Source organism: Etheostoma spectabile, chromosome 16, assembly GCF_008692095.1.
Source record: "Etheostoma spectabile isolate EspeVRDwgs_2016 chromosome 16, UIUC_Espe_1.0, whole genome shotgun sequence".
NCBI lineage: Eukaryota > Metazoa > Chordata > Actinopteri > Perciformes > Percidae > Etheostoma > Etheostoma spectabile.
This window is the reverse complement of record NC_045748.1, coordinates 7,818,531-7,959,532: the sequence shown is the minus strand read 5'-3', so window position 1 is coordinate 7,959,532 and position 141,002 is coordinate 7,818,531. Positions and strand designations below refer to the sequence as shown.

General features: G+C 39.5%; 12 protein-coding genes and 2 long non-coding RNA genes across 21 annotated transcripts in view; 8 read left to right on the top strand and 6 right to left on the bottom strand.

Moving 5' to 3' along the window:
- The window catches only part of nrarpa (NOTCH regulated ankyrin repeat protein a), a 4,758-nt gene extending 142 nt beyond the window's left edge, over positions 1-4,616 (top strand). The window contains exons 1-2 of the mRNA XM_032539093.1: positions 1-321; positions 523-4,616. The exon at positions 1-321 is cut by the window's left edge and continues 142 nt beyond it. Coding sequence (XP_032394984.1) covers positions 1,031-1,369 — 339 coding nt within the window. The 5' untranslated portion in view covers positions 1-321; positions 523-1,030 and the 3' untranslated portion in view covers positions 1,370-4,616. The remainder of the gene's footprint in view (positions 322-522) is intronic.
- An 11,437-nt stretch (positions 4,617-16,053) lies between these two features.
- On the top strand, positions 16,054-28,798 carry cdc37l1 (cell division cycle 37-like 1). Its single transcript, XM_032539051.1, has 7 exons — positions 16,054-16,421; positions 17,677-17,979; positions 18,218-18,311; positions 20,501-20,616; positions 21,783-21,905; positions 22,085-22,258; positions 25,538-28,798. The coding sequence occupies exons 1-7, from the start codon at positions 16,323-16,325 to the stop codon at positions 25,652-25,654; spliced, it is 1,026 nt and encodes a 341-aa protein (XP_032394942.1). The 5' UTR covers positions 16,054-16,322; the 3' UTR covers positions 25,655-28,798.
- Positions 28,799-31,416: 2,618 nt separating this feature from the next.
- ak3 (adenylate kinase 3) lies at positions 31,417-38,536 on the bottom strand. Its single transcript, XM_032539067.1, has 5 exons — positions 38,105-38,536; positions 36,048-36,167; positions 35,660-35,832; positions 33,102-33,220; positions 31,417-32,187 (listed from the first exon to the last, which is right to left on the bottom strand). Exons 1-5 carry the CDS (start codon positions 38,250-38,252, stop codon positions 32,076-32,078), a joined length of 672 nt encoding a protein of 223 aa, XP_032394958.1. The 5' UTR covers positions 38,253-38,536; the 3' UTR covers positions 31,417-32,075.
- Positions 38,537-39,021: 485 nt separating this feature from the next.
- rcl1 (RNA terminal phosphate cyclase-like 1) lies at positions 39,022-49,494 on the top strand. Its single transcript, XM_032539044.1, has 9 exons — positions 39,022-39,289; positions 39,834-39,905; positions 40,238-40,413; positions 41,141-41,215; positions 41,336-41,460; positions 42,363-42,488; positions 42,793-42,949; positions 47,560-47,663; positions 49,321-49,494. The coding sequence occupies exons 1-9, from the start codon at positions 39,160-39,162 to the stop codon at positions 49,472-49,474; spliced, it is 1,119 nt and encodes a 372-aa protein (XP_032394935.1). The 5' UTR covers positions 39,022-39,159; the 3' UTR covers positions 49,475-49,494.
- Positions 49,495-49,919: 425 nt separating this feature from the next.
- anxa3b (annexin A3b) lies at positions 49,920-55,492 on the bottom strand. Its single transcript, XM_032539052.1, has 14 exons — positions 55,240-55,492; positions 54,836-54,875; positions 54,701-54,748; positions 54,374-54,461; positions 54,078-54,172; positions 53,876-53,989; positions 53,499-53,589; positions 52,808-52,887; positions 52,430-52,486; positions 51,963-52,056; positions 51,109-51,204; positions 50,901-50,959; positions 50,448-50,570; positions 49,920-50,299 (listed from the first exon to the last, which is right to left on the bottom strand). Exons 2-14 carry the CDS (start codon positions 54,845-54,847, stop codon positions 50,240-50,242), a joined length of 1,017 nt encoding a protein of 338 aa, XP_032394943.1. The 5' UTR covers positions 54,848-54,875; positions 55,240-55,492; the 3' UTR covers positions 49,920-50,239.
- Positions 55,493-57,035: 1,543 nt separating this feature from the next.
- Positions 57,036-60,369, bottom strand: LOC116703938 (tubulin beta-1 chain). The gene is made up of 4 exons (XM_032539043.1): positions 60,099-60,369; positions 58,532-58,640; positions 58,323-58,433; positions 57,036-58,239 (listed from the first exon to the last, which is right to left on the bottom strand). Exons 1-4 carry the CDS (start codon positions 60,153-60,155, stop codon positions 57,179-57,181), a joined length of 1,338 nt encoding a protein of 445 aa, XP_032394934.1. The 5' UTR covers positions 60,156-60,369; the 3' UTR covers positions 57,036-57,178.
- Positions 60,370-61,752: 1,383 nt separating this feature from the next.
- Positions 61,753-63,220, bottom strand: LOC116703964 (uncharacterized). The gene is made up of 2 exons (XR_004335550.1): positions 63,171-63,220; positions 61,753-61,928 (listed from the first exon to the last, which is right to left on the bottom strand). It is a non-coding gene; the product is annotated as an uncharacterized LOC116703964 (long non-coding RNA).
- A 350-nt stretch (positions 63,221-63,570) lies between these two features.
- Positions 63,571-65,922, bottom strand: LOC116703966 (uncharacterized). The gene is made up of 3 exons (XR_004335552.1): positions 65,687-65,922; positions 63,674-63,897; positions 63,571-63,585 (listed from the first exon to the last, which is right to left on the bottom strand). It is a non-coding gene; the product is annotated as an uncharacterized LOC116703966 (long non-coding RNA).
- A 6,830-nt stretch (positions 65,923-72,752) lies between these two features.
- Positions 72,753-86,246, top strand: si:ch211-282j22.3 (ER degradation-enhancing alpha-mannosidase-like protein 3). Of its 4 annotated transcripts, none has more exons than XM_032539029.1 (21): positions 72,753-72,763; positions 73,916-74,652; positions 74,797-74,842; positions 75,549-75,649; positions 76,307-76,346; positions 76,491-76,603; positions 76,851-77,004; positions 77,277-77,411; positions 77,659-77,764; positions 77,912-78,009; positions 78,679-78,804; positions 78,913-78,996; positions 79,607-79,690; positions 79,888-80,012; positions 80,137-80,302; positions 80,960-81,117; positions 81,206-81,323; positions 83,022-83,195; positions 83,502-83,667; positions 83,786-83,977; positions 84,225-84,502. In XM_032539029.1, exons 2-21 carry the CDS (start codon positions 74,510-74,512, stop codon positions 84,500-84,502), a joined length of 2,607 nt encoding a protein of 868 aa, XP_032394920.1. In that variant the 5' UTR covers positions 72,753-72,763; positions 73,916-74,509. The 4 variants fall into 4 exon arrangements, with proteins under 4 accessions (XP_032394920.1, XP_032394923.1, XP_032394922.1 ...); XM_032539031.1 differs by lacking the exon at positions 72,753-72,763 and having other exon boundaries at positions 73,776-74,113; positions 74,218-74,652; XM_032539030.1 differs by lacking the exon at positions 72,753-72,763 and having other exon boundaries at positions 73,776-74,652; positions 84,225-86,246.
- A 2,027-nt stretch (positions 86,247-88,273) lies between these two features.
- Positions 88,274-109,935, top strand: npdc1a (neural proliferation, differentiation and control, 1a). 2 transcript variants are annotated; one of them, XM_032539055.1, is made up of 9 exons: positions 88,274-88,584; positions 98,958-99,107; positions 106,576-106,683; positions 106,923-107,156; positions 107,638-107,704; positions 108,103-108,193; positions 108,339-108,418; positions 108,567-108,666; positions 108,793-109,935. In XM_032539055.1, exons 1-9 carry the CDS (start codon positions 88,479-88,481, stop codon positions 108,862-108,864), a joined length of 1,008 nt encoding a protein of 335 aa, XP_032394946.1. In that variant the 5' UTR covers positions 88,274-88,478; the 3' UTR covers positions 108,865-109,935. The 2 variants fall into 2 exon arrangements, with proteins under 2 accessions (XP_032394946.1, XP_032394945.1); XM_032539054.1 differs by having other exon boundaries at positions 88,275-88,584; positions 106,570-106,683.
- A 4,613-nt stretch (positions 109,936-114,548) lies between these two features.
- On the top strand, positions 114,549-118,041 carry pou5f3 (POU domain, class 5, transcription factor 3). The gene is made up of 5 exons (XM_032539042.1): positions 114,549-115,472; positions 115,636-115,747; positions 116,107-116,237; positions 116,560-116,724; positions 116,827-118,041. The coding sequence occupies exons 1-5, from the start codon at positions 114,714-114,716 to the stop codon at positions 117,085-117,087; spliced, it is 1,428 nt and encodes a 475-aa protein (XP_032394933.1). The 5' UTR covers positions 114,549-114,713; the 3' UTR covers positions 117,088-118,041.
- A 1,068-nt stretch (positions 118,042-119,109) lies between these two features.
- On the bottom strand, positions 119,110-123,962 carry LOC116703942 (fucosyltransferase 7 (alpha (1,3) fucosyltransferase)). The gene is made up of 2 exons (XM_032539049.1): positions 123,718-123,962; positions 119,110-121,770 (listed from the first exon to the last, which is right to left on the bottom strand). The coding sequence occupies exon 2, from the start codon at positions 121,753-121,755 to the stop codon at positions 120,682-120,684; it is 1,074 nt and encodes a 357-aa protein (XP_032394940.1). The 5' UTR covers positions 121,756-121,770; positions 123,718-123,962; the 3' UTR covers positions 119,110-120,681.
- Positions 123,963-126,804: 2,842 nt separating this feature from the next.
- clic3 (chloride intracellular channel 3) lies at positions 126,805-130,235 on the top strand. Of its 2 annotated transcripts, none has more exons than XM_032539065.1 (7): positions 126,805-126,997; positions 127,156-127,218; positions 127,970-128,079; positions 128,721-128,846; positions 128,949-129,055; positions 129,208-129,383; positions 129,538-130,235. In XM_032539065.1, the coding sequence occupies exons 2-7, from the start codon at positions 127,183-127,185 to the stop codon at positions 129,700-129,702; spliced, it is 720 nt and encodes a 239-aa protein (XP_032394956.1). In that variant the 5' UTR covers positions 126,805-126,997; positions 127,156-127,182; the 3' UTR covers positions 129,703-130,235. The 2 variants fall into 2 exon arrangements, with proteins under 2 accessions (XP_032394956.1, XP_032394957.1); XM_032539066.1 differs by having other exon boundaries at positions 126,962-126,997; positions 127,179-127,218.
- A 2,285-nt stretch (positions 130,236-132,520) lies between these two features.
- The window catches only part of pnpla7a (patatin-like phospholipase domain containing 7a), a 29,708-nt gene continuing 21,226 nt past the window's right edge, over positions 132,521-141,002 (top strand). For 2 of the 3 annotated variants that reach the window (XM_032539011.1, XM_032539013.1), the window contains exons 1-13: positions 132,521-132,647; positions 133,137-133,188; positions 133,291-133,365; positions 133,795-133,882; positions 134,058-134,140; positions 134,446-134,546; positions 134,669-134,809; positions 136,107-136,266; positions 138,121-138,201; positions 138,914-139,042; positions 139,220-139,300; positions 140,330-140,459; positions 140,561-140,635. In XM_032539011.1, the coding sequence (XP_032394902.1) occupies positions 133,138-133,188; positions 133,291-133,365; positions 133,795-133,882; positions 134,058-134,140; positions 134,446-134,546; positions 134,669-134,809; positions 136,107-136,266; positions 138,121-138,201; positions 138,914-139,042; positions 139,220-139,300; positions 140,330-140,459; positions 140,561-140,635 (1,195 nt within the window). In that variant the 5' untranslated portion in view covers positions 132,521-132,647; position 133,137. The remainder of the gene's footprint in view (positions 132,648-133,136; positions 133,189-133,290; positions 133,366-133,794; positions 133,883-134,057; positions 134,141-134,445; positions 134,547-134,668; positions 134,810-136,106; positions 136,267-138,120; positions 138,202-138,913; positions 139,043-139,219; positions 139,301-140,329; positions 140,460-140,560; positions 140,636-141,002) is intronic. The other variant, XM_032539012.1, reaches the window with a different exon arrangement.

Genomic DNA, 141,002 nt, shown 5'->3' with positions numbered 1-141,002 from the left:
GAGCTCACCATAAAATTGCTGTGGACGGCTTATTTAATATTTCTGTTTGGCTCCCTCCTGGAGAGACCACGCCCCCTCCCTGCAGATTCACAGGCCCCTGGTCCCTCCCCCTCACCGACCCGGCAGCCTATAACCTACCCGGGTTTCCGCCCATTCCTCCACAGTTGATTCTTTAGGATGGTTTTGTCATGCAAATAAAGGACGCGTAAAATATTCCCCCAGAGCGCTGCGCAGGGTAGAGACTCGCGCGGAGGACACAGACCGGGCCACACGGTGGATTTGTTTCGTTTTCGTCGCTACGGACCCGTCCATCTGTCACAGGTAAGTCACACATCCTCAGCGGATAACATTCCCTGACATGTTTAATAGTAGCAAAAATCAAGCAGTGTAAGCGTGAGCCCACGGAGGTCTCTTCTCTCACTGTTGGATGTGGAGGAATGTGGGGTCCCTCTCGCAGTCTCTTGTTGAGGAATCGGGATTCACGCAGACTTTTCTTGTCTTTTTTTTTCTTTTCTTTCCCAGACACCCTGGCCAGGAGCAGCGACATATAGCCGGGACGTGTAGCCAGGAATCAGGTCGGACCGTTCAAGGAAACCCTGCGGAGGCTGCCCTGTGGAGATAGTCGTCATTCTTCCAATTTCCCCAAGTGAAGTCGGAGCTGTCTCTTCTCCATCCCCTGCTATAGGCTACCTGCTGCTACAAAGGGGAATACGTCTAGAGACCCCTGGATCGCTTGAGAGTACCCTTTTTATATTTTAGGGATTTTAGGATCTCTCAAATATTAACATTTTTGCACACCAAGTGTGTTATTTCCTCTTTTGTCCTTTTTTGGGATATACACAGAGATCTTTTTTTTCTGTTTTAGTACTTTAATGTGCCTTAATAACTGGTTATAATCCAGTGTGAGTGTGGCATTGTCACCAGACCAGAGACGCTCAACAGGGAGAAGACGATTATTATCAGCTTCAGAGCCCAGGCAGGATTACTGGTCCCCCCCCCCCCCCCCCTTACCCTCCAGCGAGCTGCAACCATGAGCCAGGCGGATGTGTCGACTTGCTCCGCGCCACAGAGGGTTTTCCAGGAGGCGGTGAAGAAGGGCAACACCAAGGAGCTGCACTCTTTGCTGCAGAACATGACAAACTGCGAGTTCAACGTCAACTCCTTTGGGCCAGAAGGACAGACGGCCCTCCACCAGTCGGTCATTGACGGCAACCTGGAGCTGGTAAAACTGCTGGTGAAGTTTGGTGCAGATATCCGGCTGGCCAACAGGGAAGGGTGGAGCGCTTTACACATCGCCGCCTTCGGGGGCCACCAAGACATTGTGCTATACCTCATCACCAAGGCCAAGTACTCCTCTGGCGCCCGGTGATCTGTCTCTGCTGTCAGGTAAAATAAGAAAATAAAAAAATAACAACAGGTGGAAAATAAAACTCCAATACACGGAAAAGTCAGGCTCTTGTAAAAGCGAAGAAAAAAAAAACTGCCATTATCTACATAGGTGTGCCAAATTAAAACAAGGAAATAAAAAATAGACCTGCACAATACTCTTCCCTCATTGTTAACCAAACGGGGCCCTCTCTGCACTCCTGAGCGAAGCACCGCATGGTTCATACACAGCGCTTCAACACGAATCTTTAACAAAAGAAACGCCGTTTCGGTGAGTTTGTTGGTACTAAAGCTTTCCTCTTGAATGTGTATCGTCCACTATAAAAAAAAAAAAAAAAAAGCCAGTGTACCTGTGTATCACATGTGTGCGTGTTTGTACTCCAGAGTGCAAATGGCCCAGTTTCTTTCTATCCATGAACTCCCATCCCCAGAATACTGTTGAATAGTTTCTTTGTGGGGGGGGGGGGGGCTGTTGCTCCTCATTGTTCACTTGTAAAAACCCTTTTTAAGTTATTTTATATGAAACACGGCACTTGATGCTATATGGCTGCATGCTGGAATATCTAAAAGGGAACACACATGAACAAGAGAAGAAGGGTTGCCCTCTGTTGGCTACCATAGGTCTGTTTTCTTGAGGCTAATAGATTCGTTGGTTTTTATTTTTTTTTATACACTCAAAGAGCGGCATCATGGCTATCACACGCTTTCAGATGTGTAATCATTATCTAACAACAAGGGACTCCATCATTGTTGTGAAGTACTGTACACAATAGCTTTACTTTTTGTTGGTTTAAGAGACGGTGGCTGAATGCCTCTGCCTACTTCATGCAGATCTTGCCATGCTGGCGTCCAACTTTTCAGGCCATGTGCGACCACTTTGCCGATGGTCATTGTGTTATTAAAAAAAAAACAACCGCTGCTTTCGCTTTGTATCAAAAAAAAGTCGCATTTGGAATTCACTTTATAATCTCCTTTCAGTATTTTATTAACATCCTAGTCATCACTGTGAAAGCAGGCTGGGTTTTTCATTTTTTTTTTTTATTTATGAAGGTACATTGAGAAGATGCATTTTTTTGAATATGTTGTGGTTCTTTTTTTTTTTTTTTAATCTATAAGTGTAAGAATATCTAGGGTGACTCAAGCTGCTTCAGACTCGTAGTATAAACTGTCCCGTGTGGAGGTAGACCTGCCACTCCCAACACCCCCCCCCCCACTCTACCCAGAACCCCCTCTGTTAAAGCCTGTTGGCCCCCAGAGGACTTTCTCCCCAATCCTCCCATTAAAAGGACTTTGTTTGGTTGCCTTTTGCCAGCTACCTCGACTATAAAGTATTCTCAAGTTGTTCAGCTCTCTCACCACTCTGCTACGATGTTTGGAGTCTGAGGAGATTCACAATTTGTCTGTGATCATCCGCATGCCAGTATGTTTTCTGTAGCCTAACAGACAGATGGACTTCAAAACAGAAGATGCAATGAACCAATTCCTGCATCATCAGTCGGGACAGTTTATTTTTACACTACAACCAAACCAAGGGAGTCTGTGGTCTCTTCTCTCTCTCTCTCTCTCTCTCTCTCTCTCTCTCTCTCTCTCTCTTCCTCTATCTCTCTCTCTCCTATATTATATATATATATATATATATATATATATATATATATATATATAATATATATATATATATACATGTATGTATATGTCTATGTCTGTCTCTATCAAACACACACCCACACACTGCCATTGATTTTCCTATAAACCTCCACTTCTCTATCTGTCTGTCTTCATTAGCATAATATATATATATATTATATATATATATATATATGATATATATATATATATATATATTCCAGTTATTGTATCGCATGACTAATAAATGCAGGGAGTTTTATTGCACAAAAACGCAGAGCCTTGTGCGCCCCCAGTGTTTGTACGGGGTAACTGCAGGAGCCAAGGCTTTGGAATAGTTACTACTACTGAGCAGGACCCTAATACTGTTGGACGATGAAGACTTTAAAAACAACAACAACAACAACAACAACAACAACCTTTGACTATTTTAGGATGTCACAGAAAAGGAAAATTGGTTTCATAAACTTGCCTGCTGCATTTTGAAAGTCATGACACCCTAACATTTTTATCAATGCTGCTTGTATGTTTCTTTTTTCGTTTGTTTTAAAAGCCTACTGCTCAAATGGCCCATAGTTTTTTTTTAAAAAGGCTTCACAGCAACACTGGTTCCACCACATGAGAAGCTGTTAAAAGAGAGCGTGTTTTTTTTAATGGTTGTGTGTTTGCATGATTGTGTGCTTCTCATGCGTGCCCTGTGTCGCTGTTGATAAAGCAGTCATCAAGACTGAGAACTTCTCATTTGAAACCTGGAACAACCACACGTAAACTGAAGCGATAGATCCTCCACATCAAGGTATAGATTGGTATCAGGCAACAAATTAAATATGCATCGCTTGTCTTAAACTTGATGTTTTTTTTCTTTTGTTTGTTTGAATATTGCACTGATGACTGTTGTTGAAAAGTTGGCTTTTATGTGTCAACATTTTAATTTTTTTTCTCTGAATAGAAAGAAAAAAAAAACACAACAAAATACTATTGTATAAATATATGCTCCAGGTGATGATGATGTGTGTTACTTTGTGGAAAAAAAACATGATGTTTTTTTTTTTTCGAACAAAGATGTGTGTATCTCTGTGATTGGGTGTATGTATATATACATATGGATATATATATATATGGATGATGATGATGATGATGATATCTTGGGGCACTTTCTTTTTTGAAGTGCTGTCTTCCTGTTTTTTTTGAAAGGGGAATAATACATTTGATGGTAAGATCATTGTAACATGATTAAAAATTGCACGGTTGTGTGGTTGTTTGGCTTACCAGGGTCATAACATTTATGATGTAAGGAGCCAGCCGCCGGATTGGTGTACATGAGTGAAATGGTTATTTTTTATTTTTTTTAAGAGAAAGAAAGTGCTGACTTCTTTGGACCAAGTTGTGTTTCTGGTCTTGCTTCATTTCAAGCAAGAGGAAACAGCTGATTTTTTCATGAATGATGCAGATGTTCCATCATGTTTAATTCTGTTTGTATTCTTTTGTTTTTGATCGTTTGTAACACTGTGATGATGACGTGATGTCATGTAGAGATGCGTGCTGTATTATTTTTGTACGTTTGTGTACAAGCCAGTAAAGAAATCATTAAACTCAAATCCTCTGTGTATGCATACATTTCTTCCTCATCTACCAAGCAAAAAGCTACATTCTCCTCCCCCTTCTCCCTTTTCCCTCCTCCTCCCTCCTGCTGCATTTTTCATAGAAAAGATTGGTTTGGGAAACACACCCCTCCTCTCTCTTTTTTCCCTCCCTGTCTTCCAAACCGGGCCCAACCCAGATCCCCATTCTCTCCTTTTGTCATTCATCTGGCCTCATCCTTTCACTGCCGGGATAAAAGAGCCCAGTGCATTGTGGGTAGGCTCAGTTTAAAGAAGGGTCCCCTCCCCTGTGTGTGTTGTGGGAGAGCTGGTTTTATGTTACCCCCACACACTCAAAAACTTTCCAACACACACTCCTCTCTTGGGCTCTCTGGCGATTAAGGTCCAAGCTTTGCGCTGCATTTCAGCTCTCTGCTTTTGCACCCACACTCAAGTGTGTCTTTCACTCAACATCTACTCTCTTATACTTACAATTATCTTTGTTCCTTTCACTGCACTAACCACTTCCCATATGCTGTGTAACACTACCAAAAAAAAAGCCTCGCTAATTCACAATCAGCTGATTTGTTGGAGGGGAAGAAAAACCTTTTTTTCATGTCTATTTCTGTGATTTGTCTTGTGAAATATGTACTTTGAAGCCTCCTGTGATGGTGCATGAAATAACCCTAAAAAATGGTTGGTTTAACTAACTACTCTTACTTAATTTGGATTGACAATGAGTCAAAAAATTGGATTACACTGATTCATTTGCATCCAAAACAGTTGAACACTGTTAGTGTGTGTATTTTTGTGCTGGCCGACAAAAGTTGATGTGATTTTTAAGCAAAGCCTTTAAATTAACATTTGAAATACTTTTCTTGTTCTTCTTTTTCACTGTACTAGTAGCACTTATAAAAGCACAAGATAACAGTGGTGGTTACATTTTGCTCATGAGTCTCAACACCTGTTTACGTGAACTGAAACCTTTCATTGAGTCATGTTCTCACCGTTTCATGGAAATACTGCATTGCAACTGATATTGCGTTGCTGTGGGAGGGTCGTGGGAAAAGGGACAATTCATCTTCCTGCATGTCGGACCTGTTCGTGTTGTAACATGCTGGGTGTCGACCTGCAGTCGACTGTTGAGAGTTACAAATATGAGTAGAATAAAGAGAATGTTGAGAGATTGTGTATCAGTGAACAAGTTTGATTGTTAGAGCAGCAGTTAAACTTGCATTCTGAGCTGCAGCTAAACCGTGTTTGACCTCAAATGTTCTGCACTGACACACCAAGCGCCGATCTGATGCATTTCTTTGTCAGATACAAACTCAGCACCAGGAAAGTTAGCTCCTCTAAACACCGGCCCCCTCTGTGTTTTGATGCCGTGGCAGGCTAAACAGGCTATCTGGCTCGCGGCTCGCTTGTCCTTTCCCCTCTCCCTCCCAGTCTCTCACTTCTGCAGGATGTTTTTGTTGAGCTGGGTTCCCTATTGTTCACACACTGAGCTGGCTGGCCTCCCAGGGTTGCTGCTGGCTGCCAGGCCCCCTAATAGGTTCTCCATGTGCCTTGGCTTTCCTCGCTCAACTTGGTCTGGCCTGTGCATGGTGAAGCCTGCATTTAGTGAGCCAGAAAACACAATACAATTTATGGAGGAATTTTAGCAGAGAAAATCAAAATCAGATAAAGAATTGTTTGGGGAATTGCTTTAGAGCAGCATCAAAATGACTTTATTAAAAAAGTGAACAGGCCACTTTGGCGTATATAATTGGTTACAGCCCTGTGCATGTGCATGTATTGTCTGTTTTGGTATTTCACACATAAATCGAGTAAGTTATTGTTGGTGAGTCAATGTTACAGCAGCTGCAATCAAGTGCGTCTGTGTGATTATCTTCCATCTCCATTCAAAAGGGCATTGTTCCGTGGCTCATAAAATATTCATATGCATGCTTACACCCCTCATTTGAAGGCTTACACTTGATCTGTAAGACACAAGATTAACTGAACATCTTGTGATATGTGTAAAACACAGTTTAATTGGTTTTGCAACACTAAATTCCTCATTTTCTAACGGCTCCTGTTCAACAAGTGTACAATGACGCAAGCTTTGATTATGTGATCCTTCTCTGTATGACTTCCTCAAAGTGCTTCGGTATTGACATGATTGCTGTCTGGCCTCATAAAGAGGAACTTAGAGAAACGTTAAACAGTCTTTCCAATATCTTAGTTTTGTTGCACCTGTTAAGGCGGGACAACTTATGCTCTTATCATTCTTATTAGTACATAGAGTTTGGTTACGTCACTTATTTCCCATGATAGCTCAAGCCAGGATCCACCTGATTGGAGGTCTCATCAGCCAGAGCAACTAAAATACCTGCAGGGGTGTATTTATCTTCTTTTTTTAAAAGTATTCTGTAATTCTATCTTGCATTTAGTCTTGAATAAAACTTTGTGTCTAAGGCCAGCGTTACAGTGCTTTAACTGCTTGGTAGACAACAGTGAAGTTGTTTTACAAACCTGAAATGTATTTATTTTTGGCCACACATTATGTGTATGCTGGAATACAACCAATTTTATACCTGCTAGAATTGATTTTGTTTGGCCACTTCACAGCAAAGACAAGTAGAGACTACACTTTCATACTATCACCTTATGAAGTTGATATGGTGAACCTGTTTGCAAGAGTTGTAATTGTGTCCATCTGATGAATGTAAATCCAAAAATTCTTTCTCCTTTTAGTTCTGTTTTGGTTTCCACCAATTCCTCTGGGAGATATCTGTATCTTTAGGCAGACTTTGCTGGTGAGCTGGATGGCCTCAAGCAGGATGTCAGGAGCTGTGGTGTCCTTTCGTCAAGACTGGGTCTTGGAGTGCCCGTGTCCTGGCACCGGGGGCAACCAGGTGACTCTTTTTCTGTGCTGATCTGACGGCCACAAGGAAGGAGCTGATGGGATGGCATTTCCATAGAATTGTACCTCGTACAATTGTATGTTATTGTCACATAAAATCTTTTCAACACAACATAGTGAATTCCAAGCTGATAGCTATAGCTGATTAAACTATAGTTACATGATATCAGTATTGTCATTTATAAATGCAAAAAGTTCTAACAATTTCAAATTTCAAATGACCGTATATGTAAACTTTGCTAAAGAGGAGCCACTGCTACAATAATGTCATATTGAATTATCCAACATTACCCACAACTCTGGAGTTAGTTGCTCTAATGATGTGATCTTTAGGCGAGCTGACTGAGAGTGAGTAGAAAAAGCGTAAAACTTCTAAAGAGGTATTATGTGTTTCTTAATGTTTCTAAAAAGTTACATAGGCTTGCTTTCTGTAATTCACAGGGAATGATAAACAGTGAGATTGGGTTTTCTTCCATCCATTTATCAGGACAGGTATGCATGTCTAACAAGTGCTATTGATGGGACAGGAGTTTATATAGATCCTGTATAGTTGTTACCTTGGCAACACCTGGTGTCCATATTCATACCCCACTGTCTCATTTCCTAACATATCAGCACATTTTCTGTGGATTCATCCTTTTTGACAGTCTTGCACTGTGTTGATTACTTTTTTGCTCGCTGATATTTTGCAGAAAGGAGCCCACCAAACATTTAAACCACAGCCCAGTGTGCAGTGAAGTCAGCACAGAGTCAATTATGCTGGTGGGTGACAGTGAGCTTGAAATCCTGCTGATACAACACTTTCGCTCCAAAAAAAGTCAGTCTGTCGCTAAACAAGACCAGTGAACACCCCCTCCCCCCAAAGTCTGCCTGTGAATAAGAAGGGGAGTAAAATAAATCAAGTGAGCGAGAGAGAGAGAGACACAGAGAGAGAGAGAGACAGGTGGTCGGGCCAGTCTTTTCCTTGCCCTCCACTCCTTTTTGAACTTTTTTTTTTTCATTCTTCCAGTTCATTCTGTGCTTCTTTCCATAACGCTAGTGACAAGGCTCTCCATTCACTGCCTCATTCTTCCACCCCTCCCTCCTTCCTCCATCTCCCTCACCCACCCCATCCCCTTCTTCCCGGCTCCTTTGTCTAGCTTGCAGGGGCCTGCTTTAGCTGCTATTCACCAGCCAGACGGACCACCATTGACTGGAGCCCCCCCGTCCTCCCCCCAAACATCCCTCCCTCTGACAAACACCCTCACATACACATATGCACACAGCAACCTGGCCATGCCCCACCCTACGCCCTGTATCAGGCAGCTGCTATGCTAATAGGGAGGAAGGGATGGAGGGAGGGAGGGATGAGGAGGAAAGACAGAGCAGCCAGCCTATAGTAAAGACACAGAGGGAGGGAGAGCAGGGAGAGTGACCCCGCTCCTCCATCTCCATAGCCATGCCAGAGCAGCAGCTCGCCTCCTGTTACACAAAGGGAGTCCCCCGGCCCTCCTCCCCCTTCTCACCCTTCTTCCCCCTCCTTCCAGCCCTCTGTTCCCCTCTTTCTCATTCAAATCCATTTTATACCCCAGTGGTAAAGGGAGCTGTAAGTGCAGTATGTAAAGTAACCTTACTCCTGCCCTGCGGGCGTAACCATTCAGGGCTCAATACACGGTGAACAGCCTGCGTGTGTGCGTGCGTGCTTGCGTGTGTGCATGCGTGCTCTCCATTCCCCTGCTTTGTTTAGGACTGCAGACCATACCTTTACACACACACAACTGACACCTGTCCTTGAGTCTAGTTGCATCTCCCTTCATAGTGCTGGATACATTAGAGACATGCATTCTTCTCACACACGCACACACACCAATCACTGTCTGGTATTGAGTAGTTTATACTTAAGTACAATTATTAATTTATTTGGTACCCTGAGCAAAATCCTAATACAACAGCCCTGCAATAAATGCTAACCTAATGAAAGGTTCCAATGGAACATGAAAAAGAGAGTTGTTGATTCAACTTTGTCATTTTTATTTGTTATTTGGTTGTTGTTCTTGTTATACTGATGGGTGTTTCTAATATTTTGTCCACCCCATTTATATCATGGTGGTTGGCTTAAATATGAGAAGTGAATGCACTAATGCATATATTGGTAGTTATGCATGAAACTAATTTGCATTGCTTCAATAGCCTTTTCTTTTTTATTACAATAAAAAAATGCATCATTGAACTTGAGAAAACCTTCAAAACATAATCTGAAGAGTGATCAGGCATGGATGTTGCATAAACAGTTTTTATATTACAGTTAAGACTGAGGCTCAGATGTATTGTAAATACATTTTATTCTCATTTCTTCTGCATGTAAGCCAATTTGAAAGCTACTTCATACAATTTTAATATGTTAGACTGATTGTAATTCAATGTTCATTGCTGTGTGTTGGCATGTTTGTGTTAGCAGCTTTTTCCTGGTATCATGTGTACACATCTCTTTTGGTGTGTTTTGGGGAGGGGGGATGTGTTGGCAGGAAGGCATCTCTCTCTCTCTCTCTGTCCCTCCTGTTCTGTTATTTACCCCTGTGCAGTGTGACCCTGTGCCCCATCAGAGAGGCACGTCCCATTTGACATCTGCCTGTTTGCAGGGGGGTGGGATACAAGGGGTGGGGGGGGCCATATGGAGCTTCCACCTCCCCATACCCCCCACCCGCCTCAGCCTTTAGCCGTCCCTCACGCACACACACACACGCATACATGCACGCACACACACACACACTCCACACTCTACAACTCCAACACCATGTCTCCTACTGCCTGCGCTCTTTGTTCCTCTGTGTGTGTGTGTGTGTGTGTGTGTGTGTGTGTGTGTGCGTGTGCGTGTGTGTGTGTGTGTGGGAGAGAGATGTCATGCCATTCCAATACACTGCTGTAAACTGGGTGGGAGAAGTAGGATTGAGGGCTGTTTGTATTGATAGATAGATAGATAGATAGATAGATAGATAGATAGATAGATGTATTTCTAGCTCAAAGTTCAACTACTCCGTATCTATGCACATATGTCATTTGTATAGATGGATAAACCCACCCGTCCATCCACACCTAAATCCTGCTGTCCTTGTGTATTGCATGATAGGGTGTACCAATTACCCTGTATGGATTATCCTCCTACACAATGATTCAGTGTGCTAGATGTACAATGACCAAGCAGGCCGCGGGGCTGGATCTAGGCTAACGAGCTTGGTGGAGTTTAAGTTGCCCAGTGTAACACTGACAAAAAACTGTTGGTGATACCGCACTCTGTGACAGCAGTTCTCTGTCAGGGCCTGCTGCTTTTGTCCGACAGTCTGTTTACGATAATACCTCTTGTTAAAGGGCTTACAATGAATTAGGTTGTTAATACATATTGTGACACAGCTGTTGCAGCTATTTTTTCTATTGCAGTGAAGAAAATGAGGCTCAGATGGCTTTGGAAATTAAACTCTACATGGCTGAATTGTTTCTTTCTAGCTGGGTGATTGAGAGCGCATCCCATCATGTATTTACAGGGCTGGTGAACAGCAAATTAAGGGAAAGGAAAAAGTAAAGAGTCCAAACTTTATTGACATAGGATTAAATATTTAAACATAATGTTATGACCCAAGACATTTTAATCATTTAAATAATATATCCAGCATTTATCAGTGTATATATTGTGCTTGTCTGTGATAATGATATATTTTGATACATACGCTTAACCGACACCATAGCAGTTTTTCATTCTATCCATACTTAAAAAAGCTGTGTGGAGATGCAGCAATGCAATTTGCTAAAATATCCTTTAAAACACTTCTATATATTATTTATCTGTAAGTGAACCTTCAGGTTGAAATATTGAAACGTATCATCTTAGTAATTAAACTGACACTTGACACATTTTCAGACTGTCAAGAGTCAGCCTGGCTGTGTAATGTTTGTGATTAGTCCATAAAATCATTCATATATATTTAAAAATATGTATGTATATGTGTGTGCCCGCATGTGTGTATACATGTGTGTCGGGGAGTAATTATGGAGAATAAAGGCCTGGTTGTACACAGTGGAACTGTGGGGTTTGAAGTGAGATGGAGGATACTTTTCTGTTTGGCTGAGCAGACTCAATAGTTCCATTCAGCCAGCCCCCTTACTGCCCATTGTTTTCCCCACCAGCCCTCCCACACACACACACACACACACACACACACACACACACACACACACACACACACACACACACACCACACACACACACACACACCACACACACACACACACACACACACACACACGGCTGCATGGACACAGTGGAATTGGAGTGGAGGCCTGCAGGAGAAAGAGGGATGGAGTGAGCTCCTGCTGAATCTAAGAGCGGGTGGATGGGGGGGGGGGCATTCAAAAGTATATGTATTTACTATATTAGTTATATTTATCATGTATATCACTGGATTATCATACTGATGCATTAACATGTGCAAACAGCATTTCAATATTTACAACATGCCAAAATCTGGGAAGTAACTAGTAGTAACTATGTCTAGCTGTTAAATAAATGGAGTGGGGTAAATAATCCCAATATGTTCCTCTGAAATGTAGCATAGAAGTATAAAGTAATCTAAAATGGAATTTGTACCTCCGAATTGAGTTAAATGTGCTGTTGCCACTGTCTGTCTATCACTTCTGAGAAGGACATTTTGGCACATGTTAAGGTCCAGCTTTCCACAGTTTCTCAGGTCAAGACAACACATGTTGTCACAATCTAATGTCCTAAGTTAAACCCCTCATCCAGCAGTTAACCAGCTCCACACGGCAGAAAGAAACCTTGCACAATAGTCTGTATACGAACACACAGTGGTCACACAATAGTCTGACTTGGGGCATAAGAACTCGGGGGTTAATGATCGTCGGTCATTGGTTTGGAGCCCATTAGGCCATTGATCTGGCTGCGTCTTTTATGCCACCTGGGGAAAGGAATGTGCTGGATCCCTATTGTGTCTGTCTGCGAGTGTCACAGAGTGGTCATATACCCTCTCTGTGTGTGTGTTTGTGTCAAAGAGAGGTTAATCAAAGCAGAATGGACCAGAGTGTCACACACTGTGCAGAGACAGTGGAGGATTGAATATTGTTAAGGTCAGTTGGTCAAGGGTCATTTGCTCTGGATTGATTTGAAAGCAGAAATCAGACTTGTAAACATTTATGAACTCATAATGACTGCATACGAACACAGGCATATTCTGATATTAGTACTCAGCATGATACACACTCAAACATCACGGCACAATGCCTGAAACACCAGGGAGGTAAATAAATGATAGTGCAGAGCTCAGCACCTCTGGGGACTACGTGAGGCGCATACATGCACGCCACACACACAAAGGGAAGAAAGGAGCTTCATTCATAGCGGCTTCTATTAGTTGGCTGAATTTAGCGCCTCTTCTTATAAAACATCCTTCTCTAAAAACAATAAACTTCTCCATGGGTAGAAAACAACTAATTACCAGCACTCTTGTTTGTTTAATTGCGCTGCTTTTTCGTGCATGTACTTTAAATATTTAAAAGATTTAATAGGCCTACTTTGAAAATGTATTTTCACTTTAAAAACGAAAAAAGAAAAAAAAGGCTGCATTGTTCTTTTTTCCACGCCTGCATTACTTTGCAACTTTTTTTCTGGATCTGTTCTTTTTGGACTAAACATCTGTTGGATCTCAGACGTACTGAAAACACTCAGATGACACAGCTGGGGTTTAGGGGAGGGGGTTAGCGGGGTCTTTAAATGCCCGGAGCTGCCAGTTGGTCGGCCATGTAATCAGAGTTGAACTTGAAGAAGAGAGAGAAGGCCTAGGCCTGTGTGTGTGTGTGTGTGTGTGTGTGTGTGTGTGTGTGTGTGTGTGTGTGCGTGTGTGTGTGTGTGTGTGTGGAAGGGGTCCTCTGTCAGCAGGACAATAGACAGTTGCAGCAGCAGCTGACCAGAGAATCCCTTCTTCTTTTGTCATCCTGTATAATGACGTTTCCACCACACACACTCGGTCTCTACTTCTCCCTCCCTCCCTCTTTGCTCCATCACAACTCCTCCCTCCTCCCTTTCTGCCTGATTTGGCATCAAGGGACTTCTGTGTGCTCTCTTTCTTTCGCTTTCCCATCCCTCTTTCATCTTACTCCCCTCTCTCTTCTTTTTGACCATACCTCCCCTGTATACTTCCACGTCTTCTTCTGTCCATCCTGCTTCGGAGACACAGGGTCTTTCTATTTATTTTTTTGCTGTGTGCATGCGTCTTTGTATGTCTGTGTTTGTGCAAGTGTGTAGGTTTGTATATATGTGTTTTCCAGACTTTGCTCCTAAAGAATGTAACCTCAGAGACACTCTCCTCAATCAGTACATACGTATCTCCACAACGGGCCATCTGTGTGCAACGTGTGTATTGAAGTCTTTTTCACTTTGTTAAGCATGGGGGCAGGGCCTTCCCTTTACTTTAAGGTTTGGCAGTGTTTTTACATGTCGAAGTTAAGATCTGTTTTTTGGGTTGATGGAGGATTTTTCATTTCAGTTATTTACACTGCTGAAAGAGTTATTCAGATCCTTTACTAAAGTAAAAGCACAAATACAATGATGTACAAATATAAGCTCTGCATTTAAAATTAAAGTACAAAATGTTCTTAAAGTCAAAAGTTGGAGTACTAATTCTGCAAACAAATTGACAATAGAGTATTATAAATGATGCTATTCCACTGATAATACTTATGCATTAGGCAGCACTTTACTGTTGAGCTGAAGCCACTGTGAACTACTTTGTAAACTGTTGATGATCCTCTAAAAGTTCACAAGGCTGTGAGATGATTAATAATTGTGTGACACAATAATTATTGAAATTAAACATCTAAAAGTTTTTTGGGGGGGGGATGTGAACAAAAAAACTGTGCCTCCAAACTGTAAGTAGTCTACCTAGTAACTGTACATGGTCAAAATATAAATCCAGGAAGAAAAATGCCCACAAACTCATTTTTTTTTTATATCTCCAACTGCTAAGACAAGTGGTTTCAGGATTTGGGCAGTGTGGACCCTGAGGAGGTGTTACAGTAAAAGTACTGGTGCAGGCCTGGCGGTGGGAAGCATGCTTACAGTCTGGAGGTCTGCAGCTTTGTGTGGACAGTAGGGGGAGTATTTTGTACAGTGGACGAGGGTGGAGGTCTGGTTTTATCCTTCCAATGGCATTGAATGTTAACTCTCCTTATCTACTTTATCTACTTTCTTTCTGTATCTCATTAAAAACACTTTAAGTGCAGACTTGCACAGCACCATACACTGTATAGTATGTGATTAAATCCTGTTTCGGATTCTGATTAATTTATATGGTCAGCCAGTACAAGCTGGCTAAATAAAAAGAAAGACTGACAGAGGTGATGTGAGAAACCGTGCTGAGGCATGGTGGAAACTTTCCCGTCAAACACGCGGTTAGCTCAGCCCGTCAATGTAAAGTTTTCTCTCTCTCTTCATGGGAACTTGCTCACAATTTTGCCTCTCTCTCTCTTCTCCTGAATAGCAAACTAAAGTGTGTCTCCATCAATGCAAGTGCGTTTGCGTGTGCATGTGCGTGCGTGTGTGTGTGTGTGTGTGTGTGTGCGTGTGTTTGTTTGTGTGGTAGCTCTCCTCCAGCCAGCACCAGGTGATATGGCCTGGTACGGAAGGTCACCACTGTGATGTCACTTCCGTTTCCTCTCCGGATATTCCCAGCATTCTACTGCCAGCAGCCGGGAACTCTGGGAACTAAGAGCAGGAAGCCTGGCTCCGAGAGAGAGAGAGAGAGAGAGAGAGAGAGAGAGAGAGAGAGAGAGAGAGAGAGAGAGCGGGATGACATGAGAAGACATGAGATGAGATGAGATGAGATGAGATGAGATGAGCATCAAATGACTCATTTTGTTTTCTATAAAAATATGTTTAAATAAAACAAGATAAAAAGGAGAAATTTAAAATAGAAGACGGAAGTAGAATAGCTAATGACACAGGAATGAGGATGATGCTGTTGTGTAACCCACTGTCTTTTACTGTATAAAATGTGTTGATTGAGATTGTATGAAATGCATATGGATCATCTGTAAATGGAACAATATCGCCCCCTTCTGGCTATTTCCACTCAATGAAAAGCGTAGATGACAAAACCCCACACAATCCCACGTGTGTGTGACTCATGGATGTACTCGGATGCACTTTTATCAAACCAAGAGAACTGCGATGGCAGTTCTCTTGGTTTGATTTCTTCATAATAATAGTAAGAAGAATAAGAATAAGAATAGCAAAATCGTCTAGTTCTCTAAATTTGACCATACAGCATTGATATTACAACAAATAAAATGTATCAAGTTTTGTGCATGAACAGAGGATGACCAAATAGTAAGACGAATACAGAATGAGCTACATGGTGAGGTAGACCCATAGACAGCCTCATAATTAGTCAAAGTAATAAAGTATACAAAGTAACAAGTAAGAAACAAACGTGTCACCTTAAAGTTGCAGCCGATCCACGATCCGAAACAGAAGGTGGCGGTAATGCACCCAGTACGCTGGTTGTTAACCGCTCTAAAAGCAGACGACGAAGAAGAAGACAACCAGTGACTAACCTAACTGTTGTTGTAGATAGCTAACCTTATTTACAGGAGCTGAACTCCCTTCCTTGCTGCGTCATTTTCCCCAGTCGGCTTTGCTGACTTTTCAGACCGACATTTAGATCCTACATATCTCTGGCAAACAGCTGACCACAGAGAGAGATACTGTTTGTGGTTCTTCCAACACAGCTAGCTTTAGCTAGCGTATCACACAGCAAAGAGAGCTAGCTAGTTGCGTAGCAGCGATGGAGTGGCAGGGTAACGGGTCTTCAACTTACCACGATGAAGAGTCGAGCAGTTACCCAGCTTCAGCAGCCAATGGCTTTAGTGGTGTTCACAAGCAGGTAATTAGATCATGCTAGGGCTCGGGTTGTTGGCGGACGATACATCACAGAGGTAACTTAACGGTATTAAAAGAATGCTAACTAGCTAAAGCTGGTTGGGGATAAGTGAAGTGACTTCATGGCAACCTCGATTGTTTGGCAGTTAAGGTTAGCAACGTACATGCTCGTATCTGTTTTTCCAATAGTAATGTATTCCGTTGCCCAGTTTCTACATGTTCTGCCATTACCTTATCAGCTAGCTAGCTGTCATATTTAACCAATAACCCGCATGGTGCCCAACACCAGTGTGTCCAGTCTGCATGCTGAAGTAAATAATGGCTGACCTCATGCAAACCCAGAGTTGCGCAATCAAGCTAGCTAACGTATATTCCACTTTAACGCGTTGCTATACAGAAAACCGATCACTTGCTGTGGAATCATCTTGTCAGGACATGGCTAAAATCAGCACCAGAGGGAGATCATCCATGTGTGGGATGGTGAGATTAGAATCCACAACAACCAGGGCAGCAGCTTACTTTCACTATTCTCCCAGGACCTCGGTATTCTCAGACACTGACAGCTGTATGTGGTGTCTGTTGACTAAAAAAGGCCTTTGGCTGTTTGTTAGCCATGATATATGGAAACGAGGCTTTATTTTTAGCCCTCCTGCCATTCCCTGTACTAAATACAGCATGGCTGTGATTATAAAAGCTCAAACGCCAATGACTCTGGTGTGAGTCAGAGTGAGTGGGCAGTTTGTAGGTGTCAGCTGTTCACTCTCGTCATTCTCTGACTATATAAAAAACTTTAGGAGGAAATAAAAGTATGATAATTAAAACTTCAGATCAAAACCCCCAGAGATAAGATCATCAGGTGGATGTTGTCAATTTGACCTCATTTTGTTTGTAAAAGTTTTGATTTGCTTTTGTGTTAGAGGTGCATAGTTTTCTTTATTTATATAGCTTCTACCCTTTGTCTTCATTGCAAAAAAAGACCATTCGCAGGTCCTCAGGCCGGCCAGTGCTAACTTTCCATCAGTTTAGATTGAAACACCAAAGTGCATTTACCATCTGGGCGTTGTGGAAATTGTAGCTTAGCTAATATACGTCTGGTTTGGCTGATAAAGAAATAGAAAGTAGTAGTTTTGAGGAGTACCAAACACTATTGTAGGTAGACAAGAAATATTATTTCCCTGCTCTAAAGCACAATGTGCATGGGATGAGTCTGACAGTTTCTCTCGTAGTCCTAATCTCTTTTTCTTTCATTTATCTTACAGCAGTCACCGTCATCGCACCTTTGTGATTGTGCCGTGGCGTCACTGTGCCAGAGCCAGCAGCGCTGTTTAAAGGCCTCTATCGTCTCCAGCTGGAGACTGGCTGAGGCCCAGGATCAGCTATGCTCTCTAGGCGTCCACAGCTCTGAGTCCCTGGAACAGGAGCGTGCTCGGACTCTGGCCTGCCCCACTGAACTCACGCACACTGAGGAGGAATGGCGCCGCAAGGAGAGCATTCTGGGATGTCAGGAACCCAGCCGCAGCCCAATGCTCAGAACTGTTGGGAGTTGGGACGTTTTTGATAAGGTAAGCAAACAGTTTGGCTTTTTTCAGGGCTGTAGTACTTGAGTGGACTCAAGACATTTTTCTATTGTCTTGGACTTGTCTTGGAGTTCTTGGTATTTGGACTCGCCAAATATTGTAATAATGATAATGATATTGTATTGATTGTCTATTAACATTTTCTTACTCTTATTTGACTGTGTACATACAGTCTACTAACATTTAATAATGTTATCAACAGTTAGTTTTCTCTTTATTCCAGAGTATCATCAATGTCCATAACCAACCTGTAGAAATGGATCAGGACAAGTGCAAGACGTTTATCCAAAAGTACGACCAAGAGCTCAGGTATTTTGGTAAGTGAGATGCCAAGTATGGTCTTCGTCAGACTAATGGAAAAAAGGTTTGGGTCTAGTATGTTTTTAGTTACATAAACTAATGTCACCATGTAGCTAGGGTTAGTGTGTACCCTAACTAACCTAACTTTTTGAAAACACTCCCCTCTGGTAGGAGGCTGCGGTCCACCTGGACCAAAACCTCATGGTTTACAAAAACTGTTTCTTCCCAACTGCAGTGGGCCTCGTCAACAAGGCCTGGGACCCCCACTGACAGTTTCTTAACCCCACACCCTCATTCATTACACTTTACATTAACGCATATCCTGAACTGTTACCCTTGGCCATTGCACATATACTGTACATACTGTGAACTTTTGCACATCCACTGATCAATATTTTTGCACACCCTGCACCTAACCATACAGTCTTCTTTCTTTCCCTTTCTAAAACAAGTATAGTGCATGGTTGTTATTTTGTTTTAGTGTCTATATATATGTTTGTAATATATCTATTCTGTATTTATGTTCTTGACTGTAGCAGTAATTTATTGTTTATACCCTTTTCATATGTTTATTGTGTTCACCAAATACACAAAGGCAACCTTGCAAGTGAAAACTTGCTTTTTTGGTAATAAATATTGTTCTGATTCTGAGCTATTCAACTTTTTGCTTGAAGATTGTTGCAGGATTTTCTTCTCCAGCTTTACTGGAAGAGATCACATTTAGTTTTCATGTGCTTACCTGAATGATTAAGTTTTATGTACTGTAGGAATTTTAACACATTACACCCGACTGCGGTAGAAGAAGGCAAGTCACCTTCCCTTTAACAGCAAATTCTGGTTGCAGGTGGTGTTTTATCCAATTACTATTACTTTGGATGTAAATGTTTGTGCCTCTAGCCAGCCAAGCAGATTGTACTGCATGTAAGTGGTGCAGAAGAGTCCATGTTGCAGTCTGTACTTTCAACTTCTACCATACTAACTGTCTAAACTTGTTTTTTTTAAATATAGACTAATTTTTATCGTGAAAAAGGTTCCATAAAAACATTGTCTGTACTAGCGGAAAGGAAATTGGTCTGAAGACATACACAATGCTTTGGAAAATGATTTGGACAAATGTAAAATACAGGCTTTCTTAGTGTGGAAGCATAAGTGCTGTATAGTTCAAAATGTTGAATAGAAAGCAACACGCACACCACTTGCTTTGTCTCCTTTGTGTTGCAGGGAATTAATTCTCCCATTTCCAAAAAGACAGAAGTTCCCACACACACTTGTCATCTCTGCATTGGTTTATTTGGTTGGTCAACGTTTTGGTCACAAGGACCTTTCTCAAGACCTGTAGTAGTAAAGGGACATGGTGCTTAAAAATACAAATCATGATGATCCACCGCTGTGTTGGAGTTGTCTCCGTGATTACACACAGAGAGGGCTGGGTATTGTTACAAAATGTTCAATACCAGTACCGTGACTTTTATACCAGTTCTTGAACAATACCTTTTTTGATTCCAATTTCATTAAATCTATTTTAACAAAAATGAATGACAACATTACACATTACGGCACAAATCTTTTAATTTTTTTTTCCAGCTCCTACTACGTGATTCCCGTCTGTGTAGCGTGGAGTTTTTCATGCCTGTCTCTATGACGTGTTATGTTAGACAGCCACTCACAAACGTGATCAGATCTTGGTTGAAGCATGCTGCATGCTTATTGACTAACTGCTGATGAGATTTACTCCTTAGGTATTGAATGACACAGCATTTTTCGATACTAAAGAGGCAATTCGGTCAGTGCGCCCTATTTAATAAACATGCAAAATACACGAGTGGGCTCCACAATCCCTCTACGTTTTAAACCACTGCAACCATGTAAACACATGCACCATCTTTTGCTCTTGCTTATCTGCATATTTAAATACACATGCAAAGTTATTTCTTTTTGGATATCGTTTAAAATGTTACCATGTGAAAGCGGGCACTAATTATATAATTCTCAGAAGGTGTTCCAATTATAGATAAAATGTGAAAAAATCTAACCCTCATACTCGTTTGCTGTAAATATTTCTGACATCTGTTTATAACAGTAACATTTTCACAAAACAGTAGCAAGTAACTAAGTTTTCCTTGATAATAGTTTAACATGCAAAACCACCCATATGGTCCTTTGTTATGTCTAAAAATAGCCTATATGCTTTTTATCCATTTGTCAGGTATGTTGCGGAGATGGGACGACAGTCAGCGGTTCCTCGCAGACATTCCTCAGCTCATCTGTCAGGAAACGGCCAACTACTTAATTCTTTGGTGCATGAGACTACAGCAAGAAGGGGTAATGTACTGAAAGGATCAGGCCGGTGTTATGTCATCTTTTTTTTTTCTCCAACAATACCTCAACAGTAAAACCTATAGTCTGTATAGTCACAGCCTAATATCCTTAATGCCTCTGTTGCAGAGAACTAAGTTTCCGTCAAAAACGAACAAAAGACTTTCCAGATATCTAATTACAGTGGGTGGCATTTTGCTTTAATACGATGAACACGGCCAGTGTAGTTTCTCTTAGCTTGTCAAACTAGAAAAAGCAGTGTAAACATGGACCATATGCCTGAACATGTTCACTCAGACATTGAAAATACAGTTGTTGGGTAGTTTAAGCATAAACTCCCTCATTGCCAACCACAGTATTACACTTCCTAATAAAGAAATGGCCTTACTTGTTTGATAGTGTGTCCTAATTTAACACTAACGCGGTGCCACACAAAATAAAGGTGTTAGTACAGAATTTACCATTGTGCTGTCAGGGCTTAACCTGATGAGACAGATGTTTGTTAACACAGAACCATCTGAGAAGCCATCATCAGAAACTGTTTTGGAAAAGGGCGGGCACTTAGCAGGTGATTGGATGAACCATTTGTCTATCACGTCTACCATTGTTGTTTTGAATGAACAGTCGCTGCCGTCACACACACACACACACCTAAACTGGTCCCGTCCCGCTTCCAGCAGCTCCTCACTGGATGTTGATTGGTTCCGTAAGCTGGTAGTTCAGACAAAAACGCATCACTTGAAGCCTGACAAGATGATTCAACAAGATTTCTGTGTGATATGTAGTCCCGCGATTCTTGGGTGATTGCCTGATATCGCGAGAGTCCAGCTGCGGTGCAAGGTAAGTCAGCGCTAACCTCTCTGTAGAAATATTTTTTAGTGAGGTGCTTTGCCACTGAAAAGCATGCACACTGATGCTCCAGGGATTTTACACTCCTACGTAGCTGTAAACCCACCATATGCAACAGCACATACTGCATCAATGTGTATTGTTAGAATTCAATCATTTTAAAGCATAAGGGATGAAACATGACTTTAAAATGGGTAAAAGTATTTCTGATTCTGAAAATAGAGTATTGAGAAAAGGTGTGTATGGTTCGTGGACAGTTGCAGATGTTAAACAGATGGCTTCTTGAGACACACAAAACCAGTGTTTGGTTTTGTGTCCTGCAGAAAGAAGCACTGATGGAGCAGGTGGCTCACCAAGCTGTAGTGATGCAGTTCATCCTGGAGATGGCATCGAACTCTCAGCAGGATCCTCGAGGCTGCTTTAGACAGTTCTTCCACAAAGCCAAAGTAAGACACAAGCATCTGATTAATACTGTGGGAATGATAATGATAATAATTGTGGCTTTAATTTTGTTGTATGCAGGAGCATATACATGGCAAGGCTCTATGCCTGATTAAAAGTTACAAATGTTTTCTATGTTTTGTGACATATTTTTCCTAATATTGTTGCCCTGTTTGCTGTGCAGGAGGGACAAGATGTCTACTTAGAAGTCTTCTACACAGAGCTTGAGGCCTTTAAAGACAGAGTGAAAGAAAATGTATTCAAGTCTAGAGGTGATACACCCAACTGCGTTGATCAACAGAAAACTAGCACAAACTGCATACTTGATCCCAAAGAAGCCCTAGACTCTTTACCTCCAGTAAGTGCTCCTTCTCTCTTTTCTCTTTTATATTTAGAATTCACATTTACAATCAGTTAACACAGTCTGTAAACATAAAACTATATATAAATAATTGCAAATGACATATGAATATGTGAAAAACAAGTATGAAAGTGATAAATTAAACAAACAAATATAAAGTAAAGAAGAGACAGATTTACAAACTTCATTAATGATATTGACAGCAAGAGTTCTTAATTAAATATATTGTGTTTATATACGTTTTGAGTATATATCAGTTATTAAAATAGCTTTCTTATTTGTTACTAACTTAAGAGACTCAAAGTATATGTCAGTTTTAATTTGGAATAATTTAAAACAAGGTGTTGATTGGGAAAATGTTGCTTTGTGAATATGGAACTTACCTAATAAAATAATGAGTTTTACAATATTCAATATTACAATATTCATAAATGTCTACCTTTACATTCAAAATAGGTAATTATTTGTTGCCTTTCAAGTGTGATTGTATGTGTTTTAGATAACATATACAGTGGCTTGCATAAGTTTACACACCCATGCTAAAGTTGATTAAAAAGAAGTATCAAAAAATCTTTTAGAAATTGATCTTAATGCCTTAATGAAAAAGAATTAGGAAAATCCAACCTTTTAAGGACACCAATTTTCTTTCTGAGTAAATGTATTGTAAATAAATAAATGTTCTTAAGTATACACCCCCCTATGTTAAATTCCCACAGAAGCAGGCCGATTTTTATTTTTAAAGCCCAGTTATTTCATGGATCAGGATACTATGCATCCTGATAAAGTTCCCTTGGACTTTGGAATTAAAATAACCCCACATCATCACATACCCTTCACCATGCCTAGAGATTGGCATGGTTTTATTTGATTTAGCCTAATATCTGGTTTGATTTGCATTAAGAAATGATTTTATGGAAAGGGGAACTTTCCATGTCAGGATGCATAGTATCCTGGATCCATGAAATAACTGGCCTTTAAAAATAAAAATGTGCCTGCTTCTATGGGAATTTAACATAGGGGTGGGTATACTTATGCCCCCTGTATTTTAAGGAAGAACATTTATTTATTTACGATACATTATTCATTCACAAAGAAAATTGGTGTCCTTTTAAATTTTTGTGCTTAAAAGATTTTCCTTTTTTTAATTTATTTAATTAAAGCATTAAGATAATTTTTTTATTCTTCTTTTTAATCAACTTCAGCATGGGTGTGTAAACTAATGGAAGCCACTGTATTTTTCAAAACTTTTCCGGAATATATTATGGAATGAACAACCATAAAAAAAGAGCTATTCTACGTTAGTCCTGTGATTAGGAATGTAACGATGCATCATGAATTAGTTAAAAAATCGATTTAAATGTGTAAAGATTGCCATCGGTTGAGATAAAAAAAGTAATTGCGATGCAATTTTTAATCTAACGTTTGGCCTTTTTAACTTTTCTTTCATCTTTAACTTTTTATGGTTTAGGATAAAATACTATTTCAGTTGCACTTATAATAAGGACACATCTTCTGTTTTGCACAGTTTATTCAAATAAAAGGAATAGTTTAAATAGTAGAAAACCGGGAGTAAAAACAAGTTAACACTTGTGGCCGCCGGCGCTTGCAAAACATGGATTTTTTTCATGTTGCTGATGTTATCAGTGAGACCAGACAGCCATTTTGTTGTCTTCCTTAATGTGAAACTCAAACTTCTGCCATACAGTAGAAACTTGCTAGTACATCCTCACTTTTAGTTTTACCTAACTCTGTCAACCGTGCTTGCTGGTAGTGTGATGCCTCAAACAAAAACTTGGTAATCTAGCAGTAGTGCAAAAGGGAATAGACAATAACTCTAGTTTGTCAGGCATCATGACTTTTTCCATACTAGAAAAGATGACATCACTAGCAAAGCAAATCAAGTCAAGATCTCACCTGAGTTAAATCGTTAATCATTTGAATTAAATAAGCTTAGATTTCTAGGGCCTGCGCTACATGTAGATATTAAGTATGTTGTACATAAATCAAAAATAGGTTTAAATGGAGCTGGAAAAAAACTCTGGGGGATTAAACCTTTAGTGCACAACTATTTCATATCAAAGACCGTCCGGTACATTCAAGCCATTGCTAAATGAGTTGAGGTGACATCCGCACACAGCAGCGCGAGTGATGTGTTTTATGTCACCGCTGAGCGAGGACAACAGCAGCGTTCCACTTTGGAGACAAAGAGGACATACATATTACAAGATAATTAGGTCTTCTGAAGAGTCCATCGTGTTTTTTTTTAATTCTCTGTGTTTTAACAACTGTGTGGAGGAGGGGTGGGGGTACAGTAACCAAAAGGCCTGCGTCTTGTGGATACCTCGCCAGTCAACAGAAATTTTGCACTATGGCTTTAACATATATAGAAAATGTATTTATTATTACATAATTAAATAAATTAATTAACTATTTATTAATAATGCATGTCTGCATCACTTTTCCAGATCCAAACAATAGATAATATCCTGACCTCTGCCATCAGTCTCTTCCCCCTAATCATCGTGTCAGCAGCTCAGATATCAGAGAAAAACCTCACTAAGCAATTGAGACATCAGAGACATTATATTGCAGCATTATTTTTTCTCGATATATCAGTGACGATTTACACTCTCTGCCATTTTAAAGGGAAATTACAATTTACAATTAAAGGAATTACAAATGTGTCACTCTTTTCTACTGACTTGGTCTTTGTAATTAAAAGCCTTTTGTCAGGGAGGGAGTGAGGCCTCCTCCCCGTTGTCGGCCCCACAGCTTGACTAGCTGCCAAACATCTACACAGGAAAAAAAAACTTCTTCTCCTTCTCCCAGAGAGGAAACATTGCAACCCAGGTCCTTCTTTGTGCTGTTTTTTTCTCTTAGCATTTGTCTTTGCCTCAGTTTTAACTCACAGTAAGTGTCTAAGGAGTGATTGGAGGAAAATAGGTACACAAGAAGTTGTTCTTCATAAATAAAAGCACACGTTTGTGGCCTCCAGATTTGTTTTAGTTAATGGTTAAAATCTCTGTAGAGGAGCGTTTGGGAATTCAAAATCAAAATTCTAGTTTCAGCTCAGATTAGGGCATGAAATGTTAAAGAGGCTGGGTGCAGTCACATAACCATTATAATCCTCTAACTAAACAACAGTAGGTTAATCCCACAGAGTCTCTCTCCAGCTCCATTTAATCCTATTTTTGATATCTATTTGTGCACAGCAATCCTCACCTGTCTGTTTTTGGATTGTCATTGGACCCTCTTGTCTTCCTCTCCTTCCACCAGGTGGCAGAGTATCCTATGAACCGTCGTTTGGAGACTGGACTGTGGACAAGCACAGTGAGGTGGACAAAGAACGACGCCACAGAAACAGACGATATACGCATGATGGAGACTTCCTAGGGATTGACCCCTGCTTTTCCTCCATCTCCATCGCCTCCTCATTTAGGAACAACCTGAGTTTTAAGCCCTCTTCACACAACAGACTAAGCTGAATAACAACAGTACAGAGCAAGAACAAAAGAGGCGTGTCGAGTCTTTTACGCTACAGGAAAATGTTTTTAAGGCAAACATTTCTGAGTGTTGTCAATTTTATGCCACTGTGGTTGGCCTGGTGAGTCCTGCAGTGTTTCTTGTCAGCTAAGTGCCGCAACCCTGGTTTTACAGATAATGATCCTTCAAGCTGGTGGTGTTCCTTTTTATTTCTACTAAAAAATTCAAACATCCTTACATGGAAGCAAAACAAACTGACAAATTGAAAATTAAATCCAGACAACACAAAGAATACTAAACCAATCAAGTCTTTGGGAAGTTAGGTACCAAATCTAATGCCTAAAGTAGGACTCAGGTCAGAAGACATCTGCGGAGTATTGTTATAGCGGCTTAAAATGGATCATGAGAAGCATGGCTGACAAATCAATGGCTTTGTATCCTGTGTGGTGTTAGGTTCTGGTTAATGGTGACCATTTCATAGAAACCGCACACTAGACTAGATGGTCTGTTATATTGTGCTTCACAGTAAGTAATGCAAAGTATGTTAAAGTAACATTTAAAACTACCTGATCATGTGCTAGTGTACAGTAACCACTGTAAAATAGAGAAAATGTGGTCGATCAGCAGATTTGATCTATTGAATACTTTGCACATGATACAGTTAACCTGAAGGGGAAGCTGTGGTGTTATGTATGGAAGACTCTTGTCACTTGTCATACCGTTTAATATTTGGCAATAACAAACATGGCCTCACATCTTTTATTAATTTTTTATTGGTTTACTAAAAGCTATTCTGCTAGCTGTATGCTAATGAGTAAAGAGCACTTTGTGTGTGTGTGTGTGTGTGTAATGGCGTAATGTGTAAATCTGGAAACGAAAATAGAGAGAGAGTGCTTTAGTTGTCGTTACTTGGATATGTGTTTTCTCCAGAATTTAACTCGTCGGGATAGAATCAAATTGCAGTTACAGAAAAGGTTGGTTTAAAAGGTCTTGGGTCGGGTTCCCCATACAGGCCTTGGCTTTTGCAGCTTTCAGACTCACAGCTGATATGTATTTACACAGTATGGGGTTGCACACAATGCACAGGTCTCAAGCTCAATATCAGGAGAGGATAAATAATGCAATATGTGTAGGTGGCTAGTCAGTTAGCTAGCTCAGTTCTGTCTAAAACGAGCAGACAACAGGGTTGCTTCAAGATGGAATCTTTTGGTGTAAATGTTTCAACTTTTACTTGGCTTTTGTCAAACATTATTGTCTCAATACATGATTGTGGCCATTCCTTGGAAAGGCCATAAAGAGAGCCTCTTTAGTTGCTCGAATCATAACAAGAGTTGATGGTTGGTTATCTTTTGAACACTTTGCTGGACGGCAGGCACATAAAGGTCGGACCGTGTTACAACTTCAGGAGTGGGAGAGATGATTGTAATTTAGGCATTTCTTGAAAGACGGATTTCCTAACAAAACTATTCCGCGTGTTGTCTGGGGTGCCTTAAAGAGGCAATTACTGTAATTTGCATAAGTAATCCGACTACCTCTTTTACATCTACCATTTACATGCATGTTTGACATTTAATTAAATTTCCAGTCCATATAAAACATAAGATGACAGTAATAGTTGTTTTTTTACTTGGCTGCATTTGCTCTTATTGTCCTATGTCCTTTGTGGACAGAAATAATTCAGCCTTTCAGAACAAAAGTCAGGCTTAACATAGACAAATGATGAGCTTAATACAACAGTGAGTGCTTTTTGGTATGAGAGACAATATAACAATTCTCCATTATGGAACATGACAAAGTACTCAGATTTTGATGCAGAAAGGCGTTTCAGAGGGACAAAGGCAGCACAATTATAGGATGTTTGATACAATCATGGTGTAAATGTGATTTTCCATATCCTGATACTATCTGGGTGCAAGAGGCATGGTAATGTCAGGTGTAAAGAGGTTGTTGTTTGTTTTTGGCAGTTTTGGTTGGTTAGTAGTCATCACCTGAATTATGTTTTTCGTATAAATTGGAAGGCATTTGCGTAATCAAAGCCTCAAATTTCAACTGGCACTTAGGTGATGATAATGAAAGGGTTTACTAGGCCTGCATTGGCTTTGTATATTTATTTTTCTGATTCTTTGATGAGCCAGAGTAGCCTGGAATTCCAGACCCAAATCCGAAAGATTAACTTGCTGAGCAAATTCAAATTTTGCTGTCGCAAGAACTCTGGATTTCCAGGGTAGAACCAGAGTACAACTAGCTTACATTTTCTTTACCAGCTTGCCATCTAGATCATCCAGCATCTAAAACCAGATCACAACTGCAAGTTTCCTTTTACGCAAGTGGGAAGTCTGAGGTGTGTTCACGGTTCTGGGATCTACACCTGAGAAGGAGCTGTAAAGCACTGGGATGGAGGGAGGGGGGAAAAGGTCTGAGGGATCTACAAAGACACTATTGCTGTATTTGCGTGTGCAGAAAGGAACTCTGCATCTGCAAACTGCAATCTGCTGAGCGACACAATCAGTTAGATTTTTACTGCAGACTGTGGAATTAAAGTTAACATATGATGCAAGTGCAATATATGTTTATTACATAACGCTAGCTTGGGATGCATCGTTGATTCTGCAGTGCACTTGTAATTTCACTATCAATAATGTCACAGATTTATGTATTCTCTGCACAGTGCTGGTGTTGGGCAGTGCACATATAAGAAGAATCATAAATACTATACACACAAACTGATGTAAGCAGAGAAGCTAAAACAGTGTGCTGTAGTGGTCTTAAATGTATTTCCTTTTTTTGTCCACAGTGACTTATTAACTATGCAAAACAACTGTATGGCTTATGCTGTTATTCTAAACCTGTGGCCAGTGTCCATGGTGTCTCAACATCCTAAACTATTTAAAGACTATCACCAGTTTGTGACTCTGAGACTTAGTATAGGAATTTCAGTCACTAAGACGTGAGCTTTTAGGAAAAGTATACACTTCCTAGTCACAGTAGGCTACTATAAGATTTGGTTTCTCTTGCCGCTGTAAAAACTCAAATATATAAAACTAATGCTCAATGTCTGTGTCTTGTTGTCAACTGCTATAGTTCTTTGTAGTCCTGCCGTAATTATACTAAGGGCTCATCTGGCATGATGAAGTTGAGTTGCATTGTGGGTAACCCAAGCACCAATAAAAATGGGGACTGCTGGGGACTCCCGAAAAACCTTTTTGCATACTTTTTCCTTTTTACTTTTAAGTATGTACTGCAGCTGTCCTTAACAAATATGTGCTGTGACATGCAATTTGCATACAAATGGGTCATACTCCTTCATAACATTGCGATTTGAACTTTGGCCCTCAAGCTCATTAATGCTGTGCAAAGGATTTTGGGTCAGAATATTGAAAAGCTCGCTGGCTTGCATACTGCAAATTCCAAGTGTGTGGCTGGTGCACGTTCTTGTAGGCTTGCATCGGTTCGTCTCGTCACTTTTTAAATTAGCAACCTAATTTTGACCATTATCCTTTTGTAAATTATATGCCTTTACCCCAAGACTTATAAGAGATGGCACGATTTGTAATTTCAAACTGATAGCATTTTAAAGAGTTTCATACAAGTCAGTTTCAAAATTAAAAATTCTACTTCCAGAATTCTCAGTATTTACCAAGTCTAAAAAGTATATACACATGACAGCTGTTATAGCAATGCACAATAGAAATGGGGCTATTGTGTATGAGAACTTCATTGTTTTTTCTGATAATACCTAGGCTAAATACATTTCCTTAGGTTTGAATCCAGGAGTTTTTTATTGGGGTACTACTAATTTTCGTAAACCCATCATTCATTGTTGCATTAAAGAACCAGCATGGCAGCTTTACATTAAAAAATGAATGTGCAGCTATGCTGTACAGGAAGGGATGGTGGCACGGCTGAAACCGTGACTAGACTCTCCTGTAGATATTTTAATAACTTTTGCCTTACTGTTAATACATTCTTCAATATTATTCATACATTTAGAAAAAAATTAATTACGTCCAACAAAAATCTACACAGATGATAGATGATATGCTGATATTAATGTAGTAGCTTGCATCAATACAGTAGATGCCCCGCCTAAACAGGCCAAGACCATCCATTTTCATAGTTGTGAGACCAAATTCCCAAATTATAGGCAAACCTGAAGCATAAAATTAGATTTTTATAAATAAAAAGAATTCAGGATTTTTGTTCTGCATTCAGAACGGGCTGAGGCAGTCTAAGAGCTCGCTGAAACTTGCGCTGCCACGTCCTGCAAAACCACGTCCATCAAGGTGAAATACCAAGTTTTAGGAAGTACCATTTCTGCTGCATCAATTTTTTTTTACCTGTCCGTGATGAGTCTGATTCATTCAAGTGTTATAGAAAACTGTTTTAGGGGCAGGTGTGTTACTATCAAAATTAGTCAAATAAAACAATGACTGGGAAGTAATCCAGTTGGCTTATTTTGGTGTACAATAATATACTACATACAGTAACTACAAGATTTATTTTATTTAGATTGGGACCATGCACATTAATCAACATTTCTGTAAATTTGCCAGTGTTGGCCAGTTGGCTAATTTTCAACTGTATTCCTAGCATTCATGTTTTTATGGTGGGAGGAAACCAGAGCACACCGCACTCCTCACAAAAAGGCCTGGAATGACCTGGATTTGAACAAACAACCTTCATGCTGTGAGGCAGAAGTGCTGCCCACTGAGTTACTATGTGTAGAAGCTGTAGTGCATTGAGTGTATTGAGATGACAAGTTGTGAGTTGTCTAGGAAGAGGCGATATGCTTTTAGAAATGCACACAGTATAATTCAGGATCAGGAAGCATTCACTGCATAAATGAAGCTACACTTGGCTAAATGTGTAAGACCATCTAGCATTTCTGTGGCTATTAACATGGTGAAACATTCTTCAGACTTTAAGTGCAAAGCAGAACTGTGGATCAACCTTAAATGCTGCGATATCTTCAAACAAGATGATAGCTCTGTGCAAAACTGTGCTTTGACTTTTTAAGTAATACATTTTTAACACAGTTTTTAGTTGACAAGTCACATGACATGGAAAATATCAGTATACATTAAAAGACTTTGTCATGGTAGAAGAAAATAAAATTCACCAATAACAGTTATTTTATTTCATGTTGATATCCTCTTTCCTACTCACTGTTAAAGTTCCTATTATTTTCTCTGAACAACAAACGTTCTGTGTTAATGGAATTCGCCTGCCTTTTGCATAGTTTGTAAAAACAATGCATTGCTCTTGGGTCACTGTTGGTGAGACCTTTTGTTAAAGCCAAACTCCAGCGGGTTCACACATTCAAAATAAGGAGCGTCTGAACCAGCTCCAGTGGAGTTAATTCCTCGTTTAAACAAAGGGCCGCTTATCAATAGACTGAGCAAACAGTGTTTGGTCTATGCAAATCTACTCAGTTAGTTTCATGAGTCAATGCCTTGCTTAGCTTTTGTTATACTGTTGTTTTCTTTTCTTTTTATAAAACCCAGAAAACTCATTCTGGTCAGCTTCTTGAGAGCTTCTTTCTCCACTACGCTGTGAATACAACTCATCTGAACAAGCCACTGAATTTATATTTATACTGTTCATTAGACCTGAGACAACTGCCAATAAAACAACGTGAATTTCAGAGTCAACACAATTAAGACTCACAGTGGTTAAAAGAAGCTGTTACACAATGTTTAATTAAACATATTCAATATAACAAGTGTGGTTCATACATCATTCAATATGTGGTCCATATTCATAAAACATATTTACAAACTACATTCACTGAGCTACCTGTTACATTCCAAAAGCAGCAAAAGGCACTTGAGTGCAAAAGTTAATATACAGTCATTTGTATAACATGGCACAATTCCCTATGGTAATTTTTCTAATAGAGAAAACAGAAAAATCTTTCATTAAGCACAAAATATCTTGTTGTGTTTGTTCATTGTTTTCAGTGTTGTTTTTAGTAACTTTTGTAATTTTTTGAAATTTACAATTTCTTGTAAACGTTGCCTTGATATTAGATACAGCAACGTCTCCTGGTTTCATAAAGGCACATCATTAAATAAAAATACAATCCGTGGAAAATCTAAGGGTTAATGTTAAGGATTTTAAGCACACATCCTGAGAGTTTCCCAACTTATCTGCAGTCTTACTATCGCTCCTGAGCTGAACTGTATGAGCTTGCACCTCATTTTTAACATTCTTAATATATTATTGCACAGATGGCTCTCCTCTTGGTTCACAGAAAGTGGCACATGATTGGATGGTGCGTACGGAGTGGTTTAGGCTGGTAAAATAACCCTTCTTGCTCTGTTCAGGCTTTCTATGCAACGTTTTGTTTAACCGAGTAGAGTTTTCCGTTAAGGAAAGCCTCGACGTGCGGCCAAATCTTGTTGGTTTCAGTCCCAGAGAAGATCTGTAGTACACCTTTACTCCTGCAAGAAAATTAAACAGTACAGTTACTATGTAAATTGCTTTTATGACACAGCAATTAGAAAAAATACGTGCATCACTTCATCAATTTTTTAATGTGCAGAGAACTGTGACTACTAGCTTAACATATGCTGTACAGCAAATAAAACCTATTAAACAGCAATCAAAGTATTTTCTAATCCTTTCAAGCAGTGTTTCTTAAACGTTTTTTAATATTGCACCCCCTTTTAACTGTTTAACAGCGCAAAACATTTTTGGTAGAAAAAAAGTCTAACTTAAGATGAACAGTACAGCGCTGGCAGTGATAGATTTACTAAACAACAGCCTTGTAACTGTAACATTTAAAGGTCCCATGACATGTGCTCTTTGGATGCTTTTATACAGGCCTTAGTGGTCCCCTAATACCATATCTGAAGTCTCAGCCTTGGTGCAGAATTACAGCCACTAGAGCCAGTCCCACAATGAGCTTTCCTTAGGACGTGACATTTCTGAGTCTGTAGCTTTTGAGGAAAGGGGGGTGCAAGAATAGAAACTATCATGCATGTTCTTGCAAACTGGGTCCACAAGCTCACGAGTCTGGTATTTGTAGTTTGGGGATTTTTTTCTTGGATTGTATTGATGCTGGTAAAGATAATATGTTTTTAAATTTGCGTATATTTAATTAATAGCAGTGTGTCACTTTGAAATGTGTCACCATTTTCAGTCATGCCAGCAACTGTGAAGAATGTGTAGGGAGGACTTAAGGTGGTTCATTTATGTTTACACTTCAGTGAGATAACACGAGGCAATGCAGTCTAACATCTTCCCATTTTTCCTCATGGTCTCTTTGTAGTGCTGCAAAATAGGTAATTGTTTTAAGCACATCTACATATACTGTATATAAGTAGGTGGATGTATTTTGATCCATATCTCCTACCTGTAATACTCTAAGACAGGCTCTGTCTGGGTTTCATAGGCCTTCAGTCTCCGTGTGACTGTCTCTGGTGTGTCATCGCCCCTCTGGACAAGAGGCTCCCCTGTCACATCATCCAAACCCTGGAGAAAACACATCAACACGTTAATTAGTTAAAAACTACAACTCTGCAAAATGCTGTAATAGTACTTTTAAATGCATGTTTTTGGCAAGCTGCAAATGGAGATTTTTTTTCATTCCTGCTGTGTAATAATAGGAATTATCATATACCAAAAAACACGTGAGAAACCTTCTGAGACAGAGTTGCTTATGAAATGTTGGAGCACTGTAACTTCCAGCTAGGATTTTTCCAGCCCAAACCCAGATACCGCACGGAATCTGGAATGTGAAACACTGCTAAGAAAAAAAGCCACGTGCTAGGGAGCCACAAGGCTGATGATAGCAAAGCTGAATAAAGTTGAAAGACGTTATGTGGGTAGACTTAGTGATAACACCATTTCTTTCATTTCAACTCTGTGACATGGTATCTCTATGTTGCTATGGTATACATGTAGGGTTTAAACATAAGCCAGAATAGCGCATTGGTCAATTCCCTAATAATGATCTCAAACAGAAACAGCAGCAGAAAGTATGACAACGTTATATCTTTTACAGTATGTTAACCAAAACTACAGGGCTGTTTTACACCGGTACTGTTTTTACAGTACAGGTGTTATTAATTACATTAACGACGGCTCGGTTCTATTCAAGTTATGAAAGTGTAACAATGGGCCAGCATTTACGATACAGGGACATTGAAACTGAAGCAGCTAAATAGAGATCAGCCATAATCAATGCTATTATTTACACCTGGGACATTTCCATGTTGTGGAAATAAGTCTTCATCTCATCTCTAAGTGGATTTTATATCATTTTTTGACACCACATGGGTGACAAGCTTACAAGCTGATGTTTATCAGGTAATGTTTGACATGTTCATCATTTGAAGTAAATTTAGCACGCTAACATTTGCTAACAAACACTAAACACTAAGTACCACTGGGGCTGATGGGAATGTCATTAATTTTGCAGGTGTTTGGTCATAAATTTAAGTATTGGACAAAGAAAGGTTTTTGACTTGGTAGTACTCGAGAAAAAGTCAAAAGGTTTCATCATCTGAGGAACATGAATGTCTTCACAAAACTTGATGGAAATCCATTCAGTAGTTGTTGGACCGACCAACCAACAGACAAACATTGCCATCTCTGGAGACGCTAGCATGACTACAATTCAGCCTCAGGGGTTTCGAAATGACTTCATCAGTTAGACTAGAAGGAAAAATGAAAGTCTGAGTGTCCAAACATTTCGCTACTATCTCAAGACAATCTAAATAGAAACCTGCACCACATGGAAATGGTGTGAGGAACATTAATATTATTACCAGCGACAACCCTTCATTTTATCAATCTACCCTCTTGTATATTTCAGCAGGAGATGCTGTTATGAAACATGCATAGACAGTTCCAGGAATTTGACAGTGTCTTCAGTTTACTCAGGGAGCTTACACAGTCCCTAAAGAGCACTCCTTGGTTGCAAAGTAACAGCATGGATGTGCTGTCCCAAAAGATCTGCATGAAATGAATGATTCACATGTGCAACACCTGAATTCAAGCCTCAAGCAATTCAAGTTGTTCTGAAAGCTTAAGTCAGATGTTACTGACTCAGTTTTCACTATTAGTTTTGGAAGGTAAAGAACAAAAAATAAGAAGAAATACTGGCATTTTAAACCCTTAACCTCATTGGTTCTATTCTGCTTTTTTATGGTCATTCTGTTACATTTTTCTCTCTCAAGCAGGACTGTGAAAAGTAGACTGAAGCCAATAATTAACTATGAATGTGTTACTCCTCCGGACTGTGCAGAATATCTAGCAGAACACAAGCTGCAAATCACTGCCACAGGAAGAACACATGACTACAGGCACATTAGTTAGGAATCATTCATCAGTTACACAGAAACACAAACCCCAAAACTTTGTCAACCCAACTGTATGTTATAGGCTAATTATGTATGTTATAGGCTAAATATGTATGTTATAGGCTAAATATGTATAATATATAATACTTACTAATGGACCAATCAATTGAGCCTATCAAGGTAGACATCTTAGTTGAAAAGCTTAATTTGTTAGTTTCTAATAAATGTAAAAAATAATGTTGGAAGGTTAAAATCAATATGTAAAATGACCAAAAGTCTGTAAAAGAGAACTTGGTAATGTCGATGCCAGATACTGTTTTCTACAGAAAGTAGTTGCCTGTGTCAGACAACGCTGTCTGTAGTCATGGAAACAGGATGCAGCAGGCTTCCAAATGATGTTGGTCAAAAATAACTTCAATGAAAATGATTTTACAAGAGATAAATCTTCAAAAATCTTTTGCAGGAAAACAGTCAGAAACTGGAGTTCCAATATCATGCATAAAAATGAAACAATTATACTGTATATTATCTATATTTTCTGCACTGATGTCTGAAAACCAGAAACTCAAACAAGGAAGGAGTAAGAGGTGAGAGGGGATGCATTTACAAGAACTTTAGGCGGGTTGAAATCTATGTTGTAGACTCTGCCGCTGGGAAGGTGAGTCCAGCGTGAGGTGAGCCTCTGTTTGATCGTGTGGAAAGGTACGTTGAGGTTGATGACTGTATCCACACCGAAGGCGTCATCCAGAGCCTCGGCCTGGAACGCTGTACGAGGGAAACCTGGTAGAGACGGATGGACAGGGGAAAGCAAGGCAAAAGGTACAGGAAAGAAGGAGGTTTAAAATAACCATGCCGAGATTTGAACTTAATAGCATAAGACATACATTTAAAAGATCATGAATTATCTTACGATTGTATTAAGATCTTTAACAAACAATGCTGATAATACTCGTTTTTGCTAACAATCGTTTCCCAGGTGACATTAGTGGTCCTACCATCCAGCAGCCAGCTGCTCGGGCTCATTGCTCTCAGGTCACTCAGGATGAGACGACACATGATGTCATCAGGTACCAGCTGACCCTGATCAATGCTGGACTTCATCAACAGACCGAGCTCTGACACACACACACACACACACCACACACACACACACACACACACACACACACACACACACACACACAATGAGATGGGGTTGCTGTTTATAACAATGTCTGTAACACAGTTTTTTTTTCCTAACTTGAACCACAGTATAAAAGATGAACTGTACCTGCTTGCCAAACACATCAATAACATCAATTTTCTCCAGTAAAAAAAAGAAAAAAATAGCCTAAGCGTTTGTATGTTTGTAGCCGTTTCCTCCTTCAACACTTCCACTCTGGCAGTGTTTGCAAAGTGTCCATCGTTGTAAACACATCCTGTAGCCAAGAATTATATAACACCACAGAACTGTTTTTTGGTGAAAAAGATCCAAACATATAATATGTCATGCTGAATTACAGAGAACTGCACACAAAAATCCAGCCAGTTTCCAACTGATACGTCAGGGCAGTCTTGACATTGTGGGTCTGAAGACAACGTAATATATAACTTATTAACATTGTTCTGCTATAAAGCTACCTAATTTAACGTGATAATCTGCTTGAGAATTTCTTTTTTTCTATCACTTCCACTTTAATTGGTCAGAGTCCAGCTGAAGAAAGAAATTTGCTGACAAGCCTTGCAGAAATGACCTGAATGTTCTGAACACTGCTGTGATGTTACCATAAGAAAAAAAAGCGTAAATGGGTCAAATAAAAAATAAAAAGGGTAAAATTGACAATAAAATACATATGACAAATAACTAGAAGTTTAGGAAGCAAATACATTATTACAGCAACAACCGCTATTCTATGTTGATGTGACTGAATGAGTTGCTGTTTCCTCTGATATAACACATGTAATACATGAAGAAGGCACACCAGTATGCTTTGAGTACTGAACCCAGAACAAGTTCTCTAGAAAGCAAAGGCGTTGTTGCATGGTTACCAGTTTAGCAAGGCGAGTATTGCAAGATACAACTATTAGGAGGCTTTTGTAACTGATAAGCGTCATGTAATGAGTTATACATCCAAACAGTCATTTTTCATGTCCAGTATGTCTTGTGAGAAGGTTTGAGAGGCGGTCTCAGGAATCTAAGGTCACTGGTTCAGATCCATGGACTGTTTGGGCAAATTTGAGCTGGGAAAGACAAAAAGAACCGCTTTGACTGCTCAGCTGCCGACAATACAAGGTTCTGGTTCAACTGAGGAACTTGAAAATGTCTACAAGTGTACAGTGTGTCAGTATAACAGAGAAGTTTGATTGTGTTGTACAACAGTCATTGCGGGAGACCTAATCCCACTTTAACCTTGCATTACTTTTGTGAACATATAGTTCCTCTGTCAAACAGCAGTGAAAACACACCTCTTCATCTGTAGGCCCTCCTCTTAAGGAACAAAGGTGCAGTCTTCCTTATCTTTACACCTCTCTTTATTATCATCCAAGGTGATATTGAGAAGTATGCCTCCTTCCAACGCTCAGGTAATGTTGAGTTCTAGTGTTTCCAGTATAAACATAAAACAGCACGCTCCATAACCCTGAAAACCAACTGACCTTGGCTAAAAAGACCACCGATTCTTCTATTCAACCTCGGTGGTATGTCGCAGCCAGATAATAAATCTAACTGGTATAGGAGTGGTGCTCTTATCACAGCAGTCCAGAAAACCAACTGCAATGACAGTATAACTTCCTGTAGTGTTCTTGTTTGTGTATAATAGTAATCCGCTTATGTTTTAAGCATGATAGTAAAATGTGTAGTCTTTTTTTTTTCTAACAGTGATAACGTCCATAAAACAATGATTTTAAATAACATGTCTAAGGTCTCTTTTTGTTAAACAGACCACACCTGAAATGATCTTGTTGCAGGATCTTGGCTTCTAAAAACATTTCGAGAAGTGTAGATGTGAGTTAAGATCACATATCTACTGCCTTGGTATGTGTGTGAGATATAGCTAGAACGTCACTACCTTACCGGTTTTGGCGTTGATGTTGGCTCTCAAAATGTCCCCACTGGAAATGTGTTTCAGTCCAAAAGTTTTAGTTATGCGCCCAGACACTGTTCCTTTCCCCGACCCCGGAGGTCCCATAATGACAGCACGAAAAATCCTGTGAAGAACCATCTCTGGACGATTGCTTGTTCAAACTGAGTTTAATCCTTCCCATGAAACCCCTCTGGATGCTCAGACGAGACTCGGACACGTATACTTTCTTAAGAAGTGCGCAACCGGGAGTAGGCGCGTCTTTATGCAGCCAGTCGAGACTCTCACTGGACCTAGACTTGCATTTCCCTGCAGAAACACAATGAGGAGGAAGAGGAGGACTAGCAGGAGGAGGAGTAGGAAGAAGAAGATGAGCAGCCAGCACAGTGGCAGCGGGGCCAAAAGGAGAATACTCCTGATAAGCGAAATGAGCGTTTACTGTTTACTGGAGATGTATAACGCGGTTATGTAATTGCATCTACGGAGGGAAAAAGCTTGTTGGCAAGGTTTCGGTGATTAATCCCTTCCCAGCCTAGATTTAATTCTCTCAACGGACAGAGCTGCAGATTGGCATGCAGGCTGGGTTGAACAACAACCAATCTGCACTCTCTTTTCAGCTTCTAAAACAAAAGAGAGGAGAAGACATTCCTGATTAAATAACACTTTCAGAAAACGTCCGGGGCTAGATTTAATCATTGTGTGAGTCTGTGTATTTAAATATGGTTTCAATTCACTGCATTTTATGACAACACTTTATAGCCTATTGAAGAAAGATAAAAGACAATCCTTACAGATAGGCTAGTGGTAACCCATTTGTTTACATTTTGATTACGTTTTGTGCCTTTAAGACGTAAAGATGTTATTAAGCCACGCCCACTGTGCTTTCATAAATCGTTATCTGACGCCACCTAGTGGTTCAGTGCGGCGACGTGCCCTTAAAAAAAACCTTTTTGTACCTCCTGTTTTGCCGTATCATCACCTCCCATCAACGTTTTCCAGGATAAACACACGTGGATCTCCACTGACGCCAGGCAGAAACAACAATAACATGGCAAGCCACGGGCTCGCTTACGACGGCTGCAATTTCTTTAGACAACGGCTAGTTTTATCCACACTCAGCGGGAAGCGTGTTAAAATAAAAAACATACGGTCTAAAGATGACAACCCGGGACTCCGCGGTGAGTTGCAGTTGCATGTGGCGTCGCAGTTAGCTCGGTGGCTAACGTGCTAGCTGTTACGCAGTTGGGAGTGTGTTTTATCACTGGTCGTCAGAAGTGTGGAAACGATGGGACAGTAGTGTAAATGTGAGATAAATACATTCTTACCTCAATGTGTAAAGTTATGCCGGTGTTATACTGGTCAAGAGCATTGAAGCAGTTTTTGCAGAGCTCTTTTTGACAATATAAGAGGGACCTATCTTGGCATATGTGAGTGAGGATCTTCAGAAGTTCCAACAGTATGCAGGCATATTTAATCCACTTTTTTGACTCCATATGTTTTTGTGCTGTGGGCAAAATATAAAAAGAAGGCATTAGCTTACCCCAACATACTTGTTTATATATATGTGTGTGTGTGTGTGTGTGTGTGTGTGTGTGTGTGTGTGTGTGTGTGTGTGTGTGACTCGCCTTTGATTTGAGAAAATATGGCTTTCATCCACGGATTCTGCTGTTGGAAGATGTTTGGTTCGACTAACTGAACATATTTTCTGCTTGCCTTCTCCAGATTTTGAAGCCAGCCTCATCAGACTGCTAGACAAAGTGACCAATGGCTCCAGAATAGAGATTAACCAAACAGGTCAGTGGTATCATTAGGATATGACTATAGTGTTTACTTTTTCACAATCTGTGTGGTTTATCTAATTACTGTTTACTGTCAGAGGATAGCAGAGTCATTTCAGTGTTGTTCAACACCAGCAGATGGACCCAGGTATAATTATATGATTTTAATAATTTACTGTTCAGTATTCTTGCTCTCTTATCATTTTTTTTACATCTCGTTTTTGCTCTCTGTGGCAGTGATGTTAAGTTCAACTGTAGTGATATTCAGTGGCTCCGTTATAACACTGTAAACTACCACCCACTACATTATGGACTCACTTACTGTCCCTATATGTCTGTCTTCACAAGGTACTGTGCTATTCTACCAGCCTGGCTTGCTGTATGGTGGCTCTGTTGAACATGACTGTAACTTACAGCGCTCTGTTGGCTACTATTTGGAAGCCCTGCTCATGTTGGCTCCATTCATGAAGACCTCTCTTAAGGCCACACTGAGGGGAGTCACTAACGATCCCACTGACCCGACGGTGAGGACACACATGCATGCATCTTATCATCTTCTATTACTTCTTGTTTAATTGTGTTCCTTTGAATTTAAGTGTGACTTATGTAGCTCATGCTCACACTGGGTGGGTGGAGCTTAAGCATTCTTCTGCAAAAAATGTCAAAGTTTACGTTGAATTTCTGGGTAAAAGGCACACCTCCCAAATCCAAATGTGCACTACCCTCTAGTGCACACATCATTTCATGCAATTATATCTCAGCTCAGATCAACGCTGTAGGTGTCGTTACAAACTGCATATTTGATTTCTGAGGTGGAGAATTTTTGAAAAGAACATAACAGGTCTGAAGCATAGTCAGGTTTTTACATCAAACCGGAAGTTTGTATATTGACTTGAGAAAGTTTGATGATGTTCAGTTTGTGGTTCACATTATACATTTGCAAATACAGTCTGTTCTCATTATGACATCCATTTTGCCTCTGAGTTCATTTGCATGTTTGATGTGTTGTTACAGCAGGGGAGTCTCTGTCATTCTTTTTTTTTTTTTTTCTTCTTTTTTTTTTTTCTCTCTCTGAGCTTCATTGTTTCAATGTGTATAAACCACAGACGAGAAAGCATTGAAAGACACTAGAGAGAGGTGTTGTCATGGAAACGGTGTGTTGCTGTGTTGGGAAATGGTTCATCATAGGCATTTTCAACCCTGTGAAGACGCAGAAGCATGTTTTAAGGATGTAAACACTGTCTCCTGTAGGTTGACATGCTGAAGTCCACAGCTCTCCCTCTGATGAAGAAGTTTGGTATTGATGGAGAGGGCTTTGATCTCAAGGTGAGGACACAATGGTGGTCTACTGATGAGCATGGTGTAATGTTTTACATTATAGTGCTGCTGCTCAAAAACAAGTCGACCTATCCTTATCTCTCACTCTCTCTGTTCCTGCTCTCCCAGGTGGTGAAGAGGGGTATGGCGCCTGGTGGGGGAGGAGAGGTAGTTTTTACATGTCCCGTCCGCAGGACCCTCAGGCCAGTGCAACTGACAGACCCAGCAAAGATCAAAAGGATCAGAGGAGTGGCGTATCCTTCTCAGGCTCACAGTCATGACCCCTTTTTTAATCTATAAACAAAAGTGATGTGATAAAAACTGTTATTTAAAAGCTTTTTTTTTTTTTTTTTTTTTACAGTTCAGTCCTATTTTTATTTGTTGTCAAATCCAGAGATATTCAACAGTTGGGCCGGAACCCTTTAGGGTTCCTCAGAGTTAGTTCAGGGGGGCTTCCAAATTATGTTTAAAAGAAATTATGGTTTGAAAGTTGTTGTTTTTAGTTTTTTTTTTTTTTTTTTTTTTTAGATTAAGATAAGTCTGAAAAGATACATTAAGAGGATTTCTTTACATTATAATAACAAAGATAAATTGGCCTATTTGTGAAAACAAACCTGTAATGTAATGTACACATTGAAGATAAGTATACTATAGGTAAGGTAGCCACTATGGTAGCCATACAGTTAAGCTTAAGGAGTCACCGCCATTCATTTTCATCCATCCGGCCCAGTTGCAATGCAACTTAATTTTATACAGTAAATGTAGTAGGGGTGTCCCTACACTATCACTCTTTCAGCTAAGGGGTCCTTGGCTTAAAAAATGTTTAACACCCCTGGTCTAATCCAATGACCATTTTTCTTGAGTAATCCTTTTGTTTATCAAAATGTCAGAAAATAGTAGGGAATCACAGTTTTTGACACTTGTCTTGTTTTGTCTGACCAACAGTCAAAAGGCCAAAGATATTCAGTTTACAATGTTAATAAGCAGATAAAAGAAGCAAATCCTCTTCATTGGAGAAGCTTGAACAAGAAAATTTTTGGCGATAATGATTGGCAGAAACTGAACTTTGTCAATGTCTTAAGTTTGTGCTCTTTCAGCTTTAAGTTAAACCTACTGGCGTATGAGTCATCAAAGGTCCTTGACCGTCTAAACCCAGATATTCGGTTCGAGTTTCTCCTCAGATGGCTAACAGGATAGTGGAGTCAGCCAGGGGCGTCCTCAACCAGTTCATTCCAGACATCTACATCCACACCGACCACATGAAAGGAGCCAACTCTGGCAAGTGAGTAGCTAAACATTAATTAATTACAGGGCCATTACTTGATAGTAAAATAAACCCTACTCACTGTTTGTGAAGTGTGCTCACTTTATTCATAACATTTCAGTCCTCAGACTTTCATGCTGTAAAATTCATATAGACAAACCATACCAGTACATACAGTACTGTATGTATGTATGTATGTATGTATGTATGTATGTAAACATAGCCCGGAAAAAAACAATATTTGTGCATTTACTAACAAAGTCTCAATTATCCCAGATTATTCAGAGAAAGACACAAAGTAATTTTTGTTGGTTAACCGCAGGTCTCCAGGTTTTGGTCTGACCCTGGTGGCAGAGACGCTGAATGGTTCCTTCCTTAGTGCTGAGATGTCGTCCATGCCGCAGGGTCAGGGAGACCCCATGCTACCAGAAGACCTTGGCAGGAACTGTGCCAAACTACTTTTGGAGGAGGTTCATCGGGTAAGTACTGCAAAAAAACTCATATACAGTACATACTCATTCCACACACATACACATGTCAGTGTTGTGGTTTTTGGGGTTCGAAAATATTCAGATTTCAGTTTTCTCTACCTGGAATCAGATTTATTTTGGTCTTTGACATGAATTTTGAATGTTCATTTAGTGTTCATTCCATATGTCATTTTGTCCTTCATTCCGCACTCCTTTAACAGGCTTGGGCTGTTGGGAAGAGGGTTTACACGATTTATTTCATTGTGAACAGGTGTAGACACTCAGGAAGCTGGCCAATGTTTTCAGCCTTTGCGCAAACAGGCCTTGTGCCTGTAAACACCCAACAGCAGCATCTGTAATTAGACAAGGAAAGGCACAATATTGATTTATATTTGTATTTAAGCCTACCGTGAAAATGTGCTCTGTGTTATTTTGGTTTTAGACAGGCAGTAGATGACATCAGGTAAGAATTGGCAAACACGAGGCTTTGCTACATTAATACTTCAGGCAACTGAGAGCTCTTTCACCTCCTAACTGATCCACAAAGCAACTGCTATTCATAATACCAAGCCTATCCTGTTTAATTTGCGTAATTCAAGCCGGCACAATGGTTACTTGTCCATAATCATCTTCAACAAGTCTGATAATGGTTTAGAGAATACATCCAAATCGAATTTAGTTTTGGATATTTTTGGAGGGATATATTTTTCTAAGATTGTGTGCAGAGTCATTACTTTTACGTTGAAAACAAATTTGACATTTAAAGGTCATTTACCTTTTGTACTGTTTGGCTTTTCCACTGTGAATTATGTAGTATTATTATGATACTATGCTAAGTTAAACCTTTTGTCAGAAATATTACTTTATCACTAGAGGTTGCCATCAGGTGTTAATTGCCTTGCATACGGCAGCTGTGGAATCAGTTTTTGTCCTCTTGCCAGACGAATGAAACTTTTTGGGGAATACCTGACATAGACAGTCAGAACACATTAGAGTCTCACACCGGGAACACACCGCAGGGGTCAGTGTCGTGTAGCGTAGATACAAGCCTGATTGTGTACCTGGCCTTTCACACCAGACAAATATTTTTGCTTGCCGGTCACAAAGCGTCCCTTCTCCTCTCGTGTCTGTCTGTCTGTCTGTCTGTCTGTCTGTCTATTAAGAAGTTTCTTGTCCTGTCGAGTCTGATTTTTAATTTTTTTTTTTTATAGTGACACTTTTGTTTAATGCCACATTGTCCCATTTATTGACATTTCTAAAGATGTTTTGCTGAGCCAACAGAGGCTAATTCACAGTTGGCGGCAACCCACATTTCATTATGAAATAAGTGTCCTTGACAAAAATGCCATTATGAATAAAAACAGACTTAAAAAAAAAAAATGCATTTTTAAACCAAAAAATGTCTATGATGAAATAAAAATAAAGACCTTGAGACTCTGAATACATTATCTACATTCAACATGCAGATATGTCTGTGCAGAGGTCAAAGGTCACTTCCTGTTTTAGTTGGTAAGGTGACGTGTCAGCTGAAACAGGCTTGATGAATGAGGCTTTATCTCTGCTCATATTTCTACCCATGTAGTATTTTCCCAGGTGTGACTTACATTAGTAGTTGCAAGACAAACTAACTTGGCTGTTACTAAAACCACATATTGGCACACAGAATTTCACATAGTTGGAAAATAGAGCCCACTTCATCAGTATATGTACAATTTGATCCAGTAATTGTGTGACTTTAGTTTGCCTCCACATGGTTCTGCCTCTCAGCCCTCACTCATAGGAGTCATGTGAGTCCAGTTAGCTGTTCAGGGTAGTGCTGATTAACTCTGAAACAGGAATACTGTTGGATGGATCCTCTTAACTCCGAGCAATGGAGTTGGTAACTTTCTCTTTAGCAGCCTCAGAGAGTGGTGGACTAAAAAAAAAATTCCAGTTCAAAAAAGAAGAAAAAAGTGTTCCTTTTTTCATAAAAGGCAGCTGGTAGAATGGGTAGATTCACCAGATCAGAAACTGAACAGCATTTGAATAACTGCTGATTTTAATACCTAACTGTAGCAGGAGAGCAAGGCGATCGCAACAGCTCAGAAGAGAAAAGATGACACCAGAGTAAAAGGGATGTGTGACTTGTGCTGGAATAGTTACTTTTTGAAAACTGGGAAAGGAAAAGAAATTGGCTGGATTCGCGTTAAAGGGCATAGGCGCTCTGTATCGTGTGCGTATGTTTGTTTAGTGGTTAATCAGTACAGTCCTCTTGTAGTAAACCAAAGCTACACGATGGACATTTTGTTTTTAGAAGCAACATCAACACTGGACAGGAGCTCATGTAAGTAGTTCATGTTTGGTTGAGTTTTTAATGTTAAACAATCTTAGATTTTTCTTAAAGAGATCACTAACTTGGCTTTGTGTATGCATGTATGAAGAGCTTTGTTAGAATGTTACTATGCCAATGTCTTGCTATTTTTGTGAGTGTGTGTGTGTGTGTGTGTGTGTGTGTGTGTGTATATACAGCTTCAGAGCTACACGTTAAGAGAAAGACCATAGTAGTTGTTACACAATGAGCCTGAAGACATTCAGAATATGAGGCAAGGGTCCTATGAAACCCGTTACTGTTTACCCAGGTATGAAATGTTAAAAAAAAAAACACTATTTCTGTTTAGTGTTCTCACTAAATTCAGAAAATGTTATTGTTTTGTTTTTCTACTTTAGTCAGAATGGTGTCGAATTAGTTTAAAATCAAATGCAAAACAAGGATTTATCATTAATATTTCCCCCCAGAATTTGTTTATTAATAATTTATAAATTAATAATTTATTTTTTTTATCTATTTTTTATTTCACCCTGTGACATCTACTCAATTTTCTTTTAAAGTGTTTTACAGGCTTAGGTCACGTATATTCCTGGAAATTACCCTTGATTTTCCATTTTATTCCATCAAATGCTTGAGTTTCATCTCTTGTTTCACTTTGATTGTTTGAAATGGGGTTGTCATTTAGTCGAAGGATTCACGGGACTTTTCCATATCGCCTCGTGGCCGTTGGTGGCTGCTGGCCTCTTGGGAGATCTCAACTGTTTTTGTTTCTTTTGCGCTGGAAGGCAGGGCCTGATACTAGCTGTCAGAAATGATGTTATTGCATTACATATTTCTTATTTTTTACTGAAGTGGGGCTGCATGTTGAAAAGGATATGCCAAACAAAAACGGGGGAAAGCTGAAAATGTAAGTTTGTAAGTTTAAACTTTTATAGCCCAGAACAGCAGCACACAAAGGTAGTGTGCTCAGGCACAACACATTTTTCGATAGTCAACATAATGTGCTCTCAACTTTGTGGAATACGTTAGTGGAATGTAGTTTGATAAAACCACACTTTAAAATGTATAGGTTCTTACGCTTAATGAACACTGTTGAGTTTGTACTGGAGACAAAGTGTATTGGTAAAATGTCTTGGAATTAAAAAAAATTGAAAATAAAATCCCTCATGTATCTAGTATATCTAGTAGAAATTATACACAGAAAACATACTTGTAATAACCATTTAGATGGAAGTGCTTTGTAAATTATGGTCCAACCATGTCAAACTATGGAATCTTCATCAATCCTTCATACTGCTACTCTCAAGGCCTATTAATGAAGTAAAATGGTGGAAATAATTTGCGATGCAGTTGCAATCGAAGTACAGGTCTTCATAAGGTTGCATAGGTGAAGTCATCTATTATTTGTTTGAGTTAATATTTACAGCCTAACCTAGTTTGATAAAATATCCACTTGTAGAAGGAATCTGCCTCATTGACAATAAAAAAAACAAAAACAATGTCACTATAGTTCCGCCGTGGCTTCAGTGATATGATTATGTAATTGAATTGCATTTCTGCTGACAAGCTGTCGGGATGCCATAATACTGCGTGACTGGGCCACATGCATTCATGTTAGAATGAATGCATAGTACAAGAAACTGATTTTGTGTAGCTTACTATAAACCGATGGAATGGACAACATTTAATGTTCATTTACTTTATAAAATGCTTCTGGGTGTGTCCAGTCTGGCATAGTCCTCTTTATACAGCCTGGGGAATAGCACATAGCTGTTGCAGAGTAATCCTGATAGCATGTGATCACTTGGATGCAGAGAGTGGATCCTCTGTCCTCTAAATATTCGAAGAAAACAGGGAGCAATAGGGCACAGGGCAAGTAGGTCAGCCGGGGCAGGGAAACACCGCATTATTAAAGAAAAAGAAGAGGAAAATATGTTGTCAAGAGATGACATGTCCACCGTGTTCACTATCATTGAGGAAAAGTATAAAAATAAGAGTACTAAAAGGTATTCAAATCTGCCAGCCTGTCGCAACAAAACTGTAAATAAATGTGGTTCAAAATGTTTTCACTTTTTTTAAAGACAGCAACCTAAATGTGTTTCCGGAGCAAAAAAAGAATCCGGCCTACAAACACCTCTCTTGGATGCTCGCTATGCTTTGCGAGTGTAGATGGCTATCAGTGTTGGACCTGAGATAATCAATTCCCTGTCCAGGGGTTGCCGAGTCCTTTTTAAACATCTCCACCTCCATTATGTATTTCTGTGTTGCTTTTGTTGCTAAAACCCATCGCCCCTCTTTCTAATGTTTTTAGGGTGGCTGCGTGGATTCCTCCAATCAAAGCCTGGCGCTGCTCTTGATGACCCTTGGCCAACAGGACGTGTCGAAGGTTCTGCTCGGACCCCTCTCCCCATACACGTAAGCCAGCGTCACTCAATAACAGACACACACAAAGCTCCCGCCTTAGCTTATTTATAAGTTACTACAGATGCACTTTATTCTTCTTTTTATCCAATCTTGGCAAGTGACAGCATTTCAAAATCCTCGACCCAACGTCATTCAACGTCAGCACGACATGCTGGACAAATAAACTACAGAGGCCGTAACTATTATCAGTTTGTTAAACCCAAGCATTATTCCATGTTTATAATTCATTATTACTAAAAATGCCAGGATTTAAAAATGTTTGAACTAAATTGAATGTCACATGCAACAAGAGGTTTGTTTCAAACACACTGGGCAGTGTAGTTCACAGTAAACCAGGTGTTCTTACAATGACTACAGCTCAGAAAGCCTTCTGCGTATACAAAGGGGAATGGAGAGAAAATGTAAGTAAAGTGCTCATTTCACCGGAATATTTGTTAGATTTTTTTTAAATGTGAAAGGCAGAAAATAACAAGTCTTGGTTTAATTCAATGGACATTGTATCACATTTTTTTCACATGCTTTTGAATGCATTCATTATCATGGGACTTGGCCAGCTGTGCATTCACTTGATCAGTGTCAGTTCATAGAGTGTTTGCGTGCTTGGTCAATGTATGATTAACTAATATATTTAGAGTGTGTGTGTGCTTGGTGAATGTGTAATTAATTAATTAATATATTGCAGTTTGAGATGCATTTTAACTTGAATAATTCCTTGTGAGCCGATTAAAAAAGCAATTGAACGCAAAGATGATTTTGGACATCACCATGAATGAGGAGTGAACTATGAACTGTCCATTTTCAGTTATCATGGTACCGGTGCTGTGTCCCTCTCAAGTACAGTACTATGATAACTGAAGATTGGCAGTGCCATCACAATGCACTCCTCACTCAGGTAATGCTGATGGGGTTTTTTTCTTTAAAAGACTTGAAATGAAGTTGAAACCTTTGTATTTTTTTTCTTTTATAAATTGGCTTTGCATTATACATTTTAGTCATCCCAGCTTTAAAGGTCCCATGACATGGTGCTTTTTGGATGCTTTCATATACCCTTACTGATCCCTTAATGCTCCATCTGAAGTCTCTTTCCCAAAATGTAGCCGTGGTGTAGAATTACAGCCACTAGAGCCAATCCCACAATGAGCTTTCTTTAGGACGTGCCATTTCTGTGTCTGTAGCTATTGAGGAGGGGAGGGGTGGCCTTGGCCAACTGCCACTTTGCTCATTTGACAGCCATGATGTCTCTCTCTTTCTCATGGGCGGGCCAAATTCTCTGGGCGGGCAAAGCATCTGAGCTTTCATTTTTGCAAAGGCAGAGCAGGACACCCAGGGCTCGGTTTACACCTAATCACCATTTCTAGTCACTGGGGGACCATAAGCAGGCTGGGGATTTATTGTTAATGTTAAAAAACTAATGTTAAAAAAGTGAAATTTTCATGCCATGGGACCTTTTAAGAATTGAACGTAATGTGCATGAGACCTTGACTTGTAGCAGACTGCATGGAGTAGACTCTGTTCTCCAACTGTGTATTATTTTTTGACATTTGAACTGTTTCTCATCCAACTTAGGGTCTACCCCTCTCAAATAATGAAACTGAAATTTCATCCCCCATTTTTGAACTTTCTTTCCTCTCCTTCACTGTCTCTCCAGGGTCGAGTTCCTCAGACACATTAGAGATTTCTTCCAACTCATGTTTAAGATCGAGGTTCAGAAGCCTTCGGAAGACGAAAGGAAAGGAGGGGACAAGGTCCTGATGACCTGTGTAGGAGTTGGTTACAGCAACATAAACAAAACCATTAAATAAAACAATTTTTTTATATAACATCTTGTAGCTCTTTGCTCACTAACATAAAACACAAATACAAATAGTAGAATACATTATTTTTATTGTATTAAATGTGAAAGTTGTGACCTCAATTATTTGTGTGCCAACTTTAATGCTATTTGTGTTACAATACGCTACCGGTCAAAAGTTTGGGGTCACTTACAAATTTCCATACCACTCCATTATAGACAGAATACCAGCTGATCTTTATCATTATCATTTTATCAGCAACCGTTCATCCAATGTTCCAAAGGCACATTGTGTTTACTAATCTCATATTTAAAAAAAAAAAAACTGAGAAAACATTGGAGAACCCTTTTTTAATTATGTAAGCACGTAATGTAATCTGAAAACCGCTGCCCTGGAGCTCAGCTGGTACCCCAAACTTTTGACCGGTAGTGTACATGCGTTGACAGCCATCAGACAAATGGAATACAATTTTATAAATTTAAAATACATTCAATAGCATCTTCATGTACATACTTCTAAGTAAGTGTGGGTGCACACGCGCGTGTATTTTAATCATTCAGTCAGCGCAGCCTTGTCTGGTTGAACATGAATTCCACATTCAAGCATTTCCAGATGGTTAGTTACAGCCATGTTCAAGGTTAGTTTCAGCTATGTTCAAGCAAATGTATCAGTATGATGGTGTTGGAAAGGTCAGGACTGGTTTTCCTTCCATTGACTCCGATTCTTCCCATCCGCAGTTCTCACCATGTTCTTCATCACAGGAGTTGGGAGGAGTTAGTCGTCTTGGCCACTTAGATGTTTTAGGGCGTCGCCATAATAACCAGACACTTCAGACTTCACACAAACATGAATAGAGGGGAAAAACAGAAAATTGTGTTCACATCACATGAACACATGATGTTGACAACACAAGACTATTAAACATTTACAGTATGTTGAGGTGTAATGAGCATATTACATTTCTCTGGCCATGTGCACTTACCTCTAACTGGGAGTAGAGGGAACATCCAAACAGCTTCTTATACTCTGCTCTGATGTCCAGCAGGTCCACCTCTGAGCGACTGACTAGTATCCTGGTCAGAGTGGACTCTGTGGTCCCCGCGCCCTGGACAAAGGAAATTTTGGGAAAGGGGCAAAGGCACAAATTGGACTTGGGTGGATCAAATGCTCATTTGTTTACAGTTATTATCCCGTATTAATGTGTGACTGCTTAAGAGCCTGTTGACACATTTCAACCAGTGGTGCACATTTAGTCAAAGCAGCAATATAACAGTGGCTTAACATTCCTTTCCACACCACTGGGGACAAATACAATTGTCTGCAGTGGATAAAAAGGACAGCGTGAACCACACAATGTGGATTTTGTTTTGGGAGCCACAGGCTTTGAGGGTTAAAAAGACCCTTGTGCTACAGATGGACATAGTGTGAAGCTTACCTTCATGCTTTTGAAAAGCCTCTCAGCCAGGTATGCTGGAGTGGTCTTCACACACTTAACTAGACAAAGAAAAGTTTTTTTTTTAATAATTTGTGTTTAATGTGTCTCAAATGTGCAATGACTTAATTTATCCAGCATGAAAATGAGCATTAAAAAATGAGCCAATGTAAGGGTAAAAAAAATAGCCAGACAATATGACAACACTCACCAACGGCCACAAGCAGCTTCTCCAGGTTACCAGACATCTCACTCTCAATGCTCTCCTGCAGAGTCTTCTTACTAATATTCTTGTACTCTACCAGAGCTGCCAAAACATAACAGAGGAATAAACAGGTTAGTTTTTTTAGTTTTTTTTTTAGCCATGCTAAAGATGGTAATGTCGATCTGTTGGTCGGTGGATTAAGACAATTAATGTATCGGTCTGGTAAGTTAAGAAAATGATATTGGTTTATTGTAATGCAGCCTGTAAAACCAGGAACAGACATGTAGGCCATATTATATTATGATATCCAAAATCTAAGATGATATCTAGTCTCATCACAATGTTGATATTATATTGATATATTACCCAGCCCTACCCCTAATTTGTTTTTGTTTTTTTTACCTGTAGCACCACCACGAGGTAGACATTTTTTGCGTTTAGTGAAGTAGCTTAAGACCAACTGGATGGATTGCCATTACATTTGGTACAGTCATTCATGTTCCCCAGAGAATGAATCCTAATAACTTTGCTGATCCCTTTACTTTTCATCTAGGGCCATCCATGTCCAACTTATTAAATTAGTCCAATACCTATGACCAAATACCTGCAATACTACTGACATTCAACCTCAGCTTCATTTGCTAAGGAGCCCTAAACACAGAGTGCAGCTAAGATGGTGAACATGGTCAACATTATTACTGCTTATCAAAAATCAGCTTGTTAGCATTGTCATTGTGAGTATGTTGACATGCTGATGTCAGTGTTGAGCTCAAACCACTGTTGTACAACCTGCAGACTCGTGGTCTTGTATTTGTATCACATAGGCATGTACAGAAAAAATATGTTAGGGGTAAACCCACTCTGTCGAAGCTGGGGAATACTCCTGTGGCACAAGATGTCGATAAACTTTCCCTCATCTGTCCCCCACTTCTTCTCCCCAGCTTCATACAGGGCCTGAAAAGGGGAAATGAGAGTGAGTGTGAAAATACAAACGGCTTTAGTTTATATTTCCTCCGGATTTTCATTTAACCTGTTAAGACAGCTGTGGTAACTGAGGTGTCGGCTTCCATTAAGCCCAAAAAATGTGTAAGGTCAGGATATGAATGTCAAACTAACAATTGAAGTGTGCCAACACCACACACTTACCGATCTGACACAAAGTAAACTGCTCTGTAGTAGTATTTTTTTTAATGTTACTGTCCTTATTTAAATCCCAAAAACATTGTGTACAAACTACCTGTAGCCACGCCAGCTCGGTGGCTGGACTGTGTCACTGATGAACACAGAAGTATTCTAAATGTATGTAAGAAACCGGCAGTGAATTTACCTTAGCATCGGCTTTAGCTTTGGCAACGTCCACATTGGTGCTCTCGTCTCTCTTCCCCTGTGAGGATGAACAGAAGAATAGTCATGGCATTTGCTCATTTTAGTGATGAGCCATTTTAAATATACTATGTCACAATTTGATACAGATGACACACTCCCCAAGATTTACAGTTCTTGTTGAAAACACATTTTTATTTTTTCTCTACTGTTCAGGCCTCTAACTGAAGACAGAAATATGAAACAAGGTGTAGATTGATTTTTTTTATCCCATCAATTTTTTTGAGATAGGATGTAAATGTTCAGACCACAATACATTGAATGCTTTAGGTCTGACGGTTTGTTGGGAATGCGAGCACATCATTAATTTAATGTCCAGTACCTCAGCCAAGATGAGCAGAGCTTTGCCGTAATCTCCAGATACCTCCGACTGCAGATCATGAATCATCGATCTTCCAGTTTCTTAAATGAAACGGCACATTACGGCTGATTTCACAACAATCTAGACACGTTACATCATGAACATTTGCCAACTGTTTCACAATAATCCAGTTACTATCTAATCGGTGAAAATACAAATACTTAGTCAGAGAGGAAGCAACGAAGTACAAATACTTTGTTACTATACTCAAGTAGAAACTGGATCTGGGAATTCTCAGAGTCACAATCGAGTTGTTATCTTGCTACTCAGTCAGAATCTTATTAATGTGGAGTCCCAGTCTCTGTCACAATAATCCTATGATGTGATGTGATGTTTCAGGCCTATTAGCAGACATCCATTTAAAATGTAGGCAATGGCAGATAAAGAGCCCTTTTTCCATGTCCACTGAAGTTTCTCAGCTTGCACTCTAGTAACTCTGTGTGGTCCAGGTAGCTTTGCATAAAAAACGTCTGTCATTTGCAAGGCTACTTTTATTTTTATACTTTAAGTAAAGTTCCAAGCCTGTATTTTGTTCCTTTTACATTAGTAAAGAAGTTAAATCCTAACTTCTACCTGAGTATTTTGTAATTCTACTTGAGTACGGGAAGGGAGTACTTTTGCCATCTCTGTACTTAGTGTTGAAGATACTAACCTGCGAGGTATGCTTCAGACAAGGCTTGCATCTGTCTGTTGGATCTCGAGGCAAAGATTTCTGTCAACGTACTCTCGGTGGTCCCTGCTCCCTGTACGCGATACACACAAAATGTGATAAGCACAAGGAAATGATGACAACGTTTTAGCTGTTCTTTCAACACAATGTAATTATAGTAAAATGTCATGAATCCAAAGTAATCTTAAGTAAATTAAGTCTGTTTAAAAAAAATGAAACATGTAGAACGGTGTGTCTCCGCTCCCTTTACAATCTCTTTTTTTTTGTATCTTTATACACCGATGCTTTGACAGGCCAATGCAGACTCTGTATTGAAGCAAGGGCCATGCCATCTTGAAGTTAATCTGACACAATCTCACCTTGATGGCTCTGATGACTTCATGGCAGTCGTAGACAGCAGGGGGTGTTACCAAGGCTACTAACAAGTCCTCAAAGTCTCCGTGGGTGTCGCCCTCCAGGTCAGCTACTAATGTCTGATGGAGGAACGTTGATGTCACACATGTTGGTCCACTGTCTTTGTCACAACACTCAGAATTATTATTTAAAAGTCAACTGATGTACCCTTCCTGTGGCTTTCTCATAGGCTTTAGCGATAAGCTGGCGCTGAGCATTACTTCTTTGGGTCAACACCTCAATTAGTGTCTTTTCTGTCGTACCTATAGAGAAGAAGGGGAACACAAAACAGGCTCACCACTTACTTACACTGCACTTGGAGAGTTTGTGGCTTTTCAACCTTTACAAATACAACTTGGTCTACTATTGGGCAGATTTGCACATTTAGTAAAACATAATTAAAGTTAAAGTTACATGTTCCTCTGATTTAAAAGAATACTTAAAACGGTGACTCATCAACTTACCAATGCCTTCTATGGCCTTCCTTAGTGCAGACACATCTTCTTCCACTTTGAAGTTTGCCTTGTCCTTCACAGTTCCTCTTGCACTGGACTGATGAACACAGAAACACTCACAGGCTCATACATACCAATACAAAAATAAATCAACGAGTAACCACGTTCCATATGTGTAATAAACGAAAACACATATGTAGTGTTTTCTGTTTGATATGTTATATTCTAAGCTTTCATACAGGATTTGTCACTATGCATCTAAGCAATCGCAACCCAGAAATATTCATCATCATCATCGGCCTGGGCACTAAAAAGGTAAGAACATGTTTAACTTACTGTCACGGTCAGTGAGGAGGGGGAGTCTAAGAGCAGCTCCAAGTCATCCTACAATACAAGTCGAGAATTATGCTTTAATAATCAACTTTATATTTCTCATATTTTAAGTCGACGATCTAATTTGAAACTACTCACCCAACCAGACATTGTTGTGGCTGTGGACAAAAGTCTGAAACTAGGAAAAAGAAAAAGCATACAGTATTAGCATCTTCTTATCACCGTATGGTTTTATTCCTTTAGCTCTATGGTCTCCTGCTTTCTCCTTAGTTTTGCTCTATACATTTCTCATCCTCGAAACTTTTACTGCCTGCGCGTTCGGCCTCCACTTCGGGTATCAAACAAATCCACTGGGTTATGACTTGGTGGGAATCCGTTGTGTCCGCGACTGGAGCTCCATCAAATAAAAACCCTTAACATTGTTGTCGACAGCTGAGGAAAACCCAATTTGCCGATGAGCAAAATAAAGCGCAAACAGAATAAAGGTGCGCACATCCGGGTGACTGTGATCAAAAGGCATTCCCCTGGATTTTTCTTCTTACCTTAGGTTTAGTAAAAGAACAGGATTGATATCAGAGGAATTTTCAGTTTACCAGAATCGCCACACCTTACAGAAGAGTTGAGAAAGGCAACGCCCATTACTGGGCGGAGTACACTGAGTCATGGAGACGTTTTTCATAAACTCCTCCTCACTTCTGCACGGCCCCAGTTCAGCCCTGTCAACTTAGTGATACAGACACAGAAATGTACCTTTCTTTGTAACTTGACTCCCTTGGGCAACAATCTGCCCACTTCACTAAAAGTAACAGAAGCTGCTGGACGCCATTTGTCAAACAGTGGACGCCATTAGACGTCAGTAATGAGCCTAGCCCGTTTAAGACCGACAGGGTCCAAAGTCGTATTTGCCTTCAGGGAAGGGCCCAGGGCATGAGTCAGAGGAGAGGAAGGAAACCGGCCGCATCTCTTACGGTCATCCCTACACTTACTCCATGGTCAGATTCCAGTTAATTATCTAGATATGTAGAGCTGCTCATGAGTGCAGGAACCCCTGCTTAAGTTGACAACAAAGAGGAATAAAAAGTAATGTCAGTCGCTTTAGTAATTTTCTCAGAATTCACAAAACTCCACCAGTCTCAAAGGATCACATACTACTGTTGTTACAGGCTCTGTAATGCTTCTAAAATAGTATATTGACTATTTGAGATATAAAATATATTCATTTGACAAAGTTTTTGAAGCTCAGGATTGCACACACATTGTTCTGGTCAGATCCCATCACTATTGGAGTTTACCCATTGTTATTTTTATTCTATTTTTATGGTAGTTTATGAGACTAAACAGGCTTTGAGATATAGTTACAAATTTAAAAAGAGCCACATTATGGCGCCTATCATATCTTTCGTTGTTCTTTAAGGCTGCTCATTAAACACATTTTCAATAGTACAAATGGCCCCACAAACATTTCTGCAAAAAAATATACTTAATATACATGCTGAATTAGAGTTTAATCAACTCACATTCGACTACCCGTTTTTCAAATCTTAAATATGTGATTGGTCTTTTGCTGTATTTATTTGAGAACTGAATGCTGTGCAGTATGTTTAGTAGTACAATGCATCATTTTATTCTAAACTTTGAGTTATTTTGTCCCAATTTGGAGAGAAACCAGACTTGAAAGGCTACATAAAGAACGTGACACTCTGGCTTTAAGAGTCCTCAGCTTTCTGAAAATGGATTAGCCAACACTGCCCCCTAGTGACCACAACCCAAAACCCCAAGAGTAAGCTGCCTACCACATGAAAAAGGTATTTCATTCTGTACCTACTCCATTGCTTATTCAGTTAACAAACTTGTTACCCTGTATTTTAAAACATTTAAGCAAAATCCAAGGCACATTAGCAAAACTAGTGAGCAACATCTGGTTTGTGCAGCAGTATATGAACTTTGATCTGAGTAATAAACTAATCTGCTATGTGCTCCATTTCATCTGTGTACTAAGTATATGTAGTCAGGATTACAGAGCGGAACGGCATATCCGATGTTTTTGGTTTATGCTTTTATTAGACATTTGAGTCATTAACCGCATTACTTTTATTTAGCCAGTTGATCTTTTCAGACCATTCAGTACAATCATCAACGATACATAGTGTTAATTTGAACTAATTTCAGAGACATTGCACAAGACAATTTTAGCAAGTTATAACTTAAGCAATTTTTATTTACTAACCTGCATTTATAGTACTCTAATTCACTTCTGGCAAAATACTATTGCAGCTACACTTTATGTACAGTGTAGAGCATCTGCTCAAAACATACACAAGTCATTTAAACCAGGATGTAGACTTCAAAATATTCAGAAGAATTTATTTAACATGCAACAATGGAACCGCAGACAGACCACTGAAAACTGGAAAGTACTTTTGAACATCACTCTTCGCTTTCTAAAGTGACACATTAGGTCAGCTTCTTCTCACCCCTTATTTAGGCCAGCTCCTCCTCACCCTCTTCCTCAAACTCTCCCTCTTCTTCAGCAGTGGCATCCTGGTACTGCTGGTACTCAGACACCAGGTCATTCATGTTGCTCTCTGCCTCTGTGAACTCCATCTCATCCATACCCTCGCCAGTGTACCAGTGGAGGAAAGCTTTGCGCCTGAACATAGCTGTGAACTGCTCAGAGATGCGCTTGAACAGCTCCTGGATGGCTGTGCTGTTTCCGATAAAGGTGGCGCACATCTTCAGGCCGCGGGGAGGAATGTCGCAAACCGCAGTCTTGACGTTGTTGGGGATCCATTCAACAAAGTAGCTGCTGTTCTTGTTCTGCACATTCAGCATCTGCTCATCCACCTCCTTCATAGACATGCGGCCACGGAAGATGGCAGCCACTGTCAGGTAGCGACCATGACGGGGGTCGCAGGCAGCCATCATGTTCTTTGCGTCGAACATCTGCTGCGTGAGCTCAGGGACAGTGAGTGAACTGTACTGCTGACTGCCTCTGGCAGTGAGGGGAGCAAAGCCTGGCATGAAGAAGTGCAGACGGGGGAATGGCACCATGTTTACAGCAAGCTTACGCAGGTCAGCATTGAGCTGTCCAGGGAACCTGAGGCAGGTGGTGACACCGCTCATGGTAACAGAGACCAAGTGGTTGAGGTCACCGTATGTGGGGGTGGTGAGTTTGAGGGTGCGGAAACAGATGTCATACAGGGCCTCATTGTCGATGCAGAAGGTCTCATCTGTGTTTTCTACAAGTTGGTGGACAGATAGTGTGGCGTTGTAGGGCTCAACAACTGTGTCTGATACTTTTGGGGAAGGCACCACGCTGAAGGTGTTCATGATGCGGTCAGGGTACTCCTCCCTAATCTTGCTGATGAGCAGGGTGCCCATACCAGAGCCTGTACCACCACCCAGGGAGTGTGTGAGCTGAAAGCCCTGAAGGCAGTCACAGCTTTCTGCCTCCTTTCTCACCACATCCATGACAGAGTCCACCAGCTCTGCACCCTCTGTGTAGTGACCCTTAGCCCAGTTGTTGCCAGCACCACTTTGCCCTGTAAAACAAGAATTAAGATTACACTTTGTGCATAATGAGCAACTAACATTTTTTGGACAAGTGAGCAAAATTATAATTTACCGAACACAAAGTTGTCTGGTCTGAAGATCTGGCCAAAAGGTCCAGACCTCACAGAGTCCATGGTGCCTGGCTCCAGATCGACTAGCACAGCCCGGGGTACATATTTACCACCTACAAAAAAAAAAAAAAGCAGGTCAGAGGTGAGGGATAGATAGATCTCAGATAATGAAATATATATGCTACTTTAAATTTAAAAACAAAATACATACCTGAGGCTTCATTGTAGTAGACATTGATCCTGTCAAGCTGCAGGTCACTGTCACCATGGTATGAACCAGTTGGGTCAATACCATGCTCGTCACTAATCACCTCCCAAAACTGTAAGACAAATACAAACCTTTTTAGGGACAAAGAAAGTCGTCATGCTTTATTTGTAAAACTGTGGGAGAAAAAAATAAAAAAATCCATCATGGAAAAATAGTCACTTTAAGTTCACAGCGCTTAGGCCTCGCCCACGTTATATGATAAACAGTTCTGATAAGTTCATATAAAAAAAAAAAAAAAAAAGATGCCCAGTTTAATCAAATACATGACAAAACCTACAGACTTGACGCCAGTGACGTCTATGGTGAGTAATAAACAGTTCCTTCTTTCTAGTTTCATTGGTAGCGCGGAAGCAGTGGCTAACATCGGGGTAATCTACGTGGTTTGGACTCCATGCGCCACCACGGATAGTAAGTGCGCCACTGATTAAGTCTCATAGGAATGAACGTGCCCCGCCTCGAACGCTGTATCACTTCTAATAACTCAATGGAGGACAGGGAGGTGCACGGGCGGTCAGCGAGAACAATTTTCTGCGTTCATACAGCATCAGGCGCTCATCAGGCGGTCCGTTTAAGACGCGAGGCTTTATTTTAAACGGGGGGGGGGGGGGGGGGGACTAGTGCTTTTAGGCTGCAGCCATGGGGACCGCATGGGTGTGCCGAAAAAACCGCAGCGGCCTGCAGAGAAAAGTGGACCGATTTAACTTTTGGAAAAACGCAACCCTACGTCATCCTTCGGTGGTCAGACATGGTACCGCGACAGACTGACTGTTCAGTCGTTTTAAATAAAAGAAAAAAAACGTTAAACACGCACTCAACTGCCTTGGAGTTTGTTTAATGTTAGCCTAGCAGAATGTTTCCTGCAACAAGCTCGAGCACAAAGACCGGTGCATTGTCTCGTCCTTTGAAAAGGAAGCTGCCTTCACGTACGCTCGGATATGTGGACATCTAGGAGCAATCTGACAAAACAATTTGTGAAATATAAAGAGCACAACGTCATACAATGGGGATATTTGAAATGACACTCCCATGCACCGAGACAAATCGCCGGATCGCTTGCGGAATGCGTAGTTAATCCGCCTTAATGAAACGTTAAAAAATAATTTTGATTTCGATCACATAATTACAGTAGCTCTCTCCAGACAGGCAAAACAATACAGACAAAACAGCTTTAGTCGCTGTTTCTTCATTTGACGCTGCAAAATATAAAACGAGGTCGGACTATGGGCGTCAGCGCAGTTTGGCGCGCCTCATAGCACGCAGTTTGGTGCGTGTTAGGCCTTGTTAAGATTGAGATTCTGTGGTTTAAACAGGAAGTAACACTGGCTCGAAATGGTTTTAATTTTTTTTAATATTATACACTTCGACAAATTTCGGCCCTAAAGACGGCCCTAAAACATAATTCGTTTATATTAAAAGATAAAACGTCAATTTATCTGAGAGCAGATTGCACGGCGTGTTTTTTGAATAAAAAACTCAATTTAGAAGTCAAAAGGCAAATGACTTTACTAACCTTAGAGCCAATCTGGTTTCCGCACTGTCCGGCTTGAAGATGCACAATTTCCCTCATTTTTCTGTCTGGAAGAATGGTAGACCTTTCGTGGAATGACTTTGCCTTTCTTTATCTGCGTGCACAATGGCTGGCTCAAACCTCTTTTTATACTACAGCTAGATCCGCCCCATACGCGTCAGCTCGAATGTGTATTGGCCGATTTTTTGAAGGCATCATCTACAGACACACATTTTAACCAATCAACTGTTCAAACGCTTATCCGCAGCCATGTCCCAGAAGGTTCCCGGTTGAAAAGATCCCGGAAGTTCTTAGCGGGGCGTTTGAATCGAATGCGTAGACTGCGACATTCAATAAATTCCTTGATTTTGAATATTTACATTGCACAGGAAATGTGTATGTGACTTAGTTGTATATAATTATAATTAATATACTATCGTTTATTGATATACTTAGAAGGGTAAAAAGGTAGGCTATGTTTCAAAATTCCGATTCGTATAATTTCCCACTATCAACACTATTTCCGTTATTATTTCGTTATTCATGGTGCTTTCAGCAATCAACTGTAACCGAGTGACTAAGTAATCTTAATGATATAATGACTTATGCCATATTTATGACTTTCAGATAGGACTGAAGGCGATGACAGTTTACTACCATGATTGTCAACTGATAGCCATAGACTGTAGTGTATTCTGTTAGCACACTGGGTCAATGCGTTAGCAGTAGAGCATGTTTTAGGAAATCCATTGCAAATAAGTACAATGAAATTAATCAGTTTACAATTCGTATGCACCCCTGCACTTATTGATATATACATTGATTCATAATGTACTGTATATATAACAATATGGCCTCCTTCTTTTGTTATTTTGCTAAACTGCTTTAGGCCTACCATATATTATGTTATACTGTTATTGCATTGCACCATACATTTTATACCTCTTAAGACATACTGTTAATGTCATACTTTGTTCGTATATTTTATTTCTATTTTGCTATTTTAATACAGACAACACTATGTATCATCACTGTAGGACAGGGCCATATGGAGAAAATCAAATATCACAATATACTTGACCTAATCCATCAATGTCAATATTGTGACAATATTGTAGGGTTGACAATTAGTGCTTTTACAAATTATTTTCACTGTGAGATTTACATAAATAATCATCAATAATGTGGTTATAATGATTAAGTGGGTAAAGGCAAATAATTGAACAGGTAGTAAGTCTGGTAAATTCAGAAAATCATGTCACTGGAATGCAGCATTTAAAACCAGGAAAAGACAACACTTATGCCATATTGCGATTAAGATATCCAAAGTCTAAGGCGACATAGTTTCATCAATACTGATATAATAACAACATATTGCCCGGCCCTACATCCCAGCATATATTATTCTGGTGTACACTGTTTACATATTTTAGACTTGCTGCTATTGAGCTACCTTGTCACTTCCCTTGTAACATTAATTGCTCGTATATAGTTCTTTTTTGTTTTCCTTCTCTCTTGTATATACCCTTTTTTGTTTTGTTTATTATTCTCCATTAGTAGGAGCAATTGTACTACAATAAAGATTACAACAACAAAATATATGTGAGGTTATCATATTCAAACACTGCATTTGCACTTTTTCACAAAAGACCACACCTTGAAAAGCTTAATGTTTGGTTTATTAAAAATAAGGAACAGGGAAAGGCTCATTTAGAGTTGAGACTCAGGGTGCAGGGTGAGGGTGAGGGTGCTGTCTCATTGCAGGTGCAGGGTAAGGGGGCCGTCTAATTGCAAGGTCTTCAGGCTCCATTGAATCACCCTGTGGTTCTTGTGCTAAAAGAGAGGGATAAATAGAAAGAGAATAAAGCTTTGTTTATACTTCATACAAGACCCTGTGGGCGTACATGGTGCGCAAGCTACGAGCATGCACAAGTTAAAAGGTAAGTTAAATCTATGTAGGCTTGGACTGGAAAATGCTTTGGCTGACGAAGTTGTGTTCCCCAAATTGTGGAACCTGCCAAGTTGTGATCATCAACAGCTATCTACTTCTAATAAAGTATGACAAGTGACATTAGTTACTGATGTTATATGAATTTGTATAAAGTCGTTATGTGGCAGCACTGCAGTACGATTCCTCAAACTGAGTAACCTACACATATTACATGTACTTGACTGTATATATGTATATATATTTTTATAAAAAATTAAGTATGATTCCTTATATATTTAGCAGTGCAATACCCAGTTAGTTTAATTCCATATTGTTGGCCTTATTTGAAACATAGCTTGTTATGTTTTGAATCGGACCATTGTACACTCAGCACTCCTGACCTGCATCATGCTCCATAAAACAGCATTCAGCACTTCTATAGTGGTTCACTAGTATATAATAACCATTGTGGTTACTTATATAACATAGCAATATAATACTTAGTATGATTCCCTACTCAGTTTAGTGTGACACTTATGTCCTCCAGCATCCATCTCCCTTTGCAATCAATCCAAAACCAGTTGCGCTGCAACATTATACTGTCAACAGAATATAAAGTAGGCCCTTTTCACAGCAGCCATTTTGACATGTCACTGCAGGGCCAACACAGGAGAAATTATTGATCCAATTCATTTTGATCCCATTCTATTCTGTGTCACACAGCCATTCCTATTCACGCTCATACCAGGGGCCTGGCCCAACTAAATGGTACAGAGCCATAATTAATGTCAACAGTGTTTGCCTTGCGATAATTTGTCAAAATGGCTGATGTGAAAGGGCCTAAAACACTCAGCTCATAAGTAACGTTTTGTTCTACTATTTAGAAGTATGCACTCTGATGTACGGAAAGTGATTAGGCTTTGTGTCACTTTAATTAGTTATACTAGTATATTTAACTAGATATCCTCATCTCACATCTTACAATCACACGCCCCATGTATATTTCACTAAAGGCCTATTTAACAAAGGCTACCCTAAATTCACTTATTTAGTATGGGGTGATTCACTAACCTGCTTAATGCACGTCAATTTGATAGAGGTGTAGAGGTTGATAGAGGTTTGTAGCTCATAATATACAACCTGACCCTTTAAAAGTGGATCGCAAACGGTCCATTCGTCTCTAACGTTACTGCGCGCGCGCACACACACACATACACACACACACACGCACACACACGCATATATATGAAGGCCAAAGCTTTTTCCTTGCATGTTTACATAGATAGTGTAGGGTATTTACCTGAAATGTAATGACTCTTCACAAAAATTAAGTGAGGTATACCCAGGTGTGGTAACCAGACTTGTACAGGTGCACATTCTGTGCCCTACCACACACTCATCCCCCTGAGGAACTTTCAGACTCCTAACTGGAGTGGCTGGTCTTGGTCTTGTTCCGACTGCAGAGCGACCACGTGCATGTCTCTGTTACCCGGGGACCCTGAGACTGACTTCTACTCTCACCCATAGCCATACATTGGGACTTTGGGGACCTGTGCAAGTCTAAGTATGTATCAAAAATAGTAGTTTTGTATTATAATTTTATTATGATTAAACAGTTTGATTTCTATTGTTAAAATTTCTCACTTACCTTCCACAGCCTGGCTTACAGCTAACAGTTCAGTCTCATCACCTGGCTATAAGGAACGATCCGTCTTGGAGGGGCTTGATGTTGGCTTCGAGGTGACAGGAGATTTGTGGGACACTCCCAGCGTATTCAGCAAGGAGGTATGTCACCCACCGGCTCCTCACCTCTCCCTTCCGATGTGGGTTTGCGACCTCTGACTGGTGCTTGTCAATGTCTTGTCAGGGTCTCTGTATTTATAACCAATTTATATCTGTTTTCACTTTGATTTCATAAATGGTATTTGAAATTGTTACTAGCTTTTTTGCTTTGTTATTAGTGCAAAAAAAGGTAAACTTCCAACATCCCTTGTAATGTGAGGCTTCGTTTTGATTGCAGGAATAGTCATGCTTTTCTTTCTATGCCTGTTGCTGCTGCTTTTTGTCTGGGATTGACTATGGCGATGTTTGAACATATCTATACATCTTATTATTGGCTTCACTCCTTAGATAGCCCTAAGGTTTATTTCAAATCTCAGGCTCTAACTCACCATTGCACCCTGTGTGCTGGTGCTGGCTGGCCGGCTTTGTCAATCAGGAAACTTAATCACTGGCCTTGTCTCATTTATAAGGAAATTCTTTCTTCCTTCATATCTATGTATATTTATCCATCTGAAAAATGCTGGAGGCTCCTGTCTCCACTCTGTGACATATTCACAAGACCTACTCTATCTTTACGTCCTCAACGTCCATCTTGAAATGCAAAAGAAAGGCTTCTATGTATGCTGCTCCTGGGACTTGGAATTTGCTGCTGCAAACTGATCTTGGTCTATATATGTATAAGAAAATTGTGGCAGAGTATCGGGATATCAATTCTAAGCTAAAGAAATTGTGATTGATATTTTTCCCCGAATCATACAGGCCTAGTTCAGATAACTTCTGAAGTTGACATTTTATCCCCTTTTCAGCCCATTTCCCTCTGGCCTCTAGCAACGTTTGTATGCCATATTTACACTCAAAATGAGTTAAATATCCTTTGCCCCAAAAGTTGCCAGTAAAACTTGTCTATCTGACCATTTCTATTTGATTAAATTAATTCCTGAGATGGCACATGCTGTTATGGCATGAACAGAAACATGAATTAGGTTAGTAATATGTAAAACGTTAATGCTTTTATGATAGCAACAACAACTAAAATAATTATAGCAATAATAACTTTATTCTACATTCACTTTATTCTAGGCTCACTGAAGCTTTGTCTGTAATGACAGTACTGCAATGCGGGATTCTTTCACTCTGGTGTCTTTTCAGTCATCTGAATGCAACATTTACAGTATTTGGAGATAATACGTCGTCCTGGGCCACTATCCAAGTTTAGTAAATTGTGTTATGACAGCAACAACAACTTTATTCTGCTACATGATTTTTCCCACCGGTGGTTATGGCATAAATACAAACTATGAAGACGATGCTTTGTCATGACAAGTTAGTAACGTTACTGTAACGGTAAGGAATGATGACTGAAATCTGAAGGCAGAAGGCATCTGAGGAGGGTTGACACGGTCCACTGTAACGTGACTCGATATAAATATTGTCTTAACGTTAGTGTTTAGCTAAGCTAGCTAACAAATATTAACCTAATTTAAAAGGACTCCGAGTAACGTTATGGTAGCTAGGCCGAGGACGGAGATTTGGCCGAGACACTGACATTTAACAACAGGTAGCAGTAATGTTAACGTAACCGGCGTACGCTATTAAAAATAATCCGTAGTAGATACACAACAAATAAAATTGCACGTATTATTTAAAATGACTCAGCGGTAACTTGAACGTTAATGTTAGCTACCTGTCAACTAGACTTTTAGCGTTAAGTAACTTAGCTTTAGCTAGCTTTAGCTAGATACCATTAGCTTTCCAAAACAATAAAACAATTAACTAGGCATTACTTAAACGTTGAGTGTAATGAAGAGTACATTTTTTCAGGCTTTTTAAAAAAAAATAGGCAGTGAGTGTTATAAAGAATTATTTCGTTCATACTTACCAGAAATACTGTAGACTACAATCACAGGACACCTCCGTTGACCTCAGCGGCAGGTTCAGCTTTGAAGGTCGGCGTCTGATTGGTTGTCTGCGCTCGGCAAATCCTACGTTTCTAATTGGTTGTCTACAGTCAAACGGAGGTCGAATCAGAACGCGTAACTGAACGTAGACGTAGCCAGTAGACTCAACCTCTGCTTTTATTTAAAATAAAAAAACAACAACAGAAAACTGATTTATTCTGCAGTGGCACAGAGTTCCAGTACATTTCCAAAAAATCTTTTGGAGAGGTAGCGTTACAGCACTTTACAGCAGAGCTAAAACTACTTTTTTACTCAACTTTCTCTGTTCAGTAGAGCCGTATTGTGTTGGGGAAGGAGCACATTTACTTTCCTCACCTTTTCTGTCAAATAAATAACTTGTTTTAGCAATTATATTCCGTATATCAGATGTCTTTTGAAATAGTCGTAGAAAACACTGCTTTCATCGTAGCGGTTTTTATTATATCTATATTCTTACCAACAGTAGAAATGTTGTCGAATATTATCATTCTCACTGTAACTAGTTAGCTATAATATTATGTTCTCACTGTAAAATATATAATATTAATTAAATAATAAAAATAATTTGTCTTGTTATTTTTCAAAAGTTATTTTTATTTGCGAGTTTAAAAAAATACACTACCTAATATTCTAAGCGTAACAAACGACGCCTTTGATTGGTCCAAATCGCTGTTGCCATGGAAATATTTACAGTACCATGTACTAGCCTAGTGAACGGCAAGAGGAAGAAACTGCAACAGAATGATAGTTTTAAAAAGGTTTTATAAGCGCCGAAATCATCAGCTAGCTATCACCGACCACCACCAAGATAAAATAAAATTAATCGCGGCACTAAACGACCTCAGGAGGCATCCGAGAAAATAAGAGAGAGAAAACATATAAAGCACTGTTGTCTTTGGGTGAAAAATATGCTAAATTAAGTGCTAAATGCTATGCTAAATTTATTTTCCAAATAAAAAGAGTGTGTTGCTTCAGCTAGCAGCTGCATATTTCGGTGAAACTGTTGTAATTAGATCTGTGCGTTGCTCTCTCCGTGTTTTGGTGGCGCTGTTGTATTATGGTCTGTCAGTGCTTTAACGTCGGGCCTTTGCATTTGTATTGGATGTGCCTTTTTTGAAGCGTAGGCTATCATGTCGTAGCAACACCACCTAGTGGTTTGCAGATGCTTTAAGATGTTACTGTTGTCGGCACATTTTTGCTTTTTATGTCAACATCTGTGTAAGGTTTGTGTATAGAAATCAAATGGCATGAAGTTAATGGCAATGGTACACATTAAAATGGCAGCCGCTCTGACCTTTCTGCTACGTTGATTTGAATGGAAATGACCTTTCCATCCATTTTATTTCTATGGGTTGGTGTGGTTTGAAAACAGGGCCTGTCTGTGTCAAGAGTATATGGATGCAGCCTGGAGCGTCCCATGTCATCCGTCCCGGAGTTGTGTCCAACGGTAAATCCAGAGGGTCAAAAATACGAAATCGCAAATAATTTTCCAGATGGAGTCACGGGTAAATTCGTGACCACATTTGTTGTAATCAATTGAAAAAACGTTAAAAACAATTTTGCCACACATATAGTTTGCTCATTTCTGATTATGTTATGCTTGTGTTGACAAGATAAATGCAGACTATCGTCTGGGATAAAATAAGCCTGTGTCAACTATCATGAATAAAATACTTTTAATATTAGGTGTTTTTTTAACGTTTTGTTAAAAAAAAACAGCAAATATTAAAAGTATCTTATTCATTTGCATGATTGCCGTTATATGTTTGTTTTTTTAACTAAACATGTCTATAAGATAAATGCAGACTATCATAGCCTACTGATGAATAAAAACCATAGACCGTTAAAATATATATATATATATATATAATATTTATATTTATATTTATATTTATATTTTATATTTTATATTTTATATTTTATATTTATATTTATTATATTATGTTTAATATTCATATTAACGGTCTATGATAAAAACACTTAAAATATATGTCCGTCTATAAAATAAATGCAGATTATCGGCAAACTAAAAGAATCCTTCTGCCATCTCCGAGTTTCTACTTTTCAAAATAAGAGCTTGCATCTGGAAAAAATACTACACCTCTCTTACTTTTCAAAGTAAAAGCTCACGTCAACTATTATGCTGATGAATGAAATATATATATATTTTTTAAATATTTAAAAATGTATGTCCGTCTCTAAAATAAATTCAGATTATAGACAAACTAAAAAATTCCCTCTGCAACTTGGATCAAAGTTGCAGCTATAGAAGGAATCACTCTCCCAACGGAGGTCAAGCATTTGGTTTTGTTTTTAATTTTTTTTCTCCCTTTCATCAAATATCCACGCAACCACTTGACAACACTCTAGATGTTGGTTTTAATTCAATTATACAGTTAAAAAGCATTGTGCAAATAACAGTGTCCTAACCTAATGCCACCTGATCAAATCTTATTCATCCTAACCTAGCCTAATTTAACCAAGGTTAGCCCAACACCTATCCCACGTAGACCTAATTTATTTTAGGCTTTGTGTCAGACATGTCATAGCCCAATGTGAGTTGGAGCTGCCATCTGCTGCGCAAGATGATAAGATGGGGGGGATGGGTGGTTAGACTGAATAACAGTGATCGAAGTAACGTGTTACAAAAGTAATGCAATTACAGTAATATAATGCATTACCAATAAAATTCCAGTAACATCATACCTGTTATAATTGCAATCAAAAACGCATTTTGACCTTTTTGACATTTAGTGGTGTTTGTTTTTATAAGAATTCACCAATACAGCAAGTGTCATTTCCTGTATTCGTTGGTTCAAATGACTGCAAAGACAAATACATTTGCGACATGGAGATTATTTTCAGGAATTATTACGTTGCGTTGAAGCGAGCTGTCCCGTCACTGTTCCCGTGGTCGGAGCCAGAACAAGAGACCGTAGGCTAGGGACATCTATGTCCTCTCAGTGCCGACAGCAATGTGACCGAGCAACTGACAAATAACAACATGTCAGGAGTTAATGTCTAGCCTCGCTACACATAATATAAGTAACTATACTGTAGGCTACTTAGATTCAATGGTAAGATGCTTATAATTGAGTATTTTAATTTAATCCCACTTACTAGGCTACTTCTAGTCCACCACAATTCAGAGTCAAGTAAGCTATTGTATGTTTTACTTAACTATTTATTTAATAGCTTTAGTTACTTTGCAGCTTTTGATTAATAACCCAAAATAGTATGACTGAATTATGATGTATTAAAGTGGATAAAGATGAGACTTTGTTGATCTCATGATTAAATTCACAAGCTACCTGCCAAGTCATACTTCTGCTTTTATTTTGAAAGTAAATCAAAAGTAACCCTAAAGAAGTGTCAACCATCACAATTCAGATACAGTAATATTGAAATATAACTAATTACTCTCAAATGACAGTGCAGTATCTAGTAATCAATATCAATCAATGTTATACATTTTGGAAGTAACTTGCCCAACACTGCTGACTAGAGACAGACACCAAGAAATCCAGTAACTTTGGGGTTCCTTTTGTGCCAAAATTAAGTCAACATGCTCACTGTCTATGTCTACGTGTCAATGTCTATGTCGACTGGTCACATGACTCAACATTTGTCTGTGTCAACTCAACTTATTCCTGTCATCTGTTGCCCTCCTTGTCATTTGACTGTATCGTCTTGCTGTGTCGATGCTGACTTGGTTATGAGTGTCGTTGCACTCTGTCGATGCTCTGTGATGTTTCAATGTGTTTTTATGATTGTCGTCCTGATGTGCCGACCTACTCAAGTTGAGCAGATTTCCCAGCTAAACAAGGGGAACGTTCCACACATGGTGGTCCTGCAGCCGTGGCCACAGAACCTGCCATTATTATCCCATCTAAAGCAATTATTGCAGATTATTTTTAAACACCTTGCCACACTAAGAAGAGCAATCAGAATATCAGGAAAGATGGCTAAAAGTAATCTGGGTTTATTTGAATGGGCCACAGTATAGGCTAATTATAAATAACAGTATTGATAATAAATCTGCAGGCTTATATATATTATATACACTTTATAATCAGGGTTTGTATTACTTTTATATTTTATTTCATATTGTGACCAAACTGCATTGAGTTGTACAGTAAACGTTGAAGATGAGTAAACACTCTTTAAGGCAACAATCATCAAACCATATTTATTGTGATCTGGAAATGAGCGACATTAACATCTAATTTAGACTTTTTGGGGCTATTGTTATGCTACAGTAGACATTATGTTGATCATTGTTTACCTGGTATTTCAGTATATTTTGTGAAAACAATTGAACTATTATGCTATTAGATTTCTTATGATTAATCTCCTCAACTTGATAACAGTAAGTTGACACATCAGGACGACGATCCTAATATCACATTGAAACGACACATTTAAACGACACGTAGCTATGACCGAGTGAAACGACGCATTGCAACGACACATAACAACAACAGGGTGACACAACGCACAGTAATGACACAAAGCATCAACAGAGTGACACAACACAGTCATGACCAAGTCAGCATGGACACAGCAAAACGAAAGTCTAATGACAAGGAGGGCAACAGACGACAGGAGTAAGTTAAGCTGACACAGACAAATGTGGAGTCTTGTGAGCATAGACATAGACAGTAAGCATGTCAACTTAATTTTGGCACAAACGGAACCCCATGTATGACAGGCTAGTTTAGTTTAGTTTAGTTTAGTTATTTTTTTCGGCCATCTATAACCGTCAATACACTGACAGTACAAAAAATAACATTGTTGCTTATACTTCTACAAAGGAAAAAAAAATTAACAGACAAGGAATCATACAAGCAAAAAAACAACAACAACAAAACTAATACAAATAATGTAATCAGTCGATTGTGTTACACTTTATCATGTCATTCCACAGTTTAACTCTGTACACCAAAACACTTCTTTGTTTTACGTTTGTTCTACTATTTGGTTTAATGAAAATACAGCTTCCCCTCAGTTCATATTGACATTCTCAAATTTATACAGTCTGGCAACATGCTATTATATTTTTTGTACATTAAAGATACTATTTTTCGGGTCTACAAGTTCACTAAATTTAAGTACCTGTAAGTTTACAAATAAATGATTTGTCGATTCACAATAATTTGCCCCATTTATGATTCTGATTACTCAGACTTTACTCTTACTTTTGAAGTAAGAATTTGTGGATTGGTATTTGGAATTGTGATTGATTTGTAAGTTTTTCCCCAAAGTTCCACACCATAAATTATATATGGCAGTATGAGAGGTTGATATGATAAATGTAAGAATTTGTATTAAGAATATCTTAATAATTGCTATGGACATTGATATTTTACTTGTAATATGACTAACATGTTGTTTCTAGCATAGGTTGTGATCTATGAGAACTCCCATAAATCTGTTATTTTATACTCTTTCTATTTCAATATTATCTAAGGTAATCTGCCTAAAATTCTTTAAATTCCCATGTACAATATCATGTATTTAGTTTTATTCATATTCAGTGACAGCTTGTTAAGCTTAAACCATCATTTTAAAGAGTCAAGTTCTGTTTCCACTGTACCCAAAAATTGCTCAAGGATTTTGCCAGAACAAAACAAAGTGGTGTCATCAGAAAACAAAACAAAATTTAACATTTTAGACACATTACTAATTTAATTTATGTACAATAGAAACAATTTTGGACACAGCACTGATCCTTGTTGCACCCCACATATATAACCCTCAATAAATCCAACTTGCAATTGTTAAATTGGACATATAGGTATCTATTTTCCAGGTGACTCCTTACCCATCGATGTGCTACTCCCCTAATCCCGCATTTTTCTAATTTGGTCATTTTTCTAATTTGGTTTATAGTCATTTGGATCAAAGGTTTTTTTTTTTTAGATCTATGAAAACACGCCTACACTAAATTCCTTATTATCTATGGCTGTAGATATTTGTTCTGTTAGCTCCATCACTGCCATTGTAGTGGACCAAGTTGACCTGAAGCCAAAGTGATGTTCACTCAGTACATATTTTTTTTTTACTATGAAACGATTGAATCTATGGATAAAAAAGTTTTTCTTTTACATTTTTGAGAACTTTGGAAGGAGAGAAATTGGTCTGTAGTTTGTGAATAAGTGCTTATCTCCATTTTTGTAGACGAGAATGACCTTTGCAATTTTCATTTGATTTGGAAATATGCCTGTTTGTAATGATTTATTAAAGATATGAGTCAGGGGTTTTGCTATGCTATATACAATATTTTTAACGAAGGCCATGTCAGTACAATTACAATCAGTGGATTTCTTATTCTTGAACTTATTTACCACATCAATTAACTCTATTTCCTCAATTCTCCTCAAGAAAATGGTATTTTCATTTATTTTAATAATATTTTCATTTATATCCTCTGTTATTATTGGATCAACAACTTCTTTTGCTAAATTACATAGTCAACATTCACCAGATGGTCATTGAATTCATTAGCAGTTTGTGTCTGTTATTAGTGATTGGTTGTTTTTATTAAAGTATTCTGGGTAATCGGATTTCCCAGTACCTTTTTTATATGCTATGTGTTGTTGGCCTTCAAAAATGACATGTATGTCACCAGTTGTACTACCTTATCTAATAATTATACATCCTATGATAATTATGATATATGTTAAATTGAATGCAAAGAAGTTGTAGCCTTGTTGTCAGTCACATGTTGGCGTTTTAGTTCCTTTATCCTAATCACCTCGTCCCCATGTTTTTAGTTTTTTTTATGGTGCTAACTTTGTCTCAAGTGTTGTAGTATGTGAGATGGCACCATGCAGATTAGATCAGTGGATCACAGGTGGAGTGGGTCCTGAGTCCTGAGGAGACTTCCCCTCCTGCCCTCCAGGAGGCGCTACAGGAGCCTCTGGTCCAGCCCACCTGCTGCTACTGAATGCTCCTGTTTTTGGTTCTTGCTTCATGATGATAATGATAACAAATAAACAGCCAAATCCATTTTTTTTGTGTCAATGCATTGATTCAGATGTAGATTGTATTCATCTATGGTTTTGATTTTTTTTGCTTTATCAGAATCAGAATCAGAATCAGCTTTATTTGCCAGGTATGAGGGCACTTACGAGGAATTTTTCTTTGGAGCATCGTTGCTCACACTGTGCTTACACACAAAAAAAACAAAACAAAAATATACACACTAATATATACACAATATATACATACTCTAAACAGAAACAATATAGAGGCATGAGTGAACGAAGAGATTCAACAAAATTATTTAAATGTGGAGCATAGTACAAAGGATACTGGGATAAATAGTATTATGTTATTATATTACAATATGAACATTATGGACAGTTCTGAAATAGGAAATGAGAATGATGAATAAATAACAAATAATAAGTGAGATGTGAGAAAGGGAATGGTGTGTAAATAGTTACACACCAATTACATTATTATATACATATAAAATTATTATATATATATATATAATTAGCAAAAAATAAACACATATATATATATAATGTTAAGCAAAAAATATGTATATAAATTGACCAATTATTACACTGTATAAAAAGAGATTATTATTATTATTAATTAGTCTATGCTTGTCTCTGGTCTCTGCCCCATTAAGTTTTTAAGATATAATTACATTCGTACTTAATTTTTTACTATTTCATGTGTAGTACTTATTTATGTACAGTTTTATATTTAAGAATTCAGATGACTGTATGTTTGAAATGGAATCCTAAAAATAAATAAATAAATAAATTTAGTTTTGAAGGTAAATCCCTAAGTTAAGCCTGTCAGGAGATCTCCCACCCTGCCTGCCTGGAAAACAATCCAACGTCCTTTACATTGTGACTGCAAGCCTAGGCATAAATCCATGGAAACCGTCCATATGTGCATATAGCTAACCATTTGAAGAGTGGAAAAGAATGTCAAAGTATACTTTGCGTAAGTGTACGTGGGTGAAATGCTTGCCTGAGATGTTAAACTCAGGGCATACATGCAGCACAGCCCCTATCGTAAACGGCAGCCGTGTAGCTGAACAGGCTGCCCGTCCTTTGACAGCTCGGTGCTTGACGTCAGGGTACCGTATGGCCGTGATGATTCTTGGCGACGTGTCGTCGACCATGGCAATCAGTTTAATATACCAGTAAACCAAGATTTTGTTTAGCTTTCTTTCTTTCTTTCTTTAACTAGCTAATACGCTTGTAAGCTAACGAGCTAGCATTGCTGACAGCGAACTAACGTTAGCAACTTGTTCACATTAGCTGGCTAACGTTAGCAACATGGATCCTCCCAGCACTGTAATGGCCAGCAAGCTGTAGCCACACTGTCTCAGTCTCAATTTGGTATCTATCTTCTCGTTTTTTTTTAGTTTTTTTGTACATGTCTTGATTAAACAGCAAGTGTGCGGTTGGCCCTTTTCTCTAATCCGCAAGTATTTCGTGGTCAGTCTAGTTTTCTTTACAGGATAACGTCAACAGGCATTGTTGATCGAGGCTCAGCTGTAGCTGCCTCTATTGTTTACATGGATACGCTAGGCTGAAGTGCACTGGGGGCATGTGGTGGACGTACGCGTAACAATACTGGATCGGCTACACAACAACCACAGTGGACATATGGAGATGGGGCTTTGAAGGAGGACAGCTGTGGCCGCTGGGAGTGTTTGTGTGGGCGTTGGACACAGGACAGGAGTTTGTTTGTCCATAGCTTAACCTGAAGCAGTAGCCTACTTAATAAGGAGAATGGGAAATAAACGGTGTTGGAAACTGGTCCACCCTTCAGGCACTGGAATGTTGCTGAAGACCCTACTGATCACCAGTGTTCTTGGCTGGGCGAAATGTCAAGAGAGCCAGAGCATGACACCAGAGGAGAAGATTGTTATCAGGTAAATAATGTCTAGACATAATGCTGTTTTAGATGTGTTTGTGAATGAGTCCCTGTATGCAAAATTGTAAATCTAAAAGTGTGTGTGCCATTTTTACATCTGATTCATGCATATTTTACCTACGTATATTATTATTTTTTGCAGGGACCAGATTATTGAGATGTTTGATCATGCTTATGGCAGTTACATGGTAAGGTGCTCACTTTGATGTAATCGTTTAAAGTTTTTAGAATTCTGAGAGGCAAGTTATGAAAAGGGGAAGGGGTTAAAACTCCAGCAACACTTGTAGTAGCAAAAATCTACTTCACTGTGTGAATAACGTGTTTTATTGGCATTTGGCTTTCATCAGGGTCATCTAGTTGAGACAAGCTTGAATCAGTGGCTGGAAAAAGTCCTCCGTGCAGTTGGAGTTTATTTGGTGGGGGTGTGCAGAAAGCGAACATGAAGGATTTTTGATGCAGCTGCAGTGTCAGCCAGGTGCAACAGGGGCCAGCTGAACATTTTGTGATTCATTCTGGTCTTGATAGTATTGATTCAGCTTTTGTCAGTGGTGACAGAGATGTCTTCCAGGAGTCAGTGCACTAAATGTATATACATAAGATATTAAAATGTAGGTTGCAATTATTACTTGGAGCCGTGATGATTTTGGGAAAAGGGGATGGGGCAGATGGTAGCACTGGTAACAACAATATGTTTAAATTGAGGAGAGTGGCGTTATTGGGTTTAAAAATCTGTAAAACACTATTTGGGTCAATATTTAATTTTTTTGATAATGAGCTCATGGATCTCATTTCATGCTACAGAATTTTTAACCCACTATCCATTTTTTCTTCATGACCCACTTTCTGTAGACTGCTTAATAAAGCTTGAAGACACTTACTGTTGTTTGTGTGCAGAAATATGCCTATCCAGCAGATGAGCTGATGCCTCTTAGCTGCAGGGGGCGAGTCCGTGGCCAGGAGCCCAATAGAGGGGACATAGATGACTCCTTGGGGAAGTAAGTTCAGTAAAATGTCCTAAAACAAATAAACCATTTATTTTTAATTCCTAATTTTAGACCAAAACTATATACACACTATTATTATGTTCAGTAACTGGCTTGGAGTTGGATGTCTCTTTATAGCATTTCTTCGTAGCATTGTGCCTCAGTTGCTTTTTGAGCTCATAAGTTGACGATTATAAAAATGTAACTACACATTATCAAAATCTATTTGTTTCAGTCCAATTTGTCATATCTGTCCCTACACTATCCTTTGCCCACTTTTTAACATTCACTCTTTACTGACAACGTTAACGATAGCAACAAGAAGAAAAATCCAACTGTACATTTCTTTTTATAACACTATGCTGTTCCAAACAGATTTAATTCCACATGGAGTTGATGCCCCAGATTTTCAGGACTACATGAACTAGTTGCTCATTTAAGTCAATTAAATCTACAAGAAGGCAATAAGTCAAGGACTTGCCGTACAATACATCCATTTATGCACCATACATGTTGCATAATGTAATTTCACGGCAAATTCAACAGATTTGACATTTCACAGTCTGTGGTTCATTAAAATAAATCTGGATCAGTGGCGAAGTGGGACACCAGCTCCGCTGTGCTGTGCCAGAGGCTCTCATCATAACATGTCCTCCACCTTCTCTGTAGGTTTTCTCTCACACTGATTGACACCCTTGATACCCTGGTGGTAAGCATTGCCTCTGATTACAAGCATACAAGTAGTTTGATCAGCTTTTGTTTCTGAGTCTTTTTCCCTCACCATGCTTTTGTTTTCAGACTTTTTCCCCCTCTTTACTGACATTAGATCTACTGTGTGTGTGTCGGTGTGTAGGTGTTAAACAAGCTTGATGAGTTTGAAGACGCAGTGAGAAAAGCTGTGACAGATGTACGCCTGGACAACGATGTGGTGGTATCTGTGTTTGAGACTAACATCAGAGTTTTAGGGTATGAAACATGTCTGTGATTTATTTACTTTTGTGCTGTGTGTGTATATACTGTATATACTTTGATGCTCTTTTTAATACATTCGATAAGTCTTTAATCATTTTAATAATAAGAATAAAGCATTCTTCTGAATTAAGAATTATCAGCACAGCATTTTGCAATTACTCATACTAAGTATTTCAACCTTTCTGTTTCATTTTGTTATTTGAAAAGAAAATCTTTCTTTTCTTCATTTAATTCTCCCCAGAGGGCTTTTGGGAGCCCACGTGATGGCCGACCTGCTACAGCAACGCGGGGAGAGGATGCAGTGGTATCGCGGTGAGCTCCTACACATGGCTAAAGAGCTGGGCCATCGATTACTGCCTGCCTTTAACACGACAAGTGGCCTTCCCTACCCTAAGGTATTTTTTACCTTATTGTTAAATAACACAGATCTTATTTGGGATGTATAATATGCAGATAGAGCAGACAACCTACTGTTAAATCTTACCATTGATCGCCCTAAAATTTGACTCAATGCACTGATAAAGAATAGTTCCTCACAGTCAGTGCACCTTAGAGGAACTAATGAACAACCCATTACTTATTTTGGTAAGTAACTAGAAGTGTTTTGAGCTGGGTTTATTTCAAGAATCTAAAGTAGAAAAAAATGTTTCATTTCTTGGTTTTCCAGGTGAATCTGCGTTATGGAGTCCTAAACCCACTGTCACGAACAGGCACTGAATCGGACACCTGCACAGCATGTGCTGGAACAATGATCCTGGAGTTTGCTGCCCTCAGCAGACTTTCAGGAGAGACTGTGTTTGAGGTATTGCCTCCCTCTGCCTCTCTAGAGATCAGGCTTTTTTAAATTTTGTTTTGTTTTGTAATGCACCCTTATTGTGAAATCACTGAGATATAAGAGAAGAGTACAGTGATTTTCTTAAAAATTATAGCTGGCTGCAACTGATGCTAGCTGTTGAAAGATTAAATCATATATCACTGATGTAACAGTTTTTTACCAGAAACATTACTGTAAATATTTTAAGGATATAATACTTATTATTGTTTTACAGGAACATGCAAGGAAGGCTCTTGATGTCCTCTGGCAGAGGAGACAGAGGGGAAGTGACTTGGTGGGGACTGTCATCAATATTCATAATGAAGAATGGGTCCGGAGGGGTGAGGGAGAACTTTGCAATAGACAAGAGATGGAAAATGGAACCACACAGAACTTTGACAATTCAGAAATACATGTCCGTCCATACATGTTCCACAACTCTATACATGAACCATATTATACTAAGGTTGTCACTTGTGTGTTTGCAGACAGTGGAGTTGGTGCTGGTATTGACTCATACTATGAATATCTGATGAAGGCCTACATTCTTCTCGGAGACAACGTTTTTCTGGAGAGGTTCAACATTGTAAGGCTTCCATCACTGTACGCCTATGTGGAAATCTGTATTCAAGCATTTGGCACCTGCTGTATTGTACTCCCTGTGGCAACGTAGTCGGCCCACCGCTGGTCATTTTGTTGTTATTGGGATTTTGGGTTGAAGACATTTTTAAAGGTGCCCTGCCACACATATTTCATAACTTTGTGGTAATGTCTGAAGTTCTACTATGGACTCTGTAACAATCATTATGGAAAAATGCCTTGGTTACCTTGTTTCAAGCCATTCTAGCGTGGTATAGAAAGCCTGCAAGAAGACAGAGATTGATTTGTGCCAGTTCTCATTAATATTCAATGAGTTAAGCTGCTTGACACTGATTGGCTAACAGCTAGCCAATGAGAGCCTGGCTATCAGCATCCTTTACCCATTGCAACTGAGCGAGCAAATTAATAGTAATGAGCTCAGGCAACATGACGTCAGACTGACCAGCTTTTGTAATTGGCCTGATTTTGTCAGCTTATTTCTTTTCAGTGGCTAGAGCTGACAGAGGAGGTAGCAGTTAATTTTCACATTCACAAAATAACACTAACACATATGGACCTAACATATTTCAAAAAATGCAAATAAAAATGTTTTTTATGTGGCAGGGCACCTTAAAGTGTTTGCTAATATGTGTTTCATTATGTTTGTCTTAAACAGCACTACAGTGCCATTATGAAATACATCAGTCAGCCTCCCCTGCTGCTCAACGTGCACATGCACAACCCCACCGTGAGTGTGCGCAGCTGGATGGATTCTCTCCTGGCATTCTTCCCTGGCTTACAGGTCAGGGATCGTCTGCTAATCACGTTTTTTTACCATTTAAAAACTATAGAAAGTGTACAAATTGTTGCACACGTGTCTCTGGAGTGACTGGATTTATTTTTCATGCAGGTTTTGAGAGGAGATCTGAAACCAGCTATTGAGACTCATGAAATGCTTTACCAAGTCACCAAACAACACAAATTCCTCCCAGAGGTAAATTATCTCTGATCTTTTTGTTTATTTTATGAAATATAGTATGCAAATAGAAAGTATTTATAGTAGTAGGGGTGGGTAATATAGATAACATTTCACATCACAATATAAATAGGGCTTATATTGTGATATTGTAACATTTCTGGAAATTCAAATGAGAACTCATTAATTAGATGTAAAAATCCAATATTGCCATTAAGCAGTCCTTTTCATTACAACATTACCTGCCATAACCTAATAAAATCCGAAGCGTTGGACAGATAACCACCTTTGTATCTGTTGTATAATAAAATATCTTCCTCTGAATATCGTCATAATAATGTGTGCAGCTGCTGTTGCAAACCATCACAGTTTGAGATATATGATGCTGCATACGTACATCTTAAATAAATTTCTCATGGCTAATATTCTTTGTTAGACTGACATTGCCAGAACAAATCACAAATACAAAATGATTATATCATCTGCCAGAGCAAATACAACCTGAGCAGATTTGTCTGGTTGCCAGGCTACGTTTTTGTCACATTCCTAAGGAAATCTGTTAATTAATGTAAAAGCAGAAGAAGCCAGTGTCGATAATGTCTTTTGCTTTTGTTTGTTCTCCATGCAGGCTTTCACTACAGAGTTTAGAGTTCATTGGGGCCAACACCTACTGAGACCAGAGTTTGCAGAAAGCACCTACTACCTCTATAAGGTGAAAAGCCTGGCAGGACTGTGTTCTAGACAAATTATAATTAACCTTTCTCTAAAAATTGGAAGCTTCTGTTGTAAGTAAGCAAATTTAATGAAACTACTCCACTTTTGTACTATATACACAAAGCATTTCTTTTAAATAGAAACTGGATGCTCTGTGTTGGATGTGTAGTTGAGATTATATTTTGATCTCGGCAGGCCACTGCTGACCCCTACTACCTCAGAGTGGGACAGTCCATTGTGGAAAAGCTCAATGCCTACGCCAGAGTGCCTTGTGGGTTTGCTGCTGTTCAAGATGTCCGCACTGGGACGCATGAAGACAGGTATACAAATGTCATTAAACACGTTTACACGGTTCTCTTTTGATTTCCCATATCGAACTGTGGAAGGTGTGGTTCTGTTGATGAAATAATTGTTTCTGCATGCTGTATGTTTATGTGTGCGCAGGATGGACTCGTTCTTTTTGGCTGAGATGTTTAAATACCTGTACCTGCTGTTTTCGGAGAAGGGCCAGCTGCCCATCGATATTGACGACTACATCTTCACCACAGAGGCTCACCTACTTCCTGTATCTCTCTCCACCACCCAGCCGCCCTGTCAAGGCAACAACACGGTAAGAGCTCTCACTTTCTCACAAACACATATTCACAAATTGTACTGCCATTAATCATTTTAAATCCCTGATTGATACAAGCTGATATTGAGTGTAAAATGAATACTAAAAAATGTAGTTAATATACTAGTGTTTTTATTTAATGTAATATTAATTATTATTTATTTCCATAATTTATTGTGTATATATTGTTGTGTAAGAATGGGACGTATTGGCATTCTGTGTTATTACATTATAGAGCCGTTTATGACTTTTACTTAAAATACTAACTGGTTCTTTAAAGCTCCCATATTATCCTTATTTACAGATTCATACTCGTCTATTACAACATGTCAAAAAACACAGTAAATTTGTCTTTCTGTCTGTCTGACTATACATGAAAGAATGTACCTTTCCTACCTATGAAGTGTAGTTGTGACATCACAACTGTACGGAAGTCCTGACGGCTCTCTAGTTTCGCGCACAGTTTCTGAACACAGGCTGGATGCATTTCTCTGGATTGAGCATTTTGATACTTTCACAGTATTTTATGTAGCACTTTGATCTGCTTTATAATAAAAAAAGACATGGACATTTCACTTTTCACCATATGGGACCTTTTAGTCTATGAATAGACAAATGAGTGTAGAAGCTAAAAAGGGTGGTCCTGTGCTTCAGGAGACTGTTCCTGGTTCTCAAGAAGAAGATCTGTTCACACACTCCTGCCCCAGCATGGAGACGTTGTTCCCAAACAACCCGACGTTTGCCAAAACCATCCGGGACAGCTACAAGTACCTCACTGGGGTGGGAAGAGCCTTCCACCCCTTACCTGTCAGGTGTGTTGATTTTAGAGTCAAATTACTGATGAAACCGGTTTGCTATGATTACTTTGAGTTCTAACTTGGGTGTGTTTGTACTTTACAGGGAAATTGAACTACCGCTCCATGACAATGGGATGGAGCCAGTAGAGTTCTTGAAAAGCATGGGCATTTCTCTCACTCCACTAAATGAGTTCATGGCAGGAGACACCAGAAGTCGGAAGGTATTTTAGTGACTTTGTACTCATGACATGAAGTTCTGTTTGTCAAGACCTCCAAAACGTTAGGCAAGTTAAAGGTTCCCATTTGGCCTCAGCTTTGTTGATGAAAATGGAGTCCCTTTGATTCCCTTTTAAAACAGCAATATTGACAATTTTAGGAGCTAGTTTACTTTGAGCATTAACATTATTGTGTAGCATTTTGCAATGCAGGATGTTTCTCTTAAAAAAGCATAAAGTAGCTTTCAGTGTCTCCAGTAGTTGCAGATATTTAAGAATAGCATAATTAAAGAAAATGGCTTTTATGTCACAAGGTTGCAGGCAGATGGCAATATAAGTCGGAAACAATATTGGGGCCCAATATACAGTATGTACTTGTTTGAAGGCTCTTTCTTGTTAGCTAAAATGGTTCAAAAATATCACCAATATTTTTTCAACATTTTTGTGATTTGCTTTGTTTTTGGCGGTAATGGCAATAAGATAATGTGCTATCCAAGTTACTAGAAGGTAAATCCCAGCTGGTGGAAGAGAAAATCAAGGATCACCATAATCTGCTTTAGTAGGTTTTAAAGGCACAATTTTCAGCTTTCTTTGAGTTAAAAGCATGCAAAACTACTTAGCCCCCCTGGGGTCAGCTGAGAACAAAAAACTAAACCATGCGCACAAAATAAAAATCTGTTCCCTCAGTTTTATAAACTGTTTGCAGAAGAGGGCACAGATTTTTATTCTGTGTGCACGGTTTCGTTTTTTTTTTCTCAGCTGACCCCAGGGGGGATCCGAACAAAAGACATTTTCAGTTTTGAATTTAAGTCTGATATTGTCCATTTGGCTCCAGTGATGCACTCAAACAATCTGTTGAGCAATGCATGTTTATGCTTTGAACATGCTTCACTGGTGCTGTCAAAACAGGTTATTGATATACTGGCTATCACCAGACCAAGCCAAGCTCAATAGATTTGAGATTGAGCATTGGTTCGGGGAGTCTGCTCTGTATTTACTCTGCACAAGAGGCGTGACCGACAGGCATAGTTCAAATTACTCTGTAGACAATTGGATAGTCCTTCAACCAATCAGACCATTGATCCGGGTGACGTAGAAGCAACAGTGGCATCAACGGGTTGCTGCGCTTCTGTGGCGTTCGGTGCCCGCCATGTTGAATGTAAACAAGAAGCCGCTTGGTCGCTTCTCTATCGTTGTCGTTTTAACCCTACAATATCTTGCCAGGTAGATAAGCCAGTTTGTGATTGGTTCCTGCAAAATTGTGAACTGAAGCAGGAGAATTAAACGTGCAGGTTTCCAGACCGAGTTGCAGGGCAAAATCAAATCGCCAGCAGAGTGGGTGGGGTTTACCCTGTCCAGGTTAGGGATATAACCTGCTGTTGAACCAATTATATCTATCAAATTGTGCAAATATAAGGGTGTTGAGCAGCATGGAGTTTGAAAATTATAAGCTGCTTTAATCAAATGACAGGGTTTTTTTTTTTTTTTAAAGCTGATTTCTTCATTATCTACAGGCTTTAAATGTAAGGTTTCTATGATATACAGTATCACAATGTCCACAGATTCCCTGAAAAACCATGAGACAGTTTGAATAGCACAACATTGTTACTGAACGTCCCTTTCTTAACTTAAACATGACATTTGACATTATGGAAAAAATAATGAATTTAAATGACAGCTTTCTGACTATAAAATCCCTTTTAGGAGCATAAAGGAGTGTACCGGGTAAAACTTGTGGCAGAGGTGAGCCATACACTTGAGGAGGAGGAGGTAGTGCCCCATGTTGTTCAGCTCATATCGCCCCCATTTCTGGGTAGGACAGTCCTCACAGCGGGACCTGCCAAGTTTGGGATGGACCTCACCAAGCAGGAACATGGGGTGAGCTTCCAATTGATAATACAGTTTACTGTATTGATATCAAAGCTCCCAACAAGTTGTGTCACCTTTATAAGAAATAAATGTTTAAAGATAATAACATGACTAAAAATTTAAAATGTTATGAAATCACTAACCTTAAGCAAATTGATTAATAAAGATTGGCCTTAACAAACCAATGCCAAAACATTTACTCTTACAGTTAAATTACACATCCTCCCTGACCCCAAAAGAGGTTACCAGTTTTGTTTTGCCTTTACTTCTTTCTTTATCTCAATATAATAACACACTGAAATGCTTGTGTTGCAGGTGAAGGGCAGCGTAATGAAAGCCTCTCCCTACACTGCATGTGGACCAATAGATAATGCAGTGGAGCTCAAAGGGCACATTGCTCTGGCACTGCGTGGGGACTGCATGTTTGCTGTAAAGGCTCGTTGGCTGCAGGAAGCAGGAGCCATTGGGGTCATCTTTATAGGTGAGGAGGATTACCAGAGTCCACCTTAAAGCTCAAAGATTAGACTGTCAAATACTGAAGGCTGGACCTCAAAGAAATTAAATATATCCAATCACTACTCCCTTATTGTCTTTCCCAGACCACCGTGAGGGAAGTAATAGCAAGGAAACTCCCCTGTTCCAGATGGTTGGAGATGGCGACTCCACTGAAGACATTACCCTGCCTTTGGTCTTCCTGTTCAGCCAAGAGGGTGCCATGCTCACAGCAGCTCTGGAGGAACATCACAATGTGGATGTGCTGCTGCTGCCCAAGGAGAGGCAGCTGGGACATGGTGAGGAGCAGAAGGAGGAAGATTAAAGGATAAAGCTGACGATATTCTTTATTTTTGTTATTGTCAAAAACGGTGCTTTGGGCTGTTTTTCATTACTTCTAAGTTTAACTTACAGCTTGCGTTGATTATTCAGGGGGGGATCTGCATTCACAGCTAACAAAACTTATATCAAATGTCAAATCTTAGTTACTCTTTCTGTTCTTGGTCTAACTCCATATACCATTGACCTTTCCTCCTCACTGTCCAGATAAGACAGAAAAACCTGTCAGCATTAACATCAAACTCCACCTGGCAGAAGAGGGGGAGCTGGAGGAAGTATCATCCAGAAGACCCACCTTGGAGTTTGTCTTAGAGAAACAGGAGATGCTTCTGAAGGAAAAGGAGGAAGAAGAGCTCAGAGGACAACAACAACAACCGCAGCAGCAGTTCTGCTCAGAGGCAGCAGAGAATGACAGGACTGCACCGTGTTCAGCAGATTCCTCTCAAAACGCAAACCCTAACAGTGGACCAGATGCAAATCCCTGACCACTGCTGATCCCAAAGCAGCCAACTACGACCTCTCATTAGTTTCGGAATGGCGTGTGCCTCAGAGCCCTTCACTGCCCGACATGGAGCACTTACTAACTAACTTGATTTTGAAACCTAAAAATGGTTCTACATTCATTGGACAGAGTCGAACTGGGGCTTTTATTCTGTACGGTGCAGGTCTCTCTGAAATGAGGGATATCCTGAGACTAAACGAGACAGTTAAAGCTAAAAGCTGTAGGTTAACATGGCTGGGCTGGTGCTGCCCACACCTAGCCTGTAGTGTTGCTATTGTAGGCTCACACAAGATGATCGTGATGATAAGGATTTAGATCATTTACTAGAATTTGAAATTACCTCACCCTAGAGGAAAACATAGATAAGGCAAAAATGTACTCAGCTAGGTTTTTATGCAATGCAGTTTGTTTTTATTGTAGAGTGCACCTTTTCACTTGAACAACTATTGTTATATATTCGGTGATGGCGAACGGAATATTACTTGGCCAGTAGGTGGTGGTAGCTATTCAGCTACTTAGTAATACAATGTCAGTAGATGAAGGAGATGAGCTGGGGCCAATTTGGGAAGTTTATTTTGTACTGGTAAGCAACTTCAGGGAATTTCAAGCGTGAATGCAGTTTGCTAGGATGACCCATTTGAGCATCACAGGTTGGCCTGCAGTCCCAGACTGCTATGCACTTTGAAACACAGGTATGATCTTTCATGGCAAATTCATTTGTATGTGTGTGTTTGCAAAAAGTGATTGCAGTTATTTATCGTCCCATTTACATTGTAAAACCATGCAATGTTTTTAGCCACCTTAAATAAGGAAGATTCTACAGGGTTTAGTTTAAAAACAGAAAATCATCTAAAATTGCAACAGTCAAACTGGAAAGGCCAATTTAATTCTGTACGTTGTTTCTAAAGTACAATAGATACAGTTGTCTTTTATCATACTTTCTACACAAACTAAACCATGTTCTGGGCATTCTTATGTGTAATCACTTTATGGATCAATTAGGGAGATGCATAACTATTTGATTAGTTTGTTCATATTCACTTCATTCTCACTACTAATTTGTTGTGTTTTGTGGTACATTAAATGTGAGTTTATGTTTGCGTGGGGGAAAACACTTTTAATGCCAGAGTATGTTTTATTTTATGTTTTTTATTTTTATTTACAGTGGATGTGTTGCTGATGCTGCTGAGTTACAGTCTTAATCCAACATGACATTTTTTTGTTTTTTTGTGTAGCCTGTATGAGGCTTTGCCAACCTGTATACCTCAGGACTATAACAGTTCACACATAGAAAAGGACTGCGGACAAGAAGTAGGGGATTCTTTTTATCATTTTTAATTTAATGCAATTTCATTTTTTCCAACTGTTAAAGGTTTCTGTTGATCAGTGGCTGAAAGTCACGTGCCAAAAGATATGCATAAAATGGCTCCTGTTTCTGTTTCACATCTTCTGTTTTGAGTTTCAGACTATGAGCTGAGGCAGTCTCATAAATAAATTTGAAATCACAATTATCAAACTTTTTAAGCTTTTTTTTTCCCCTGCATCCTAGAATTGCATGACTGCATTTTCAGCAGCTGTGGAATATATCGACTCAGCAATATTTATTTATTCCTTTTCTTGTGCTTGAGTGGAATTTGACTGTAGAATGTTCTATTTCACTGTATGCTCATTAAGAAAGGTACTATTTGTAGTTTAAGCTTTTCAAAAAGGATTGAGCAATAACACAATCATTTATTTACGTATTTATTCTCTAAAAATTATATTTAATGCAACAACACTGTGTCTTTCCTATGAAGTATTCAAAGAAGAATCCTGAGGATTAATCATGTCCACAATGCCTCTGTCCTTAAACTAGCAAGTTGTGTATTGGTAAATACACTGAATGTGTTATCTGAATGTCTCTTGTTTTTTTGTCAGGAGGAGATGAGACAGACCATGGAACCTTTTGTGCCAGATGGGACCACCTACCTCAGAATAGCACAATCATATGATGACGTTCAAGGTGACATCATTGATAATGACATGGTGATGCTGACCAGGGCAAGTGATTCACATACATACATATTTTTTAATAGCATAGTGGAATTATATTCAGATGGTTGTGAGTGTATGAAGTTCCTGGTGGTCAATAATATTAATCTTAACATGCCTTCAAGTTCACTGATAGATTCCCTCATGATAAATGAGGTAGGTTGTTTTACAAACATTGTTTGTAGTTGTATTGAGAGTAGTATACGTGTTTGTTTAGATATATTCCACTAGTGGTAGTCCATTTTGATAACTGACAGAGAAACAGCTACTGGCAGGTGATGGTGGCCACCTAAAGGTTTTTTGTTCCTGCTGGTCACTGGATTTTGGCCTTTGTTTGGTTGTGTCATCCGCTGCCATTCACCATTTGGCTTGTATTGAAAAAAAGAATAAATTAGTTAATAGAAAGAGATTATACATGATGTTTGTTTATTTGATGTGTATTCATCTTAAAATATGTTGTGCAGCATCATTTTACTGCACCTGCTACATTCTGTCAAATGGCCAAACATTCAATATTTGCTTATCAACTTTCATCCTTCAACCACAATCTTCATTAGACCATTATCAGCCAATCTGCATTGTGTAATGATTAATTGGCTGAAAGTGTTGTAAACTCAACAGCATTGAAAAAAAGATTAACAATTTTTATCAGCACATCTCTAGCATTATGTAAACCATGTAACCCAACATATTTTTTTTCTTAAACCAATTTTTCACGTCACCATCTTCTACGTCCCGCTAATATAAGCAAAGAAACTAGAATGTAAGACATGTTTTCAGTTATTTCACACTTTTTTTTTAAGTACATAATTTTACATGTGTTCATTCATAGTTTTGATGCCTTCAGTGATAATCTACATTGTAAATAGTTGTGAAAATAATGAGAAGGTGTGTTCAAACTTTTGGCCTGTACTGTATACAGATATATATAAAGGGCATACGGTAAAGGCATAAAGATTAAATTTAAGGGTGGGCATTTTCATTGATGTTTTTAGTTGGCATGATGAGAGTGGAGACTAATGTATATAGAAAAAACAAGTAACTGGTATTTATTTTTTACTCTGTAATTGTCATGTTTGCCTTCGGTAGACAATAAATAGATTGCCTATTTACCCCAAATTGAATGGTATCCTACAATAAGATTCTCAGCTCATTTGCGTCCTGTTGGTAACAGTCTATTCTAGACCTTGGATACAGTACTTTGACCAACAACAACAACAACAACAACAACAACAACAACAACAACAACAACAAAGAAACAGTCAAGCTCACAAGCTTTTTCTGTGGTCTGTTTCGGTGGATGGAGTTTGCACAGTTGTCTTAGGGATAGCTTTGTATGACAAAGTTTGTCATCATACTTGCCGCCATACAACAACTGAACAAACTCCCCCCATAAAGAACAGATTGAATCTTTTTTAAATAAAATCTTTTTTTTCTTCTTTTTAGTGGTGACAAACAGGAAACCACAGAAAATGATCAACTCTGTTTTATCTTTTAATGACATGAAATCAAAATAGCGACTTTGAGAATGTGCAACAAAACTTGCAGGTAGGCTAATGGATTGCCATGCCAGTCTGTGACCGCATAATAATATATAAAAAGGAGAACACAAGTCTGTGGTGAAAAGTCCTTTTTTCATTTAGGAGTTTACGAGGAGACCGTGAAGGCAGCATGGACACATACGCACCCGCCCGCCCTCACTCCCTCCTCCCTGAAGCTCCGCTATCTTTAGCACCGCCACGGATTACAGTACGCAGTGTGTCACAGACAGCGTCCCGCTTCTACCTGCTCTGCTTATCGCTGTGTGTAACGTTACACTGCGCTTTCTCGCATAAAAACTAAATATAAAAATCAAACAGAAGGCATGGGGGAATGACAGCAAACTGCGTCCCAGTTTGCGGTTCTCCGTCCCCGAAAAGACCCCAAGGATGCTGCTCCTCTCTAGCCCGCGGAACGGACGCCTGCGCCGGGCCTCGCTACTGCTGCTCGCCACGCTCATTCTGTGTGTCGCCGCTGTCAGTGCTAGCCTCCCAGGTAAATACACACCTTAAACAACACACCTTACAAACACAGAGCCAGCACCAGAAAAACCAATTACCCTCGAAATTGTTAGCTCATTTGTCTGTCTCCCCGTTACTGAGGCATCTTTAACTAGTGAGCTCGTGACAAACACCAAGACAGGGTCTTTTTATTTGAAGAGGAATTTTAAACTCCCCGAGCAGAGCGTTTTAGTGTGACACGTGTGTTTTTAATTACTTTTCTATTGTTGTTAAGGTGTTAGTTTTGTTGTTGGTAGAGAAGGCTAGCTTGCTAGAATGGGATACCCCATTAATGCAGATGGATATTTTGGACAGGTTGGACAAGTATACGTACCTCTGAGTGAGTGACAGAAGAATACAAGGAAAGAAGAAAATATACAGATTCCCTTCCTTGTATGCTCACTAGGGGTAGGCTACACTAATGTGTGTGTGTGTGTGTGTGTGTGTGGTGTGTGTGTGTGTGTGTGTGTGTGTGGGTGTGTGTGTGTGTGTGTGTGTGTGTGTGTGCTTGCTTCCACACAGTGATGATTGCTGTTGATGTGTACAGGGGAGATAATCTCCTTCTGAGCTTTTAACACTGAAACCCTGTGGGAGAACCAACAGCTGGACGCACATGTAATCTTTAGCCTTTATCTTACACACACACACAAACTGCCCTCACACTGAACACTACTGCCTTGACCTGGACACAGGCTTGTGTGAATTTATAGACTTAAATATATATTTTGGAACCAAAACATAAATACATCCATGGTATGGTTCACTCCAGTTCCCTAAAGTTTGTGCATGAAATCAAAAGTACCTGTAGTTTCATTTGGCTTGTGCAAGACAAAGAGGATGGAAAGAATGTGACGCAGTGCCAGTGTTGTTTTTTTTCTCCATGTAGGGTAAATTTGTGAAGTGTGACGATTTTCCACTTTTCGTCAAAATTCAATCAATGCAAATATCATTGATTCTCTCTCAAGTGCTAAAAAAAAAAAAAACTGCATGGAAAACACTAGTGTAGTTTTCTAGTGTCCGAATGAAATCATAATTTTGGACAAGATGGAGAGGCAGACAAAGCTGTCAGTACTGTTGCCTCCAATGTGTCTCTTGGTTTACATGTTCAGAAAGGAATGTTTGGTGTCATCAGCTGTCTTAGGATCTTTCTAGTCAGAGGTTGAACGCAGCTTGTTTGTGACAATGTGTGACAGTGTGTCAGTGTGTGGGCTATTGTTTGAGTACGTTATATTGAAATAAAACAAGGCAAATAACACCTAGTTCACTCCACGATGAAGTAAGTAATTACAGCAGATTGCATTATGTAGCTGCATAGAAATTCTATTGGAGTCACATCTTTTTAAGTGAATGGTACTTTAAAAAGACCGTTGAATATGTTGGAGACATCTACAGAACCTCAAAAAAGCACATTCAGAGAAACCAGTGAGTCAGGTTTCAGGGTGATTTTGCTGGAGTGTGACAACAGCATGAAGGGCATAATAATCAGGTGGCTGATTCAGCAATACATTGACACATCATGTGTAAATATGCCAGAAAGCTTTCATAGAACATTTGGTTCTTTTGATGGAAGTAATCCAAAATCTCCATGAACCCAATTGATTGCATAAATGACGTATAGTCTGCTGGCAAAGATACAGAATTAATTAGGTTTTAACATGCAGAATTTGTTATTTAATTCAAGCTAAGTGAGGCACGTCAAATTAGCAGCAGAAAGTCTCTTTTTTTAAAGATTTATTTGCATGTTCTTGAAGCTCTAATTTTAGCATATTTTCCCATAGAAACATCATCTTCTCAATATTCTAATTCAGCCTGACCATTGTTGAGCTGCCACGTTTAAATGCCAGGTTTGTCATTCACCAAACCCACATAGAGCTGAGACTCTGCCTCCAGGCCTCGTCCTCCATCAGGATTAATATCTTCAGTGTTACACACACACACATACATACACAGCCACTGGCTGCAGTGTTTTTCAATCACCTTTTTTTGCCCTGCGGCAAAATTAGTCATCTGCGTACGTTGTAGTAGGGATTGAGAGCAATGAATAGTCAAGGGGAATGACACACACACACACCACACACACACACACACACACACACCACACACACACACACACACACACACACACACACACACACACACACACTGCCCTGTGAGATACCACTTAGAAGATGACAGAGTTTATACATAATGACCTGTATCCTCATATGACTGGAGATTAAATGCATTTTCCACGTATGTGTGTATGCTATTAAAAGACCAGGTATTGGTTTGATGACATTTTGTCAGATTTGCCAAAAATAATAGAACTTATTTTTTTATAGATCATATTTTGGGCATTTTAGGCCTTTTTATTTCCATAGGACAGATGAAGACATGAAAGGGGAGAAAGAGAGGGGAAATGACACGTAGCCTGTGGCCGCTGCATCAAGAAGTAAACCTCTACAGTATGTGCGCCTGCGCTACCCACTGAGCTAAACCGACCACTCTAAAAGGTTTTGATGGGAAATCATCAAATCTCCCTTTTTTATAACTTGATTTGATATTGTATGTGAGTTCAGTGCTTCCAGGAAGTAATTTAGAATATGGATTTTAGAGCTAACAAGTTTCAAATGGATCTGTTTTGTAGCTTGTGTGGTCTTTGAGGGGATTTTCTCAGTGAGAGAAAGGGAAAATTACCGCCCAATTATTGAAATTATGAAATTATGCAACATCCAGGAAAGATCTTGATTTACCCCATTGTGGTCTTTGAAAAAAAAAAAGTGGTCAGCCAAGGCTTTCCTGTGGTAGCTCCTTTAAGCCACTGCGCACCCCCCCCCCCCTCCTCTCTCTCTCTCTCTCTCTCTCTCTCTCTCTCTCTCTCTCTTTGTCACTCTCTCTCTGTCTGCCTGATTTTCTTCAAGTGAGAGTTTGTCGGCTACCAGACCTCTCCAGGAAATGAGAGGGCCACAATTAATCAACTTACAGAGCGCTCACAGCCAAAGCCATGCCAGATGAAGCCTTAGTCAGGAACAGTTTAGCTGGAATGAAACACACTATGCTCATTGAGTCTTAGTTCTCCTCTTAACCTTAATTGTCATACCAACAGTTGTCTTTTATCAACCCAATCCTGCGATTACAATTGACTAATCAGAACACTTTACTATGTCAGCAGTTTTGCAAGCGCACATTTGCATTTGTGTGTAGCCACATCCTTACCAGGAATGGCAGTGTCTGCGTTGCCTTATTTAAAGAGAAGCACAAGTAATATCAGCGCTGGTCTGTTTTACGTACTGCAACAAGTACTTTTGAGAACAAGACACTGGGTAAAATAATAAAAGGTTTGCCATTGAAAACTATTGTAAACCAAATCAGCCCAATCTATTTGGGCTAATTGTTTACATCGGTCAATCTAATTAAAGAAATACTCTGAACTGAATTTGTTGTTTTTTTTGTTTTGTTTTTTGCATAAGAGACTTTTCGAACAACTGGACTAGCCAGAGGGCCAGAAACATGATGACCATAAAAAAGGAAAATGGAAAAAATACAATCAGGAATCAGGAAGCTTTTATTTGCCACATACTAGCTGCCATTGTATAAATCCTTTTAACTGTGTTCTGTTTGCTGCGGGGTGTGCTGCTCTGCTCCACTCTAATGATAATTCCACAGTAATTATCCCCCATGTAATGGGTTACACTCGTCATTGTCTGACATGACAGAAGGAACTGCAACAGAAAAGATAAATGGCAGAGAGGAGGAGAGATAAGACCGTAGGGACATAACTGCACCAGGAGAGGCGAAAAACAGACTTGTTCCACCTTCTACAAACTTAAATTTCATTGAGGATGACATTTTTTGATGTTTTTTGATTTACTTCCGTTGGGCCTTTATGTCTCACGCCTTTATGTCTCACGTAACCACCTCAACTTTATTTCCTCCCTGTGCGTGCGTGCGTGCGTGTGTGTGCGTGTGTTAGTTAAACAGGTGCTAAGTCATGGCCCCATTTTCCACCAAGTGTTGCAAGAAATGTTACATGTAGTCATGACATCAGATTGTGGTGGGAACCTAACACCTACCATACACTATTACCCTGAAACCGATAAGGTAGACAGTTTCCACACATTTAGTCATGTAATTCAGACGCTGTTTTCTGAGAAGCAAAGCTATTTAAGTTGATGTGACAGCTTTTTCCGCTATGTTGTTAACAACTTAGACCTAACTAAATTTTGGATTAGAACTGTTTTTAATGCCCTGGCTAAGCAAAGCTAAGGAACAAGGAACAAAATGTGCTAATTTTTGTTATAATACGCTGTTCTTTATCTCTGAAGTAGCTAAGCAAGACAAAACCTATTGTCTTTCTATATCCTCGGTTTTCATTTCAGTCTATCATACATGCTTATTTTCACGTTTTGTTAAATTTGCTAACTTCTGGGCACCTTTATTTGAACTCCTTAACACTGCTTTCTTTTAGTGTTGCTTATCGTAAAATGATGTTTTGTGTGTTCATTCATTGTAAGTTTTATTGGAAATTGTGTATAGGGCAATATGGAAAAATCCTTGTATTACAGTATGTCATTTTTTATCACTATATCAATTCATGATATTGACCTTTTCTGTTTTTACATAAGATAAACTGAAGGAACATTTAGTTTCTGGCTAATTCATTATTAAAATGGATCCCTAAAAAAGCACAACACTTGATCACATTGATGCGAAAAATTGTATGAAGCCAGCTACGAGTCCATTACGTTTTGATCAGAAATATTAAAAAATGGTTTATTGCGTTTCTATCCAGCAAATCCCATATTTGCACACTTGGATTGAGTAGCTGATGCTTGGCCAGAGTTAAAAAAGGATAGCAGCCACTGTATAATCAGTATGACAACATCTCTGATGATGATGCATTTATATTGTCTAATGGCTTACATAGCATATCCAGTCTTTTCCCTAGCTTTGTGGAAAACGTAGGTGCACGTATTTGGACGGGGGTTTAGGCGTCATTCCTCAAGAAAATGTGATTTTTATCAATTAAAAAAACTCAATTTGCCCATACATTTAGTGCTTCTTTGTGGGATTTTGTCTCTTTTTGGTATTTTTAGTTTTATTTAGGGGTTGTTTTGTGTCTCTTAGTCAGTTTGTGTACCTTTTTGTGGTAGTTTTGAGTTTGTTTTTTTTTACGCATAATTTTTGACCGTTATTATTGCCATATCTGTGTCTGAAACGTTGGAAAAGCTAGAGCAGATCATAAATAAATAACACCCAAAAAGCTTAAAGACAAAACTGGAATAAGAAGTCAGCTGGGGACCGAATACAATCATTATGTCTGTGAAGTAGTTACTTTCATTCGGCTTAGGTGATGCCCAACACGGCTTGGTACTGCAAACCTTTTAATGGCAGGGAAAACCTGATATCATATTGCCTAAATTCTATAACTCACAGGATACAATAGCAATGTTTGTCTCAGCTAATGCCAATGAAAACAAAGCAGTAGAAACAGGCTGCTTGGCATCTGTTTGTTTTTGTCATTTGGGAATGAGGCATGGTGAATAAACGGGAACGTAGCAGCATGGTTACACAAAAAGCCATACACAAACACGGGCACTCATACACACACTTTATCCATATGGACATAAACAGTGTGGTCACATATCAAGTGAAGAGCACCAAGCAGAGCTCTTAAATTTCCACTTGATTTTGGAGTGTTTGTCTTACTTCCTGTCTGTTATCAGAGGGCCAGGAAATGCACACAATGGGAGAGTATGACCCTCCTGGCCTACCCATTTACTACTTCCTCTCTAAATCTCTCTCACATGCACACACAATTACAGATTGGGTGGCATTCGTTGTATTGTATCTGTAGAACAGCTCGAAGGAGCACAGGTTAACGGAGACATGAGAGTGTGCCCTTGCCTGCCGGTGTGTCTCTGCGTGAGTGTAGGTGTTTATCAGGCTGTGTGAGAATGCCTCGGTTTTTTGCCTCTCAGTTCTTCCTGGCAGAGCTACGGTTGAGCACACAGCCTGGCAACAGCAGCAGCCGATTGTTAGAAAAGTCATTTTTCACTTGTTCCAAGGTCTACTTTCTGAGTCCCTGAGTTACATCATGTTTTTTACACTGTCTCTGCCGATCTCGAACGTCCTGATGTACTGCAGGAAAGTGTCAGTTACATCATCATCTTTCTGCTGGTCTCTTGTTTTGTACTTCTCTTCCCCTGTCTCCTTGATTGAGCTCTCTAATTAGCAACAGCACTGTGTGGGAGGCATGTTGGTGCAAGGCCACCCTCCTATGGCGACTTGACATTCACTTCTGTGGCTTCTTTGTTATCCTGGTAGATAGATTTGAGCTGCTTTTGTCATATAATTATCAGTGATGAGCATCTTCATTAGTTTAGCTGTGTTTGGGGGAAAAAGGGCCATTATGTAATTGTGAGTTTGGTAAAATTATAATGATTAAATCTTCTGGTGCACCTAAATCATATTATCGTGGTTAGAACAAAAATATTTAATTTAACTGTTGGTGAGTGGTAATGAATGCAGTTTTTGCTGTATGTGACCGCAATTCATCCCTGGTGTGTGTGTGTGTGTGTGTGTGTGTGTGTGGTGTGTGTGTGGTGTGTGTGTTGTGTGTGTGTGTGTGTGTGTGTGTGTGTGTGTGTGTGTGTGTGTGTGTGTGTGGGGTGTGTGTGTGTGTGTGTGTGTGTGTGTGTGTGTGTGTGTGTGGTGTGTGTGTGTGTTTTAACTGTCTGCGTTCATGGGACTGCAATAGGTTCCACCATATTAACTTCCAACATGATGAAGAATAGATGAAATGCTGGCCAGTGGTGCTGAGTTGCTTGCTCAATGATAATAAAAACAGCCAATTTTCTTTTAAAATATAGAGGGCATTGCTTTATTGCCTTCATTATGGGGTTTAAAAACCTCTTCCCTTTTTGTCTTAGACACCAGGGATTGTCTTTTTTTGTGCATGATATGTAGGTTTGGGACAAATACATTAAATGATTCAGCAGTCCACTGAGTCAGTCTCTTGCAATGGAACATTGCTAAATTATTACACCAATATCTTGATACACTCTGTGATTTTACTATGGACAGATTTACTCCTGAGCCCTTCTCATTACTAGCTGTCTGACATTTAAAGGATAGCACCGGTGTATTTTTCTGTGTATGTCTACAAAAAAAAAAGTCTGAGACTGAAGAATTTGTCCATCTCTTTTCTTAAAAAAAAAAATCTGTGAAACTGGAAGCACTTCATAATGCAGTGAATATATGCAGCCTAATACGTGACTAATTATTGCTTCTGTACAAAGAATCTCTCTCAAAAGACTGACGCTGACAAAAAAACAGTTTGGTCTTGTAATGTATTAATCATAATATGAAACGATGTCCTTGTAATGTATTGAACATAATATGAAACATTGTGAGTCAGCCCTTACAACATGCACACATACTAACAAACTAGCAAACGCACATATCTGACACAATGTATTCTAAATTGTCTAGGGTCAAGGATCGGTTAGTGATTTTTCTTTTTTTTTTTTTTAAATGACCAAGTTAGTGGAGAATCTCTTTAGAATAAGGCAGTTACATTTGTGATTGGATGTAAGAAAGACAACTACCAAGTAGCTAGGACTACAGTAGGTGACAGAAGAAGAAAAGAACAATGAATTGAATTTTGATTTTTTGATTTTTTTTAAGTCCTGCATAGTCCTAAGTCCTGCATGGTCTTATGACATGCACTTGCCAAAGACTTAATTTCACTACACACAGGTTTCCAGATTTCCAGTGACATTTTCTTCTTCTCTTATGTCATGGGGGTTGAAGGAAATCAACAAGGACACGTGAACAAGATCAGACAAAGGTTTGATACCTGAGGAGGGAAAATAAATGGAAACCATGTGGCATGTAAAAATAGAAGCCTCAACAATTGAGGGAGAAGGGGAAAGAAAACAATGAACAGGGTGAACCATATTTCTTTTTGTGGTTAACAACTTTTTATTCATTTTTCAAACGGCATACAAAACATACGATTCACAACATGAACATAGCTCTGTTTTAGAGGGCTGATCAGGCTCCATCCCCCAGGTTCTGCATCATGACCTTTTTTCTATATTTCAACAACAACATATCTAAACATTCTGGTGTTTTTTGGGGCTGAAGAAGTGGGAACAGATGTCAATGTTGCAAATATCTAAATATCTAATATCTAATATCCAAATTGCTGTACCACATTCTCAAAGGATTTGAATATGCCACCGAGATATACAGTAGATCACCCAGTGTGACAAATCCCTTTTCCAAACAATCCCTCAAAAAAGGGGAGATCTACCAGTACATCCATTTGGATGTAACCTAATTCTTGAAGTATAAACGGATCCAGTTCCAACAGCCTGGGCCACCTCGGTCCAAATCACATTTAAGTGAGAGATTATTGGATGTGTTTTTTGTCAGGTGAACTCTTTGATGAAATCAAGAATGAGGGGGCATGGCACCTGAGTCACACTCACAGTGATGTGGAATAACTTGGCAACGGGGCAGAGCAGGTGAGGCATCAAATAAACGTAGAGGTGATAGAGTTAAAACAACCAACGATCAGAGACGCTCAGGGAGTTGTCTACCTAAATGTTAGTGTGTGTCTTGGTCTTGGTTAGTAAGCTTTCTACCCATCAATACTGCAAAACGCTGAATAAACCGTTGGTCTTCTGCTACTGATGTTTTACAAACATCCCAATCCGTCAGTGCTTTCTGTGTCTTTGACACAAACAAAAAACAAAGCTTCTCAGATTACACACTCCAGTGCTCAATCCCTGAGGCACACCAGTCGTGAGATGATGTGAATGTGTGTGTCCATTTCCCTTTGGGGTTGTGATGATTTATAGACTTGTCATATTGTGTGTGTTTGCATGGGTGTGTAATGTTTGTCTTATTTATTCGTAGTGCTTTCACACTTGTGATGCTGAAAGATTGAGATTTGCATTATTATTTCTTTAAAGGTTTAGTTTCCAGGAGTGTAGGTTTTGCTAATTTTAGCGATTATACTAATACATTTTTTTTCTTTTACTTCAGCTATGGTTTAAGGATTTCTGTCAGATTTAATTACAGTAGATTAGATAGAATTAGATTAAATTTTATGGATCCGAAATTGGGAAAATGACAGAAGTTCAGTTATATTTAGCAACTGATATTGTGTACAACAATTTAATTGGTAAATCTTACCCATGGTCTATTTATTTATTTATTTATTTATTTATGTTGTTGAAAAATGTATTGATGGATGTATGGTTCCATAAACCTGTATACAGATACGACTGCCACTCCCCTGCCCTGTCTTCTATCTGCTCTTCATCTGCTCTGCAACACTGCACATGCACTCCTGATGTTACTGGCCTTGTTGCCATGGAGGTCATTGAGACTTCCCCCTCAGCAATCGGCTGTCATGTGTAATTTTCTTCTTTTATGTAGCAAAAAAGAGGAACAACTGCACTCTGTTGAAAAACAATATTGTTTTATTTTTATTTTTCAATTTTTCAATCATTTATATTTACAATAAGGCAGCTGTGGATCAGCGAGCCACAGCTGGCTTATTGTAAACACGTATAAGCAGACTCAAACCTTTTTTATAACAACACTGTTTTGTCACCTATAGACTTGAACAACTGACCTTTTAAAACCCATAATCATTCAAAACAAAATCCAGATCCCCCCCCCCCCACCCCCCACTGGTGTGTGTGTGTGTGTGTGTTGTGTGTTGTGTGTGTGTGTGTGGTGTGTGTGTGTGTGTGTGTGTGTGTGTGTGTGTGTGTGTGTGTGTGTGTGTGTGTGTGTGTGTGTGTGGTGTGTGTGTGTGTGTGTGTGTGTGGTGTGTGTGTGTGTGTGTGTGTGTGTGTGTGTGTGTGTGTGTGTGTGTGTGTGTGTGGTGTGTGTGTGTGTGTGTGTGGTGTGGTGTGTGTGTGTGTGTGTGTGTGTGTGTGTGGTGTGTGTGTGGTGTGTGTGGTGTGTGTGTGTGGTGTGTGTGTGTGTGTGCGCGCGCGCGCGTGCGTGCGTGCGTGCGTGCGTGCGTGCGTGCGTGATCAGGCCGAGTGGTTATCTAACCTGATTGTGGGCAGATCTGTAAGGGAGCCGCTGTAAATCACTCTTTACTTTGGTTTACCCTGACTCGGATTGTCAAACAGGTGGGGCCCACCATATTGCAAAATGCCAAAAATGATTCAAAATGTACTTTTCTAACTGTCCAAACATTCTTGTACTATCTGGCAATATGGCATATTGACAGTGTTTTCATAGTACTTCTTCCCACAAGACTGTTATTTAACTGCCTCATTAAAAGCATAATTTCTTTGTCACAGCAATGTGGTTGGGAGACTAATGAAACTGTTGTTGTCACTCTCTCTCACACAGCTGGCAGTAAGTGCCCCCATCATATAGACTGTGCAAGGGAGGGACGCCACTTCTGTAGGCCTGGCTCCTCACAATGTGGCCCCTGCCTCTCCCCATTGGAAGAGAATGAAGAAGGACGCTGCCTGGTGAGGAATGGACACCGTCAGCACGGTATGAAATATACAAACATTTCACACACAAACACACTCACGTAGCTTTGCATTCACTATGCACACACAAGTTCATTTTCATTTGATCACATTAAAAGCTGAAACGTGTTTACTACTTCAGGTGAGTTTGAATTCTCTCCAACCAATCAGTAGTCTGCAGGTTGTCATCGCCTCAGCTCACTTGGAACCTCGACTGAGGTAATTCTAAAAAAAGTTAGCAGGAGCCAGGGACTTTTTTTCATAATGGAAAACCAAAAAAGGCGAGTAGAGGCGAGTCGAGGATGTACCATGCAGTGGAAAAACGCCATAAGGAAAACCAATTTAACATGTTGGGAGTATAGCTCCCGGCACCGGGACGTATCCTCGCCGTTTTTCGGAAGTGCTGACTTCCTTCATAAATTGTAAGCATTAAACCGTCATAAACACGTCATAAACAATTGCCTGTTGCGATAAATCCGTATTTTATGTAGGACTTCTGGTATTGTCTGTTACATTTCTTTTTCTGTCAAGTTGTAGGCTCCTCTTCTGTCTCCTCCTCCGCGGGCCTTTTACCTTGAGCCAAAAGTGCTCTGCAAAGACATGTGTTTACTCATTTTTAAGCGAGTTCGCGAGCTTTATTGGGCAGTAAATATCACGTGACGTGTCAAGAGGAGAGACTGGAGAGAATCCGGTCATTTTTTCAAAATAAAACATCTTTCGGACTCTGATAATCAATTAAACGGAAATAATGTTATTTTGGTGGTTGGGGAACACTGCTTTAAATGAAAGTCACAACAAGAGTGCATGTAAATGTACTGACTGACTCACTGCCGTTCTTTCTCGGCTTTCCTTAACATCTTCACTTGATGTTAATTCTTTGTCACTGCCTCTTTTAGTTTCCGTTGATCTCTGCATCCTGTTGCCCACAACTCTCTTCCCCTCCACCTCTTTCTCTCAGTTGCCTATTGATTCTGTGCTCTCCTCCTCCCCTGTCAATCTTAGTTTGATCTTTTTATTCTTCCTCCCTTTTAGTAGCTCATGTATCTTAATTCGCTCCCATCTTGTCCATTTCTCTTCTCTCTTTGTCCTTGTTGTGGTCCTCGCTCTCCCTCCTCCTCCCATCTATATCTATGACAACTATGGTGCGGTCTAAACCTCTGTGTTTATAATCCGCCCCTGCTGCGTCTGCAACACACACACACACACACACACACACACACACACACACACACACACCACCCCCGCACTGCCGGCTTTAATCACTTAGACGACATGCTTCTCTCTCTTTTTTTTCTCTCCATCTCTCTCTTTCTCTCTCTCTCCGTTGCCCTTCATCTCCATCATGGAATCTAATGTAATTCAATGAAAGAGCCAAGCGGCAAAAATAAATCTTATTTTTCAGATTTCCATAGCATGACATCGCACTGCTGGCACGCACACCGTGTTTCAAGACGGCGCAGCAGAAATTAGAGAGAAAAGTGTGTGTGTGTGTGTGTGTGTGCGCGTGTGTGTGTGCGCGTGTGTGTGCGCGTGCGCGCTCTCTCTGCAGGATTAATAATTTAGATAGGTTTGTGGCAGGAGAGGATATAAACTTGGCTCAAATTATTGGCGGCAGCATTAGACAGAGAAGTAAACATGAGAAAGAGATAAGTGTGAGGATGTATTGGAGAGAAAGGTCCCATCATGCAGAAGAAGATAGGATATTTTTCTTTTTGCAGCACACTGATACGATAATACAACCTGACCAGTTATTAGTATTTGGATTGTGGAATGTATCTCATATGTGATGGTGTTGTTTGCGTGGTGTCCCAGCACACCCTAGGCCTCAGCTTAAGCTCCCTGGTGGTTACATAAATCCCCAAGAGATCCCAGAACCCAGTGATCTGCATGGTAGACCAACTCAGTCTCTTTTTCACGCTCACATGCACACATAGACACACCTATCAAATGTTGACATGAACAGATGAAATTACTTTAATTTTACTCAGTGTGGTTTATTTGGTTTGTCCGTGGACGCACACATCTCTTAATGCATCAACACACAATAAAAAGCTGCAGTCGAGCTGTTGCCTTGGTAGTTGGCAGCATTACACACTGCAGATTACACCTCAGAAGTCACTCTGCTGTCACTTCAGAGGAAATATGATGGCTGTGGTTTCAGGACTAAACAACTAGTTATCTTTAAAGTTTTGTGCACTCGTCAAACCATGGAAACTACACATTGTCAAAACCTTTGATTCTGACGTACGATTCGCCTGCACCCCCAGTATAAGTCACTACATTCTCTCTCTTTTTTTATTGTTCTCATTCGCACTCAACGGTTAATGGAAACACAAGTGTAATTACAGTCAGGTCTTGTGACTGACTGATGGGGAAGCGATATGGATAAGCGTTGTGATTTACGCATAACAGCGTCTGCTATTTTATTTTTTTGCCAGCTTTCCTACCTGTTTTAGGAAGCAGCAACTGCATTGCATTTTGCCTATAAGTGTGTTCTCTTCATATTTATGTAGTATTATAGTTTGGTCTTCTTATATAAAATATGCAACTCTGGTAGATGTTTGCGATTGCCCCTGCTGTGCAAACATTGTCTGTTTTTATATGAATGCGTGCGCCGCTGGATTGGGAAACCCTGGGTTGATTGATCTAGTTAATAACCACCATCGTCACACAGGTTATGTGTGACCCCGGTTGTTAGGTTAGGTAAAGCCAGGTAACTGAAATAAATCCAGGGCATGTTGAATTATAGTACAGGCCCTGGTGTCCAACACAAGGCAAATATAAACAAATATTATAAAGCAAAATATATATTGTTACAGTATATCAGAACATTGAAAACATCCTGGATTTTATAAAACATAAGTTACAGTAGCATGTTTTTCATGTTATAAAAACAACAAAACAGTAACATGAAAATATCTAATATTTCACATACCTAACTCAGAGTGCAGGATAGGTGAACAAGTAATGTAGCACTTTTTATTGGAAGTAGGACCTGCTTGTATTTGACATTGAGGTGTGCGCTGCCATTGGTAAACATACAGTATGCCTTGAAGCCATGTTCTTTGTTCAAAAGCCACACAGACAGCAGTTAAATTGTGTATGTGCTAAAGGCAGGTCTGTCTCCATGAAGCCCGGTGTACAGACTGTCTCTTTCTGTCCCCCTGTAGCTCGTTTTCTAACATCCACACATACTTAATTGGACTATGCATCCCCATTTTAGTTTATGCGTGTATATATGTTTTTATTATTTAATGTACAATAGCACACTTAAACTTTTATTTTTATTAAACATTTATTATTATAGTATTAGTAATACATTAAAGGCTTGGAATAACTTTTAAAAAAATCTCCAAGAAATCGGGCTTCCCAGGCACACATCTATTTGAAATAATCCATCAATAAATATACAGAGCACGCAGCTACACTGGGAAACATGGATAAAAGGTCAGATGTCACAAACCACAACACTGTTGCACCATTCAGTGAATTAAAAAGGAAATATAACTTAAAAGATACAGAATTATTTAAGTATATACAACTGAAAAACTGGATTACTTGCAATTTTGACTTGGAAAAGAACATCAGCCCTGAAATGTCTAACATTTTAAGCCAAAGCAACAAAAAAGGAGCCTAATCGGTTCTATGTACAATTTACTGATAAGCATGGAAAGCAGTGATACATTATTACAAAGTATATACAATAAGTGGACGGAAGACCTAAAGACAAATGGAAAGAAAGCTTGTTGCAACGAAAATCTGCGACTAAAACAGTTTAGAATAATTACAAGAATATATTATACTAGAGATAAAATAAACAAGTTTCATAACACATCATCATATATGTTTAAAATGGAACCTGTATGGTGACTCCCTTAAGCACGCCTTCGGGTACTGCAAAGGAATTAAGAAGACTTGGGAGAACATACACACATACAATATATATATATATATATATATATATATATATATATATATATATATATATATATATATATATATATATATACACTAACAGAAAAAGCTAATATCTCTATTAGTATTATCTGTGTATTGAAAGATCGATGTCAGAGGACAAAAATAAAACAATTTGACGGCCAATGGAGCCAAATTTGTAATGCCCTCTAGAGCATGTCTTTAATATTTAATATATATTATATATTGATATATATTATTATATTTAATATCTTTTAATAAAATAATAAAAGGGGTGGGGGGCACTTGTCTTGAATGAAGACCAGCAATGGGCGGGGCAGGAAGGTAAACGGGGACAGAGGTGGGCAGATGGTAGGGGTGGGTCGGTAAAATCAATAAGTATTGAGGGAAGCATAGTATGTTTTAAAAAAATAAAAAATAAATAATAGACAAAACTCTGGCTTTGATGAAATTTTGAAATTGTTTTTTGTTTGTTGTTGTGTTTCGCCTTTATTGTATGTACTTCCTGGCACCTAATTATGATGACCCACAGACATTCATGAAAATAAAGCCAATACAAATTCTAAAAAACAAGGTGCACTACATATAAACTGTTAAAATGAATGGGATCACCTTCTGATATCACTACTGTGTTATGTAAGATGTATGGTTGTTGATGTTAATCCCACCATTTCTGCACATACACACATACAGTATACCATTATTACACTTTGATTCATCTGTCAAATAGCTTCACCCTCACATTTGCTATGAATTACATACAATTGGAAACAGTCACACATTGTAAGTGCATTGTGTAATGTTCAACCAGAGCATCAAAATGCAGCGATCTGTTGAAAGATGAATGAAATTACATGGCAGACAGGTGGGAGTGTTTACTCAAGGTTAACACTATGACACATTTCCTGTATTTATCCGAAGCTCCACAGGAGACTTACTTTGCAACTCACTGCTACAATTAAAAGCACTACCGCACTACCAACTTTAGACTTAATGGGCAAATTTACATTTTAGCTGTGCGCCAGTCCCTCATGCTAAAAAATACTTTAAAAAAGGATACTCGTTTCTGTTTAAACTGTGACCTTTTTGGTCTGTTTCCTTTTAATGGACTTTTACACCTTTTCTCCAAATACTGTGGAAAGAGCAGAGAAATAGAAAGATCTGAAAGAGACAGACCCCTTTAGTATTTACTTAGCAGTTAAGGCAGTAAAGAGAAGGTCAGAGCTGTAATCTCCCTAACTGTTTCTCTCTTCCTTCTACATACTCCACAAATGAAGTGTTCCAGTAGAGGGCAGCAGGACACACTGTAAATATCAATAATCTGTGGACAGGACTGAGGACATGCTCACTGTGAAGGGGAGGCGCTGTAAACACTTACAACTTGCCCTTCTTTGAAGAACTCAACATGGTGACTCGTCAAACTGGTCGTGTGGTGATTTGATATCAAGGAAGTTCTGAGTTGATTAACACAATATCAACAATATAAAAGATGTATGATAGATATTTTTGCCTGATTCATATGGCATTTCTATCATAGCACGTTTTGGTGCAAAATATAAAGAAAAATAGACTCATCTGAAAGGATTTCAATTCTTCAGATGTAAGGTTTCCTTTTTTCTAGTGTTAGGATATACTGTATAATTCACAGTAAATTTAGCAATTTCCACAGAAATGTTTGCCAAAAATTAGGAAATATCTGACAAGATCTGTGAAATCAGTCAAATGTAGAGTTTTTAAATAAGGACAAGGGTGGCAGGAAGGGAGAGTGTGTGCATGCATGTGGTTTGGGGGAGGAAGAAATGCGAATGTTTTTTAAGTGGGAAAATAGAACAGCACAGATGTGTGTGAACCGCAATCCCTGTTGAGCTGTTTAGTGTTTGTTTGTTGTATCCAACTGCCCCCTGGGTGTCGCTCAAGAGGTTATGGGTCATTATCAAGCCGGTGACAAAACTCTTACACAAGGAGAGGTGTGCATGCTTAGTCAGTGTGTGACAAACCACACACATACACACAATGACCTTTTTTGTAGGTGAATTATCAGCCTAGGTTGGATCCTGAGGTTTATCCCTACATATAAATACTGCTCATCCATTTTAACTATTTCCTTGCATATTTTAAATCAATCTACATTTTAAAAATATGATCAATAAATATCTCATCTTTATTTTTTTTAAATCTCCTCTAAAATTTAAACCTGTATAACCACATGGCCTCCTGGCAAGCACTCGGGCACGGTTGGAGCTCTTAGCCACCTGCAAAGTACAGATGGTGCATCCCGCCTCCACAGAAACCTGCTATGGAGTGCACTAAATGGCCATTAGTGGAGGAGGGTAAGAAAATAACAAAGCAGACAGTGAAAGTGCTAGCATGTCATATCATACACATTAGCTCAGCCAGATGGCCCTTCTGAGCCCTTCTGGAGTGAAAGTGACACTGTAATCATTAATTTAATGTAGGTGGTTGTAAAAATGTGTAATCACGCATTTGTTTCGATAGATTTATTGGCATTGGTGATTTATTTTCCTGCACTGGATCTTATGTATACCAAACAACTGTACATGTATTAGTCCGGGATGCTGAACGGATGATAGCATGGTCTTGCTTGATCTGCAAAAATTAACTTTTTTTTTTTTTAATGCAAGCACCTTCAGCATTTTTGAGCTTTTTGTATTCTCAACTTCTGTTGTCATGCTCTTGCCGCCTCTACAGTTTTGAGTCCAAATACTTATAATTTGATATATTGCAGGGTAACTTTATAGAGGGAAATTGCACTTTGATCACCGCCAATTAGAAGTGAGCTATGGGATCTATTGTGAATGTAGCGACTGAAGCCAATGTTTGGGTGATTGCCCCGGACCCCTGCAGTGCTTCCTCCCCCGGCCACACACAGACTATCGGCCCCCATCGTCGCCTAGGCGACCTCAACAGTACTGTAGGAATGTGGCTCACTGTCTGGCCTCAAGGGCTGTTAACAACAGTTTAGTATTGTCTCCTTTTTTTATCGGTCAACAAACAAACAACAGTCATTGGCACACTCCCTGTTCATCACTTCAGAGGCAAGACCCCGAAAAACCAATATATACATGCCTAAACCATATGTATGTTCTCTCAGTCTCTACCTTTCTTACATGCAATAGTTAAACATTACCTACAGTCATGTAAGTGGACAAGCTGCAAAATGTTTTCCAGACCTAGAAAAGCCCAACCTCAAGCTGACAGGATTTGACTAGGGACAACAACTTCTGATTTGTTGATTAGTGATCTGCAACTATTATAACTAATATAATCGTTAGTTTTTATTTTTTAATGATTCAAATGAAGTCACTGTCAGTAGTTACTAACTGATATTGTTTGTTATGTGTATGAATGAAGGGGCTTTGTTTATATCAAGAAGCCTCTTGTGTCACTGTCAGCGACACAATTAGTAAAATCTGGATTTTCTGTGGCCTTTTTTTCTTTATTTTTTATCTTATACTTAAAACAATTGAAGACAGCTTAATATATGTTGAGGTTGATCAGTGAAATTTTGAATCTTGTCTGTTCTTTAGGTAAAGTGACATTCTACCCTAACGTGGATGAAGAGATTGATTACCTTCACTCGGTCATCGAAAAACAGGAAGTGACAGAGATCAGACCACCAAAAAAGCACTCCGAACACCCTGGTAAGAGCCCTAAGAGCAATCTTTAAAACAGAAATACAAACATGTCCCTTCCTGTTTTGAGTTTACTTCAACTTCTTCTAGTATAGAGAGTGATTCTTTTTTGAGTGATACAGGACTTAATGTTTCTCCCACGTGCTCTCTAGTTGAGGATAATCTTCGTCAGACATTGAGTTGTTTCCCTCATGGTAGCCTTTGATTATGACTACTGTCTCTGTTTGTGTCTTCCTCAATCTCTCCAGCGGCCGTCACCTCCCAGACAGATGTTAAAAAAATCAAGACAGATGCCTCCAAACACAAACAGAAAAGCCCAGATCGGCTCTCAATAGAAAACGTGAATACTCCAACTAAGGCCCCCCGCCCTGTAGTTTCTGCCCATTCTGACACACCAACCCCCCAGCCCAAGGCCAATGGAGTGGAGGGCCACGCCGGTCCGATAGCTGTGCCAGCATCCAAAAATGACAACATTATTGTCAGTGAGTAGGATTCTTTTGTTTTCAGCACAGGTCAGAAGGTTTGACTGCACCCAGGAAGTGAAAGCCTGATGGTAGAGAATTCATTGCTGGTACGAGATACTGATACAAACAGACGGTGGATAGAAATGCAATCCAATTATAGGTTGTTGAAATTTGGGTAATTTTGTCAGCTCTCTTCTTGTTAAGCAGTTTGGTACCTGTTGACTGGATGTTTGCCAGTACGATTTTATCACTTTTGTTCTACATTTGTCCCAATAGAGAAAAGTTAATTCCTTTCATCCCAGTGTGTTTATTGCTTCTCGTGTTTGTTACATATAATTTTAGCCAAGATGACCATAACAACTCATAATCAGCAAATAAGCTAAGATATAATTATATTTAGCACCTATAAGAAATGTCTCAGCAGGGTAGTCAATCGCTCATTTTATATTCCTAAACATGCTCTGTTCCCCTCTTCTTTTTTCTTGTGTTGTACCTGTAGTTATGATCTCGCTGTGTGTGGTGGTGGGCGCTGTGGCGGTGATCCTGGCAACCGCGTGTTACTTCAAGTAAGTCTGAACACCTGAATTCATACGTAATGCAAGCTAAATTTGGTCTTTATGAAAATCAAATTAAATGCAACATAAAGACCAATCTAAATTTGTATTAGTGAGATTCAATTGCATAATAAACCACTTTATGTGATAGGATCTGTGAGCTTAGGTTAAAGGATGATTTAAGGTCTGTCACTTCTTTACTTCTTTGTCTTTTTATTTGATTATGTTAAGATAATTACTTTCGTGCTTGCTTTTGTATTATGTCATTTGTATTTGTTTATGTATAATTTTGTATTTTCTAGATAAAATTAAAAAAAGAAAATGATGATTTAATGCCAGATGCAGGAAACAGCCCTCAGTATTGCCTATAAGTATTGCAGGAGACTCAGATTCACAATGCCCTCCTACAGGTTGCAGAAGAAATCGCGTCTGGCTCAGAAGGTGGACTACCCAGCTTTCGGTGGGGCAGGCGTGCCCCCTGCCACAGCCAACGGTTCTTCGGTAAATGCATGGTTTCACCTAACGGCTATTGTTAGAGCTTGCTTTGGTTTCTATCTCACCGCTTCTTCTGCAATAACCACAAGATGTGCTTTTGCACAGAAGCGTTTTCAAACGTGTCATCCACCTTCTTGTGTTGTGTCTTCAGATTGGAGATAAGACTCTGGCCCACAGTGCACAAATGTATCACTACCAACATCAGAAACAGCAGATGCTCTCAATGGGAAAGTAAGTGTTTTTTGTTTTTTGTTTTTTTTTACTCTTTTCTCTGCTACTCACTCCTTCCCTTTCTGTTTTTCTCGTCTCTCATGTCCAACCACATCATCTCACCTTTTTTCTTTTTGACTCTTTTTTTTTTTTCCCAATAAATCTTCAGTAACAAACCTGAGCAGAAAGTTCCTGACACTGAGGTCACATCAGATGAGGAGGAAGTGGGAGGAGACTTTACTGTGTACGAGTGCCCTGGACTTGCCCCGGTGGGTAGACATGTAGACACACACACACACGCACACGCGCACGCGCACACGCACACACACATACACACCTAATTATTTCTGAAATTGTATATTTATTAAAAGTTCATTTTCTTCCGTCCTTGACAGACTGGAGAGATGGAAGTGAAGAATCCTCTCTTTGATGACACGACTTTACATTATCAGGGGAATCACAAGTGAATGCTGAACACTTTACACCAAACACATATACACACACAGGCTTACAAGCCACTTCTCTGGAAGAAACCACTTGATCTCACACTGCATGCATAGAAACAGAGGATCCTGGCAGAGGAGGTGATTAAAATGATTGTTTTCTTGTCTGCCCTTTACTATATCTGCCTCTGAGAATGGCTTTTAATACTATAAATGTTGGATTCCTTATTCATTTATTTCTGTCACTTTTTTGGAGCGTTCCTTTCTTTTAACATAAGGTTTTCAGTGCCTCCCAGATATGTCCCTATAATTGTTTGGTCCTGTTTAATGTTAACCTCTTAAGTTAAGAGCTTCTCCTCCACTTTTGTTACTTTCCTTCATTTCTGCAGCTATTTCCAAAGAATGTGATACAATAGCAGACATGTGTACAACAAGCATACATAGAAATAGGTGCCCTCCCTTGTTTTGTCATTCATAGGTGGTGACTACACCACTTTCCTAACAGATACCCAGGAAATGTTTAAAATCAGATCTCTGATACCTCTGTAAAACCTCCCTAGCACAACACAAGATGGTGTTGCTCATTTTATTCCTTCATATAAGCTGCACATAAAGATTTTAAGATTATAGAATATAAATATTTATGAAAATGAAGTACTTGATGATGTCTGTTTGCATGGTTTGACTGTACTGTGTTTGAATCATGGCAATGCTTTGATGAATTATACAGCCTCTTGTAGGTATGCATCCTGCTGCTGGAGGAGGAATGTACAGTAAAGGTGATTTATGAGCACTTAAATGAAATGGAGGTGACGTACTATAATGGTGGATGTGTAGGTGGTAAATATCACTATCTTGTATCGTCTCTCTTTCCTCTCTGTCCTCTTGTAGGTCCCAAGTTAACTTTGTGCTGCAAAATGTACATACAAAGAGTGAATGTGTTCACTTTTTATAGATATTTGTACATGCAGACCAAGGACTGAAAACAAAAAAAAAAAAGTTTTTACCACATGTGAAAATGAGTTTGTTTCCTTTTCTGCTTGTCATTGTATACACTCAATAATAAGATTTAAAAATCCTTTTTTTTTCTGGACATTTAATATTTCTAAATGGTGATTGTAGCAAAAGACAAGAAATGAGGGAGAGAGATGCAACAAAGGACCAAATGTTGGACATTGCTGTTTTTTTTTTTTACAAAATGAAGTCAGTCTACATTTAAATGTAGAGTTTGACTTGCCGAATTAGCAAGTCAATGTACAGCGCTATAAGCATTTTCTGTTTTGATGAACACACGCGCATTGTCTATGTCAACTGAACATCTGACGAAAAAATTTTCTGTATCAATTCAACTTTAAACAGTACTGCTGTTGTCTTGTTGCCCTCTCTGTTGTTATGAATATTGTTCCTGTCTAGAAAACTTTGACACAGCATTATTATGAATCCCACTTGCTTTGTTGGCAAGACCCGCCCTGCGTAGCACTCAAGCGCTTTCATTGGCCAGACCTCAAGCAATCGGGGCGGGCGATTGGTTTCTTGGCGGGCCAAGGAACCAAATAAGATTAATGGAAATGCTGTGTTGAGGATTATTATTCATACGGAAGTGGCCGTGATTTCATCTTAACAAGGTTGGAAGAGCAGACGCCAGTCAAACAACACATCAGAATAAAAATGTATAACAACGCAGACAAATGACAGGGAGTGCACCAAGACAACAGAAGTAGAGTTTAAAATTTAATTGACTCAGACATGTTTTGTCAGCTGAGCAATCGACATAGACAATCAAATTGTCAAAGTAGTTTTGTAACAACCAAAGTACAGAATAAAGTTGAATAGACAAATGTTTCATCACATGTTCAGTTGACATGTGACATAGTTTTGGCACAAATAGAACCCCATATCTCTTCCTCAAGCTGTTGCTGACTGTCTGGGTTTTGTTGATCCTGTTCAACCTTGTTTTACCTTTTTAGGACACAAATGACTGAGATGGAAAGCGTGTGTGTACCTTCATGTGGGTTTTGTGTATGTGGGTATGTTGGGAAGGGATGGGTCAGTCTCCTGTCTTCATTGAGCCACATGCCAAAGGCCATTAAAAGCCCTTTGTGCCGGTGGACAGTGGAAGGAAGGCAGCCATTGGCCCTCAGATAAAAACCTGGGTGGGAGGAGGAGGGTCTGTAAAGGTGGGTATCAAAGGCAGGGCCGTTGGGAAGAAAATCAAAAAGCCATCAGACTTGTTTGTGGGAGACGTTTGGGCTACTCAACAGGATGGGCTGTATTTACATTCCAGGGGCCTCATTACAGAAAATTCAAATCCTATGTTCCTATTACAGAAGCATTTAAGAATCTTATGGCTGTGTCCTATCCTATCTCAGACTTCATACCGTATCTTAACAAAAGAAACCCTACCTATAACTGTAAATTTGATTCTTTAATCTGCACTTGTCCTTTCATGACTCTCTTTGATTAGAATGTACCAATAAGATGCTGGCTCTCACTTATCTCTGTCATGGACAAAAAACAAAAGAAAATAAAGACCTCTACTCCTTGGGGGAAACGTATATTGTGGTGCCAGAACACAGATAGCTTCTGTGATGTCTGTGAGTTGGCATTAGATGCAGGGCGGGGATGTTAAAGTCCGATCTGCAACCTCAATCTGGAAGTCACCCTTAGCAAAAAAAAAGAAGTACATTTGTAATTCCCCCTCCCCCCACCCCAAAACAGAACTTCTCAAAAGCACTTATTTAAAGAACTGCAAAATAAAACTCATTTTCACATGACAAGTGAGTATGAGTTGCGGTCACAGCAACGTTTACACCCAAAGATCTCATCTTTAACAAGTTTCTCACAGCAGAACCTACTATTCTCATAAAACACACACATATGCCCAGTATTTCTTTTTTTAATGCACAGCTTCTATAGTGATGGTGCTAATAAGAAAAAATGAGCAATGGGTAATCTGATACTTGACATTGGGGTTTGTTTGGTAGTATTACTTAAAGTAGAGGTAGTTTTTTCTTTTTCTCCACAGGTGTGACTAGTTGAGGTGTGCAACACATTCACACTGCGGCTGCATTAACTGGCCTCTTTTATCTGAAACTTTCTCCCTTTCTCTGTTTGACTGGACTTTCTCTGCGAGCAGATCTCTGAGGTGTCTTGAAGAGGCCACTTAAAAAGAACTAAAGACAAGATCTGAGACATCGGGGGGGGGGGGGGGGGGGTTTCAACTAAATCTCCAGATACTCCCCTCACACATCTCCTCACTGTACTGAGCTTTTCAATACTGAAAAGCCCCCCTCCCCTCCCCCCTTTGGACACCCTGAGAGCTCTGTGCTCTGCTGTCCCTTTCTCTCTGAAGCCTTGCCTGAAGTCTACTATCTCTCTTGCTGCCTGTCTTTTGCATGACAATTATTCCCCCAAGTCCATGGGCTCAGGACAATGCTTGCATAGTTGGGGTTTGATGTCTTTTAAGCTATTGACCCCGGCTCTTGTTGTCTCCCTAAGGTTCCCTGGTCCTACATAACGTTGTATCTGGGAGGGCAGAGAGGGGGCTGACCTTCGGGTTACAGAAGAAGGAATTCTGCGTATATTTAATTACTGCTGTTTGCAACCTGATGTGAACAGAGAGGCCATCAGATGGGTTTAAAGTGTAACCAAATGATATATTTCTGCTAGGCTTGTTTATTATTATATTGTCTGGCGTTTGGTCCATTTTCCCATTTTTTTTTGTGAAAGAATGCTTCTACATCTCCTCTTGTTAATAATTAAATAGCACAGACTGCAAAAGTGGCATCACTGTTTAATCAAATTGTTCACCAGTCAGGTATTCGTTCATTTTAAGGGGCCACAAGGCAAAAAAAGAATAAACTTTGTGCTATGGGCTATAAACCGGATGAACATGATGCTCATTCCTCTCAAACTGGATGCATGAACAAGAGATGTTCCAACACAGCTTGATTATTGCACCTGCAGACAGCACCTTGGTCCTCACTCAGACCAGTTTTGGACCCTTGGGCCACATCAGACTGGATGCCAAGGTATTGGCCCTCAGGGTTCACCAGGGTGAAACTTCAGCCTGGTGTTTGTTTCAGAGGATGGGAGGGGGAGGGGGGGATGAGGAGGTGGTGGTGGGTGTGGGGCTGAATCAAAGGGTTGAGACTTATTGTTCTATTCTGAAAAGAAGCTAATGGTCGACCATCGCAACTCGGGATCTGAAATCAACGGGGTGCCCCGGGGCCAGGTCGTACAATGGCACCCCTCTCCCTTCCCGCAGTGTGTCTTCCTGCCGCAATCTGCGGCCAACGGATCGCGCTGGGGGAGCGCATCTGTACAGTGCGGCAGCCATCCAGGCTTTTGAACGACCATCGATCAAGGGTGAATAGGAGAAGTTCAGCTGAATGGTGGTGTTGGTTTTACGAGCCAGTTCTCACTTTTCTTCCATTTTTAGTTTGGCAAGACATTCCGAATCAAAAGTAGGGCTAGCTCAAATTGTCTCAGTGTCCAGTGTTTTATAACATTATGACTGAAGTTTAGTTGCAACTGCAGATATTGCAGGCTAATTGGCAAATATTCATCTTGACAAAGCAGAATATTGAGAAAGAAATCTCGTTTTACTTAAAAAAAAAAAAAGAAGGAAAAAAAAAGGTGCAAACATCTGCTGTAAAATACCACTGGTTTATAGTAAGAGCAAAAGTCTCCAATAGACCATTTAACAGACCCAATGAAGGCAAACCAAATATCCAGCTGGTAAAAATATAGATAAATAACGACTCGTGTGGTCCATCATGTCCTAATTATCCCCACTTTACCACAAACAAGGTTTCCCAACAAAAATAAAAAATGTCACCCTTCATTTTGTGCTTTCTAAACACAACACTTACAGGCCATTTCAAGTGTCTGCCATACATTTTTTTCTGTCAATGAGTTGCTTAAACTGTCAAAACATTTTAAAATGCATAAATTAGCTTGGACCTTATCTTTCGTTTTAAATTCAATGTGGCCCGATTATTTATTTAATTAATTTGTTTTATAACAGTTATTCAGGGTTACAATGCCAATTTAGTTAATTTAGGCCTAGTTTAAATGTTAGTGATTAAGATGAATTCAGGTCTGAATGACAGGAATTTTAATATCAAAGCCATCTCTTTAAAGGGGAATAACTTAAACAAACCGAGCATTATAATTCATGAATGAGGTGAGCAAGTTATAGTGTTACATGTATTTACAGGAGCAGTGACCCGTGTCTATTTAGCAATGTAAATATGCTTTTTAAGGTGACTTAAAACTGTTGAATTATTAATATGTTCCTGTGTAAGGGTCCGTTACGTTGCACGTGATGAGTTTTAAACTCGCTTAAAAAGCAAAAAAATAAATAAAAAAAACATTGCAGGTCTGCAGAAAATGGCTCAAAGTTTATGTGAAAACACGCCCACTACTTTGGGAAGAATCAAGGTCATTCACAAATTCACCATCAGCTGTGCGCAATTGTCTGGGACAGCCAATGGGCGAAGAGACAGGGCGATCTCCAACACCCGCAGCTGTGATTAGGAAAACCTGTGGAGCCAGCGCAGGACAGGAGCATTTGAGCTTGATGGTGAGGTGAGTGGCGGTGGTGTTAAAGACAGAACTCCATGGACTAGGCCGTAAGCGTATTGGTGATTATATTGCACCAAAACAACTGGGCAGGCCTACTTTTTGCCCAATTTTCCCCTTAACGGACTTTTCTTGGACAGGTGCTTGATTATTTTAAGAGCTTCTTCCTTTCCCATCTCTCCTTGGTGTGTGCGTAAACGTGAAACGGATGAGCAAGTTCTGAATCAGTCGTTGTAGACTTTCAATTTTAGACGCGCGCTTGTGTCCAGGTTCACACCGTTTGGAAGATGTCTGAAAGATCGCAGAGTCCGGAGTGCCAAATCCGACCATATGACTTCAGCCGGACCAACCCTTGCAACCAGGTTTTGAGTCATGAGACTTTGGGTAGCGCTGCGTCATTCCAGTTTCCTCACGGCGTCCTGCCAGACCCGAGCCTCCTCTACAACAAAAATGCTTATAGTGGCATCACCCCAGCATCCGCGCAGAGCTTTTTCCCTTTCCCACCCGTCACCAGTGACTACAGAGGATCCGAGCTACAGACTGGAGAGTTTGGACAACCCAAGTACTGGTATCCCTTCTCTGCGCCCGAGTACACCAGCCAGGTACCCGGCGCTACAGCAGCTACCCAGCCTACAAACCTGAGTCCCCCTATAGCCGAGACCCGGGAGCAAATGAAACTGCCCGAAATAAAGACTGAGAAGGACACCGGTGAGGACTACTCAACGGAGATAAAGATTCAGCAATACGCAACACCGCCAGCCTCCACCGCCATGTCCCATGGAGTCTTCTACTCTCCGGCCTGGAACCCTTCCTTCTGGCCCGGGATCACCCACATTACACCCCCGGGCAGCAATAATCAAAATCCTTTGACGTCCTCTGCATCTTCGCCATCGATGTCCCCTTCACCTCCAAGCAACGGGCTTCCAGGGAACACGTTTTTCAGCGTGAACACGACCCAGGCTACCACCGGGCCCCAGACGCAAAACCCGGCCTCGTCCACGCGTAGCAGTGGGTCCTCCAGCGGCGGGTGCAGCGACTCTGAGGAGGTTAGAACAGTCATTGAATTAGGACTCCAATTTTAACCAAATAAGCACTGTACTCTTTTTTTTTTTTTTGAGACCCAATGCAACTTAGAAATGACTACAATGCCACCTAATGTGTCCCGGGTTTCCATCTCAAATGTTTTATATTCTAAATTTTCTTGCTCAGGAGAATCTTTCCACGGAAGAACTGGAGCAGTTCGCTAAGGAGCTGAAACACAAACGAATTACCTTGGGTTTCACTCAAGCTGATGTTGGCCTTGCCCTGGGTAACCTTTATGGTAAGATTGGTTTGTTGATTTGTGCTTTGTTTCTAGTTTAGAGTTGCAGTTCTAGTCCAAGTAACAAATAAAAGTCCAATGCAATGAAGACCCCCTTCATCTGAGAGTCTGTAAACACTGTATGGTGGGCTAGTCCAGTTGGAACACATTTTGAGAATTTTTTTTACTTTTGTCTAGTTTGTAGATCAGGACTTTATAGGCCTTGACCTACATAACTGATAAAGGGGACATCTGGTCAAGTGTATTCACTCAAACTGTCAACAGTATAGAAGAAAACAAATTCCTGACACCTCATAGTCTTGGCTTTTAGGTTAATGATGCTTACAATTTATTGTACTCTGTGAAATTTGTGTGTGTAGGTAAGATGTTCAGCCAGACGACCATTTGTCGCTTTGAGGCTCTTCAGCTGAGTTTCAAGAACATGTGCAAGCTGAAGCCCCTTCTTCAAAGATGGCTGAATGAGGCAGAGACCTCGGACAATCCCCAGGATGTAAGTCTGCTTCTCTGACATCTGCCGATTATTTAAAAGGACAACAGATGATCACCAAGCCTCTTGGGATCATTGGTCTTTTCAAGCCTGACTTCCTGCTGAGCAAACCTTAATCAAGGGCCTGTACTCCTGTGATGTGTGATCTGCCACCTAGTGGCCATAATTGTTCAGTTTGATAAGAAACCTTGTTTGAACCTTAACACCCCCCCACACAAACCATCCCCATATGTGGTCTATTTTTTTTTTGTAAATACAAATCATCATAGAGAATGCTGTATTCAACACCGCCTGAACCCTTAGTAACATGTTTCTGATTCCTCAGATGTACAAGATTGAGCGAGTATTTGTTGACACCAGAAAAAGGAAGAGGAGGACCAGTCTGGAGGGAGCGGTGCGCTCTGCTCTAGAGTCTTACTTTATCAAGTGTCCCAAGCCCAACACCCAGGAGATCACACACATCTCAGATGACCTGGGCCTGGAGAGAGATGTAAGTAAAAGCTATAAAAGTGATGCCATTTGCCTTTTTTGGAGGGTGGGGTGGTTGTCTATTTGGTCCCAATTTTTAAAAGACATGTGCTGTTCCTGGCAGGTTGTACGTGTTTGGTTCTGCAACCGAAGACAGAAAGGAAAGCGCCTGGCCTTGCCACTAGAGGATGAGTGCGAAGGCCAGTACTACGAGCAGAGTCCTTCCCCACTGAACATGGCCCCCTCCCCCATTCCCAGCCAGGGTTACCCTGCTTCAAGCTACCACGGTGGCCCGCCTCCCACACTCTACATGTCCCCTCTTCATCGGGCCGATGTCATGAAACAAGCTTTGCACCCCGGACTGGTTAGTCACCTGACTGGATAAACATGCTCAGGTAGTCAAGCCAGAACCACAGATTGCCTTCCCAAGCCTCTCTATCCAAGCTGAAGATGAGCCTCTAAATGCTGTAATCAAATGGACCGATCATGTTGCCAAATTGTGGGATAGAAACATTCCAAGTGTGGAGGCTCATCTTCTGACCACAGCGGTGAGATGGATCAAAGTAGTTTCTTGTTCCTGTTGTGATGGCAATACTTGAATAACTACCATGGGAACCATTGTCTTACCATGACCTGCAACTGCTGACTTCAAATTTATGATACATTTTAAATTGAATGTGCCTTTTCTCTTTTGTGTTCGGAGATATTTCATAGTAAGTTATTCCATAGGCTTTAATCATTGCAGGTATAGATCAATGAAAAACTGAGATTTGGTGCTAAAGAGGTCCAGTTGATGCAAGGTTATAGAGCCAGGGTATTCCTCCACATATGCAAAGTCCTGGGCAGGTTTTCTGTGGTGCAGATGAGAAAAGATCTGGGTTGTTAATGGAATATCAATGTGAGGGCTTAAAACTCAGGGCTTGACAGTTTAGTCAATGTCTGTGCAATACTTGGTGTCACGTCTGAATATAGCAGCTGCAATGTTTGCCTGAACTGTCCGTCATTGAAGTGGAAAATGCAAATTCTAATTTTTCAATTGCTTTTGCACAAAGTTGCTTTTGTATTGTTGAATATTGTTTTTATTTTTGTCCCGTTTGTATACCAAACCCAGGTTTTGGCCCTTTGGTTGTTTTTATCGTCGACGTCTTTTACCTATTTTATAGCGTCAATGGGGGAGGGGGGGGTGGTGAGATTCAAAAGTAATACTTTGAGGGGATGTGATTAATGACTTAACAATTGTGATTAATGACTTAACAAAGCTGCTAATCTGCCAATTGCACACTGTCAGTATTTTCTCAATGTCTAAGGTGAATGGCAGTAAGAAGTCTTTGAATCAATGCTGTCAAATATGTATTTCAATACATTTTTGTTTTTTTGAAATGTTTAACAGTAGATACTACAAGTCAAGTTTGGGTGCTCAGAGTATTTCTAATGTCTGTTTTTTTTTTTTAAAGTTATATTTTACTCCAATGTAGTTTGTAGACATTAAATACTATTTAGTCAGTCCTTGACTATACCTCACATGACTTAGAATTAACACGACCCAAACTTAAAGCTTTAGGGCTTTGTAACTTTTTGATAATGTCCGTTTACCAAATGAGTTGCTACAAAGCTAATTAAGACTATCACCTCCACACAACCGTATTTCTCAATATGGCTATGTTCAGAAGTTAACTTCCTCTTCTAAAGAGTAATTTTTCAGTTTATTTTTTTAAAATCTGTATACTCATTGGCTACTTGCAATTGCGTTGAGGAGGGTGGGACCTGTGCTTAATCACGGAAGGTTTGTATCATGTGAACATGCAACAGCACTGTTACAATTCCTCATGCATTCCAAACTGCACTACAGCTTTAAGGGTTGTCGATAAAACATTGCCAAAATCCAAACCAGTTATTTCACTATTAATGGTAATATGTTGGCATGGTAACAATGTATTACATCACATGAATAACTTTAGAAATATTTTCTGTGTAAATGTGCAAAGACTAACCAATAGTTTTTAATGTGACACAATTTCCCAACATTTTTGTTTTGATTAAATAATTTATTGAGATTTTAGCTACACTGAAGTTTTCCATCCAAAACCCCTGAACATTAAATGTATCTGAATCTAGGAATCAAGTAAAATTTATGCTGAGCGATGCAAATTGCTGAAGTTTTTATTTTATTTTTTTCTTCAGAAATATTTGCTTCTGTCCCGCACTTTTGTTGTCCAGTTCCAGATTGAAACAAGCCTAACTCCAATAGTGAAACACTACATTTACAACCATATGGAAGCAGTCTGAGGAATTAAATAGTGGATTTTAATTGGTCTTAATGAGGCACCTCAACAATCATTGCTCAAAATGGCTGAAAACCCATCGGTTTAAGGTAATCGACTTTTTGATTTGATAACCAGCAGTTTATGGAGTTTCCTGCAATGAGACTCTGTGACGATTTGTCTTAACCCTTGATTTTTATTAGCAATGGAAGATGAACATGAAACAGAACCAGCCCAAACTTTATGAAAGGACAGCCTTAAGCAGCTTCACATCACAAATATGAAGAAACCATGCAAATGTGAAATTACGAACATGGCTTTTTGAGATCAAATAATTACACACTGCCTGAACTGTATTTGCAGCAGTGTGGAGTTTGGGGTTTTGAAGATTTCTCCTTTTGGTAGAAGAGAGGATATTTAAAATAGGCCTTTTATTTTTTTATTAACATTTTTCATGTTTTTGTAACCCTCAATTTCAGTAAATTAACTAGACTAAATATAAAAGTTTTCTGTAATAAAGGCCTTGGCTACTGTGTGTCAACCGAAGACCACTCGAAAGTCTAATGGATGTAGCCTACATTAATAAAATTACATCAGACTTTCCGTGCAGTTTACAGTAACATTTGTGCGTGTTGGGTACAGTACATGTTGGCTGCGACTTATTGCACAGTATACGTTGTATGTATGTATACATATGTCAGTGCCCTCAAAGTGGACTGGACTATACACTGTTAAGTTAAATTTAGAAGAAATTGTTAACTTTATTGGAAATACACTTCTTTGCTTTCAAGCGGAAAGCTAGTTAAAAAGATTGATACTGTTCTCAAATCTGTAGGAGAAATGTGAAGCTACATCCGGTTCACATAGCATAAAGCTTGTGGCTCTCATTGTTACCACAATTTAACACGTTATGTTTCATAATTTTGGACCGCCAGGATAGCTGTTTCCACATGTTAGTCTGTGCGTTAAGATAAATTAGCCGGCTAATGGCTGTAGCTTTGTATTTATTGTGCAAACATGAGACTGGGAACATTATCAATCCTCTCATCTAGCTTACGCACGGCAAAAAAAATCAAATTGCATTTCTCAAAAATGTCAAACTGTTCTTTTAATGCTAGAGAGGTCAGGTGTTTGTTGGGTGCTGCCACAGATATCAGTGGTAGAGCTATAATTCACTTTGTTATTCTTAATATGAATTAACGTTAGTTAAAGGTCCCATGACATGGTGCTCTTTGGATGCTTTTATATAGACCTTAGTGGTCCCCTAAAACTGTATCTATAGTCTTTTTCACAGAATTCAGCCTTTGTGCAGAATTACAGCCACTAGAGCCAGTCCCGCAATGAGCTTTCCTTAGTATGTGCCATTTGTGGAGGCTGGGGGTGTGGCCTTGACCAACTTCCATTTTGCTCGTTTAAAAGCCATGATGTCTCTCTCTCATGGGTGGGCCAAATACTCTGTGCGAGCAGAGCAGAAAAAAGGGAGGTAACCTTGCCCCTTATGAGGTCATAAGGTTCCATAAGATTCCAGATCGGCCCATCTGAGCTTTAATTTTCTCAAACGCAGAGCAGGATACCCATGCCATGGGACCTTTAAAGCGTGTTAGTTAGTGCATATACTGTACATTTCCACAGTGTCCTTTGCCAGGGTCTCCTAAATCTCAATGATGCTAATTGGTCAAAAATGTGGTGAGTGACACATTAATCACAACTATGCAAGCTCATGTGTTATTAGCATTAACCCAGGCCTCTAAGTTGGAGTAAACTTTCTCCTGAGGTAAACAGTTGTACTGTGAGCAGATCTTACACAGTCTCTCCCTCCAGTCTGTGTACAGCTTTACTCTCCACTCATGTTTCCACGAAAAATATTCACTGTAGCGTTTTTTGTCTTCTGCAAGCTGTTGTAGATACTTTCCTAGATCTTTGACCGATGCAAACTCATCAACATGGATGAATGAATGAGGTGGAGCCACAGCTTTGTAGTCGCCTAATGATGCTCCGAGGACAACAGGAACAGCCCCGCCTTGGTAAGCATTCCTCCACAGCTTCTCAGTGATGTAATCTTTGGCGACTGAGTTCTCAAAAGCCAAATAGAAGTAGCAGCGAGAAATTGTAGGTAAGAGAGCGCTGGAGTGAAGGGGTGTGTTTGTCCAACGACCGTAAACCTTCACCGGAACGGTGGCCTTGAGCTCTTTGTACAATTTGCTTCTTTTGTGGTGTCTCATGTAGTTGCTGACCACCCAACAAACCAGGAAGCTCTTATTCAGAGGGACCTCTTCCACCAGATGTCCTTCAGCCTCCTTTGGTACAAGCTCACCATAGGGTACAGTGATATCAGCATCCCTCCGGTAGGTTATGGTCATGTTGAAGATATTTGCATACTGCCGCAACTTTCTCTTGTAATTAGAGGCTTCCAAAGACATCCAGGCCCATCTCTGGCCCTGCGGCCGTGGAAGGTCAAGGGGCAGCTTTTGGCGGCCCAGTGCTAGCTCTGTGTTGTGGAACACCACCACGTCAGCTGAGGGGAACAAGGAGCGCTGGTCCACCAGTCTACAGTGAGGGATGCGGTAGAAATCCCAGCACACGTCACCACTGAGGTTGAATGATCTGCCGAAGGGCCAGTACCACAACAAGATGGTGATGTTTCTACGGCTTCTACAGTTCTGGGACGTTGAGGGATTTATGGCGGTCAGGTTCTGGAATCCTTCCGGCCATCCATTAAGAAACCACAGCGGTAAAACACAGAGAAAAGCGAGGAGGAGGCTCTTCTTCATTGAGCTGAGTACAATCTTCATAGTGTTTTCACACCCCTGTCACAAAAGGAATTAAAAAGTAGGATTATAAAGGAGCTATGAGGTTTTGTGACTTTACCATTTGTCTTATGTTTACATATGTCAAATGGTCATATTGGGGATCTTTGCAGGTTTAAGCCTTTTTCTTCTAAATCACAAATAGTTGATATCAAAATCTCTAAGCAAACCACGCTGCCATTTTTCAGAAATGTGGATGTATTTTTCTTAGTGTTCCATGCATCCATTAGTTTCCATTAATTTCCACCTGATATCATAATCATTGCTGTAACGTTATGCAGCACAGATCTTTAAAATCAGTCTGTGGCCCCAGATGGCATAGGCGTTAAGGCCCTGATGATGAACCGCAAACGTTGCCACTTCGAGTTTATTTTTGGTGCGTGTCATTTCCCATCTCTCTGCCCTCATTTCCTTGCCATCACTTTACTGTCAACCGGACGCATAAAGTGTCTGCCAAATTTGCTAAATGATTTTCATTTTACACAAGTTTGAATGGAAACCAACAAGCAATTCAGAATTTAGCACGTCTTTTCAAAAAAAAATAAAGGTAAATTTCTGTCCAAAATCCATGCAAACCTAATCTATTTGTGTTGTTTTTATCATATTGACATCTTTAAGCTCTCAATGAAATGATATCCATATCTGCTATAATTACAAATAGTATTCACTATATGTTTAACCTTTTGGTTATGAAAACAATGGAGAATTAGATTCACCCCTGGACAAACAGTTTGGCTTAATGTATACATGAAAAGTAGCCCAACATATTTAGGGACAACATTTCATCATAAAAATGTTTGTGCTATATCAAGTTTACAATCAAAATCTACTCAAGGTTACAACTGGAAGCCTACAGACAGTTGGCAGTTGGTGAGAGCGTGACCTTTCACTTACATACATGAACAGCTCAACCCGGACTCAGCAGAAACTTGTGTGTAAGCTTCCATTTTTCTATATGGACCAAATGGACCTAAAATTGATTACTGTCTAAAGGTTCTAAGACCACAGTGTTTGCAGATATTGACTTTTCTGTCTAGAATCATCAAAACTAGCAAGGTGTTTTTCTTTAAACTCTACCTTAAAAATGAAATTGCTGCCGTTACTGCATACTGCATGCTTATAGGCTAATATTGCTTTTGCCCACTAATTCAGGTTTGCATTACGCTGCACATTATAACAGGACAACAAGCAACAAAGCTAAACAAATCTTCCATCAGATTGCAAGCTATGTTTGAATTAATGAGTGATTTGTGTGCTCTCGAGCAGTAAATATAACCTGCTGCAGTCATGCGTCACACTTTGAATGCGAGATAAGCATTAAGACCAGCCTGCAGCCTACACTACACAGAACCACACTGGGCAAACCGCTCAAACCACATCAAGAACTAGAATAGAATTTTAATCTTTTGCACCTATCATCTGATACCATAAAACAAAGTGCTCAGTTAAAGTTCATTTCATTCCCTTTCTCTTGAGACTTAAATCTTTACCTACTTCCTAAGAACAGTTTAGTGATTTATCATATAATGAGAAAGTGTAGTTTCTGTAACACAGTGTACAGAGACAACTATATACACACAGTCTTTGCATAAGAATACTTGTCAGCAGAGGCAATGATGATTTTATTTTATTACAATCATTCATTTATAAGTGAGCCTCTATAGTGGAAACTTCAAGACAAGCTGTGAACAGGATGTGGTCAAAGATTTATGTTGGCTGTGGCTGTGACTGTTCTCCTCAGTGGCTTCTTTGGATTGTTAGAATGCACAAAGGGCACATCCATTTACTTTCAACCCTTGAATGTATTTATTCACAGACAAAAGACTAAACTAGAAGCTTTGGCAGACAATAATGATTCTGTATGTTTTGCCATACTGGCAATATAAAATACATGTGAAAAACAAGACATTTCAGTAGTCAGAAAACACCAAGCTTCCTCAAACTAACCTGATGACGAGATGAGTGGTCTGCTCTTTGTCCTCAGTCACCACTGATACCATTTTTGGTCGCAACAGGTAGGAATATGATGATGAGCTTGTTGCTCTATAATTGTTGAATGTGGTTTAAGATCAGCATCGTGCTACGTATTAAAGGAAGGTGATTGGTGCATGTGTGCAGTGATGGTGAAAGAGGAAGTGTTGAACGGAACGAAGATGGGGGTTACACAAGGGTAAACACACGCCATTGAGTCAACAGGGTAGTTATATTGTGAAGAGAAAAAAGATGACCAAAATGTAGTTTTTTGCACAACAAATCACAAAAATCTGGATTTTTTTTTTGGGAAGTTGGTGCTAGATGTATGGTGGGTTGTAAAAATTTGATGCAAATGAATGACCAGAAAAGTATTGATGTGCAGGTTAATAAGCACATTGTGGTAAAGACACTGAATGGGAAAATGGCCTTATGTTTCTTTTTGCAATGACTGTTTGCATGTGTGGTTAATCATTTGATGTGTTCCTGTTATAAATGGACTTTAGTGCACTAAAACATGATCTCCATGATGATCTCCAATCACAAAAAAAATTTCCACGCAGACTGAGCAGCAAAAAACTATTGTGCTGACATAAAAAAAAACTGACAACACTATGGAAAGTATGATTCAGACAATATCTCTGCTGGGCAGATGCTGATCAGTACAGCAGGACCCACTGGCACCAGCCCTGTTAGTGTTAAGATATGAACAAGTAGAAGTATCATCAACAGGAAGTTGCAAACCATAATATTTCTCAAAGGGTTATGTTCAGGTCAGAAATGACTCCTCGTGTGTTTCTACACAAAGGGAACTTAGTATGTGGATGGATAACAATCATTCCTTTTATTGATGATCTCAAAAGAAAATACATTATTGATGGTTTCTTGTTTGTTTACTGCTGTTCTGCAGCTGAGCTTCACATCTTATGAATATCTGAACAGCACAGAGACAGGACTAAATTATCTGCATGACAGCTTACACTGCAGTTGCAATCAAAACCGTGTCCAATCCAAAACCTAAATTGCAGCTTAAATTTATGTTTACAGTTATGCTTTCCTTATTTTTTCAAAAGACTATTCTTTTGGCTATTAATTCCACAGGACACACCATGAAAGACGAGAGAGAAGGGGAATGACATGACAGCAATGAGCCACAGGTCGGGGTCAAACCCGCGGCTGCTGCGTCAAGGACTAAACCGCTATATATGTGCGCCTGCTCTACCAACAGAGCCAACCCGGCCACATTGCTTTCATTTATGATAATTTACTGCACAATCATCCACTAGCTTACATTTTTTAAACTAACAATTACTATTTTGACTTCCATTATATTTGGTCATTACAGTTTTATTATACATTGTCTATCTGTATTGTGTTAATACTGAGCATCTTGGGCACAGCAGTTCAATGTTATGTTGTATTCTTTCTAAGTGCTACACTTCATTAAAACTCCTGCAGGACCCACACAAACTCAGCCCATTCCACATTCCCTATCCCCCGTTCATTGCTATTTCCCTTCCATCCACCAGATGATGGACTTTCCCTACTTTCCCCATCACCTGATTGCTCCACCCATTTCTACATTTGCATTTAATTTCCTCATGAGCCTCTCAGTTCATACTCCAGCTTAATTCCATTAAGTCCCGGCTGAACCATTAAGCGTGGACATCGTGAAAAGTTTTTCTTTTCTTTTCCAGAACTTAAACTGACTTTGCCCTTTTACCTTGACCTGCCTTCCTGCCCTCCTGTATCTGAACTTTCCTGTCTGTAAGCCTTTATACGACACTAGGTTTGAAAGAAAATTATTCAACTGTCGCCTTCATCTGCATTTGGGTGCTTTCCCATTTATTCAACAACAGCAACAACAAAAAAACAGTAGCTTTGGTTTTGTTTCTGTCAGTGTTACCAGGGATGGTTGTGTTGATAGAAATGAGAACACCTCTCAGTGAGATCTCTTCATAACGATACTGCACATTCAATTACTTTAATTAACCTTGTACAATTTAAGACTCCAATTTGTGGATTCCACAGCACAGAGTCATATGTGAGTGTCAATCACACCCTCATGATTACCTCTCTTGTGCTTCCTGAAATGACACTTTCTGGTTTGGCTGAAGCCACATCTCCACCAATCTGTTGCTTTCTGGGATCTTTATCTCACCCCTCTTGGCTCCTCTTAGCTTCTCTTTATGGCAACTTGCGACAACTTTGCTTTGTTTCTACCCCCTCTCGCCAAACCTAGGTGAATACCTGCAAGCTGAGAGCATTTTCTGCCAGTCATAAATGCTGATGAACAACTGAAAGTAGGCTGTGAAATCTTGGCAAAACAAACACATCAAACTGAGAGGACGACAGGAAACAAGCAGGAGACATACAAAAACATTATTGACAACTCAGAGAGAGAGAGACAAAGAGGCAGATATGAAGGCAGGTGTTGTTGTTTTTTTGCAGTGAGATGAAGGTGAATCTCTTTTCTTGTTAAACCCTGGACATGAGAAAAAAATGACCAAAAGAATGTTAATACTTTTGCTCTGAAGCTATTTTACCGTGTAATAATTAGTTGGAAACTCATCACACTATGATGTTTGCAACCAGGATTTGCAATCCCTACAACCAGGTTCCAAAATCCTGTTGAGAGCTGGAAATCAGAAGCGCGGAGGCTTTTGTAACAGCATATTAATGCCCTTAGAATAAGATGTTAAACAATTGCGTATATTTGTCATGTTCACACATGTTTTACAAATTAAGCACTTAAAGGAAATAACCATAGGTGTGTTGTTTAATCATTGTAAATCAACATTTTAAATATACATTATTCTAGCTGTACAAAGCCTTAAATCATTATTCACAGTCAACTGTGAAGTGCAAATTCTTTATTTATTCTTATGTCTTTTAAATAAACACTTAACCATTTTGTGATTTCTGTGACACGCAAATAATGTAACTTATTTTAGTCAAAGTGACAGACAGAAAACAGGAACAGACAGACATGGGTAAAGATCAAAGTGGACAGACTGAGACAGCTACAGATTGAGAGAGGCAGGTTTCGGTTAGAGAATATGCTGGAAGGCTAAAGGGAGAGATCCAGATTTGCTGGTTTGACTGGAAAGGCCAGAGGGGTGTAGTCTTTCAAAGCGTGACAATTGAGAGACAAACGGAACCAGGCACACAGAAGCGAAGAGAGGGAGAGGTAAAACACTGAAATAAAAAAAACATATAGGTGGAGTGAAGATAAATCTTGCACCCGGTGCTGACTGTGAGTATGGTCTTCAGTAACATATCTTACTACCAGTGACGTGTGTTTGAGTGAAAGAATCAGATTGCAAAATAGTAAAGTAAACTTCACAGTCATAGATTTAAAAAAACAACAACAACTGTTTGACTTGCTTTTGCATTGAATGTCTTATGACACAGAGAAAAAGACAAAAAAGCAAAAGAAACATGGCTGAGGCCCCGAAGATTGAACTCTTCGTTAAGGTAAGACCGACAATAATTGTGATGTCTTGTGTTTGAAACAAATCCTGCTAAAAAACTACAAATGTGGATGAAACAGTATAAACCCAGTGTATGTTTTTAATAGCAAACATTCAGTAACCTTGTAGCTATTTAAACTAATATATAACTACATCCTTAGTTTCCTATTTTAATCTTAGCCTACTGCTTCCATTGTAGCCACAAATCTCAGAAAAGTTGACAAAAACAGATTTAAAAAAAAAAAATGAAAACTTCCAGGTCAGGTTAGATTACTTGATTTTCTTTTCTTTTTTTAGCTCATACTGTCTGGGACTTTCAAACATGCTGATAAAGAATGCTTAATCACATTATAGCTATCTCTTGTTATTTAGGGGCAGTATCAGATTGGATACATGTGGTGAAGAGTAGAAACTGAAAAGAGGCCTGTCCAGTTTGTTAACCTGCGTCCTGCCCTTTTAAAAATGCATTTGCCTCCATGCACGCCAGGGACTCAATTATATCAGGCTGTAGTGGAAAATGTATGATATAGCAGAGACACCATCTAAATTCTAGGTTTTTTAATAACTGGATCTAAAGCAGCCTAAAATCTTTATTTGAAATTCCTCAGCATTTAGTTTGTCAGAGCAGAGCAGGCTAAACATAAATGCAAGTATTCATGATCTGGCTAGATACATTACAATGCTGTTACCCCATAAAAAGGTCCACTTCTACTGTCACTGTTATGTTTACAACTTAATGTCTGTTTGTCTGTCAGGCCAGTGTTGATGCTGAGAGTGTGGGGAACTGCCCTTTCTGTCAGAGACTCTTCATGATTCTTTGGATGAAAGGGGTCAACTTTACCCTCACCACTGTGGACATGAAGAGGTGAGAACACACTTGTCTTTTTTTGTTTTTTTTGTAAAGTTAGTGGTCTTGTCTTTGACACTGACAGAGGTCCGACACATACAACTTACAGTAACATGGGATGGAACATCACAACACGCAGCAACTCCTGATGTACTCACAACAAAACTAAACAGTGCAATATTTTCTAAAGTTACATTTATGGCAATTGCATTTCATCATAGTTTGTCTTGCTGTTCACACACACTGTATTTCAATGAGAGGTTGATGTGATGCATACTGTACAGCTCACAAGACAATGCTCCTTACTTACTTCAGTATATCATTCATCCATCCAGAGTTCAGACAGGGTTGGAACCTATGGCAGCACACATGGGTAAAAAGGGTACAATGGACAAACACATATACAAGTATTGTTTTTTGTAAGATTTAGAGTTTAGGAGGAAATGAGGAGGTGAGCGTGTCCTACAGACAGCATCTTGTCCTGAAACCGTGAACACAAGTTAGGAAATGTATCCAAAGTGAATGTGAAGAACTGTTAAAGCAAACTGTAAGGCCTATATAATTGATCCTATTGTTCCTTTTTTACTCACTTGTAATTTTTATTATTTGACCAACTTTGGGGAGCTAAACCTTGTTTGTCGTTTTCTGTTCTGTTGCAGGGCACCCGATGTGCTGAAGACCCTGGCGCCCGGCTCTCAGCCTCCCTTTCTCATCTACAATGATGAGGTCAAAACGGACACTAACAAGATTGAGGAGTTCCTGGAGGAAAAGTTGGCCCCACCACAGTGAGAAGACTATAGTCTATAGTAGAATAGGTTTTCTGCCTATATCTCACTCATCATCACATTGACAAACCCCCATCACAATTTTTTTCCTATCAATGGCAGGTATCCAAAATTGTTCTGTCGATATAAAGAGTCCAACGTTGCCGGAGAAGACATCTTCCGAAAATTCTCAGGCTATATAAAGAATCCCAATCCTGGATTAAATGACAGTAAAGACATTAGTTGGATATTTCAAAAATTAATTTACATTTTATATATATATATATATATATATATATATATATATATGTATATAAATATAAAGCCACATGATGGAGACCTGGAGGATAACAAAAGCATGTTACACCTTTCTGTCTTTCAGTGCTGGAGAAGAAGTTTCTGTCAACTCTGGTGAAGCTGAACATGTACCTTGAGACGCCTCTCCCTCACGAGCTGGACAAGAACCCAAATGCCACTGAGTCTTCACGCCTCTACTTGGACGGTGACACCTTCACCTTGGCAGACTGCAACTTGCTTCCCAAACTCAACATTGTCAAGGTGAGCCGAGTTTGGCATAAAAACAATATTTTCATCATTGAGACAAAGATCTACTTAGTTTATTGAGAGGTATTAAGAGTGTGAACTGTTCCTGGACTTTAAATTATACTATCATGTCTTTTTTTGGCTAATAATAGAATCTTAATTCCCCCAGGTGGTGTGTAAAGAGTACCGCAACTTTGCCATCCCTAAAGAGCTGAAAGGTCTGACACGTTACCTGGATAATGCCTACAAACAAGATGAGTTTCGTTACACCTGCCCAAATGACTCAGAGATCCTCATTGCCTACCACTCTGTGGCAAAGTACCTGAACAAATAGCAAATCAAGGCGGAGAGCTTGAGCAGTGTAAGTGAAAACATAGAAGAAAAGGTGACAAAATGCCAGGTTAATTGATTTATGTTTTATTTGTGTCAAAATAAGAGTCTGGATAATGAAAATTGTTTGCAGTGGCAGGTTCAATAGTAGCTTTGTATAAAGTGTTGTTTTCATCAATTGGGTTTTAACATATTTTCCAACTGCCACTTCCAAGTTGCTTAATTATTCACCAATTTGTATTTGTGTACATATTGTTGCATGCTCTGGTTGTTCTGGATTTATTCTGCCCCTGTAAAGATTGAGAAAGCACTGCAAATCCCAGAGGACATTTATGTTATGTTTCATTGTGTATGCATGTATTGTGTCTAAGCATTTAGATCATGTTGATTGCAATTTATTAATGATATTTTGACATGAAATGAGAAATCTTTAAATCCAATATGAATATATACATTTTCAGAAAATTACTAGCGTAAACATAAAGAACAAACGGCCTTGGCTGTAGATAAGGCAGACTGTAAAGCTACACCCCTAAACATTTTTCAAGAGTCCATCCACTTTTTTTAAGGTTATTTTTTGGGCGTTCATTAGGCCTTTATTAACAAGACAGCTGAAGAAATTAAAGGGGGGGGGGGGGGGGGAGCAAAGAGCCGCAGGTCGGAGCCAAACCCTGGCCCGCTGCATCAAGGAGTAAACCTGTAAATGTGCGCGCCCACTCTACCACCTGTGCTACCCGGGCGGGTCCGTCCACTCTGTGTCTGTGTGTGTGTGTGTGTGTGTGTGTGTGTGTGTGCATGTGTGCCTGCGTGCTTGCGTGTGTGTGGGTGGGTAGGTGTATCTCAGTAGTGATTCACTTGTAATGTAATGTAACTGAATGAAGAATGGGCGAAGAAAAAGAAAGCTATTTTGAACATTAAAGACTGTGTGAAAAAGTTTGGGCTGTAAGATTTTTGAGTGAGTTTGCAATGATGTGGCATTACAGTGAAAACAATGTACATGTCAATGTCAAGACAAATATGTTTAGTTATACAGTATGTTGCCTGGAAGTTAATGAATGACATTATATGTGATAATAGCGTAGTAAGTAATACAATAAACGGTTTTATTCTTGCATATAGTCCATGTCATATGTTCATTGGATTATCATCACTGATACATTAAATAAAGCGTAAGCTGCATTTACATGTAACTGGTCAAGGTGGTGTTAATTTAAACTTCTTTATAGACAGAATTTCCCACTGAGGATCAATAAAGGTGTGTCTTATCTTATTTTACTTTTGGGTATTTTATTATACTGTATAACAATGCATTATATTTCACATGCTCAAGATTTTGAAAATCTTAAAGGTCCCATGACACGGTGCTTTTTGGGTGCTTTTTGGATGCTTTTAGTCCTTAGTGATTCATTATTACTCTATCTGAAGACTATTTCCCAAAATTCAGCCTTGGTGTGGAATTACAGCCACTAGAGCAGTCCCACAATGAGCTTTCCTCAGAACGTGCCATTTCTGTGTCTGTAGTAGAGGGTGACAGTTTTTCGGTACGGTAGTCAATCTCACTGTTGATAAGGTTATAGGGAGGGACGGATGGAGCATTAAAATCAACAGGAGTGGGAAGAAGTCGGAAGATTTGGGAGGCATTAAGTTTGAAAAATAAAAGTTTTTTGTTTTTTTAAATTTTTTAAAATTAATCTCATGAATCTGAAACTACTGGCAAGACAAGGGGAAGTTAAGGCTATGATAGGCCTATGTGTGCGGTTAGATCGCTATCTTTGGTTCGTCTGAATTTCTGTAAGGTCTAAAACTGAAACTCCTGCTTTGTTGCTATGCCACCTGGGAAAACTAAGTGGTGAGATATCCGACTGTTTAAAAATGTGCAGCTTAATACTAGGTAGGTAGTAGTCGGATGAGTCAAGTCCATTCATCACGTGGATGAAATACAACGTGAAAAAGGTGCACAAACAACATCAATGCAGGATACTATTTTAAATTCAGCGACAGAGGAGACAACGGAGAGAAGGTAAGACCCTCATCCAGTCTCGCTCCAGATTCAAATACGTTGGAACACAAAAAAGCAAAGATGGAATTGTTTCGAGGGGTCGTTTGAAAGCCATGATGTCTCTCTGTTTTTCATGGGCGGGCCAAATTCTCTGGGCTTATGACCTCGTAAGGGGCAGGATTTCAGATCGGCCCATCTGAGCTTTCATTTTCTCAAAGGCGGAGCAGGATACCCAGGGCTCGCCATTTCTAGCCACTGAGGGACCAGAGGCAGGCTGGGAGAACTCACAGTACTGTTAAAAAATGTAAAGTGAAATTTTCATGCCATGGGACCTTTCATTTTTTTAAGTAACTGGTAAACGACAGCTGTCAAAAAAATGTAGTGAAGTAAAAAGTAGCCCACAATATTTGCTCAGGACAGTAGAAGTATAAAGTCTCATAAAATGATAATACTTATACTCAAATGAAGTACAAGCACCTCAGCATTGTAGCCTACTTGAGAACAATGTTTCAGTAAAAGCACTTAATCACGTTCCACCATTTGATTTGATTAAAAGCCAACTCCTTTTGTTAGTGTTGTGTAAAAACCAGTGACTAGCTATATGCAGTCTATGGCAGGGGTCTTGAACATTTTTTAAACCAAGTAGGACCCCTTATCTCAGAAAGTGACGGAGCAGGGACCCCCCACTACATTCTGTATACAATTAAGCTGCATATCAAACTGGGCCTACGATGACGTGTGGGCGGCCTGAAGACTTTATACATACCTGATTGGACAAGTCCCTGGAACGGTACCAAGGCAACACCAATTTGTGGACGTATGAATATGGGCGGGGCTAAGCAAGTGACAGGCAGCATACAGAAAACTTTGTTAGCTACCTGCTAACTATGCTCCATCGTATGTTTGGCAATGTTACTAGCTTGACGCAGGAAATCAACAGTCTTCAAAAAGTAAGCCTACTGATTTCTATCCACTAATAATTCCATAATGCTTAGATGTGAAGTGGACGTTGGTTGATTGGCACGACGGGTAACCTTAGACAGCCAGCTGCTGGCTAGCGTTGTTTTAGCTAACGTCAAGCTAACGCTGAGCCTGCAACCAGTTGAAATCAACAACAGCCGCCTGTTGTTGCGGGTTAATTACACGAACGTTAGCTTGTCGTAATGTTATGTCATGTGGCTAGTCGTATAGTATTTATATGAAGACACGAAGCCAGATGATTAGGGTGGCTAGCGGAACAGCTGCTAATTCACCAATCCATGTTCCTCTTTTCATAGTCTCCCTATTGTTCCTCCTGAACAATCAATCAATTTGTGTTTGTCACATTGAATCGTACGAGGTACAACTTGTGAGCTTTCCATGAAACCTAGCGTTAGTTAACTTCCTCACATGCACACATCTGCCAGCGTATCCTTTTATAACCATTATTGTTTTCACAGGATGGACTGCCATGGAGAGGATGATGGAGAATTGTGCAGATGGATGAGTTCAGTAAGCACCACTATTTCTTTATAAAAAGCTGGCATGACAACAGTGGTGACTGATAATTGGAATGAAATAACTCTGCTAACCTAACTACGGTATGTTTTTAAGGTGCTGGTTAACAGCAAAAATGACATCAGAGCACGAGTGCAACAGTTTGTGGAGGAGAGGATGCAGACCACCATGGTATGAAATAACAATTAATTGCGATAACCTATGCTTTTGACAAGCTGTATTAAAAAAGTTCTATGTCCCAAGGAAATGCAACATACTGTTTGTTTTGAACAGTTTGTTTTCCTGATATACTATTACTTACAGTTAATATAGTACAATGAATCAATACTATACTGTTTTGTACTAACACACCGTGACTTTTAAATGTTGCATCTGACTTTATTTAGTCTCTTTTTCCAGTGTGAGTGCACTACATGCTCAAAACCTGCTTTAAATTATTATGTGGTATTAAACTGGGACACAACTTTAGGAGGTCAATGAATAGTAATGGACTGGTTACTAAACCAGCAGATAAAATGTCCTATTCTGTTGGAAACTACCATACAGTGAGATTTTAATGTGGTCACACTATTGTTACAATACTCTTGTTGGTCTTTCTAGCTCACAGGTGTGCTGATTGGCGCTGCAGTCGCAATCTCACTAATTGGGATTGTAGTACTCTTCCTTTACAGGAGATTCAAGCTTGCTCGTAAGTCGTTCAACCTCTTCCTGAACTTCATACTTATTCTTATGCTATAATACAATTTTTTTTGGTCTGCCCCTTATAGGAAAAGGCTATTCAGGAAGTTTTATATTTTCTTTTCTGTAGAATGTGGTCTTAACATGGCTTTATCTGCATTTTGTTTTTCGGATTCTGTGTCAAGGTGAACAGCAGCCTGGTGTACCTCAGTATCGCTTCAGAAAACGAGATAAAGTGCTCTTCTATGGAAGGAAGATGATGCGAAAGGTTTTACTTTTTTCCATTTCTGTCACAGTCAACAGTCATACACAGATATGTCCAGTTGGTTCATATCAGTACTACAAATTAGGTAAATAGGCTTTTTATGTTTTTAAGGCAAAACTTATGCAGTAAAAATTTCAAATTTTTACATTTTCCCTGCTTCAAACTGTACCTGTAAACTGTTCTGTAAGTGTTTCTACCTTGTGGCACCACTGCATGGTGTCTATAATAAAAACAAAATATATTTCTTGTGTGCGAGAAACAACAGGAAAGTTTAGTTGTAAATATGTTTTCATTTTTATTTTTTTAAGGTACAGACGCTGTCCTCCATTCCTCCTTCCACCTCTACCTCAGTATCAAAGCAACCGCAGCGCATACGCAAAAGAACCAAAGTTCTAAGCATAGCTCGCAAGTATGCTCCAATAATACCTACCTATAAATTCTGGCTGTGCACGTAAAGCCTTGAAACAATTTTTCCGAATTGTTTAAGCTTTATTTAGTGGAATTTGTTAAATATTTGTTTTGTTTTAACAGAATCCTGAGGATCCGCAAAGATCCTCCCACCCTGCAGCCTAAGGAACCTCCTCCTTCCCTGCTGGAGGCTGACCTGACAGAGTTTGATGTGCAGAGCTCAAACCTGCCCTCCGAGGTCCTCTATATGCTGAAGAATGTCAGGTAGACAAATGTACAACATTTCTTACAGATTTAGCCACTCCTATTGTTTCTTTGGGATGTGTTTGCAACCGGGTTCTAATCAGCCTTCAACATTACTTGAATAACATCTCAAGGTCTGGGATCACTACTTCAATACTTTTAGTAATGTCCTGGTTCAAGGGATAAAGATAAGATAGATATCAAATGCACCAACACTTACTAACTAATTTGTCTTTGGCATCTGACGATGTTTACAGTAAAACGTTGTGATGGACGATGATATCATCATTGGGGGTAGTATCCACAAAGTTAGTGAGAGGATAAAGGAAAATGTGATAGCGTTAACGTTAACACCTTTTTTCTGTCAAGACCGTTGTGTCCAAGCCGAGGCGCAGAGCATGACCTTACCGCATGCTGATATGTTACTAGTCCAGGTAGAGCGAGCTACTATACTGACAGGGATAGAGAGATAGACTGTATCACTACAAATCGGTTGCACATAAGGGAGGGGGGGGGGGGGGGGGGGGGGGGGAGCAGCTTCCACTTAAGGGGCAGCACAGCGGAAATCCCAACGCAAGTGTCTTTGCTAGTTTCAAACCTACGCAGTTGTCAGTTTCCCATCCACTAGGATTAGTGTGTGCTAGACAGAGTGGGATCACGATGGTGGCTCTCCATAGTGATGCCGGTCAACAATCACGATGGACGATGATATCGTTCATCGATACAACCCTACAGTCAGCTGTCCACCACGCTCTCTCCCGCTACGGCTGGCAGAGTGGAAACACACAGCTCCTCTGTCACGCTTGTGCTGTCTCTCTCACAGTCTACCACACAGACCCACAGTACAGCTATGTCAACAGATAAAGGTTTTCAGAGACCACCATCAAACTAAGAAAAAATATAATTCACTTTTCAGGATATTATTTCCTTTTCCTTAAGAGCTAAATGTTTCGTTTCTCCCTCTGCAACAGGTTTAGAAAAAAACCAGCGTTGCGCAGCTGCCATCTAGTGGGCATTACCACAAAGGGTTGGCCACTGCTGAAAAATGTTTTTAGAAGAATTTAAATGACTCAATTAACATGAAGTGGCATAACCTGAACTATTTGTGTCTGATTAATAAGTGTGTTAGGCTATATTTGAAGGCATATTTTAGCTTCAGTTCTAATTAGCTAGGATAAATGTACAAAATGTCCTATTATTATGGTGACAAATATTGATCACACAATCGCATCATCCCTGCTTAAACGTTTTAAACACAACCATCAGATTTGGGGTGGGTTATATATTCATAATGTCTGTGTTCTGCAACTTATTGTAGGGTCTTGGGTCATTTTGAGAAGCCCCTGTTCCTAGAGCTGTGTCGTCACATGGTGTTTATCGAGCTGCAGGAGGGTGAATGTCTGTTCAGGCCCGGAGACGATGACGATAGCATCTATGTGGTCCAGGACGGTCGACTGGAGCTCTGCATCCATGAGAACGTATGTGGATAGGATGTTGATTTTCAGAAAATTTTCTTTTCAGAAAATCTTTTTGCGGTATAGTGGTTCTTGTGCACCTTCACATTTTATAAAATATATTTATATAATATTACACAGTCATTTGATCCATTGTTAACAATCTACAAGGCTCTTGGTTTTTTAGGCAGAGTGATAAACATGAGTGAAATGTGTTTTAAAGCGCCCAAATTATGCTCATTTTCAGGCTCATAACTTTATTTTAAGGTTGTACCAGAATAGGTTTACATGGTTTCATTTAAAAAAAACACCATAATTTAGTTGTACCGCACATTGCTGCAGATCCTGTTTTCACCCTGTGTGTTTAGGTCTCTGTTTTAGCTACAGAGTGAAACATCTCACTTCTATACTATCTTTGTTGGGAGTCGCACATGCTCAGTAGCTAGGTAAAATCACATCAGCTAGATAACTCTTTCTCCAACTTTGGTCGGTAAAAGGCAGGATTAGCTGGGAGACTTCTTCTAAACAAGGCGCACTTGTGGAATACCTGCAGAACAGGGACATGGAAGTTGTTCTTTTGTAGATTATGGTGAACTAGTGTGTGTTGTAGCAGTGTTTTGCCATTGAGAATGAGCTAGCGGGCCAGCGCTGTCGCATGCTATGGTTATCCACCTCGTCTCGGCTAGTTACGTAGAAAGCCGTGCAGATTTTGAACCGCTCATCCGAAGACTGAAGGCAGAGGACATTCAGAAACCCGTTTCTCACTCAAAACAGCATGGATATTTTTTTTCTTTTTTTCAAGTTTGTATGTGTGTGAAGCACCAGAGACTCAAATAACACCCCAAATCCCAGAAAAGGTGATTTTTTTTTTTTTTTTTTTTTTTTTTTTTTTTTTTTTTTTTTTTTCATAATATGGGAACTTTAATATATCATGAATCCTGTGTTTTTTTTCTACATGATGATAAAACTGGGACAGGCTATCAGTGATGGTGCCTTTGATCATTAAGTCATGTAAAATTTGTGTAAATCAAAGGCACATAATCACTTTAGTCAGTGTAGTGTGACTGTTTCAATATCCTCCTCAACCTTCCAGTACTCCTTTGCATAGTTCATAATAAGATGTGATCAGGAGAGCGCAGTAATGCAACACTTTTAGTCCTCTGTTTAAGGATCAAGAAGTAGAAGAAAATGATGGCCAAAGCTTGTCTACGGAAAGCCTGTTCACTCCCTGTTTAGCCCCATTGTTCCAAATTTGGTTTCAGTTCCACCATAGTTTTACTGGTGGTGGTCGCTGACAAGTGCAAAATGAACAGGAATCTATGACGCTAGATGGCAAAATTTGTCTCTTTTGCACGATTGTTGAGAAATATTATTTGATTGTAGTTTTTGCAAGTTCAACATGGATTATAGGTTGAAAGTTGATGAACTTTTGTTCATTTGATTTCTGACAGGTTGAAATTGTTGTTGACCATAACAAGCTAGCATTCTGCTAAGGAATGCTGATTGGTCAGTGAAGGACTGATTAGGACCGGAGATCCCGCTTGATGGCATCCAAAGCGGAGCCAGAATGTCTGAGTGAATATTTCGGCGTCGTCTTTACATTAGCAAACCTCTTTCTAGCACGTGTATTGACAGGGAGAGCCTAACCTGTCCGTTTAAATGCCATGTCTGCTGCTGGCTTCTGTCACTATGCACAAATTAGAAGTGCCATCTAATTTCATAGTTTAAGCTCTTGCCATTGTGGCTAGTTTTTAAAGTCCTCCTTCAATCCCACTGGAATCCTGCAGATTTGTTTGAACAATGCAATACATATGTGGCTTCACAGTAAAGTTTGAATAAAGACTGTCATTTCATCATTTGTGTTTTCCTGTTTTTTAGGATGGTACAGAACCAGTGGTGAAGGATGTGGCCCCAGGAGACAGTGTCCACAGCCTGCTCAGTATTTTGGACACAATCACTGTGAGCTCCTTATTTCTCCATGTGTACATCAGACTAACTTCTCCACTTCTGTCCCGTTTTGCCCTTTTGATCTGTTTGTGTCCTCTCTCCACTGTTCATATTTCTACTCATGCTTCTCTCGTTAAGAGGCAAGTCTTTTTAAACTTTCCGTTTTTTGTCCATTACACCCATATCTGTGTTTTATATTTTTTCCAGTGACATGCTCTGTTTTGTTTCTATTTCCTACTGTATGTTGTCATACTTTGTTTTGTTCCTCCATTAAGGTGACCCATCTTTACTTAAAGCTGCTACCTCTTCTGGCGTTCTTATGATGGTCACAAATGTGTATTTGATCAGTCAACATCTTGAAAAAATCCTTCAGAACAAATTTAATTGATTGGTTAGTCTTCAGTATAAAAAATAAAACAAAGCTTCAAAAACCTTGTTGGAAATGGAAACTTTGATCATTAATCAAATATGTTAAATGATACAAATATGTGTCTTACAGTATGATTCAGCTTTGTTCTACATGTTTAAAATACCACAAGCACAAAGAACAAGTTCATATAATAAAATTAAGATGTAAAAAATGCATGATCTGATTAATTATTCCATTGACAATTCTAATTGGGTGGCTATTAACGCTAAAGTTGAAGATTTATGAGGTTCAAGTGACTGCGCCCTCTTCGCTTAATTTTTTCCTTTTCGAACTGTTTTGTCCTGCATGTGCCAGGGTTATCCAGCTCCATATAAGACTGTATGTGCACGGGCTGCAACTCGCTCCACCATCTTACGTTTACCTGCATCAGCCTTTGAGTCAGTGTTTAAGAAATACCCAGAGACACTTGTTCGCGTCATTCAGGTAACTTATTGTTTACCAGCAAATATACAGTATGTAGTTGAGCTTTTCCTTGAGACAATTTTTCCTCCCTTTGATACACATCATTAGAACATAAAATATATTATTTGAAAATAATGACAATCTGATGTTTGTGTTCTGCTCTGTTTAACTCAGTGTTTGTTTTTGTATGTGTTGCAGATAATCATGGTGCGCCTCCAGCGAGTCACCTTCTTGGCATTACATAACTATCTGGGCCTAACAACTGAGCTCTTCAATCCGGTAGGAGGGAAATTAATTAGTGCACACATATTTGTGTTTGTAAACAGTACACACACCATGACACAGAGAGGCTCACATTGAAGCACCAGTGGGTATGGATTTGTACATAAACAAGCACAGAAAGGCGCATATACACACTCAGTCACACACATGCAAGCTAATTTCACACAACATTAAGCACAGTATCATAACTCGTTCCTTCATAAAGCTCAGTGAAAATTATTATAACTCCTCCACAGAAAACGGGGAGGGCAGTAACCTTTACACCTGGCTTTGATGATGAACCAAAAATACTTTTTGCAAAAAAAAAAGCATAGAAGGGCGTTCACTTTGCCAATTCCTGAAGGCTTTAAACAATAGATTGTATTTATAATTGTTGTCATAAGTCTTCAAACATCCTCAAATAACTAATAAATTAAATATGAATGAACATTCAAACACAAAAAAATTCAAATACAATCAAATGTAAATAAGGAATTTTAAATCAAGACCGCAGTATGCAGGTTTAATTGGAAAACAATGTATTCAATTATTTCATACAAATAAGTTAAGAATAAAGACAAATTAAAAACACATTTAAGAAAACCCAATTATTAAAAGTGCATTTTAAAGAAGATGTATAACTGTACTATGTAAAACAGTCATTGCATCCAATTTTAGGTTGCTCTGTAAATGAATCCAGAGAAATGGGGCAACATATTTAAAGTCTGTTTTACTGAGATAACCGTTAACTGGAGGGGCAAATAGCGTAAGCCAATCCTGAGAGCTAGTGTTTTGAGTATGGTGTCTTTGGCTCAGGAGTGTAGACAGGTAGGGGGGCAATATACTGACGCTGGATATTGTTTCTGTGTTTACATTTTTCCAGAAATTTGTAAATTTGCTTACAACCCAATGATGATCTAAATGTGTAAATCTTCTTGTGCTTCAAATCTATTATGCATAAACTAATTCATGGTCACTCAAAATGTAACTGTAGTCCTCCTGACTAACTGAATTGTGTACTTGTTTGTTTTGTTGACTAATGGACAGGAGAGTCAGGTGGTACCCTTGTCCAATATAAACAGTGTGATGGGAGAGGCAACTTCTGGGAAGATCACTCGTCGTCTGTGCTTCCAGGACGAGTTACACGCTGGGACCATCGAGAGCCCCACAGAGACAGGTCACATACACATAATTCTAAACACATGCTGCACACATATTTAGTTTGTTACTTTGTGTTGTGTTGAGACTGATCCAGTGCTGGCACTTAACACTAAACAGATGGCGTAAAGGACAGTTCTCCAAACAGCTACAGGAAGCCGCGATCCATCTCGATGCCCACTGCCGACTGCACAGGTAGATCACTGACCCCCAATTTCCACCGATTGCAGAACGACTGCGGAGCCGCTTCGCTATGTCGCTATGTGTCCAGCTCTGGATATGTTGCGGAACAGCTGCGGCCATGACTGACAGCTGAAGTCACGAGGACCCACAAGATCTCGCGAATTTATGTAGAATAGAACCACAAAACCATCAACAGTTTTTCCATCCAGAGGAGTAGAGAGTAAACAGCTCTGTGCTGTGTTTTCAAGGTGTAGTGCAGAGAAATATGATCCGCCGTGAGCACGTCTATTTTATTTTTGAAAATTAACCGGATGTTTTATTTTGTTTCTGTGCTCGACTTCCTGTCCCGCACTATCTGCCGTGTGCTGAATTGCTGCGG

What these genes read in the sequence shown, in the direction of transcription:
- LOC116703942 (XM_032539049.1), bottom strand. Translation starts at nt 121,755, where the DNA reads ATGAAGATTGTACTCAGCTCAATGAAGAAGAGCCTCCTCCTCGCTTTT.
- ak3 (XM_032539067.1), bottom strand. Translation starts at nt 38,252, where the DNA reads ATGGTTCTTCACAGGATTTTTCGTGCTGTCATTATGGGACCTCCGGGG. An exon ending in GAGCAGCTGGCTGCTGGATG is followed by an intron (nt 35,833 to 36,047) that starts GTAGGACCACTA and finishes CGTCTCTACCAG; the next exon opens with GTTTCCCTCGTACAGCGTTC. An exon ending in TCAACCCGCCTAAAGTTCTT is followed by an intron (nt 33,221 to 35,659) that starts GTAAATGCATCC and finishes TGTTTTCTCCAG; the next exon opens with GGTTTGGATGATGTGACAGG.
- clic3 (XM_032539065.1), top strand. Translation starts at nt 127,183, where the DNA reads ATGGCTGAGGCCCCGAAGATTGAACTCTTCGTTAAG. An exon ending in AGATTGAACTCTTCGTTAAG is followed by an intron (nt 127,219 to 127,969) that starts GTAAGACCGACA and finishes TTTGTCTGTCAG; the next exon opens with GCCAGTGTTGATGCTGAGAG. An exon ending in ACCACTGTGGACATGAAGAG is followed by an intron (nt 128,080 to 128,720) that starts GTGAGAACACAC and finishes GTTCTGTTGCAG; the next exon opens with GGCACCCGATGTGCTGAAGA.
- LOC116703938 (XM_032539043.1), bottom strand. Translation starts at nt 60,155, where the DNA reads ATGAGGGAAATTGTGCATCTTCAAGCCGGACAGTGCGGAAACCAGATT. An exon ending in GAAACCAGATTGGCTCTAAG is followed by an intron (nt 58,641 to 60,098) that starts GTTAGTAAAGTC and finishes TTTGTCTTACAG; the next exon opens with TTTTGGGAGGTGATTAGTGA. An exon ending in ACCAGACAACTTTGTGTTCG is followed by an intron (nt 58,240 to 58,322) that starts GTAAATTATAAT and finishes CTTGTTTTACAG; the next exon opens with GGCAAAGTGGTGCTGGCAAC.
- anxa3b (XM_032539052.1), bottom strand. An exon ending in ATGAGAAAGCCACAGGAAGG is followed by an intron (nt 53,990 to 54,077) that starts GTACATCAGTTG and finishes TTCCTCCATCAG; the next exon opens with ACATTAGTAGCTGACCTGGA. An exon ending in GGCTTTTCAAAAGCATGAAG is followed by an intron (nt 50,571 to 50,900) that starts GTAAGCTTCACA and finishes TCCTTTGTCCAG; the next exon opens with GGCGCGGGGACCACAGAGTC.
- cdc37l1 (XM_032539051.1), top strand. Translation starts at nt 16,323, where the DNA reads ATGGAGTGGCAGGGTAACGGGTCTTCAACTTACCACGATGAAGAGTCG. An exon ending in TTAGTGGTGTTCACAAGCAG is followed by an intron (nt 16,422 to 17,676) that starts GTAATTAGATCA and finishes TTTATCTTACAG; the next exon opens with CAGTCACCGTCATCGCACCT. An exon ending in TGAGACTACAGCAAGAAGGG is followed by an intron (nt 20,617 to 21,782) that starts GTAATGTACTGA and finishes TGTGTCCTGCAG; the next exon opens with AAAGAAGCACTGATGGAGCA.
- pou5f3 (XM_032539042.1), top strand. Translation starts at nt 114,714, where the DNA reads ATGTCTGAAAGATCGCAGAGTCCGGAGTGCCAAATCCGACCATATGAC. An exon ending in TGCCCTGGGTAACCTTTATG is followed by an intron (nt 115,748 to 116,106) that starts GTAAGATTGGTT and finishes TTGTGTGTGTAG; the next exon opens with GTAAGATGTTCAGCCAGACG. An exon ending in ACCTGGGCCTGGAGAGAGAT is followed by an intron (nt 116,725 to 116,826) that starts GTAAGTAAAAGC and finishes TGTTCCTGGCAG; the next exon opens with GTTGTACGTGTTTGGTTCTG.
- npdc1a (XM_032539054.1), top strand. Translation starts at nt 88,479, where the DNA reads ATGCTGCTCCTCTCTAGCCCGCGGAACGGACGCCTGCGCCGGGCCTCG. An exon ending in AAATGACAACATTATTGTCA is followed by an intron (nt 107,157 to 107,637) that starts GTGAGTAGGATT and finishes TTGTACCTGTAG; the next exon opens with TTATGATCTCGCTGTGTGTG. An exon ending in AGTGCCCTGGACTTGCCCCG is followed by an intron (nt 108,667 to 108,792) that starts GTGGGTAGACAT and finishes CGTCCTTGACAG; the next exon opens with ACTGGAGAGATGGAAGTGAA.
- rcl1 (XM_032539044.1), top strand. Translation starts at nt 39,160, where the DNA reads ATGGCAAGCCACGGGCTCGCTTACGACGGCTGCAATTTCTTTAGACAA. An exon ending in AAAAGGATCAGAGGAGTGGC is followed by an intron (nt 41,461 to 42,362) that starts GTATCCTTCTCA and finishes GTCTAAACCCAG; the next exon opens with ATATTCGGTTCGAGTTTCTC. An exon ending in TTTTGGAGGAGGTTCATCGG is followed by an intron (nt 42,950 to 47,559) that starts GTAAGTACTGCA and finishes TAATGTTTTTAG; the next exon opens with GGTGGCTGCGTGGATTCCTC.
- si:ch211-282j22.3 (XM_032539030.1), top strand. Translation starts at nt 74,510, where the DNA reads ATGGGAAATAAACGGTGTTGGAAACTGGTCCACCCTTCAGGCACTGGA. An exon ending in ATGCTTATGGCAGTTACATG is followed by an intron (nt 74,843 to 75,548) that starts GTAAGGTGCTCA and finishes GTTTGTGTGCAG; the next exon opens with AAATATGCCTATCCAGCAGA. An exon ending in GAGACACCAGAAGTCGGAAG is followed by an intron (nt 81,324 to 83,021) that starts GTATTTTAGTGA and finishes AATCCCTTTTAG; the next exon opens with GAGCATAAAGGAGTGTACCG.